The sequence below is a fragment of the Hydra viridissima genome, unplaced genomic scaffold, assembly GCF_058129835.1.
Source record: "Hydra viridissima isolate aposymbiotic clone 2 unplaced genomic scaffold, HvirCarnegie_v1 scaffold_9, whole genome shotgun sequence".
In the NCBI taxonomy this organism is placed as follows: Eukaryota; Metazoa; Cnidaria; class Hydrozoa; order Anthoathecata; family Hydridae; genus Hydra; species Hydra viridissima.
This window is the reverse complement of record NW_028324308.1, coordinates 920,010-1,050,000: the sequence shown is the minus strand read 5'-3', so window position 1 is coordinate 1,050,000 and position 129,991 is coordinate 920,010. Positions and strand designations below refer to the sequence as shown.

Here is a 129,991-nt window from a genome sequence, read left to right as displayed (position 1 = left end):
TGTTAAAATATCAATAGGATTTAAATGGTTTGTTAGGTTTTTTATTAGCTGAGCTTTTCTCTATCTTAGTGCTTTTGTCACACAGTATTGGTTTATAGGAAAAACTTTCTGTGTAAACTTGCTAATAACTTTAAACTTGTATGGTTTTGTTAAGCACACAGAATAGTGCATGTTGCTTGGTTCATGGATAGATTTTTTGGTTCTTATAAATATAATTTATAAAATGTTTTTGTTGGTTTGGATGTAAGATTAATTATTGAAATGTCATGACTGCAACTTTTAAGAAAAATGTAAGTATTTATTTACAGATAATAGGCATGTGTATTTTATTCTTAGAATTTTCATTTTTTTTATAATCTCGTCTTCATTATCATGTAGATCTTATAAATCTGTCAGTATTTTTTTAAAACACTTTGCTTATTTATTTTATTTGGTTGTTAGCAATCATAAGCATTTCTGCAAAATCTGGTTATTCTTTTTCTGGTATTTTTTAAATTATTTTGGTATTTATCATTCTTGTATGTTATACTATTGTATAGTCCTTGGTTTTACCTCCTTCTTTAGCCAATGTTGTTTTAACATCATGTTGGTTGCAATAATTCTTAAATGATATATTTCTTGAGGAGAATTAAAATTATCTTTTAAATATAATCCATTTTATGAGGAGAGGTGTAGTTAGTAAATATTTGTTTAGTTTTATCTGTATGCATTTTATGTGTACATAATAATATACTACACATATTATCCACATAAAGATTAGTATAATATTATGCATTTAAGTTAACTTCTTTTCCAATTGCACGATATTATGTATAATATTATGCAATTAAAAATGGTTGAGATATTTTGTTTAAGGGTTAGGTTTTACCTATTGCAGTTAACTTAATCTTTCAGCCAGAGGTATCAATTACTGGTATTATGATTTGTGATCTGTAATTAGTTTTTCTTTAGCAACAAAAAAAATCTTGAAAAAAATTGAAGAAAAAAACTACTAATGTTTACAACCAAAACCAATCAGGGGGTCCTACAAATGTTTTATGCCAAAATAAAATTTCTGTGTCTATGAAAATTTTGGTGTAAAATATCAATATTTTTAAAAAAAAAATTTTTTTATATACAGAAAACTTAAATGCATTAAAAATCTTTTCTATGGTTAATACCTAAGGTTGTTTTCCAGCTTTTCCATCACTTTTTGGTTTTAATAAATATAGTTATTGTTAATATATATTCATAATTTGGTTTTTCTAGTTTTGTTTTAAATCAAAAGTATGCATCTGGTATATTTTAGTACAAGAAACTTTAAGTTTTTTTTAATCAATAAAGTTTATTTGATAAATTTGTTTAAAAAATTTGCACTTTTTAAAAAGCAAGTTTTAAAATATTTTCTTTTATTATAATGAAAAATAATCAATTTTCACTTTTTTTTCCTCTCTACTAAAATAAAAAATAAAAAAATCACAAAAAAAAATGTTTAAAGTAAAAATCATGTTAAGAATTTTATTCAAGTTGAGTTTAATTCTTAAAAATTCAGTTTTTTTCTTAAAATTTTGATAAGAATTGTTTTTTGTTTTTGTTTCAATTGCTTCAAGAGCAGTTTATTTTTTCTGTGAAAAATTTAAAGTAAAAAAGTGTACCTGTTTAGTTATCTTCTAGAAAATTTATATTGTAAATATTAAGTTATAAATAGTAAAAAAAAACAGTAATTGTTAATTTTTACATGTAGTTGAACCATAACAAGTTCTTGCTCCCTGAAGATGAAAAAGACACAGAGATGGAGCGTCTGAAAACCCACATAGAAACATTGCTGGATGAACAAGAAAAACGTAAATCTACTGGCTCAACTGATAGTAAGTAATCATAGTAAGTTATAGAAAAAAGTTTTGGATCGCCAACTTGTTGGTTAAAAGAAATTTTATTTAATAGAGGAAAAAAGTGTTATTTTTTCTCCTGTCAAATAGTATTGATTTTCATATGTTCACAGCATTGTTTGTATTATTTATTTTCATATTTTTTTCATATTTATAAAAAATTTTGATCCTTGATATTTGTTTACTTAATAAAAATAAATCAACTAAAACAAGAAATGGTAAACATTTAAAACAACATCCTCTGCATTTCCCCAATAAAGCATGCTGGTGATATTTAATACAAATATTAGTAGCTGTGTAAATTATTTGTTTCCTATATATATATATATATATATATATATATATATATATATATATATATATATATATATATATATATATATATATATATATATATATATATATATATATATAATATATATATATATATATATATATAGGAAAAGAAGTTGCAAAAAAAAAAAAAAAGGCATAGGTCTTTCCTTGTTATTTTTCTGTTATTGTTTTGCTAATGAAACTTTGAACATATCAAGATTTACAATAACTTTTTTTTTTTTTTTTTTTTAGGCAGTGATGACAATTTATCAAGCTTAAAAAGTCGGTTAAGAGAAAAAGGTTTCTTGTTCATTTTGTCATATATAAACAGTTTTCATTTATAATTATACAATCCACAATCAAAATGTTAATGATCAAGTAACAGCGCCATGTTATTAGCCTTGCTTCTGAACTTTATAGTAATTTAAATTTCTATTTTAAGATATTCAAACTTAGATAGTAATTCATAAATGTATTCTATACATTTGATACATGTATCAAATGCATTGCTGAATACATGGTACATGTATCAAATGTATCACTGAATCAGTTAAGCAGTCCGAAATGTTAATTTTGTTACAAACTTAAGTTTAATTCAAAGCGATCCAGAATTTTTAAATGTTGTATTTAAAAAATGATTCTAAATACTTTTTTGTGAGATTATGAAGTCAAAATTACTATACCAATAGAGTTTCAAATTGAAACAGCTTATGTTGTTTCATTTGTTCATCCATTAAAATCTGTTAAAATTGTTTTGCTGCCTAAAAACATTTATGAGTGTTTTTTTTATAATACATGTTAAATTTGAGTCATCCACTAAAATCGATTCCTAAAGTTTAAATCCAAGAGCCAATCAAATAAAAGTAGAATGAAGGTTTTAATAAGTTTCTTGTCTTTAGAGAGATTTTTTTTTTTTTTTTTTTGCATAGCGTCTGAATGCAACCGCTTGAAAGTTCAACTTGATGAAACGAAACAAGCGAGTGAAACAAAAGACAATATAATAGCACAAAATCAAGAACTAATACAACGACTGTTTAAGGTTTGATTGTTGATTATGATGAATATTTTTTGTTTGTTTTTTAATAATTTTTTAATTTACTGGAGTTTTCTAAATTTTTTTGTATTTAATAGGAAAATGAAGTATTGCGCCAGCAGCTTGATAATGCAAGTACTCTTCAACAGTTAACTCCAAAAGGTGAATTGCTTCTTTCTTTCTTTTTGATTTTGTAACTTTTAAAAATATTTTGTCTTTATTGTTATCTTTTATTTATTTTTTAAGGAAATGGAACCATTCAGACTGCAGAATCAGCTTACTCAGAAACTAGAAGTTACACAAGTAAACGAAAAAATTCAAAAGAATTGTTCAACAGTATAAAAGGAAACAAAAGTACCAGTGAACCGAACTTAAGTAAATTTAGCATTTTTAATTATACACACTTTAATATTTTTTTAAATTTAATGTTATTTGCATGATTTTTTGTTGTTGAAAGTTTTTTTTTATAAATGTAAAAATTGAACTTTTCATGACATAATAATGAGGTTTCTTTAAGTATTTATTAAGAGAAAAGAAATTGTCAAAATTTTAAATTCAATTTTCAGTTCATAATGGCAACAGAGATGGTATTGGCCATGTCACAACACCTACTGTAAGTTTAAAATGCTTTTTTTTTTTTTTTAATTGTAACTTTGTGTTTAAATTTGTGCATTGATGCAACAAATTTATGTATAACTATAAATTTGTCACACCAAAAATCTTTTTTCTATTTTAAATATATAAAAAGTTATAAAAAACTTCAGAAAAATCAATTTTTCTTTAAACACCAATATAACTATAATATACTATATTAGATTTATTATCATTTGTTATCGTTTTGAATGTAAAACCCAAATGCTATGTCTAATTTTTTTTTTTATCAAGTTTTTTTTACTGGAAAACACTTAGCATATTGGAAGTATATTCAAAAATTCATTTTCTTTAGCGTTTTATATTTATGAGAAAATTTTATTTTGATATTTTTATTTAGGAAAAGTTTACTAAGCTTCAAAGTAAAAACAAGGCAAACAAAAATTTATTGAGAAATAAATCATAATCAGTAATAATATATCATAAATAAATCGTAAATAATAAGTTATGATACAAAACATTTGCATAACATAAAAAAAATAAAAGTCAGAATCATGATCAAATATTCTTTATCAACATCAAATACACAGTTTAAGCAAAAGAAAGCTTATTTTTTGAATAAGTTACTAAAAGTATTCAATTAAATGATAATACATTATATTAGATTTATTATTATTTATTATTTGTACATTTTCATTCTTAGGTGTCTCTTGCAAGTGATGAGACAAGATACCGACCTTTTAAAAGGTGTTAATTCTTTTTGACCTATAATTACTATGCCTATGTTAGAGTTATGTTCATGGACAAACGTTTTTATGCAGACACAACATTTTTCTTCCTTAGAATTTATAGTGATTCCCCTTTTGCATCATGGACAAGTGATCACATTCAAGAATGGCTCAGAGATGAAGGTTTAGAGGAATATGTAAGCGCTTGTGCCAAAAGTGTCAAAAAAGGGGAAGACTTGCTGAAGTTTACATTTTCAGACTATGAAAGAGAATTAGGAATAACTGATCCTATGCATAAACGTAAACTTAGTTTGGCCCTAAAGGTAAATAACTTTATAAACATCTTCTACAATCTGATCTTTGTTTTTTTTTGTTTGTTTTTTTTTGTTTTTTTTTTGTTTTTTTTTAGTAAAAACATTATTATTATTAATCATTATGTTAGTGTTGTTTGAGTTTTGTTGAGAAATCATGCCAAAAATTAAACTAGAAATTACAGAGATCACACTTGACCAACGGCATGTAGCTTGAACTGTTTGAATTTTGAGAAAAATTGAATTTTTGAAAACTACACATAAAATGGTTTATGAACTTTAACTGTCCACCTTAATAGTGGTTTAAAATATTATTTTATAGATTTTTTAAAATTATTTTCAGAGCATGAAAAGTGTAATATATACTCTGCAACATTTCAAGGCATTCTTGAAAATTTTTTCACTTAAAACAACATTTAGATCCAACAGTTCCTAAGCTGATTAACTAAGTTTCTTGTCACTAAACCTCTGTACATTAACTTTGACATATTGATCATGCTTACATTTAAAGTTCAATTAAGATTTTTGACTCAAATAAACCTTGGTCAGATATGCCACATCTCAATCACTGTGTGAATCATCTGTTGAGCCCAGTTTTTGACTCTAATAAACCTTGGTTAGATATGCCACATCTCAATTGATGTGTTGATTTTCTGTTGAGTCCAGTTTACTACTTAAGTACAGTAATTTAAGTGTGTGACCATGTGAAAAATTTAAATCATTTTGAAGTCACCAAATTTTATTAAAAAAAAATTTTTTTTTACAGGCAATAACTTCAAACGGACCAGACTATGCAGGTAGATTAGATCACCATTGGGTAGCAAAATGGTTAGAAGATCTTGGACTTCCACAATATAAGCAATTTTTCTTTTCACACAAAGTAGACGGGCGTGTACTTGTCAATTTCACAGTGGTATGTTGTTTTTTGAGGTACTTTTCTTTTTTTTGTTGCTAAAAACTTTTTGACTTTTATGGGTTTTATTACTTTTTCTTAGGATGATGTTTTACAATTGAAAGTTTATAGTTTGCTTCATCATGCAAGTCTTAAAAGAGCGATACAGTTTCTAAGGTGACTTTTCAACTCTTCTTACACTTCTACACTTCTGAGCAGTGTTTTATATTTTGCCAAATGTAGCCAAAAGCTCTAAAAAGTTTTCTATTTGATTTTTTGTGGGCTTTTTGTGCGATTTTATTTAGACATCAGAAGTTTCATCCTCAATATTTAAGAGAAATTGCCAATCAGGTATCAAAGTGATGCTTTTGTTAGTTTTTTTCAGCTTTATTATAAAATTATAATTTTATGATTTACTCAATAAATTTCAATTTGAATCTTAAATTTATTGAAGTCGTAAAATTTTATGATTTTTTAATAAAGTTATAATCATCAATGATTGTAATTTTTTAAATTTTTAGTCAGAAGAACGATGTGACCATGTTATGTTATGGACAAATCAGCGAATAATGCATTGGCTAAGATCTGTTGACTTGGCTGAGTATGCACCTAACCTTAGAGGTAGTGGTGTGCATGGTGCCTTTATGGTAATAAAATGTTATAACAGGTTTTGTTTTATTTAAAAAAAAAAAAAATTTTTGTAATTTATTGTAAATAGTTTTTATAGCAAATTATATTTTTTACTTTTGAACTTTTTTTAGGTTCTTGAACCACGGTTTAATGCTGACACTTTAGCTGATCTATTGTCCATACCTCATAACAAAACGCTACTCCGTCGCCATCTTGGTTCTCATTTTATGACATTGCTAGGCGATGCCTGTCAAAGACAAAAAGAAATGACTCAAAAAACATCAGATTTCGTGCCGCTGAACGGATCAGATAAACACAAGGTAAATAGTTTGATTGTTAGATCTTATTTGACTGTTTCGCTTAAAAACAATATGATATTATGATTTTATTTGTTGCTGTAGTTGCGTAAGAAAGGCTTAGGTTTCGGCTCGCTTCGGCGGAGAAAATCAGAGACTGATTTGGATACCTTGATCTGTCCTACTGAGCTTGATGTGTCAAACTTATATTCACCCCCTCCAGCGTTGGATCCTGAAACAATATTTGATTTATCTGAAACTAATTCCTTTTCTCCTTCATTTAATGACAATGGCAGTTCCTCTACCTACGATGTGAGTGAATATCTTCATATATATTATCAGTGTTTGCAAAGCTCTAAATTTACTAATATTTAATTGATCACTGAGCATATATTTTTTCAGACAAACGCTGCTCCGATAATTGCAGAATTATCACACGAAATCGACCAAATGACTGTGAGTTCAATGGGAATGAGTATTTGTTTAAAATCTATTTTTTTAATTTTGTAATTTTAAATCTATCTATACTTTTTTTAGTCAAAGTTAGGAAAAGAAAGTCGTTGATCATAGCATCATAGTAATGATCATAGCATCATAACAGTGTCATAACTTATCAAGTGATGACATAGCTTCATTTATCGCTAAACGCTTTTTTATGCGATGACTCGGAAAACACGATACGCTAGTTCGTGTAAAAAAGAAAACAGAGTAGAGATGCAATTTTATCACTTCAAATTTGTTTCGACAAAACTCTGATGAAAATAGAACTTGAAAATATTAAATATTTACTAATAACCAGTCTTTATGTTTCTTTCTTATATCAAAATTATTTGTACATGTTATTTTTTTACCTTATAATTTTTCCTTTATATTTTTCTACATATTTTTACAATTACTGCCTTCTTTAAATTTATTATTGATTGATTTTGATATTTTCGATAGTTTTCCATTTTTACACTACTTCTGACAAAGAAAATTAAAAATTTTTTTTCTCGGTTACTTCTTGTTTGATCAAACAAACAGATCCTTAAGATGCTGGTCTTGAAAATAGCTGGATGTTCTACGGCATTGTTTGCATTTATTGAGAAAAAAAAAAAATTCTCTAAATATAATTTTTATTTTTGTTTTAAAGTATATTTATTGGAATACGAGAATTTATATTTCTGTAAAATAAAGTCATAAAAGAGTACATATAAAGATTTTCAGGTGATCTTCAATGAGTTTGACCTCCTCCTCCGCTCTTTCAACAGCATTATAGATCGATTATCGATTATTTTTCGATATTTATCGATTATTTTTTTTGAAATATTTTAATTCACCCAGTTTTTAAGACCAATATCATTAAATAATAGAAATGGTGCCTAACAAAATGACGAGTTCTTAAGGTTCCATTTCCGGAGAAAAACACCACAAGTGAGCCAACTGAAACTAAAAACTTAAATATTCATTGTCGTAAGTAATTCGTCCAAGAACCAGAAGAGAAAATGGCTTAGAATCTACAGACCAGAACAGAAAATCGCCCAAGAATCTACAGACCAGAATTGGAATCATTAACTTTCTTTTATCACTCAGCAGAAACGTTTGTTATATTGAAGAAACAATTTAAACAGATTAGTTAAGTTATCAACTAGTTGCATTAATAGATTTATTTACGCATTACAGATTTTACAGTTATGTATAGGGATTCTGATTCTAGTAAATCCTATAGCAAACGTTTTAAGTAATTGCTTAGATTAATGCAATTAAAAAATTATTTTTAGAAATTTTGAGATTGGGTCAGTTTCAAAATGATTGCGATAGGTTTTTACATGTTGAGGTTGTTTCAAGACAAACGTCATAAAAAGAAAAAAAAACTCTGACGTAATTGAAATCCTTTTCAGAAGACTGTTAAATACTGGTGCTGGAAGTGCGTAGTTTTCAATATTCTTTTAAATATGATCTTATTGGAGTTTACGTCAATTTGTAGACAAATTTCTTTTGAACTTGTGTTTTATATGTACTGGCTTTAAGCATTATAAATACGCTAAGTATGCTCATCAAATGAATATTTTTGATTTTAAACTTGGGTTCGAGGTACATTACCATTTGTTCCTCGGGAGAATATTATAATTGTTCAAGAGAACTGTTATAATTTAAAGAAACGAAGAATGACCTTTTTTGTGTGTTTTTTGTAATTTTGATGATTAGAAAAACAAATATAAAAATATTACAATTTTTAAAATTCCGATGTTATAACGCTTTTCATGGCTTTTATCACGCGTCACACGTTGCTTTGCAAAATAAAACTGTATTGTGCATATATTTTAATGTCAAAAAAACTGTAATTTGGGGGTATTTCTTATAAGATTAAATTTTGAAATTTCAAAAAAATAAGCATGTTACCTTAGTTACCTTAGATTATTTATGACATGCAATTTATAAAATTAATTGGTCCCCGTTTTACACAATAAACAATTTTAACTAATGGTATTGGAAGATTTTATACGATTATATATTTACATTTATATTATACCTATATTATACTTATATTATATTTATATTGTGTTTATATTATTTTTATATTATATTTGTATTTTATTTCCTATATAGGAAAAAAATGAAAGCTATTAAACTAAGTATGGATGCAGAAAGTACTTTATGTAAAGATCGGAAGTTCCTAAAATGTTTTTAAATGCCAAACTATTTCCCGTTCGGCTAATATAAAACGGGAAATCATTACTAATTTTAGCTTCAAAATAATAAAAGGTTTCTGTGCAAAGGCTAATTTGACAGCAGCAGCGAAGTCATAGCTTGGTAGGGCTACGTTTACGTTTAGAGTGGATGACATTTTAATAAAAAGCATAAATCTACTATTAGTTTTCTTAAAGTATAAGTAAAAGTTTTTTTTTGAAAAGCCAACTTGCAATCAAATTATTTGCAATTTGAATCACAGAAAGTAATAGTGAAGTAAAAATAAAATAAAATAAAAAAGCTTTTGTTGCTACACACTCCTCTTAGAATTCCAAATAAAATTGACTTAGTCTTTTTTTACTTTTTCCTAGGTTGATTATTAGCTTACTATTGTCGAAAGAATTTAAAATGTTTTCAAGTTTTTCTGCTTTTAATACGCTTTTAATAACTGTAACTTTCTTTTTTCCGGACAGTTCATTCACATACTTGACTTTTCCGGAATATGACAGTTCGTTCACATACTTGACTTTTCCGGAATATGACAGTTCGTTCACATACTTGACTAATTTTGAATATACAGGATGATCTGGTAAATCCTCTGTAAATGATACAAACATTTATGGACTTGAGATGGCTCCTTGTGGTACAGTACACTTAGCGTTAGGAAATTTGGGTGGAATAAAATTTTAAAATGTATATTTCTAAGATTTTACCGCGCCTGTTTCCCATTCCTAGTAGTTTTTGCTTACTTCAAATGGTTAACATTTTTTACGCAGGACAAAATTGCAAGCAGCCTTAATCTATTTTAAGCTTAAGTTCACATGTTCCGTGTATCTTTAATAATAGTAAAAATCACCAGAGCATAGGTAATTTAAATAATATTTTTAAAAAATTCTTAAGATACCTCATTATTACATTATGGGTCCTCGTGTATTAACCCTTAAATGCATAATTTTTTTAAAAACATCAGAAAAATTCATACATGTACTCTGATATCTATTCGTTTAAAAAATAAATTTGAAAATGATATTTCAATTTTGATATCTTATTTTATTTAATTTTGATATTTTAAACTTATCTTAAAATCGTTTTATATGTGTTAAATAAATGTTGCATTTCTGCAACACTATGCATTTAAGGGTTAACTCTCATAATATCGAGAAGGGCTTTCTAGAGAAGGCCAGATCATGCTACCTCTCCTCCCTACGTAGAATCTGATTTTGTAATTAAATTTCAGGACAGACTCACTAGCTCGGATTGATTACAACCCTAAGAAAGTCTAAGTTTTAAAACCTAGTTTCAAAATATCTCAGGGGATCATTTTCAAAAAACAAATCTTTCAAGAACTACATTTGGTGAGATTCTTTAGCAAAGCTTCATAAGCACTTTTCAAACTTAAGGGTTTGTCTGTGCCAAGTTCGTCTGAAACTTGACATCGATTATTATCCTTAAAAATGTAAAGCAAATTAGGTTCTTGAACAGTTGATCAAAAAAATCAAGGTTTAATGTGAAGCTGTGTTAAGGCATATTTTATCAACCGTGCCTGCGAATTTTTACAAAATGTTGCTTTCTAGATCCAAGAGAACACACCATCGAATTACTGTTTTAAGTGTGTAAAAGGAACATACAGTCATTATACACACGCATAAGATATTTCATGTTCTGACAAAATTTGTTGGTTTTAAGACAATTTAGAAAGGGTTGAACAATTCTTGTGTCATAGTTGACGACTACAAATACCCAAGTACTTTTTAAAATTATAGAAATATAAATTATGGTGGATACCCATTACACTCAAAAATAATAAAAAATACTTTGTTACACTTTTATATCGACAGCTGCATAAATATATACATATAAAGTTCTCGTCATCGTCCTCTGTAAGAAATAATTACTGAGCAATCACTAAGCTCAGACAATCACTAAGAAACAATTTAATACCCGTAATTACCGCCATAGTTACTTCCATTATTGTAATTGCTACTACTGTAGCTATTATTTGAAGAGTTGTATCCACCACCCCATTGACCTGAAGATGAACCCCACTGATTTGTGGATTGCTGAGGATTATTATAACTTCCACCTGATTGACTCCATCCGCCCTGACCACCACCTGCTCTACTACTTGTCTGATTGTATGAACCTCCATAGCCACCATATCCACCTCCACCTCCACTTCCGTAACTACCTGAAGAGTAAGAGTTCCCGTAAGAGCCATAATTAGATCCATAACCACCTCCTCCAGCAGAAGAACCGTAATTACCAGAACCACCTCTATAGGAAGATCCATAACCACCATAACTTCCACCACCACCACCACCACCACCACTTTTGCCGTAACTGCTACCATATGATGAATTTTGCCGGTAGCCACCACCACCACCACCTCCACCCCCGCCACTGGTTATCCCACCATGGCGACGATCTTGATTATCACGACCACGCTTAAAACCACTGCCTCCCCCGCCACTTTGATTACTGACACCTTTGTTGAAACCGCTTACTTGGCTACTTTTTGCACCTACAGAGTTATTACTATAAATACCATAACCACTGCCACTTTTTTTCCAACCCTCGTCTCTACGATCCCGGCCTGTAACAAATAGGTTAGATGTAATGGTTGTATCAATAACAATCTTGATAATACTTAAAACATAGTATTTACTGTAGTTTACAAAACTAATTTTATGAAATAATCACATCAATATTATCTACGGGTGTCGAAAAAATAAGGATAACGATATCGGTTTTAAACTTACTTCGGTCATTGTATCTTTCTCTTCCGTAACTTCGGTCATCGTGCCGTGAGCGTTTTCGCTGATAATTTTCATCTCGACCGGTTCGTTTGGCTCTTTCTCCATCACTTTTGTAATCACTAACAGTTTTCATTGCATTTTTTTCGTCAAGCTCAGGGTAGACAACTTCATTAAATATTTCCCCAACTTCTGGGATATGAAAGTTACCTGATAAATACATTAAAAATGAAAATTCAAGAGGCCATGTTATTGAAAAATAGTAACATTTTGTTTCCTGATATTTACATAGGAAGCGAAAAGTTTATGAAAAAAAAAAACAAAACAACCGTAGCATACTCCAATAAAAGGTTTTATTATTAACTAAGAAATGAGCTAAACTTTTGGGTTTAATGTATTTATTGAATTTGAATAAGCACTTGCATTTCATGTCACAGAGATCACCAAACGGAACATCATGAAGATAACCGTCAGATTTTCTTTTTGAATCTGAAGTTCTTCTTCTTAGATTATCATGAGTGGGAACCACAACGACAGCTTTTCGTTTATATCCTACAAATGCTTCCATCTTCCTAGATTGAGCAATTTTGTATACATTGTTCTAAAAGAGAAAAGAAAAAAATGAAGCCTTACAAACGATATTGAAAAATGAAAATAAAAGATACGCACTCACTAACAAAATATCACTTATAACAAACCTGGTCATATATATAATTCCTTTTTGTTTTAGGACATATCTTGTATTGCGTTGCTAAAACTCGAATAACATTTTTCATGAGTGTTTCATGGTTTTCATCAGTTTTTTTCCTAGGTGTTCCCGAAAGCTAAATCCAATTTAAAAAAAAAAAGTTGATCGCTACTCACTTTAAAAGCACAAATGAGCAAGGTGAACTAAACGCAATAAAAACCTTTGAAACTAACCATGCATCTCTCAAGCACATGACTGACACCAACAACATTATAAAGTTTTTCAGGATGAGAGTCCATGTACTTTCTGACCCAATTTGATTTTCCAGCATTGGGTAATCCAACCATCATAATGACCTTAAGAAATTATATTGAAAAATCTAAACTATTTACCTAAAAATTTGAACTTTTGTATGCTAAGAAAAATATCTTACAAGCTTCATGAATCTCAGGAAATTTGTAATTCAATAAAATGTTATAACTATCAACTTTAAAGATAAAAAAAATAAATATTATATTACCTCACAAGCTTCACGAGTTTCAGGTAGTTTATAATTTAATGATACTAAATTTTCTTTTGGAATATTTTGAATAAACTTGTATCCTTCAAGTGGTTCAAACCAAGGTTCCTCACGAGCTCCAAAGTTTACTTCCACCTTCATATTTCTTAAAAATAACTGAGGAAACAATGGTTTCTCTTCTTTTTTAGTCAGTGACACTGCAACACCTAAATCTTTACCATTTTTTGTATATTTTAGAGTTTTAGGCTCACTTTCCAAATCCAAATAAGTACCAATAACATCGCCTTCACCAAAACTTTCCCCGTAATTAAAGAATTTAGAGGAAGCACACACTTTTCCAGTACTTTCAAAGCCATAGGAATGGCTAGACTCGCCTAACTGCAATGTTGATTGTTCTGAGGACCAACCAACTCTAACCGCATGAATAGGAGACTCACTTGCAGGTAAATCAACAGTTTGAGCAGCTAAAATCTAAAACAAAATATCGTTTATCAGTTGAATCATATTTATAAATTTCATAAGTTATATAAATTTCTTCAACATCTAACCTTCACTTCATAACCAAGTTTGCCAGATTTTGCTCCTTTGTTAGCTCGTGCTCCTGCCCACAAGTAACTAAAGCCATTTTTGAGTAATGTATGGCCAATTAATCCATTACCACTGATAATGAAATGCAGATCATTAGTATCTACAAAATAACAATAAAATTAATAAAATAAGAATCTTTTATTTTTGTTGATTCAAGCAAGTCTTGAAGGAAATTAAATCGTAAGCTTTTTACATGTATTTTCAGAAAGCAACAGGAGTCACACATGCAGATAAACTAACTCATGAGTTATTTTGTAGCTCCTTATGTATACTTTGCTTTGTCTGTGTTAGTATAAAAATCTAGAGCAGATTTGTAAAAAAAAAAAATGGGCCTTGACCATAAAATTTTTTCAAAATGTGTTAAAATTGGAATAAACTTTTAAATTACAAACACAAAGTAAGAAATTATGCTCAAATGTTCCTATCAAGCATTTTTCTCAGTCGCAACTCACAATACAAATTATCAAAAATATTTCAAAAATGTACACAAGGATAAGTAAAACATGTTCATAACAGTGGTACAATTTAACATGGCTCCAACCTTGATCTACTTCACACTTTACTGCCAATCATGAAATAAAACCTAATGACCATATGAGTTTATATAAAAATTGGAAATTTCAGGGTATTACTTCTGTTTAATCATGTAGAGCTTATTTTAGTTTCATTTACATATATTGAATTCAGATTCAATCTGTTTTGAAAACTTGGATCAAAATTAGAACCAAATTTTATGATTAAGCAAGTTAAAAAACTTTATTAAGCTTCCACATAATACAAAAACTTGACTCCTATCAATTAGAGAGAAAGAGAGAGAGAGAAAAAAGAAAAAAAAAAAGAAAAAAGAAATACGATTTCCAATAAATGTTAACCAAGAAAAGTTTATTAACACTGCCTCATCCGGTTATCTTGAAATATTTGGTGGTTATATACACAGATAATTAACCCAAAAATCCAGTTATATCTTGAACCATCCAAATGTGAAACTTATAGGATAATATGGTTCTAATTATGCATAAAAGTAATTTATTGTGAAACAAACTTTTTTCTAGAATTTTATTCACCAGAGTAAGCATCAGCAAGTTTTGAAATCATATCTTGTTTCATAAACTAGGTTTCTTTTTATTTTCTCAGATGTTTAATTTGAAAATTTCCCTTTATTTTGTTGGCCAATAGATTGCATGTTTAAAATTGGAATTTTTTTGGATAAACTTCATTTTAACAAATAGTTAAATTGTATCTATATGTGAAAATGTTCTGGTAAAACTCTCCTCCACAGAGAGGAAGACCTTCAAGAGCTGGTTTCTCTGAAACTTATCATTTTCGTTATCACTTTGTAAGAACTATGTAACTCTTAATAAATTGTTGCGCAAAATTACCCTAAATAATCAAAATTTCTCAATTTCTCTAATATTTGTAATTATATCATGAAACATGTTTACATGAAACTTTTTATATTTTATATGAAAATTGGATGACTCTCTTTTGCTATTGCTTTGCAATTAAAATTTACTTCTTATGCAATTATGCTTTTAGTACTGATTTCTTTATGCTGCAAATAAAATTGTAACTCAAAATTTCAACATAAACAGTAGTTGCACCAATCACTGTAGAGATCTTTAAATATTTGTACTTACACCCATCCAATGCAACTACATCTTCGGGTGGGTTAAATACTTCTTGAAAAGCATCACTTTCTTCCTCAACTTCAATTAGCTTGTCCTCTCTGAAAATAAATAAAATCTGTAAACCTAAACGTCTCATTCAAATTTAGAAAAAAAAGTGTTGTTTTTATTAACAGAGAGATGCAAGGTTTGAAAACAATTCATACACTTTTATGAGTTTTCCTTAATAACATTAAATGACAGAAATGTTTTCATTGAAATGTTGAAATGTTTTTTCTGCTTTATAAGCAACAATAATAATTTGAAAAAAAAAACTGAATAAAACTAAAAAATAAATATCCATTAGATCTTACAACTTCAACTCTTTTTTTGGTGAAGTATCTTCTTTGTCGGCATCCTGATGATTTTTATCACTATGAGTGAGGTTAGATTCACCTTTAGAATCAATTTTAATACTACTTTTTTCATTGTCAACTTTTAAATCAATTTCTGCTTCTTTATATTCTTCAGCTGAAGGTGGTTCAACCATGACCCAATCATCTAGAATGAAAATGTTTTAAATTAAGAAACTAAAAAATATAAATAACTTAAAAGGCCTGATTTTTAAGAACCATGCTGTTAAAGAATTATTCATAATAAAAATTATACATCAGTTACAAATATCATACAGAGTTGCAAAGTGATAATACTATTCCATTCATGAATTCTAGTACTTAAAAAGATTATGCAGATATTACTTTATTGAATTTGTAATTTTATATTGTTTGCTTTCTCTGGAAAGTCTTCCATCTTGAGGAGCATCAGACTGAAACAAGTGCTGCCTATTTAATATTTTCTTGGATATCTGGAGTGACTCTGAGTCAGTCTTCAAAGCATTTATTTAAATCAATATATAAAATTATTTTTAAGTAGATAAACCTTAGAGAAAAAGATAAATGCCTCGACCAACTGGGTCTATAAAACACATTCTTAATAAATCTGTTACTAAATAATCCGAATTACTACCCAATGAATCATGTCGCAGCAGGTTGGACATCATGATAATTTTTCATCTATGAAGGAAAGGCACAATTTGTCAAATAAACCCAAGAGTTTAAGTGCTGGGAAAATAATAAGTAGGAAATCGAGAAGAGAAAACGGAAATTGGTAAAGGAAATTGGTAAAGGAAACAAATTAAATACAAGTTGCCTGGACCAAGTAGGTCTGAAACGACTAAGCAAATATACATAAATGAATGAATTATAATTGCTTTTAGGGCAGTAAAAAACCATCTACTAACATACATGATAGCTAAGAGTTTGACTTCTGTCCTAAATAAGCAACACAAGCGTATCATATGCCTTTCGAACTCCCAAATAATATCAATAAAATCTCTTCTAAGCAACAAAAATAAGATTGAGTTTTTGTTTTATTTCATAGTATTTCAGGCAACTACATTTATAATCCACCATTTCCAAAAAAAAAGCTGGATCACTCACTAATGCTAATTTAAATATCTAGCCTTGAATATTCAAGTAAATCATTGAATTGGTCAAGACATCTAGCCAGCTCATTTTATACCGCATAATCTTAGTTATATTTTTTTCAAATCTTGCCAAAAATTAAATTTTTTTTTAGACATTTAATAGATATATTGTAAGCATATTGCTTTCTTGTAACTAAAATGTGAGTATAAAGCAAATGATTTCTATTTCAGCTTTCAGTTTCCTGTTCTAAGCTCCAACCTTTGAATAGATACAAAATGAAAAAATTGCTTTTTGCATCGCAGGAAACATCTAATCTATGTATACATATACCAGCTAACTCAAATATTATCTATATCATGTACTTTCCACTTTGATGCTCTGCTACTGTAATAAGAAAACCTAAAAAAAAGAAAACACATTGATTAAATAATAGATTCTGCACAAACAATCAAAATAGAAATGCAAAAAATTGATATGAACGAGAAAACTTATATTGCTTACTACAGTATATATGAGTGCATTTAGTTCTAGACCAAGTGAATTCTAAACCATGTGACTAAGGAAATAGTTATACAAAAAAAAGAAAAAAATTCACACTAATACAAGATCAAAGAATCTTGACACTCATCAACTTCGACAAATATACCTAAAACATTTTAAATTTGATTTTATAAAATTTATTGCATCATGAAATAATGTCTCACTTCAGTTAACTCTTGAGGTCAATATACAAGATTTCATTAAATATCCACATTAAGGGCTGAGATTTTGTAGAACCCATAGTGAGCAGCTACTAATTGATTCAAACTGCTGTTCCATAATCCACAGAAGCAATTTCCTTTGTTTTGCAAAACATTTGAGACAAGCCATGCCTCAATCATCTGTAGTTTTTGCAGAAATTTGTTGTTCCACATATTCAGGTAATTTTTCTTATACTATCATGCCTCTATAGGAAGCATTGTATATGAAAAAATCTACTTTTCAAGCCCAGAAATATTCTATCTTAAATTTAAAAATATATGGTTTTCCTCCTTTATAAAGAACTTTCATTTCGTAGGATAAAGGATTATCTCTTTTTTTTTTTAAAAAAAAAAAAAAAAAAAAAAAAAAAAATTCAGACTACTTTTTGACAAGATTTCGAGATTTTCTTGTAAACTACTTTAACAACACCAGTTGCTGCGTTAATGTTAACTGATTCAAAACCTCTACTGTTATATTTTATTTGTTTACCTCTTGATGGGTACTATGATGGTCTGCTGACAAAGATTTTCCCAAGATTGTTTTAAAAGAGGACTTCCACTCTGGTAAGCAGATTAATGACTAATCAATTTAACTCATCTTTGCACCTGCTGTAAATTGAGCAAATCTTAATTCTCATTCTTTAAAATCCATCTAATCTACTGACCTAGTTAATTTGTTTATAAAGATAGTGCAGTGCATAATTGACAAACTTATCAATATTTTTATAAGGAAATAATTCCACAGCTCTGCAATAGTTTTCCCACTCTAATTTGATGACTGATCTTTGATAGATTATAGGGCCCTAATTACAAGAAAGAAATTTTAAAAATTTTAGCATAACTAAATTATTGAATAGCGGGTTTGTGGGATAATAGCTATTATTGCATAAGCTTACTATAGCCAAAAACAGTTAATGCATGTAATGTTTTCCAACCAACTAAAGTCAATAGTTGTAATTAGCTTCTGTGAACAAATCTCCTAGATGGTTTTTAAGAATAAAATTGGGCATGAATTGGGCACTATGAAACAATTTACACTGGTACTGAATAAAGGAGGTTTTAAATATGTACAATAAGTTTTGTTTTACAGCTCTGTCAGAAGGTAAATTGAAAAAATATTTGTTGGTCCTGACATGAGAAAAATGAAATTAAATTGGAAGTGTGGAAATCTTTTAAACAAGTAGTAAGAATTAGAAAGAAACGGAATAGATATCAAGGAAGGTTGAGTGCCAGAATGCCAGACTATTGTTGGTTGCTGAAAAATAGTAAACAAGATACCACATCATTGGTATTTACTAATTTATGTAATTTAAATATATTTTTTATTATTTCTATGTCACTTAATACATTTTTGTAGTTAATGCAGGATACTTTAACTTTTTTTCCAATTTTTCTCACAGACCCTTTTCCAAAAAAAAAAAAGGAGAGAGTGTTGGCCAAAATCTAAGTACATATTTGTGATAAGCACATCACAACACTAAAATTATCCAAATAATCCAAAATTAAGATCAGTCATCACAACACAACTTAAAATTTGCAGTGTTCTTAGAAAGCCAGACTAAAAGATTGCAGATCACTTGGGTAAATTAATGCTGAAAATAAAAATATTTGTAAAGTTTAACACACATTTAATAGATATATTCTTTCTATAAAAGTCAAGTAGAACTTTAATCAAATTACATGAATTAACTTTTTAAAAATAATTTTATATGATTTATAGAGAAAAAAATTAGGATACTTTATATAGTCTTCATATATAAATTGTTTTTTTATAAAACAATATTTTTATCAAAGGTTGATAACACAGTCTTACAATCAAGTTAGTAATTTTATCAATAGGTTTATTACTAGTGACAACCATCTTAAACTCTTTTGCCTCCCCTGCATATAACAAATACAATTTCACTTGATTCATAAACTTTTCACAAAAAAAGCATCATTAAGTTATAAAGTAGATGATGATTTTAAAATATTTAACTGTTTAGCTGTCCAATTATTTATCATTTTAAGTAAATGCAATGGTACACTACAAATAAGTCATGGAATGGTACACTACAAATAAGCCATGGTTGTCTTGAGACTTTATTTCCTGGATAGGACATGATAAAATGGTAAAATGATATTATTTTGAATAGTAAAAGTAAAACTAGTGCAAATGAAATGGCTTGGGCTTGATTTTGTCAGGATTTTTTCCAACCCTGTAAATGAAAATGTTATTTGTAATAACAGTTAATTTTCAAACAATTCTTATGTGACTTTCTCCAGCAAGAGTTGATACAACCAAAATTTTTCTGTTAGTGATTACAATGAATCTTACGGATTTGAATTTATGTAAATGCAATAGATGAATTAAAAGGGTTTGGTACAATATACAAAATCATGCAAGCAGCTTAAGACATTTTAACAATTGTCTTAAGAAATTTATTTCCACATTAGTCTAAAAACAATTTTGCAACCTAATACTGTTTAAACTTGCATTTTTAACAACTCTTAGTATTCTGGGAGTATAAAAGAGTATAAATTAAACAACGAAATGCTACTTAAATCAAAACAGATAGATTGCCTTTAAAATAAAAAACCTTTTAATGAAAGTATGCCACCTTTCAGGAAACAAATACAACCATGAATTAACAAATCATTTAAGAGCATGACATATAGAGTGCATCATATTACTTAAAGTTCTCTTGTATATGTATGTATGTATGTATGTATGTATGTATGTATGTATGTATGTATGTATGTATGTATGTATGTATGTATGTATGTATGTATGTATGTATGTATGTATGTATGTATGTATGTATGTATGTATGTATGTATGTATGTATGTATGTATGTATGTATGTATGTATGTATGTATGTATGTATGTATGTATGTATGTATGTATGTATGTATGTATGTATGTATGTATGTATGTATGTATGTATGTATGTATGTATGTATGTATGTATGTATGTATGTATGTATGTATGTATGTATGTATGTATGTATGTATGTATGTATGTATATCTGTAGGTTTGCTTACCAAGCAATCAGCTAAATTTATGCAGCTTCTATGTTCAGAAATAATGGAATTATGCATAATTAGTTAACTTTTGGCTTAAAGTACCCTTGAAAACTCATCTAAACCCATACTTGTTTGCATAACTATCTGATAAGTTGCAGTTAAATTTAGGACTATATATTCCATCTAAGTTTACTTGTAAATCATTCAGTGAGCTTGAGGATTGGAATTTAACATTGACAATAGCTGTTATAAACATCAATGATATCATAAAGGGTATTCTTGCTGATCTGTGTAGCAATTTCATATTTTCAGTTGCCATGATACCATGTTCTTTTGAACAAATTTTTGTGCACTCAAAATGAAAAGTAGACACACACAGCACATTAGTACTTCTCGTCTAACATGTATTTGACGAGGAAGAAAAAAATTATGTTTGCATGACTTAACTCATCTGAAAAAAGATGCAATGTCAAGTCCAATAACGAGGAACTAATTATCATGTGCAAAACACTTTAAAACCACTAATGATCTTTTTTCTAATACATGCATTTCTAAAGGTCTTGAAAGCTTAAAAAGATCTAGTTTGTCCATTCTAGTTTATGCCCTATTGCTTTCTTCCTGAAATTAAAAGAAAACACTTTCCTTTACCATTTATGGATTGTTATGATGAACAGTTAACCTGGAAAGGTGTTGTTTTTATGGTCTTGAACATTTTTGATCACATGTCAGAGAATAGGATAGTTAAATATTGATGTTGAGATGTTGTTATGGTTCAGTGCTAAACTAACTTTGACTTTTCTATACTAAAGCAGTATAAAATCAATGTGCACTCAAGCCCTGGCACTCTTCCAGCTGCCATAGCCAGGTTAGGCATTTAAATTCCAATAGTGGTAAAAATAATACTTGCTAAGGATTACAGCTATTTCTGTAAAATATTTATTGCATTACTATGCAGTTTACAAAATTAGTGTCTTACTTTTCTGAGTTTCTGGTCTTACGTTATTCTAAGGGAGTGACAAAAGTATTTGAAACAAATTCCAAAAGATTTTATTGGTTTTTTTCAGAAGTTTTTCTTAAAAAAAAAAAGTGATCTTTGGAAGTTTAACAAAGACCCTTTTTCATTCTAGGTTGCCCAAAATAGCGTCAAATAGTATTATTTAAATAGATTAAGTCATTTAACATATTTAGAGTTTTATTTGTTGTCAAAAACAGATTTTAAATACAAAAAGATTATAAAAAAAAAAAAAAATCTATAATTAATGAAATAAAAGCATTTACAAAGTAAAACAGAATCCCAAGAAAGAGTTAAGAATTACTTGATTTTAATCACTTTCTACTATTTTTCATAACTTTTTAAAGATTCAATTAAAAATATTTGATAGTCTCGTTGAGATATTGTAACTCATAACACCATCAGTCTGATACATCCAATCTTTTAATCTACACTTAACTTATATTAAATTGATATTTTAAATACTTTAGAGCATAAATATATTTAAAAGTTTTCAATTTGAAAATGTATTATTTTAATTTAGAAAATCTTGATTTAAAAAATCTTTTTTAATGAGTATGAATTCTAAACATATTAGATTTAAAATGTGTAACAAACAATCTATCCTCATCCATCAAATTCAGGAGATTTAATACTCTGTTTTTGGTCAAAAAACAATAAAATTTTGTTTAGAAAAATAATCCGAAACTTTGTAAAATTTAAAATTATTATATTACAAGATAAATGTTTATACTAACTTTTTTTTTTATCTTTTTATTTCTAATTTTTTTTACAACAAAAAGTAACATTTAGATTTAAATTTGTACAAAATCATGTTAAAAAATTGTTTGTTTTTTTTATAACTGTTGGAAAACTGTTGCAAATAAACAACAATTTATCAAACAACAAAACTACTTTTAAATTTCCTTGCAATTTTGATTCTTTTTAATCTATGTTATTTTATACCACTGATAAATTTAAAACAATACACTACTTTATAGAAAGAAAAAAAACAGTATCTATAATTTTTTTTTTTTTTTAGTTATGAACTGATTATCTTTATTGTTAATAATTATCATCAATTTTTTAAAAGGATGGAAATAACAATAATTTTTTATTATTTACATTTAGCACCATACAAATACTGAAATGTTTTGTACTTTGATTAGTAGAAGATTAAAGGAGAAAAAGAATCCCATTAAATTCTTAAATAAATTTTAGAATTTACATAAATTTAAAGCATATATACCTTTTTCTTCACAGACATTTACAGTTGTTACTTTCTCTTCACTCTCAGTTTTGTTTATATGTTCATTTTTTATTTCATTTACTTCCATTGCTTCTGCTTCATTACTTGATTCTGTGGGTGCATTGGAAATAGGTGCAGAGTCTTCTGTTTGAAAATGACTTTTTGCTGGATCAGCAGATACAGGTATTGAGTCTTCCATTTTCTGAAATTGGTTTTCTTCTGCAATTTCATCATTTAAGAATTCTTGCTGTGAATCATTTAAAGTATTTTGATTTGCATCTTCTGACGAAAGAGTAGCATTTCTTGAATCTAAGTCCTCACTCTCATTTTCAACATCTTCACTATGCAGTTTGCTATCTGTACCATTGTTGATAAAGTCTATTAACCTTTGTGCTAATTCATCTTTTTTACCTTTTGAACTAAGTTTACGCTTAGATAACTCAGATTTCAATTCTGTTACTTTTAGTTTTTTAATAGTAGCAGCAGTAAGTTCACTCATTGTATAATTAAATATGTTCCAGATAAAGTTCTCACCAAGTGGTGTGCTCGGGAATAGAACAGTAAAGATTAACTTGGTGCCAGGCTTCCTCTTTGAAAGTGATAATCTAAAGGTGAATCCCCACTTGTCGAATATTTCGAATAATTCTGAAAAATCCGTTTGAGAAATCGTTTTTTTAAGTTCTCCGCTTCAATTTCGATTCCTTTTGTAAATTTAATTTCATTAACAAAGATAAAGCAAGAAGAACGAAGCTCTAATATTAAAAAGCACTCTCTATCAGGTATTTTGAATGAAAGCGCAGGTAAAAAAATATCGTCATGGTCGTATTACAATCGCCGTCAATTTTTCATGTTTTCAGAAAAATTAAAAAAATAAAGAGTAACTTTATTTTTACTTCAATAATATCAATTTTTTACTTTTCTTCACATTTTTGAACTTTAGTGCTGTTGAATTGTAACAAAAAAAAAAACAAACAAAAAAAAAATAACTTTCTACATACCATAGAGGTGAAGTATAAACTATTGATTGGTATACTAAACCTATGATAAATAGTTTGGGAAAAAAAAAAAAAAGTTCCAATTAACAAACTTGAATTAACTGATTTCTGATAAGTTTATAATTTAGGCGATTTTGCCGTAATATTATGAAATGCATAAACTACGTATTTCAACTACCAACTTAAGATATGCAACCACTTAAACTAAAACAATTGTAATACGATCGTGATGGTATGATAAATGATGAGTGCATGACAAAACTTCTTTTCTCCTCTGTTTCAAAATGTCGTTATCAACATCTTAGGAGCTTCGATCTTTGATTTGTTCACATGTTATGAAAAACTTAGACAGATCAGTTGCTTAATTACAAACGAGGGGCGGTAAAGTTGAAACATTTAAGGTAACTCACAGAAGTCGGAGCGTCGCATGAGAAGGCATACACATTAAGGTAAAGGGGTTTTTTAAAGGGGTTCTTTCTTTTCCTGGTATCCAAAAGGAATTTTTTGAGCAATTTTTTCAAATTGTGGGATAATTTCCTCTTTATAAATCTTGTTGAAGAATTTTTTCAGGAAAATAATGCGTACGAAGATGAGTTACAGCTTCTTTTATTGTTCTGAATGATTTCCATCGGCGGAAATTAATTTTACGTTAAGATCATTTTCCATCTAGGGAAAAACCTTAGTATGTCAAGCAATTTACAATTTAAAGGTTCACTGTTATCGGTGATAGAAGGAGTTAAAGCGACGTAAACAGTTTTCTCTGACCAATAACAGCAATTCTATGCGCACTTAATCATAAGGTATTCTATCTGAAACTATTGCTTTCGGTATTTCAGCTTTTGAATATTTCATAGACCTGCTACAAAATGTAAAAAAGGTATTAAAACTGTTACGTTACGAACTAGTTATGTACTAAGTATAAATTAGTTGCACGTTGTCAGGAGATGCACATCAATATAGGTTATCACAATAAGACCAGGAGAGATGTTTCGGACATCAAGTATCAAATGTTTTATTGTTATTTTATTGTATATATATAATAATTAAATAGTATAATAGTATAATAATTTTTTATATATTAGAAATGTTAACAACAGCAACAAAACTATCTTTTTTATTTACAGTATAAAAAATTACATATATATATATATATATATATATATATATATATATATATATATATATATATATATATATATATATATATATATATATATATATATAAATATATACATGGCCGCCGAGAGAAATTTCGGGCCCCGAGGAAGTTTTCTTAAGGGGCCTTCATTATGATCAATTACATACTCAGGACCAAAAGAAGCGTGCTCTGGTCATTGTAAATGAAAAATAAAAGTTAATTAAATCTTTTATTAGTCAAAACTATTTAAATATTTTAAAAATTACTTTAAAAAATTGTTTGTACACACGCGGGGCCCCGGGAATCTTCCCCGTCCACCCCCCCTCTCGGCGGCCATGTATATATATATATATATATATATATATATATATATATATATATATATATATATATATATGTATATATATATATATATATATATATATATATATATATATATATATATATATATATATATATATATACAATGGATTAATAACTAATAGCACGAAAATTTATGCTCATTTTATTCTTCAATAACAGGATGAGCATTTCGGAACATTTTACGATCCTTCTTTCAGAGAAAGTCTAAACCAACAACATCGTGTTTTATAGACATTACAAATTTTAAAAATGATTGGAGAGAGAATCGATATATTAGATATGATTGGAAGAATGGTTTGAGCAACAGAAAATTTGATTTGTCGAATAAAGTTTATATGGAGAAGAATAAGAAAGGGCTATATGTAAATATCCTAGTAAACTTGTTATGAAAGTTAAAGTAAATGAATACTATAAACTATTATAAAGTCTCAAGTTGAAAAGTGGTCAAAGTTTGGCGATTCTACGGTAAGTATATTTGCAACAGAAATTGATTTAAAGAATTAGATTTTTATTATAAAATTAAGAAATGCTCTTCTGTGTAGGCTATGCGGGGGTGGGGGGGAGGGGGAGGAGGGGAAGGAAAGGCAGAGGGGTACACTTTTTCTTTAAAAATACTGTTATTAGTATCCTTTTCTGTTAGTTTTACCCATCCCATCGGTGAGACCTTCCGACAGTTTGTGCATGAAACCACATTTTTTTAAAAAAAACGCTTTCTGCACCAAAATGCTAAATATTGCTTACCGTACATAGGTAATATTTTTTTCTCATTTTTCAGTGCACTATGAAAAAACCGTGTAAAATTTCTCTTTTTTCAATTTCATAAACTTTTTGAATTTTGAACAAAAAACTTCCGACATCTTCCTAACTTTTTTCGGCTTTTTTTAATATTTTACCCTTTTCGTTCCAATATTTTTTTCGGAATTCCAACAGTCTGCTCCAAACTGTTTTCTTGGAAAAAAAAAAAAAATTCAGATACTATTATTGCATATTTTATTGTTCATATTTGTATTTTTTTACTAAGGGTTACTTCTTTATTATAGCTAAGCACATCGAATGATGTAATTTATTCTTTAAAATCTTTCATAGTGTTTTTCATAAATGTCGTGCCCGACTCGACCTTGGACCGCAAAGGGTTATAGTTATGTCGAAATCATACGAAATAAATTAGTCGCTACAAGCCGGTCCATTTTTTGTAAGAAAATCTTGAAATCTTTTATTTTAAGGTTTTTTTTCTTTTTATAATCTCTTTCTGACTAATAAGAAATCAGCAGAATTTATTGAAATTTTTGCTGATGATGAGGTGACAATGCAGATTTTTAGCAAATTTTAAAATTCGATAAACAAATGAAAGACCATTTTAATTACAAAAATCTTATAAACAACATGGCAGCATAACGTGACAGCGCGACCTAGTAAATGAATGAAATATCGTTAAATATATCCGCATAATTGGGAGGTTGTGCACCTACTTTACATGTATGTTATGATATACCACTTTATGGTTGTGTTTTTTTAACAACAAGAATAGAATATGTATTTATTTAATTCTAGGATTATAAAATGCCGTAATTCTCGCAAGTAATCTATCAGTAGTGCCTTCTTACCTCACGCTAGCAAGCTACCTAGTTTCCTATCACTATAGCTATTAACAAAACTTTAAGTTATATCATCTTTTAGTTCTACTTAGACTTTTATGTTTACGTATGTGTCTTTAACATTATGCTGGAAAATTAATTTTACTCAATTATATTGAATATGTTAGGGCATTAGTTTTAAATGTAAAAACCACTTTTTTTTTTTTGCAATTTTTATAAATACCTCCTACTTATACCTCAATAAGAGATTGCTTTTATTTTACACACACACACACGCGCACACACACACACACACATGTACACACACACACACACACACACACACACACACACACACACTTATATTACTTCAAAAAATGTTCTGTGCAGATATTGGTTTTTTGAATGAAAGTTGAAGTTGGGAGTCACAAAAAATAAGGAATAATTTTTGTTGTACTTGAAAAACCTAATACCAAATCTATAAAATTTTGGTTTTGGGCATTTTCATTACACTCATAAATTGAAAACCATGTTTCACCCCATTCTTTAGAAATAAATTGACAAGCTCAAATCTCTTTTATCAGGGATTAAAGCAAAAGTCAGCAAATTAAGAAGGCTCATGAGTTTTCATCTTGGATTGTTGAGGGTAAAGAGAATTTGATACTCATTTTTGAAAATATATTGTGCTGTTCAAAATAAAAGTATACATTTATTTGCAATGTCTCGTAATTAAGATCAGCTTTGACAAGATGTTACACTCTATTTGAGTACTGGTTGACTTCCAATTCTAAGGTCAAGCATATGCTTTAAATCTTGATATTAGATGTAATGCTGACATCTAATCTAAGTTAGCTCTTCATGCCCTGATTCTTAAAAATGTTACCGCAGTTTATGACAGCTTTATTTTTTCCAATGTTGACAGCAGTAGTATCAGTTACAATACTTTTTTATACTGCCAAGTAATAATATTTTGGCAGAAATTTTGATAATTCTTAGTAAATTTTTTCTACTCAGAATTTTCTGATTTAAATTAAGTATAAACTCTTTCTTACTGTTCTTGATAATAGCAATCTGGTATTGTTTCTATTAATATGTTTTCTGTTAAAAAGGACCATTTTTCTTTCTTTAGGTTAGCTAATCTCTCTTGATACATTTAGCACATTTAAATGTAGCTTTATATATCCCTGATTATGAAGGTGTTGTCTAATTCCCTCAGGTTTATTCCCTCCAGTTAAGGTATTAGATCTTTTAGGCATAGCTATTCTATAAATCTAATTTTGTAGATTATAATGGAAATTGTAGAAAAGATTTTTTAAATAACAAAAAATGATAACAAAATTTATTGAAATGAAACAAAATAAATAAATAAAACAACTGTAATATTTTTTTTTCATAGTTGTGATTATAATATTTGAGTAATATTTTTGTAATGTTTGAACATAATTATTATGATAAAATAGATATCAATTTCTTAATTTGTGTCTTAATTTGTGTCCTGCCTTAATTCCATACAAGAAAACCAAACTGGATGTCATCTCAGAATCATATTTTTGTGCGTATTTCATTAAATTTGAGTTTATGCTCCCATTTTAGTCATATTCCTTTATAAATTGAGGATTTTTTAACATTTTTTTGTGTTTTTAAAGTTCACTTAAAAATAACACCTAATTTTGAAAATTAAAAAATGTTTAAAAAGTCATACTCCTAACCTTCATATGTGTATAATCCTGTTTATTACTTTATTAAAAAATTTTAAATTTTTTGTAAGGTTTTAAACTTTAGTATATTTTAAGACAAAGTTATAAAAATAGAGCTGATAAGATTAATTATGTTCTATATAAAAGATATTAAAGTTAAAATGTAAAAACTAAAAAAAGGTTAAATTACTTCTTCATTTTAGATGATATTCTCTCATAACCTTGAGAATAAGGAATACTGTTTACAAGGCAATGAAGTTTGAGTTTGTTTATAATCCCCTGAAGGAGGGGGAGGGGGAGAGTGAGAAATGATTTTTAAACATTTAAATAACTTTAACTTTAAGTTACTAATTAAGTTTTTAACATTGGTTTTTGTGAAAGTTTTTAAATTGATAAATTCTTTTTATAAATTTTTTTTAGTTTGGTATTGATCTATTGTCAGTCAAAATTGATTGATATCTATTAAAAGTATTTAAACATATTTGAATTGAGTTGAAAAACAGAAAAAAGTGGAAAAAAGTTTGCTCTTATTATAATATAAATTTGAAACATTCAGAGACTTTAAAGATTTGTTGAACCTATCAAAATATTTTCAATTAAAAATCTTTCAATCATATATTTAGACTAAGAAAACAATATATTTAACTTAAAAGTTAACATATATTTAGAGTAAGAAAACAATTTGGTTTTCTTTTTTAAAAAAACAAAAATTTAGTTTGGTGATCCAAGATAAAGTTTCTTATAAAATCAGTTTCCTAATATTTTTAATTTTTGTTTTTAGATTCTGTTTTAAAACTAAAATATTTAAGTATATATATATATATATATATATATATATATATATATATATATATATATATATATATATATATGAAGAAATATTATTTAACATTAGTATAAATATGTATATATATAAACATTAAAGTAGTAAATATACTGTAATATTTATTACTCTAATGTTTATATATATACATACTTATACTAATCTTAAATAATATTTCTGTTTTTAATGATAATATTTATTTTGTTAACGCATTAAAAAAAAAGACCATTTTTATATTCTAAATATTATATTTGGAAATAAAATTTCGTAGAAAATTGTTTCAGCATTATTTATTATATGTTTATATTTAGTTAAATATTATATATTGTATATAATTATATATATTATTTATTACATAGCTTCATACAGAGTAACTAATACTACCTGACTCTTTATTAAATGGTATATCTCTACTAATGTCATGGACAAACCGTTAAAGAGCCAACACAGAAATGTTTATAACAAGCTTTTACCATATTCAGAAGATTTAGAAACTGAAGCATTGCAAAGTTTCTCAGAAATAAAATATAATTTAGGAAGAGCTGTATTGTTTTTTGAACTTTCCCCTGGTGTAATGGTTTGGTGCAACAGGCTTGAATCGTAAGTAAACTTTTTAATATTAAGGTGTTATCAAGTTTATCAAGTCCATCAGGTTTAGTGTTCAGGCTATTAGCTATTCAATATATTGTTGTATTGTAATGGATAAGCAATAATTTCAATATTTATTCAGTCCTCTCAGTTCAGAAATGCTTTGATCCGATAAACAGTTTAAAATGCTATGGGCAATTGTTAAGTAAAATCTCCTTTATTCTACCCTCACTATCAGCTGAGACTATTTTTGGTGAAAAGTTTATTTAGAAACTTTAAGTCTGCCTACTAACTTTATTGAATTATATTTTCAATAAAACAGATTAATAGAATAAAACTTTGAAATTCATGAAAATTTAAAACAGCTTCAAGTTGTTGTATTCCCTCTTACAGACAACAGCTCTGCAATTAATAATGAAAGTTAAATTATTTGTCTGTCAAGTTTGATTTTCTTTTAAGGTATATTCGATTTTATGGATTCAAGTTTTCAAAAACAGATCACATACTGCTAATTAAACTGATTTTCCAACTTCTTGTTATTCCTGACTTAGAACCACAGTTTGTTAAAGGCTTTGCAAATATTCTTCGTAAATTACTAACGTGAGTGTTGTTTTTTTATATATACTTTTTAAGTTTTGATTGTTTAAATTAATCGTGGGCAATGCATACTTGCACTTCTGCTTACTTATTTTTTAGTTCAAATTAGGAATTCTTTTAAATTAATTTATTTTGATTAGTTTATCAATTTTGTTTCCAGAAAAGAGAAACTTCTAACACGTGAAGATTTAGTATTGGAATGGAGACCCCTCTACAAGTTAGTTTATGCAGCACGTTGTAACAAATTGATACAAGTTGGGCTAAGGAAATACCCTTTGTATGTTATTATATACTTTAGTTGACCAACCAGTTTTTTGTCTGTTGGAGTTTATATTACATTTAGTTGTGTGCATATGTTTGTATTACATTTTAACAGAAAATTAACTTTCATTGCATTTAATCCAGCGGCCAACAATCAAAAGCAATCAACGTCAGCAGAAACAAATTTAAATTTTGATTTGCTTTTATTCATTGTATATTGATGTTAATAATATTCTTTTAAATTCTATATTTTTTATAGTATGTTTAACAATCTTTCCTTTGGAAATTGTTTTAAAAAATTTTTAAGTAAAAATGATAAGTTTTTTTAAAACTTATTTTCTTTTTTAATTGAATTATAAATTATTTTTTTTGATTATAATTATGATAACTATAATATATTTTAGAAAATATCTAGAATCTCTCACTCAGCTGGTAAAAGTTGCTAGAAGGCAAGTGAATTATGATTTTTACAACTTTGTATGTTTCATATATTTATTGAAATATTTTTGTTAAGTGAAAAACTGAAATAATTTATTTGTTCAGTTACTTCTCAGTTGAGTCCACAGAAGAAATGTTACTTGAATGGCGACCTCTGATGTGTATATTTGATGTAACTAAGAGAGATGCTGCATTTTATTTTTCATGCTTTCTTCCAACATGGCTGCCTCCTGAACATCACTCAAAAGGATTCAAGTACTCTATGATATTCAGTCTTAAAAATGTTTAAATAGTTAATAGAAAAATTTAATACATAAAAAACTTCTGTCCCAGGTTTTAAATTTTAAAGCTCAATTGCAAAATAATGTTTAAGATATAACCGATGTACAATTATCTTCTTAAAAAATTGCACCTAGTTTAATATTTATATTTTATTATGTCTAATATTATGCCTAACTTCTGTTTACTATAAAAAAAATATATTGACCAAAACATAGTTATCAACTATGTTTTGATCAATATATATTTTTGTATCAGAACATTTATCAGGTGCTCATTTTGTAAAAATTGTCTGATTTTAATTTGTGTTTTTTTGAGTTTTTAATTTGATGCTTTAGGCTTTGGTTGATAGAGTTTCTTGAATATTGGTTCCATTGCACGCATAATCAACCAAATATTACTGAGGTAATAAATGAATGGTGCTGATTATATTTATTATATACATTTTATATAGTATATACAATACATATATTTAAATATTTGGTAGGTAACATGAATGAAATAAAAATTAAATGATGTAGATATAGATATAATCATTTTCAATATGAATATTTCTATATTGTGTGTAAAATAACTAGAAGTTCATGTTGATGTTTATATGATGGGAATTTTAAAATTATTAAATGTTAAAATGGTCATCTCATAAACATCAACAATTTTAATAATAAAAAATTTGTACAAAAAGAATAAAAAGTTAAAGTTTGGTTTTATAAACAAATATACAAATTAACACTTTACATATCTGTGAAGTTTTTTTTTTTAGAAATATATGAATTTGTTTGCACGATTGACACAGTCATGCGTTGGTTTTATTGATTGGAATCCATATTTACCAAAGGTAAATTTTTTAGGTAAAAGTTTATTTAACATTATCTTGAAGCAAGAAAATTAAGTTCAATAACAATTAAAGCTCAACAGATAAGTAAAAAGATAAGTAAAAGATAAGTAAAAGATAAGTAAAAAGATAAGTAAAAGATAAGTAAAAGATAAGTAAAAAGATAAGTAAAAAGATAAGTAAAAGATAAGTAAAAAGATAAGTAAAAAGATAAGTAAAAAGATAAGTAAAAGATAAGTAAAAGATAAGTAAAAAGATAAGTAAAAGATAAGTAAAAGATAAGTAAAAGATAAGTAAAAAGATAAGTAACAAGATAAGTAAAAATAAAAGAAAATTTTTAAAGCTCAGAGAGATATGACATCTCTAGATATCTCACTTCAGAGAGATACCTAAAGGTTAACACATTATTAACAGTAGTAGCAATAATAGTGGTAGGAATAATGGTAAGGAGAAGTGAAATGAAAAGAATATATAAGTGACACATACAATAAATACCAAAAAAGTAGCAAATCCACAAAAATATAAAATGCCTAAGCAAAATAAAATGAATAAAAATTCGAAAAAGGAAATTGTATATAAATATCAATATCATTTTCGTGTTAAGGATGTTACAAAAAACACAGGTCATTTCAAATAGTAATTCACTAATAAAACGCAATGACCTAAATAATATAAAGAAAAGACAAAAGAAAAACATAAGGAATAAACTAGTCCCATAGTAAAAGTAGAACTATACAAAAATTTATAAGTAATACTTATAAAACAGACTTTTAAAAGAGTTAAAATATAGGTCAAATAGTTATAATGTATTCACATATACATACATATATACACATATACAAAAATAAGAAATTATAAAATGTACATAAGCATAAAGAAAAAAGTTATAGAGCTAAAGAATAAAGTTAAGAAATGAATTTTAAGTTATTACCATTTTTCAATCGACTGATATATAGTTTTATATAGTTTTTTTACATATATATTTTTAAATATTTAATTATTTTAAATATTAATTTAAATATTATATATATATATATACATATATATATATATATATATATATATATATATATATATATATATATATATATATATATATATATATATATATATATATATATATTAAGTTAGTTTTCCTGTTTATTTTTTTCTAATCACAGAAAATTTTGTCTGGACTTCTGCTCTCTTATTTTTAATCGATTTAAAAATCAAATGTTTCAGTTAATCTTCTTTGACTTTTTTTCTTCAACTTTTAATTTACAAAAAATTCAAACAAATAGATATATAATATAATGATAATAAAGGGTTACAACTAAAAAATGGGACTTACAAATCAAAGCAATTTTTGTTCATGTTATTAAACATTTAGAAAAACTCTTTCAAATTTTAAGATAAAATTAAAAAAAGAGTTTTTTTAGGGCTTCAATTAAAGTTAATTTTAAAACATTTATCGTTTCAATGATTTCTCTTTGCCTTACAGTATCAAGTCTTGACGGACGAAAAAAAAACTGTTGCACTAGAGTTGTTTCACACTTTTTACTCGCCAATTATTCTTGTATACTTGCTGTTTTAAAATAGCCCAAAAGTTTTTTATTGGCCAACATTCTGGTACATTTAGAGGATTATCATTTTTACAGACAAAATTTACGTTATTTTCAAATACACTACTAGTATGAGCTCTTATTATCTCCATGATCTTACAAATAATATAATGTCTGACAAATGGTTACTGATTTATTGAAATTCTCTTATTCAAAAAATAAAGTTTTGAAAAACTCTTTTTGAGAAGCATAACAAAAACATTACATGATCTTCGAACTTTTTTTTTGTATTTTGCATCTTCTAATTCTTCTCTCATATTGCTTGTATAGAACTTCCTGTTTCCATTACTAATACCATTGCTTTATATAAAAATCATCAATATGAAAAAATTTGTACACACTCTAATAGAGCTTCTTGCTTAGACTTAGCATATCTAGTCATTTTTAATGAATTTTTTATAGTTGTTTTTTTTTTTTTTTTAAATTATCTAGATTAAATATGCTTTATAATGCACAACCCCATGAGTGGTCACGTGATCACAACCACATGAGTGGTCACGTGATCATAAAGAATAATTAGGGAGCCTCAAAATTTGTCTCATTTTTTAGTTGTATCCCTTTAGTCTCTAAAGTTCAAATCCCATTTTTTTTATTTTCAAAAATGAACTTTTAAATCTTTTAATTTGATAAAGTTTATTAAAAGTCTATTGAAGTGAATATACTTTGAATTTCTCCATCTTTATTCTTATATCTTTATTCTTTTAGTTCATGTATAGTGTTTAGAAACTATATGTACTTTTTTATGAGGACAATTTTTACCAAAAGATCATAGTTAAAATTATTACATCTTTAACTATTTTTTTAACTTTCATATTCTTAGAAAACTTAACTAATGGTCTTTTTCACTTACTAAGTGAATCAATCATCAATAGATATAGGTTTTAAATATATTTTTTTCACTTAGTAAGTGAAAAAAAACCATTTGGCTCTCTGAATTATTTTCCAAAACTTTTGTCTTTTAAATAATTTTTTTTTTATAAGCACTTTTTACTATGCACTTTTTCTTGATTTTCTTATAGATATTTAATCAGTTTTTAAGTGGTTTAAATCTTCCAGTCACTGGAGTCACTCCACAAAATGCTTCTCGTCATGATATCATGGTTGTTGTAACATATACAAAATGGTTTGTCTACATGATCGGTGGTGAAAGTAAAGTTTTAGACTATTTAGAAAAGCTGTTCATTACATTAGAGTCATTTTATCATCCATCAAATCATGGAGGTTTCTCTGTAAGTTTTTTTTGTTTGACTTTTAAAATGCATTTTTATTATTGAATATAAAGTTAGCAAACATTAAATTCATTTGTTTGCTGTTCCCTTTAAAAAAAATCTTCTACTTCACATCTTTTTTATATTTTGTTTTTAAAATTTAAATTCTAAGGATTTATTTTTGACTTTTTTTTTGTCTTAGTAAGATTGTTAAAGAAAGTGTTTAAAATTTTTTAACTTATAAATTAAAAAAATGTATCTCTGCCTACCCACACATAATATGTAACCATTAGAAGTTTTTTCAAAAAATATGATGTATGTCTAGTGTATATGGAGCAAAAAACTATAAAAATAAGTTGTTTTTTTTTTTATTATTTTTTTTTATTTATGAGTTTTTTACTCCATTCTTTTCCTTTCTTGTAAAAAAGAATTTTGAATTTGAAGCTGGCTTGATTTTTTTTGTTGTTTTTCCTACATTTTGTTTTTTGTTTTTGTGTCTATACTTCTTGAACTAGTTCATACTTTAGCTCAGAATTTTGTGTTTTGCTTTAGTCTGTACTTCTTGGGTTGGTTCATACTCTAGCTCAGAATTTTGTTCAGAGATTGCACATTGAAAGGTATGCCAAGCCTACTTGGCAAAATCAAATACCAGATGAAATGAAAATTACCGATAGAGATATTGAAAGATTTGTTTTGATGTTAAAAGATATTTGTTTGCTTTCGATGTACAGCAAGTCTGGAAGTGCAAGTGCAGCTTTAGCTATGCAAAATTTAGCGTTACTTCGTGCTGATATTGTTTTACCAAGTGTTATTGACCGGTAAGTAATGAGGCAAAGTATACTGAGAGTTGTTAATTATGTTGCATGGTGAGTTGGTGTTATTTTTTATTGTAATTACCTTGAACCCACACTCACTTAAAGGTAAAACGCAGCTAAAAAATAAAAACTTCAAAATCAAGCTTATTTTTTCCTATAAACTTTTGTTCTGTGAGTTAATGTTATCAAGTATGTAGTTTGAGATTTATTTTTGAAAATTGTTAGTGCTAAATGTGCAAGAGGATTCATTCTGTGTTGAGCATGATTATCTATGGTCTTTAATGTGTTTAAAACACCTTAATATACAGAAAATTTGTCAATCAACAATCACCATTGTTGTTATCATTATTTTTGTGTAGGACTGTTGAAGCATTAGAAACAATTGTTGAGCCTCATCAAGTGACAGCAGCTTTGCAGTGTATGACTTCAGTTTCAAGAACACTTGTCAGCGGGGGAGATCACTTCCCTTCTGCTCCTACTCACATTCTAACATTGTTGTATGCTGTTTTACCTGGAATCGATCCAAACGATTTTCATAAAAGCATGGCTTCTTTTTCACTTATTTCATCAATTTTAGGTCAGATACCATTAGTAAATTGTATGAGTGCTTTAAATGGTGGTCTTGAAATGACAGAGATTGAGCGTGAGCTATGTATAATGTCTGGGCAGTTAGAAGATTATTTACTTCAGCTCATAGATAGGTATGAGTTTTATGTTTTGTTAAATGTTTACAAAGCTTCAAAGTGTAACTAAGTTTTTAGGTTTTTATATGCATTGAAAATTATGTTTATAATCCTAGCTGAAAAAAATCGATGTATGTTGCCCTAGGTGTTTTTTCTTGGTTGAAAATTTATCAACAGAGCAAATATCCGAACAAGACAACAAGTTAATGGAAAGTATGAATATGCAAGAAGGAATGCTGGGAATAGGACTTTCATCTACAGTTCAAGTTGTCTTCACTCAGTCCTCTCCACACATTTTCAAAGTAATTAGAAGAATTTAAAAAGAAAATAAAAGAATTTGCAGTTTGCAAATCACAATGAAAAAAAGTCAATATAATATCCCTCATAAATATGTTTACAAATTTTTATTAAATTTTTAAATTACTTTTTATTGTAATAAATAGTAATTTCATTGTTATGATCATTATAATAATTTCTTTGTCAAAAGTTAGGATAATCATTATTATCAACTTACCTTTTTAGTCTTTATTGGATTGCCTATTTATATTTGTAACAACTCATGTCCTTGAAGTTAATGTGGCAGGGAAGATTGTTTCTGATATGTGTCGAGCAGCTGCTAAAGCTTACCCTGCCATTACATTAAAAAAGTTTTTAAATTATATATGTTCTGTTGTGATCAATTTATCATCAGGTAATTCACTGTTTTTATAAAGTAAGATTTTTAAATCTTTTTCTTTAAAAAGACTAAAAAAATTTTGCAAGTATTGTTAGTTTTTCTAATTAAAACTTTTTTTTTCTTTTTAACTTTTATAGTGGAAGGGGTAAAGTCAGAGGAGCATGTTGATCCAAAACTTTTGTGGTATCTAGAATTGCTTTCAGAATTTCATTGTGATGGAAAAGAGTTACTGCCCTACAGGGAAATTCTAAATGAAGTTCTTAGTCTAACATTACAAATGAAATGTAAAAAAGTTTATTGCAGAGCAGGAAAGGTGAGTTTTGAGTATACAGAGTAGCAGAAAGTAATTATGGTTTTAGAAAACAAAATTTGACTTTATACTAGGCAATATATCCTAGTTGGCTAAGAACTGGATTTATAATCTAGTGATCTAGGATTAAAAGTCTATTTTGAATTGAAATAAAATTTTTAGACTTCTATATCTTACTTGAAGGGAACTTTAAATTCTTAAACTTGACCTGTATTAGTAGCAGTGTAAGATAATAGAACAAGAAGACTTCTACTTTTTTTGTTTTATTATTTGTGGTTTGATTTATTTTAAGCTGCTGAAGCATGTCCTTAGTTCTTGCAGCAATACGTATGCTCTAGAGTTCCGAAGTCTAAATATACCATTTGATCTTGACCCTTTGGAGTATTTTTACATTCGGGATTGGGGCAAATGCACTAATGTAGACAAACTTAAGATAAGTTGGCATGTTCCAAGTATTGATGAACAAATTTTTGTGAAGGATTTGTTGAAACAACATCTATTACCAGAATTAGAAATGATTGAGAGCTACATTGCTGGGAAACATATGACAAGGTATGTTTTTAAATCTAAAAAAAATGTTTTTTTGTATAATTTTTTTTAATTGAGATTTTTTGGTGAAAAAATTCATATTTTGGTCCAAAACTGGTTACTATTTTTATAATTGTAAAAATCTTTTTTTATGCTTTTGTTAACAAGAGATGAGCTGCATAGAAGAATGCAAATTATAGCTGTATGCATTTCTGGCTGTGCTATTTTACTTCCTATGTGGAACGATGTACTTGTTGAGGGTATTGGTCCATCATCTTTGGTTGCAAGGCAGCGCTTACAATTATTGCTGCATCAGTCTAACTTGGAAATAATAGAAACATGTGTATCACGTAAATTTATAGCTGACCTTATGCATCGCTTGTATGGTGAGATTTTAATTTTTTTGCTTTGCTTTTTTAAAACATATATATTCATAAACATATATATATATATATATATATATATATATATATATATATATATATATATATATATATATATATATATATATATATATATATATATATATATATATATATATATTCAAAGGATATTGCAAACTAAAGATTTTAGACAAATTGTAGCTGTTGTATATAAAATTAAAACACATTACAAACAGTTTTTTTTCTTTTTTTTTTTTCCTCGTGTTTCCTTTGTTTTGATTTTTAAAAAACACCTCTTCTCAGCGTTAATCTATAAATTGACTTCCCCTTGTGCACTTTTTTGTGATTCTATTTTCACTGGATTAGTTATTTTTGAACAGATTTTATTGTTGCAAGAAATGAGGATGATACAAAATCATTTCGGATAGTTGCCAGGATTTATGAGTATCTCAATAGTCATTTTGGTGTTAATTTGCAAGAGTTTAACCAAAGAATGAGAAATGCTGTTCATGTGAAGGCAGCTTTAGCTGATAAGGTAGGTCTATAAAATTTATTAATGAGTTATTTTTATTAGTGTTTCATGACTAAAATAAAGTTCTCATAATTTCTTTAAGTTTTAATGTGTTATTTATCTCTAATTTATTAAGAACTTTATTGCAATTAGCATAATGGAAAAATTTCATGATTTTTTATTACATAAAACTATTGGTAAAGAAAGTATTTTAAATATTACCAGTTTTTTTCGGTATATCAACTGTTTAGATTTCTTTTTAAATAAAAATTCTTTTAGCATAAAAAACATTTAAAAAAAGTAATCACTATTTTTTTTGTATCTGCATTACAAAAATTCTAATTCTTATTTTCTTATTTTCTTAAAGTTTAGAGATAAGCTAGCTATTATGGAAATATATTGCATACCTTATAATTTTTTACATAATGTTCATTATATTTCATACTTAAGCTGCATGGATGTAAAAATCATCTACGTGCCATCCTTGTTGAACGTGTTCAGCTCCAGCATGAAATGAGAGTTTTGTATCGTGCCTCATCGTCATACACCTTGACAGATCAAGTTATAATTCATGATCTTGTAAAAATGAGCACAAGTGTCTACACTGAGGTACAGCTTTTATTTTTGTCACAATCTTTTAAAATGCTTACTGATAGCTACTTGCTTACAACCAACTACTATTTTAAAAATTGAATAGTTCTATAATAGAAATAGTTTATGCATTTATTAATATTTGTGTTGGTCTATAGTACATATAAGTTGACGTAGAGTAATAATATCAATTATTTCAAAAATACATTGTATCTTTGCTGTAAATAAATAATCATTTGAACTTACTCTTTTCTCACACTTTCTTTAAATCAGGATTTTTTTGAAAAATTTTCACTTCTTTTAAGGGTAGTTTTAGATACATTATATACTGTGATAAGACTTTATCATACCGGTGAAGTACAAGTTTTTGTACCAGTTAATTAATAGTTTATAATTTCTAATAGTTTTAAAAAAAAGCATTTATGATGTTAGATCATTATCTAACATCATAAATGCTTTTTTTAAAACTTCTAGAAAAATATAATGTTGAAATATCAGTGAGATGTTTGTTAGAACAAAACTTATATCAAATACGTATGATTTTTTTCTTCTCCATAAATTATGGTTATATATAGTAAATACTTAAAAGTTTTTTAAAAATTGTTTTTAGGTTCGTATTGATGCACAGAAAATTCTTTCGCAGCAGTTAAATATATTTGATTACAGTGCCAGGTCAATTTTACCACAGCTGCTTGACAATCTGAAAGAAGATCCAAACATATCTCATGAAAAATTAAAAGGAACACTATATATATTTTTAAACAGTAATGTACTTAGTTTAATGACTCACTACTGGGAAGTTTTGGCTTTTGCTTGGCCTGTTCTTGTTCAAGCCAACCACTCAGAAAAGCTGTCTATTGTATCATTGATTCATACCTTGTGTTATAAAATAACACAAAAGTATGATACACTTGGTATCAATCGACAAGTAAGATTTTTATTTCATTTTATTTTAAAATTTAAAAATTTTTATTTATTATTTTAATTTACTTTAAATTTTAATAATCTTTCATTTTTATGAGTATTTCATGCTTTGTAATTTGATTTAAGAATTAAAGACTATTTATTACAATGGCACTTAAATTTTTTGGTTTAAATGAAAAATTACTCAAATTTAAATGAACTTCTGTTTATTTATTTGTGTTGAAAAACTCAATTTAGCTTTTCATTTTTCTAGCGTAAAATTTATGCGTTGCTTTTCTCCTGTTCCATACTTATTCTATTTTTTTGTTACTTTGCAGATGACAAAATCATGTGAGGAGGCTGCATATGATATCTTAAATTCTGATAAACCAACCCCATCAACTATATTGAGTGATGGAATGAAGGAGGATGGGCATAATCAAATAATTCCAACAAAGTCACTTCTTATGGATGCAAAACGTATACTTGATGAGTCAAATCAACAACGTCTGCTGTAAGAATATTTTTTTGGTTTGGAAAAATAATTTTTTCTTTGGTTTGACCTGTTGGTCTGTTAAGTTTATATTTGTTTCTTAAGTTTATATTTGTTTTTTAAGTTTATAGTTGTTTGTTAAGTTCATATTAAAATTTTTGATTTTTTTAAAGTTTTTGTTTAATATCTACAAAAGTTTTCACCAGAGAAGATTTTTTCTTAAAAAAATTTTTTTTTTTTTAAATTTAGATCTTACTTCAACCTTCATGAACAGTTGGCCACTTTATATAACTCAAAAAATTTGTGAGTAAATGTTTTGTTAATTTTTATTTCTTTTAATGTATTTCAACGTTTAAATGTATTTCAACTGAAATGCAGTTTTAAACAATTTTTTTGCTTGATTTTTTATTTTTATTGATTTTCTTCTCTCCTTAATTTTATTATGAAAATTTTTTTTGTTCTCTCAAATATTTTTATATATTCTAAATTTTATAAAATTTGAAATATAGTAAAATAATACATCCTATATACATACAAAATATATTTTGCATGTATTCACATTGTTGTTGTTTATTCGAAGCCTGATAGTTCAACTTATGGTATTTTTCATGATGGCAGAAAAAATAAATTGCCTTACATATTTCAATGCATTTTTCTGCATAACTGACTTCATTAATCATCTATTGCATCTTCTCACTAAGAAACTATCAAAATGTGTTTCCATGTAATATGCGCCACAATTGTAAAAATAACAAGACACAATAAAAAGTCCTTTAAACTGATTTATCTTGTTTCAAACAAACAATGAGAATATTATATATTTCAAAATATGTAAAATACTTTTATCCTTAGGCATTGGCGATGTGTTGAATACTGCATGAAGTTTTTACTCCTCCTCAGATGTGAATTTATTAAAATTCCTATTAAGACTGCAAGTTTGTTTGTTAGTTCACTTGTTAATGACTCTCTTGTAATCAGACAAGTAAGTTTTGCCATTCTTACTTTGTATTATAGAAGTCAATAAAAGGTTCTTTAAGAACCCTACTTTTTAAAGGACCAGGAAGAAAAATAGGGTTGATAGTTTTCTAAATAAAGATTAAAAAAAAAACAGCTATGATTGTCTTTCAAACAGGATCTCTTATGTATCTAGTAAGGGTTCACCTTTTAACCAGATATCTCTAAAAATTGTGATAAAGGTTTTTTTAAAAACGATTTAAAAGTTTTAATTAAAGGGTTTCATTTTTATTTTTGCTCTATAAAATGTTTTCAACACATAATTTAACTTTGGGTTTTGTAGAACTTGCATCCAAACTCAATAACCTAGATTGATTAATATTTAATTTAAATACTAGGTCAAAAACTAATAATTTCTCCATTTTTCAATTCTTTAACAGGTTATACACTTTATGTTATATACTTATTGATAAAGTATCTGTTAATGAAGTTTATTTATTGTCCTTCATTAGACAACATCTTGTATTAGTTGTCATAAAATTGGATACCCAAGTCAAAATGCAACTTTTATTTTTTCATCCTACATCTTTTTTGATTAAATTGTGTTTATAAATAAAACTGAATGAAATATTATCTATTAATAAAATTTAAAAAAGGTTGCGTATATTTGTAATACAGTAAACTCCCAGTTATTCTAAGGGAAAAAGAATTTACTTCACATAACTAAAATTTCGAATAACTGAGTTTGTTAGTTTGTGAAAAAAAATTCACAGGGAAGAAAAATTGCTTTGAATTAGCAAGAAATTCGAATAAGTACCAATTCAAATAACCGAGAGTTTACTGTATAGCTTTTGATACACTAAAGCTGTATCCTGTCAAATATACAGTTCACTTAAAAAATGAATCATTCGTTTATTTAATATTGATGTACTTTTTTTTTTTTTTTTTGTATTTGCTCAGGATGCTTTGCGTGGTGTCAATTCTGTCTTATATCAACACAAACCTAAATTTGAAAAAGTTCTAATAGACTATGAAAAATATGGTTTTTCTTCAAACTCAAAAGATTTGTTAAATTTCCAACCTGGTGATAATCGAACAGATAATGAATGGCTCCAATTTAAATGGACATCTGAACCAAAAAACCAAGAAGATCTTGAAAGATGTTTGTATGTTGACAAAACACACTGGAGTTTTCAAACATGGCCTGTAATGCTAAAGACATACTCCCCTAAATGTTTAGTTGAAAGGAGTTATGATGAAGCAAACCCTTATCATATGCTATTTAAAACGTTTTTTTTAAATAGAGAACTAACAAATAGTTTTTTTAAGTTTATGTCTTTAGAAGTTAAAAAAGGGGAAGATTCATTTTATGCTAATCATTTTGAACATTTTAAGTTGTTGAGTCAGAACTTTGGAGCAAGTTTGCTAATAGAGTTTAAAGCACGTATTAAGGAATTTTTAAATGAAAATATTGAAAGCAAACACAGGTGCGCAGCTGAGATGATTTCAGGTATTATTCGGGGTTGTCGGAATTGGAAATTTGATGATCTTGAATCATTTTGGAGTTTTATATGTCCACAATTAAAAAGTGTTTTTTCAACAAATATTATGCCAGAACTACTTTCAGATTGGTCAACAGCACTTGCTCATTCAACGGTAGTTCTTTTTTTAATAAAGAATTTTTTGAATCTATTTGGAAGTTTGTAAATAACACATCAATATTAAAATGTTTTCAATTTGATGTAACTTTTAGGAGTCTCGTGACCCAAATCGTTTTCATTGTTTGTTTCGGATGTTGCTTGAAAATCCTCTAAGTTCTCTGGGTGGCTCATTTGGAGATTCTAGCCGTCTATACATTCTTTTACATACAATTGCACAACAGGAGTGGAGAGTGGCAGATATCTACCACTACCTGCTTGATTATTTAAAGCCTCATTTTAGCCACCCTTTCAAAAATGTTCGAGATAGAATTGGAAGGTAACTTTAGTTCTTTTATGTCCTGTTTGAATTGATTTCATATTTTCTTTTTTAGAAGTTTATTTAGAACATTAATTTTTATTGAAAAGATATTGTAACTGATAAAAATTTATTTAGTGTTCTGTCTTACATGTTTATGTATGACTTGAAGTATGGAGGTCACACTAAAACCAAATCACCTCATATTGAGCAGTTTATTGATATTGTATTGCCTGATTTACTTCAACTCAAATTAGAGATTTTAAATGAGGCAAGTGGTCCTCTTCATAAAGAAGATACAGACATAGGTAATTGTAAAACTGCTTCCAACCATCATACCCATGTAGGAGAAATTCTCACTAGAAGTGAAGAAAGCAAAAACAGAGATAGACTTGCTAAAACTGGTGGGTGCATAAAACATATATATCGGTTGATCACAATGAAATTCAGTGCCCTTTAATTACTTATCAATTAATTACTTGAAAACTAATTAAAAGATTTTTGTAATTTTTTTACACAATGAAGCTAAATTATTTTTTATTTCGATCATTTTTTATATTTGTAATCCTAGATCAGTATTTGGCATCATCTCCTTGCTTTAAGTTTTTTTGAAGCTGGTATCCACTTTTTCTTAAAATCATCTTCATCTGAAGCTGGTTCTTGCTTTTCAATAGGATTCCTCTTATTATTGACCAATAACTTTCATTAACTCACTGCTCAGTACATTTGGAGGATTTGCTACCTTAGGTACCAATTTGACGCCATTTTGTTCATACTACTCTAAAGACTTGTAGTAGTGGACTGTTACCAAATCAGACTAAATAAGCATGTCATGCTTTTTAATGAATTGCAAGAGACATTTCTTTAAGCATTTTTTTATACTCGAGCTCAAAATCTTATGAGTAATGTATTGTGCACTTTTCAAAACACAGGAACAGATTGCTTGCAGTACAAGGAACTTGGGAGCGAATTTTTTACTTTGAGTCTACTTGAAATTGTTGGCAACATATCTACCTTTCAACTGACAAAAAAATTGCTGGCCTGGCAATTGTGAAGTCTTTTTTGCAATAGGTTTTATCATCTGTAATTATGCACAAGTTTTCTCTGCCTAAAAGTTTATATAGCTTTTTTGAATAACAACTGATATGGATTTTCTTTTATGGAGTAAATGATTGATTTTGCTTTTTATTTATCTTTAAATCCTTTCTTTTTTCCACTTCCTGCTTTTCTTTTAGTAGATTGAGCCTTTTTATGTAATTGCAAGAAAAATCCAGCTGAAGATCACGCAACATTGATCTTCAACTGAAGGATTTTGATGAAAAATTTCCAAATGTTTCTCTTGATATAATATTTTTTTACTCATTTTAACACAATAGCAATCATAAGCAATAATTTAAACCAATACAATCAAAGAACAATGCAATCCTCTTTCTGCAAAAAAAGTATTTAAAAAAATCTTTTAAGTAGTTTTTGAGTAATTAACAATTAAAGGTTGCTGAATTTCATCATGTTCAACCAATAATTATACTGTCAGTAAAAAGAATCTAACCAAATATATATATATTTTTCTTTCTGAATAAAAAATCACAGAAATTCTTTTTTTCTTTCTCAATATTTTTTTAAAAAAAATAGATCTAACAGTTAGCAAATATAATTTATATTCACTGTTTTTAATCATTGTGGCATGGTATGGTACAACAATTTGTAACAAAGGTATTTAGCCAAATGTGATTTGAGATTAAACTGGCTATTCAAAAACTTCTTTGATATCTTCTGTTGACTATAGCTTGACACATTTACAGTGTTCTTAGGGTTATTGTCATGCAAGAGCAGTCATACTATACCAAATACCCACCATGTTTAATTGTTTCTTTTAGTTTTTCTCAAGCACTGTGTCTAGCTTAAGCTGCCATACTTAGATTTGATGTTTTAAAGAAGATATTTCAAATTTGCTTCTGACCATATTAGTTTATTCCAAATGACTGTAACTTATTTGCATGACTGCTAGCATAATTCGATCATTTTCTTCAAGCATTATTTCTTTTGATAGTGCTATTAGTTAAGAATATTTACCTAAAATTGACGATTTTTAAGTGCTAATACAATCTATCAGTTATTAATATGTGATATCTATCATCAAACCTGTATAATGAACTAAAGGCATGACAATACAAATTGACTTATAGCTAAAATCATTTTTTTTGCATTATGGATATCATGGTGATAAAAACAATATTTGTATATTATATTTGCAACCAGTTAGAAATATTTTAAAGAAAAATTAAATGAAAAAAAAGTTTTGTTAAGAACAAAAAAAATTAAAAAGTTATTTCTTTTTTTTTCTATTTTCATTAATTTTCAGTTCTTGGATTTTTGTTAAACACTGCCTATATGGTTCAGCCAATCAATAAGGATATTTTCAAGCTGATCACAGTGGTATTGTTGTTTTTAAACATTTTTCCATTTTCCCATGTTAGATTTTTTCAATCAAAAATACTGTTTGTAACGTAAGCTTACACTTGCTTTTTATCATGCAAAACCAAAAATGTTGTTCATAATTCAACCTTACATTTGTCATTTAGTTTTTACCTTTCTTTACAGCAAAAATTTTTTTGTTTTTGGTATGGAATTCTTTAAATTTTGTAGTTAATGATTCTTGAAGCTCGTGAAGATGATAAGGAATTAGTTCAGCTTTGTAAGAGAGTAAGTTTTACCTCTTTTGATGTTTAAATGTGTTTTTGTTATTGTTGTTTTATTGAAAGATGTTCAATATTTAAATTCAACAAGTTTTCATTTTAGACGTTCTCAGTGCTTGCTACAAAACAGCTGGAAAATGATGTTATTGAGATAGCTATTCCAATGCTTAAAGAAGTAAAGTTTAAATTCTGTTTAATAGAAAAAATTTTAAATCAAACTTTATCTGTAATTTTAATTCTTTTTTTTTTTTTTACATTATAATTCCATGTTTAATTCAATATTTAAAGTCACTTACTGCAGCTTCAATTTAAAGAAGTAGACACTTTATTTCTTGTTACATTTAAATTTTTTTTTTTGGATCTTTAACAATTTCAAACAAGTAATGATACAAAATACAACAAAAAAGTATTTGTCAGGTCAAAAGAAAAAACTTTTGTTTGTAAAAGGTTTTTAAGTTTTATAACAAAATAAAGTTTATTGTAAATAAGCATAAAAAGTTGATTAGAATATTAACTTATTAGTTTTGTGCTTATAATGTATTTTAATTGGGTGATAAATTTTTATTTTATTTTCATTTGAATAGGTATGTGCTTTAAAGTCTTGGAATGCAAGAAAAGCTGGACTTAATTATTTCAAGGTATTTCATTTGGTTTTTTTTTTTAATTAGTGCTCAATAAGGTTATTTCACATCAAATGATTCAAAACTATTTGGATTTTATATTCTTTATTTGTTGTTTATATTCATAAAGTAAATAAAACCCTAAATTAATCATAAAGTGAAGATCTTGCAATCATTAAAAAAAACTCAAGGTTTTTTAATCATTGTAAGATTTTCATTTTTTTATGATTAAAAGATCATTTTCAGTTCAGTTTTTCCATCTAAATAGAAAAAAATGCTCTTTATGACTTAATCAGTTTTTTTTTTTCTTCATGAAAATCAGTTGAAGAAGTTTTCCTACAACTGTGATAAGCCCACAGGATATTGTCCACAGGATCCAATAGGATGCTATCACTTTGTATGAGCGCAATGGAAAATTTTATGAACTTTCAATGTGAAATAGAAAGGAAAATAAGCAAAAAGAAATGAATCCATGAATTTTTTTTTTTTCTTTGATATGAAGTGATGTCGATCCCACAGACAATAATAGGTTAGCCTAAAGATAAACTAAGACAAGTTAAAGATAAACTAAGACAAGTTAAAGCATTCAAAATGATGAAATTTGTTTGTATTTGTAACATTCAATATCATGTTTTGAATTTTTCAGATCATGATTTTCCACAACTTCTTTACTTTTGACAATGATAAAATCAAGCAAGATATCAGAGAACTGGTTTTTGAACGCCTCAAAGATGAGCAACTAGAAGTATTTGAATTTTCGATGGATATTTAGTGTATTTGATCAAGAACTTTATTTAGCACAACAAACGTTTTTAAAATTACATGCTGTAGTTTTGTTGATAAAGATGATTATGTGATTTTATTGAAGGTCAGAGATGAAGCAGCAACTCTACTTAGTGGTTTGATTCACTATGGTTACTTTGTTGTTACAAGAGACCTCTATGTATGAAATTCTTATGTGCTGTCTTGATGACAATAGTAACATATCATAAAACCTCCAACAGTTTAAAACAAGATTTGTAATTTGTTTTCTTAGATGGTCTTCTCAAAGATGGCAAGAACAAAAATAAAGAAATTAAGACACGGTGTTGTGTTCTCACCTGAAGATCAGCATTTCAGTGAGTAAAAATTTTTAACAGTTTAAAAAAATTAAATCAAACAATTCAAACTCTTTACTTGGTTCTTTTTTCTTTTCTTTTTTTTTTTTTTACAACTTTCTACATCTTTAGATACAACACTTTTACACATAAAACACGGAGGAGTTCTAGGGCTATCAGCTTGTGTATTAGCTCATCCATATGATGTTCCTAATTGGATGCCAGAGGTGTTGCTTGATTTAGGCAATTACATTCATAGCTACCCACAGATTCAGGTATATTTTGATATTATTTCAAGTTTTATTATTTTTTAAATTACTATTCTCTTTGAATATATTTAATTTACATATTTATCACTGAAAATATTTTAATTGCTTCATTGTATTTTTTAGGCTACCGTTAAAAAAGCATTGTCAGAATTTCGTCGAACCCACCATGATAGTTGGCATGTTCACCGTCAAAAATTCACAGAGGATCAGTTGACTCAAATGACTGACTTGCTTGCATCTCCAAGCTATTATGCATAGGTTTGGAGCTATTCTGAGCTATTACATATAGTTCCAAGATTTTATTTTTTTCATATATTTTAGTTATTTCACAGTTTTTAGCCTTTTTTAGAATAAATGAATGCTTCCGTTGGAGTTCTAATTGAAAATTTATTTGAATTGAGAATCCTTTTCAATAAAACTGTAATAATCTGGAAGCATGGTTTTTATGTTATTGATTAACGCGTTTTCTATTTGTACTCTTGTTTAAAAAATTTGAAGAAAAATTCCTCATAATTTCAGCCATATAAAACCTCGATTTATACTTTCGAATTATTAAATTGTTTTTGTTTATTTATATTATATTATACTTTGTATTTATTTAATCTATAGTTTATAAGATTTGGGCCATGGCAGAGCTTCACCCACAATAGTTTTTCTTTTTTTTTTTTTTTTTTTTTTTTTCTAATTTTGTTTACAAAACGCTCTCTTGAAAAAACTATATATTTTGTATAATATAGTAAATAACTATAATATATATACTATAATTATTACTTTTGCGTTTTTTTAGTGGTTATGTACAGTTTCATGGGAATTTTTGATAACTTTTCATTTTTTAAATTATTATTATTATTTAAAGTTTTGATGAGGAGAATGTGGCGTTTCACTCTCTTATTCAGATTTTTTTTGTTAGAACGTTAGATGCGTCTGTTCTCAGCTCGTATCTAAGCTTTCATATAGGGAGTAACTATCTAATACATGCAGTTTCTTGCTTTCAGCTAAGAAATAATGGCATCCTGGGAAGAAATTGAAGCTGCAATTGCTGAAGGCAAGCATGAGCTGCATTTGAATGGCGATTCAGTTTCGCAAAGATTAAAAACTGAATCACAACTTCCTGAAAGTTTATTTAAAATACGTACCTTAAATTATTTGGAAATAACTAATACTTGTCTTGCATTGCTGCCAGATAAAATCTCCCTTCTAGATAATTTATTAAATTTAGCTCTTCATAAAAATGAGATTATTGAGGTTCCAGAAACTCTGAATCATTTGAAGAAATTAAAGTTCCTCGATTTGTCATTCAATAAAATCACGTCACTGCCAACATCCTTAGAGCTACCCAATCTGCACACGTTGAATCTAGGTAATAATCTCTTAAAAAATTTACCAGATTTTAGTAATGTTCAAGCTTTGGGTATACTGTACATCGATCATAATAATTTGAGCGAGCTACCGTCAGGTCTTGAAAAGCTTTCAAATCTTTCTGAATTGTACGCTGCAAAAAATGAAATCACTGTTGCTTCTGAATCCTTAACATTGATGACAGCTTTGAAAGTATTAGATCTCTCAGAAAATCTGCTGAAAGAGATAACTGTTGATCTATCCTTATGTCGTAAGATGAAAGATTTAAATATTAAAGAAAATCCGTTAAAAGATAATCGGCTTCGTAAGATGACCACCCAGTGCAATACTAAGTCAGTTTTGGAGTACATATCACAACATACTGGGGTAGACGTTAAAAAGGGGAAAAAGGGAAAATCGAAGAAGAAGACTGATGACGATCCTCAAGATGATGATAAATTAAGAAAAATTTATATAATACAACCGAAAGACAGTTGTTCAAAACAAGTGGTCGCAAAGGGAAACGTCAAAGATGTCAGATCATACATATGTTGTGTTATAGTGAAGAACTTGGATTTAAGGGATGTAAACGTGTTTAAAAAATTTATTACTCTGCAGGTTTGTTCAAATCCTTCAAAATTTTTATAATTTCATTATGAAGTGAAGAAATATTTGAATATTTATTTTTTGAACCAAACGTCTTGGTTGTTACAATTTGATAAAAAATATCCACATTTGTTGCCTTTTAGACAAAGCTTCATGAAAACGAATGCGATATGCGAACTAAAGCTACGATTGCGACTCATAACGCTGCTTCGTTAAAGTTTCCGTTGTCATACGAAGGTGTGGCCTCTAATTGTTTAGAAATAATTCCGTTGGGTCAAGTTAAAAAGGTTTCATCTGTTGCGCTTATCGATCGTCTCAAGAGCGAAAGAGACGACCTTAAGATCAAAAAGAAACGACAGCCAAAAACTGGACTATACCGGTTTGAGGACTTTTCGATCGGTTTTATTTTCTAACCTTTCGTTTATCGATTGAGTTTGCATTTAAGTTTAAAACAATTTTCTCATGTTTTAGATTTATTGACCTTGTCGATGGCAAAAATCAATTCGCTTGCTTGAAGAATGCAGATGGCGAAGTAATATCGTTTCCTCCAGTAACCAATAGCGAACAAACTAAGGTAGGATTATTTTCAACTTTCTCCGCTACTTTGCGATTTGCAGCGCAGTTTGAAAATGCTATTTTGTTTTTCAGACGGAAGCGATCGTGAGTGACGTATTTATTGAGGTTACTTCACCATTGAGTTTGCCACAGTGTAAACACGTGCTAGAAGAGCTCATTAAGAACCTGTTTTTGTTAGACTTTGAATCAAAATACGATGCACAAAAAAAAGGCTTGATTCTAGAAAGAGTATCTGTGGTTGACGAGCAAGGTGATCTTAAAGTTGTCTTTCCATCCAAAGTTGATTTGGATTTCTCAACTGCCATTCCAGTTGTAAGAATAGAGGAGTTGTAGAATTTAAGACTATTTTCATGGAATAGTTTTAAAAGAATAAATCCGAAAAGATTTTTTGCCATAGAAACCATCATTAAGATATTGATATTCTCTAGTATATGGACCATATTGAAAAAAAAAGGTCCTCGTGTTCCATTTTTATCTCATTTTTTACTTTTACTATCCTTTAGTGGATTGGTGGATTCTGGACACAGAATAGATGCCGACATGATAAAACCAAACAACCCTTACGTAAAAACGCCTTTTGGCCGCTATAGTACAGAAACAACCATTTAATTTTTCTTTTACAATCTTTTAGATGCAAAAACCATATTGTATAGTGAAATCCGTTTTACACACCTTATCAATTAGGATAAAAAAGAGTTGGAAATTCTATTAAAAGTTGTATCAATCCTTAATCTTGTTAAGAGGCTTAGAGTAATCGATATTGCGTCATTTAATATTGCTAAGAAGCAACAATTAGAAATGATTGTTCACCTATTTGCAAATGAAATCAGAGAAAAAGTTTAAAAATCAATGAAACTACGATAATGCTTGTTTAACGGACGAAATAACACTAATTGTATAAAATGCGTTGTAAAGTTCTCTTAACGTAATTATTTTTGTCGTAAAATTCTGCCAATGAATCACGCAACTTTTCTTTTGCTGACATTTTTTTACCTAAATATTGATGTCAATTCTTGCATAGATGGTTTATGATTCTTTTTGATTGGTTTTAAGTGTTTTGAATTTACAAAACTTTTCCGAAAAATACCGAACTGCCTTACGGCATTAAAAGTTAAAACTCTCTTTAGCTTGCAGCAAGTAATGCAGAGCTAATTTAATTAAAACACGAGTATCAATGCATCCATTAAAACTTAAAGTTTTAAGCATTGATATTGTGCGGTACTACGGTTTCTTCAGGGATAATCTATGAGTCCAAGCCAATATATCCGTTAAGATTCACTAGCAGCCCTACAGAGTTCTACAGGTCATGCTTTTATCTTGCTTAATACTGTTAAAAGTGACCTTTGTGTGTTGTAAAGTGACATATCTGCTTCCTCCAACCCACTCCCTTTCTCCTCACAACTAAATAATAGTTACCATAATAGCTAAATAAAAAAGCCTCGGTAATTTAATAACCATAAAATTGTTAAACAATTTTATTGCAGTTGTTATATGAACTGCACCGGTAAAACTTCATAGAATAGAAATAGCTATCGGAAAAGTGTCATTAAAAAACTTAAATTGGAACTTATATTTTTTTTTAGTAAACGAGATTTAGGCGAGACCTGTGCAACAGTCGCAGGACCATAAGGGTTGGAAAATTTAGAAAGTATGGTTCTGTATAATTTTTACTAAAATTCGTAGAACAACATACTGAAACTTTTTTATTCATTTCTATTTTTTATTATTTTATGTCTTATATTTTTATTCATTTCTATTTTTTATTATTTTATGTCTTATATTTTTATTCATTTCTATTTTTTATTATTTTATGTCTTATATTTTTATTCATTTCTATTTTTTATTATTTTATGTCTTATATTTTTATTCATTTCTATTTTTTATTATTTTATGTCTTATATTTTTATTCATTTCTATTTTTTATTATTTTATGTCTTATATTTTTATTCATTTCTATTTTTTATTATTTTATGTCTTATATTTTTATTCATTTCTATTTTTTATTGTTTTATGTCTTATATTTTTATTCATTTCTATTTTTTATTATTTTATGTCTTATATTTTTATTCATTTCTATTTTTTATTATTTTATGTCTTATATTTCTAGAGTCTTGTTATCAAAAGATAAAACTGTTCATAACTTACTAGAAATGAGAAAAGGCGTTATTGTAGAATTAAAGTGATCTAGATATAGTAGAATTAAAGTGATCTAGATATCTAGATCAACATATGAGGCGTGGCAGGGCTAAGTGATCTAAATGCCAAAAACTAAAAAATATATCTTTTTACACCAAAATGGTCTGAGTGTCTACGCCAATACAATGCAAATAGATCTAACTCCAGAAACTACCTCTTTATCGTAAAAAAAAAAAGCATCAACAGATGTAGCTGTCTGTATGTCCAAGCATACCATTTTCTCTAATTGATCCAAGTCCATTCGCGCTATTATAATTATTAGCCAGAGATTTGTACGAGACTAGTAAAACAAACAAATAGATGTCAAAAAAATAAAATAAACCACCAACAGATGGTGTATGTACCAGCACTTTTTGAAAATTTGTAATTAATATTCTTAACCTATTTGTTTGGTGCACTCGTTTGATTATTATGTTTTCATTTTTTTTCTTTCTTTTTTTAATTTTAGGTCACTTGTAAGCGTAACTTTAGTTGCCCCGATATTTTGCACATGAAAAAAGAAAAACTCTTCAATTTCTTTTACAAGTTTTGAATCAATGAACAGAGAAGCTTTTAAATGGGACTCATGCAAATCCTACCCGTCCAAAGACGTCGACATGGGAATTATAATCACCAAAACGATAGCAGAAGACAATCAACTATTAGTTTCACTATTCCTGTTGCTGAAGGAGACTTCTAAAGGATATGAAAAAAAAAAAAAAAAAAAACATTTCTAGACATTTTCGCTATTAGTTCCCAAAAGGTTATTTCTTGTTAACAAAAAAAAAAAAAATTTAGTTTGATCACTTTTTAAGACGTGGATTACACGTATAAAAGTTCAAGGATACTTTTCACGACAAACAAATGGTTCAAATCACTACCTCGACGACATTTTTTTAATGCATCTAAGTTGGGAATAAGCCAGGTTACCTGATTTAAAGTGACAAAAGACAGTCCAGGAATTGCTACTTTATGAAAAACTTTAGTACCCTGTTTACCTTTTCAAGCATGTCGAGTTTCTAAACGAGAAGTATATATTTAAAAAATTATCAATGCAGAAATTGAACGTCTTTCAGATGTGGTACTAATTAAAGAGACAAAAAAAAGAGCCTCCAAGCAATGATGCAACACTTGGATGAAGAAAATAGGTTGTATTTTGAAAAAGTTTTAGATGCCTAAACTGTTGTACTAAAATCATTTCGTGTTAACTAAATATGAACATAGATCATTTCTGCCATTTTTTATTTTTAAAACATTTTTTATATTATCTTAAATACTCTTTTAGAAAATGTTTAATCTTATGCTTCTTGTCTAATAAAAATTTATTAAATAAGAATGTACCACAACGCCACATGACCATTATGACTTCATCTTTACATCGTCATTTTATATCAAATAGCCGTTGTCTGTAGAAACGAAAGAATTTTATTTACAAGCGTTGCTAGAACGTTTTCGGCTACGGTATTTTTATAATTATCCACACGCAGAGATCAAGATTTATTTATAAACAGATTTTTTTTGTCAAAGATAAACTAGATTTCTAAGATAGTTAAAGATTCCTATCAAAATTACATCAGGTGATTTTTTATCGATTAATCAGATCCTTTCTTTGGTGAACCTTACAGGTTTGTGAACTCTTTTTTTGAAAAATCTCCGTTTAATTTATTTCTTTAGAGATTTTGGCACCCAATAGAGAAATTACCAAGGTATGGTGTCTATTTAGATAATAAAATGTTGCTTTTAAAATTGAAAAATTTAACAAATTGTCTCTATAATAACATATAATAAACTTTTTTTATTCATCTTTTTATTTACATAAGATATTGTCACTAAAAAGTAGGTGATCTTTAATATCAATGATAAGTTTTTCACTAATCAAGAATACCAATATATTGACACAATAAATCACCCATCCAATTATTCAGCTGTAAACGAGGAATCAATAAATGCCTAAATTTTTTGAATGAAAACTTTGAGTATCAACAAAAAAATATACATTACTTTTGTAAAAAGATTATAAATGTATTATAAATATATTGTCAATGTACATTAATTCTTTTTTTTTTTTTTTTTTTTTTCTTTCCTTTTTTATGTTATAGATATTTGTAAGAATATTTTCTTTAAGATTTATTTGTTTTTCTTCTCTATAAAATATTTTGCAATTTACACAAAATATACAACATTTTATATCATTAAAAATTAAAAAGAAATAAAACTGAAATTATAATATAAGTTGAAACTGTAAATTGAGAGTTTATTAATCTCACAAGCTTAACAGGTCTTTAAGATAAGTGCTTCCTATAAAGCAGTAGCAGTATGTTGTAATAAAACATCAACTTTAGCTCATTCAGATCAACTGCACAGATTTCTTTATGTATATTTATTAAATATAATTATTAGGTTATCATATATTTTATCGACAGATAATTTCTTGATAGGATTTCTTGCAAATGGTTTTTTTTAGTTTTTTAATTAACAGTTTATAACAAATATTTTATATACTTTCAGGTAAATTAACTTATAAGTAAAAAAGATTTTATCAAAAGTTGTTTATGGAATTATAAATTGTTTATTTTATTTTATTTAGATTAATCTCATTAATGGGCAAAAAGAAAGATATTTTTGAATGGCCATGATGAAGCAAGAGAAGGATCTGAATTATGCTACTGCTGGAGTACCTATAGTCTTTATAACTGAACAAGACTTTTCTGACAGTGATGAATTTCAAAACATTTTGCCTGTATGTTAACATACATAATATATTTTAAATATCATACATGTATAAAGTAATAGCTAATGTTTATTAATTACAATTAATTAAATTATCAAGTGGTTATTTAGTGGTAAACATAGTTACATACACTCTCTATGTGTAATATCAGGTGCTGTATTTAGATATGAACTCTAGATGTTAAAAGAATTAACTTAAAGTTATTTTGAGCATCTTTAAAAATTAAAAAAAAGTTCTAAAATAAATTTTATTAACATGTGATTGGTGGATTGATATTCATGTGAAAGTTTAACATTTAAAAAGTGAAGGATCATAATTTTTTAAAAGAAAAAAAAAATTCAATTTGTTAATTTCAATTTAAAAAAAAAATTGTAAAATGATTTACAGTCTACTAAAAGTATCAACAGTTGTAAAAAAAAAACTAATAACATGATTTTATATCTAAAAGGTAGCCTAAAACATGATAGAATTTGATTCAACAAATCACTGCACTTTTATTAACCCAGTCTAAATCATAATGCCTCTGTTGTTTTATAATAAACTTTATTTTACTGTTCCAATAGTGTTTATGACAACAGTATATTAATGGTAAATTGTTTTAGCTCCCTGCTTCAAAGTATAGGTACTCAAAATGGCATGAACTTGCTGATTGCTACATCACATCAAGTTTGTTAAAAAATCCAAGAATTAGAAAAGGTGATTTTTGAAGTGTTGTAAATTTGAAATATATTTTCTAATATGGTACATAATTAATTTAGAAGTCTGAATGGCATAATTTGGAATCATGCTGTGAAGATATTCCCAAAATAGGCTATTGCTAAGAGGCTTTTCTCATTTTAAGGCCCTCAAGGTTTTAAAGTGGACACAATTTTGATGTTGGAGGATGAGGAGAGAGGGAAAATAGATAATTCTCGAAAACAAAAAAGAAAATGGTGGGGTGCAAAGAAAAGGGATTACAGAAGTAAATTAGAAAATTGGGAGCAATGTGAGGTAAAGTAGAATATTTTAAAAGTGACTCTAGAATAAGCAAAAATTACTTTCTTTTGTGACTTTTGTTTTAATTTTGATTAGCAAAACTTTAAAAAGAAATTTTATTTTTTACAAATTATTGGCTGATATTTTTACAAATTATTGGCTAATATTTTTATGTTTTCAAATATAGTGTGTTAACCTATCTTACCAAGACTTAGCACACCCATATCAAGTAAAAGACTTCATTAAGATTCTGAATAAGTTGGCTCGTGCAGAATCAATAGAACTTATAGATAATTCTTTATCTGATTTGTCCTCTGTCTTCTTTCCAAAGTAAGTTGTGAAAATAACTTGCCATTAAATATTTTTATAAATTCTTTTTCAAATCCCAAGTTTTTATTTTGCAATATACAAGCATTTTTTATTTTAGCTGCCGTCATTTATTTCTCCAACGCAATCTTCTCCACAACCTAAAAGTGAGCTCTTCAATTTTGCTTGAAAAAAAATTTGACCTTTTTCTTATCTTTAAAAAATTTCACTGAATTCAATCTTTTACAAAAATTCTTTTAATAATAGTTCTCTTTTGGTTATATTTTTTTGAATTAAACTTTTTTTTAAGAAACTTCCAAAATTGGTTCTAATAGAACACATTTCACTGCAGCAGAATAACATAACCAACCTTGATGGATTACAGCTATTAAAAGATACTAATATTAAGTCACTGATATTGCGAGATAACCCAGTATCTCTCCAACCAGACTACAGGAAAAGGCAAGCCTATTTATTTAGTTTTATTTTTTTAGTGTGATATATAATTCTAGTGTAGACCTCTCAAGCATTAAAAAGATTTTATATTTTCTAATGAGCACAATTTTTAATCAAAAAATTTGTGTGCACTAAAAACTTTTAATGAATTATCCAGAAATAAAAGGTTTTCTTAGCAACAGCTATCAAGAAGCCATACTTGGTGATTGTTGTTGATATAGATTTTGAAACCATGCAACCTTTGAAATTATGCATTGTAAACATCACCATTTGATTTTTCCATTTTAAACGAATAATAATAAAGTACAAGCTTCTATATTAATCTTTTGAAATACCAAAGTTTCAATAAAGTATTTAGACATACAAATAAAATTTCATAAAATTGGTAAAATTCCAATAAAAGATCTTCTATAACTTTGTTTTTACCCAAAATATTGGGCAATAGTACATTTTATTGCTATTCAATTAAATCCGATAAACTTTTGGCATCCACAAATTTGTTACAACTTTAAACATTAGGCATCCATGCATTTTAAACGCATAAAAAAGGGGATATTATAGTAATCTTTAGAAAACTGGAGCTATGCAAAAATTTATATGAACTTTTCAATTTGTTTAGTTTGTTTTTTTATGTAAAATAAGGTTATACTTTGTTCGTAACGAACAGAAATAACTAGGATGTTGACAACGTCATTGGTATAGATTTTATTTTGTGTAAATATTTTAATTTCAATTGTTTTGAACTAAATAAAAGCGTTTAATTTCATATTTCTCCGCAGAGTGTTTGGGCTGCTACCTAGTCTTGTTTTGCTCGACGATTTACCTCGATCATCGACAGATTACGACGCGCCAAAAAGTTCATGTCGAATATTTTGACGATTTTTTAAATTTTATTTTTTTACATAATCAAATTGAACTGTTGATTACTTTTAAGCTTACTAAATTTTTTCATAGTGTTTTTGTATATATTGTAAATAATATTAATAGATATATATACATATATATTATCAATGTTTTTTTTATGCGTACCAATTATTAGTTTCCTCGCTCATGTTTAATCTAAAAGCATCCTCAATCAGATACACGATTCACTAAGCGTATAAAACACCTTAAACTGCTAATAGCTTAGCATAAGTTTAAATGATTCGCAAGAAAATACTTTTGAAAAAGAAAAATTTAACAAAATCACAAAAAGAAAATAAGTTCTTCTCTTATATATTTTGTACATATTTCATGGTACATACCGAAAGTTATGCATTCTAAAAGGCTTATAAACAAAAAGCCATCACTCATCCTACTCATCACCATCACTCGCCAGACGATGAAAGTGAAACAGAATAATGTAGATCCCGTTCTTGTTTTTGTTTGAACAAAATTTTTTGCAAATCGTTAAAAAGAAAACATGGCGCAAAACCTGAAAAAATTGATTTTTAAGAACTTGATTTGTAAATAACTTTGTTAGGACTTTCATCTTGTACATGCCAACAAATACTTTGAAATGTGGCTGTAAAAATTGATAACTTCGCTTAACAAAGTGATCTTTAAAAAAAATACGAGATCCAATTATGAGGCCTTAATTGGATCTCGTTTTTTTTTTTGAAGATCATGAACTCTAGTAACGTACTTTTCAGAAAAGAAAATGTTTGAACACATGCATATATTTAAGTTTTTCGAACACATGCATATATTTAAGAAATCATCTCACAAAATAAGAGCACATTCTTTAAACTTTAGCAGACAAACTTTATCTAATTTTTGAAATGCAAGCCATCACAAAAGATTCTTTGTTAAAACAGAAACTGTTTACTATCAATCATCTGGGTTGCTTGTTTATTTAGAGAGATAAAGTTCTGAAATTCTTAATTCAAAAATGGCGTTAGTTATGTTTACAAACATCCATGTTCACACAAACTAACGTTCTTGTAATAAAAGTTCACCAGTGTATTGTCTGGGAAGAAGAAATGAAAAAGATTGTTCACGATACAAGGTTCACATTGAGATGAACGATAATTTTTTTCTTTCTGTAAGTTTCCAATAATCTCGCTTCTTTTAAGTTTTCTTCACTAAAACCCAGTGAGTTAAAACATGATTGATAATTTTATAGTTTTCTTCACTAAAGCCCAGTGAGTTAAAACATGGTTGTTAATTTTATAGTTTTCTTCACTAAAGCCCAGTGAGTTAAAATATGGTTGATAATTTTATAAGAGAAGCATAAAACTTGTTAAGAGCTTGAGTAAAAAACTTGGTGCTATTAAAAAATATCTTGTAGGGGAGAGGGGGGGGGCAGCTTTGAACGGGGGCAGCTTTGAAAAAATGTATTTTTGAAGCGTTTTTGTATTTAAACTTAATAAAACTAAATATTTTGTGAAGATAATATTTACCCTCGCAGTTGTCACCTGACTTTCCTGGCATTTGGCATAAACTGGATAAAATATATGATTGGTTTGTTTTTGAGGACATATCGTAAACATTTCGATATAAAGTTGTAAAAATTTTTTGACCACGTTTCTAACTAGTGAGATGTTTAATGTTATTTATAAGATAGGATAAATCATAAGATTTACAATTAAACAGAAAATGTCAATCGATGAGATAATTTTGTTTGAAAAAATCATCGTTTATTATTTAAATCGCTATTGGGACAGTTTTGAATAAAATGAATGGGGCACCTTTGAATCGCTGTTTAAACTTCTCGCACTTTATTGCTTCGTTATTTCAGCCTGAGTTTTGATTATTTAAAAATAAAAATGGCTCGAAATTATAAAAAAAAGAGAGTTACAGAAGTCATAGAGGATGATGTTAACAATGCTGTTCTCCAAGTTGCACATGGATTAATGAGGCCAAACGAAGCTGCTGTAACTTATACTATAAAACGAAATACTTTACATTACAGAATAAAGAAGTATAAAAACTTATTATCTAAGACCAAGCTTGGTTTGACAACTAAATATACTGTCGCACAAGTATTTAACAAAGATAAGGAAATAATGTTAAGAGACTACCAAATAAAAAAGCTCTAAAATGAATTATGGCTTGACATACTCAACTTAAACTTAATCCATTTACGTTATAATCGTGTTTTTTTGAAGTTTAAGATTAAGTTGGTTTTGAAAACTTTTGCTTTTTTTTAAAAAAAATTGCTTCTATTTACAGCTTAAATAGCTTTATATAACTTTTGTTAGATCAACTCTTTAGAATGATTGTAAGATAATTTAGAAAAAATAACTGATTTTTACTTGTAGAAACTTAAACTTAATGAAATTTAAAGATAAATCAATGCTTTATTTAAAAAAAAAAAATTTACTTAATCACTTGTTATTTCCATTCGTCAGAGATAATTCAAAGCTGCCCCAGGTGTGTTCAAAGCTGCCTCAGGTTGGGGCAGTTTTGAACATTTTCGCGCATGCTGAAGAAATAAAGATTCTAACTTATTTTTTAGCTCAAAATTTATTTAAACACTGCATTTTTATTCCTTAATCATTGTTTTAACTATTCAGAAGAAAAAAAGTGGTTTAAATAACTAAAATGTTGATTTATATAAAAAAGTTTTAAAATTTATTCAAAGCTGCTTCCCTCTCCCCTAAAACTAAAACTAAAAACTTTCAGAAATTCCAGCTAATAAAATTGAAAAGTATAATATAACCTCGAACTATATCTTTTAAAACAACTTATTTTTTAAAACTCTTTGAATTCTTCTCTTATAGTAGCAGGATAGCAGGAGTCATCTTATGTTAGCAGAATAGCAGGAGCATCTTTAACTTCACTTTGAGCAAACCTTTCTTTGAATTAAAGAGGATGAAGGATCCTCCCATGTCTTCTCTGGTATGAAAATTTGATAGCTTCTTATCCATTCTCTGTTCTCATGCATTAACGAGTTATTACATAACGAGGCATAAACGAAGTAAGATCAGTTCAGCAACAACGAATCAGAACACCTCCTAATATAAAACATTTTAGCAACAAGTACAAGAATAAACGCTTGATTTAGTGCCATTGTATACCACCAACAATAAATTTCTCATTTGAGGTTCATAAATTATTGATAAGTTAACAACACAAAGCATTTTCCTCTTGAGTAAAAAAAAAAAATCATTAAAAAAGGTTATTTTTCTATTAACTTGAACACTTCGCTTTGAGTTTAAAATATTTTATAAGTTTATATTATTGAATAACGTGTTTAATAAAACTTTTCACAAAGTTAGCTTTTGACACACAACTGATGCTTTTCTCGTCAAAGTATGAAACCGCTGTTTTGGCGTAATGGGCACTTAGCAGATCGGACCAGAATAGTAATTGGCCATCAGAATGATTCTCACGATCTAACTTGAAGTTTTCGATACAAACTATCGCAGTAGGTATGAATTTGATCTCGTTGATCCTCTGTTCGCTTTTGAATAAAATGAATATCAAGCGGCTCAAGGGTCAGTTTCCACTCATCCGTTTAGCTACGGAAAAGGGAAAGGGATGGAAAAATTATTATCGTGAGGATGCGCAGTTTGTAAGTTAATAAAGCTAGATCGTAAGAATCATTTTGATGGCCTGGTCCGATCTGCTAAGTGCCCATTACGCCAAAACAGCGGCTTCATACTTTGATGAGAAAAGCATCAGTTATGTGACCAGAGCGGATGATCCGCCAAACGTTCCAGAACTTCTCCCAATCGAAGATTTTTGGAGTATTCTGAAAGGAATGGTCTACGCAAACAACTGGAAGGTAAGAAATACTAACGAACTATGTAATATAATAAATTACTGTTTTAAGAAAATTGACATTCAACTCGTAAAAGACACTTCTAGCCAACTCGTCTTCGATTAGGATGAGCCAGGACTTGTGGACTTGTAAAAGACAATTATTATTAAAATAAATAAAAGACTTAATACTCTATTTAAATGTATTTTGTTTTAACTTTTAGATTACTGAGGGAGTTATGCCAAAGGTTAAATCAAGTTCCTTTGGGTAAAAGAACTTCACATAATTTATTTTAATTGTGCTGTTGTGTGGTCCACAAAAAGTGTTCTGAAAGAATAATTCCATTATCTTAGACAAAAGAACGGTCAACCGTAAAAGTATACCAGTTTTGCCAGTAGCTCGCAAACACGGCAACCGAAAAGCTATCAATCCAAAAATTGTTTACAGACAATTTTCCAGCTGTAATCAAAAAAAAAGCTTGTAAAATTGAGTGAGGTAAGAAAAAATTGAAACTCGTCATTCTTTTTGTAAAACTCTTAATTTAGCATCTTGGGAATTTTCAAAAAACTTTTAAGAAAATTTATCGAAATGCATACAACAACAAGTATCCAGATAGTCAAAACTATTGTGCTACATGTATGAACATAATATAAACTAGTTTATGCTTGTCCTTCTAACCACTCTTCGCTATGTTTATTTTAATGAAGTTTTGAAGGAAAAAAAATCACAAAAAATCACAAAACTTAGTGAATATCTTTGGTCTTTGGTCAATAATTAGAAAGAAAAAAAAGGAAGTTTTTAAAAGATAAAAACAAAATCCCTGAGTATAAGTAAAATAAAATTAGCATTCAATTTTTTGAACGATCACCGATATACAAATATTTACAAATATTTACAAATCGCGATTTACACTATTTGCACGAGCATCTTTTTTATATCTTTCAGTATTAAGGCTAAAATTGAGCAAAAGTAAACAAGATACCGAGTTATTTTATATTGAAAAACTTGCCTCAAAGAAACTTTCAAACAAGAACATTAGGCTTTTAGAAACAAATTTTAACATCGTAGTTAAAAATTACGAATCTCATCTTTATGTCATGCGAACAATATGGTAAGAACGTATATTTTGTTTTAAATTAATCGTCTAAATAATGATAACAGTTTTGTTCGAAAACTCGGCCGGTGACGAAAAACGAAAAATTAAAAAAATTAATACTTGCAATATCATTTTAATTATTACTTTTTAATTATTACTTTTATAAATAGTTTAAATTTATAAAAAAACTTCTTAGAAAAATAAAACAAATGCTTATATATATATATATATAGATTATATATACATACATATGTATATACATACATACATACATATTTACATATATATATATATATATATATATATATATATATATATATATATATATATATATATATATATATATATATATATATATACATATATATACATATATATACTTATGTAAATATACCAGTGCTCAATTTTTTTCTTTGAGATTTAACCAAACTTTAATTTCAAATAAAAACTTTAAAGCAAAGTTATATGAAATACCTTATAAGATATACGAAGAATCAGAACAATCACGCTTGAACGAGTGTATTTTGCCGTTTGTAACATAATTTTAGTGCGTTTGTAGTGAGAAACTATACTCTTCTTTTAATTGAAACATGAATGGAGGAAGTCATTTCTTTTCGCAAAATACTGTTTTAAAAAATAGAAAAAGCAAATGTTGTTCAAGTTTACTCCAATAACTAAAGAAGCCATTCAGGTTGGTACACCTACTTTTCAGGGAAGTATACGTCTTTATGGATAGTAAACTTTTCTACAAGGAAAACCAAACATCAAACTCTGACTATTTTTATCAACGCATTTAACGAAAAGCGTAAATCTTTTTTCTAAGTTTCAAAGTATCTTGTTTGAGAGAAAATACAAGAGGTTCAGCTTGGTCTACTTTGTACTAACTGGGCAGTTAATGCTTATGTTTGAAAGATAATAAAAATAAATAAATAAATATTCAAAGTCAAAACTTCATTTTTCTAAAATTTATTGCTGAAATGTAAGTTGAATAGTGTTAAGAGAAATCTAGTGTCATGACAACAGATTGTAAACAAAATAATAGGACTTTAGTTTTTAGATTTTTTCCGATTGATCACTTTCAAAAGGTAATCATACTTTGTGTAAATAGAGATGATCGGATTTTGTGTAAAAAGAGATTTGCATTAAGTACTATGAAAATCTATTTTAGATTTATGATATTTGTTTGTGAAAAAATTTACACCGTTTGCGATGATTTACAGAATGACACGGATAATTTACATAATGACGCTGTGACGGTTAACATTAACCGTCGGCATTTGGTTTTGTAGTTGATAACGAATAATGCATAATGTGCAAATTTCTGTCCGTTTTTTGAAATAAAACGAACTTGTATGTTTATACAATAACATACAAAGTTTTATTATTCTACTAAAAAATTTGCGGTAGGGGAGACCGGGGGGCCATTTGAAACAATTTTAAAACATATTTCCAAGAACTTTAACTAAAAAGTTTCTTTTTTTTGTTGGGCAGTAAAACAGATTTTTATTGGGAAAGTGTTGGGGTAGTATTTTGCATTATTTTTATCCATGCTATTGGTCACAGGAACCTGGGATCGCAGTATCCCTTGAGAAAAGATGAGATTAAGAAGGCTAAGAGGCGGATTCAGCCAACACCAATAAAGATTGCTAGTATTTTAGCATTACTTTTGCTTAGTTTTTATTGTTGACCTATGTTAAGTGTTTTTTGACTTAGCAGCTTTACTCATAATTTGTTTGCGCTGATAGGTCGAAATAAAAGTAACCGCATAACTAAAAAATTTTTCAACATAATACACAGCATTACAGCTTGTTATAGATAATTCTTTGCAAGTTTATTTTCAATAGGCATTTGAATGCATGGGCAAATTTTAACTAGTAACTATCTACTGTGTTTGAAGTTTTGGCAAATTACATTATCTTACAATTTTAAAGCCGTTTTTGCAAAAAATGTATGTTCGAATAGTACTAATTATAAATTTAATATCTCTGAAATTTGTTGGAATATCATTGTGAATTTTTTTACATTAATGTCAATGGCTACAGTGATTATATTGACACTCTTAACTCCATCCCGCACTTTTGGTACCTTTTCTCCCAGTCGGTCACATACGTACGGTACCAGTATATATTCGGTACCGGTAAAACAGCATCAGGTACCGGTAAAACAGATTTAAGGGTGGAATTCAAATTCAAAAATTAGTTGTAGGGTAAAATATTTGTTTTTTTGCGGTATTTCCGTTCATAGAAACTTTCAGCACTTATAAACTTTGAGTCAAATTCTCTTTTCAAACGAAATGTGCACCAAAAAATGTGTCGTAAAGAAAGTATTATACACGTTACTATTCCAATTGAAATGGACCTTAACAGTCTTATTAAAAAAGTGAACTAACAAATCCATTTTTGCGATTTGAAATCTGTTTTTCTGGTAAAAAGATTTGTTTTTACCGGAATTTTAAAAATTGACCATAATTAAACTCTTATAAAAAAAAAAAAAAAAAGTTTACGAAACGTTACGGTTAAGTTGCTTTAATCGCATTTTAGAAATTCTAGAGAAATTCTAATTTAGTCTCTTAAAATGTTCAAAATTTCACAAAAGACATAAAATACATGTTATTGAATGTTAGCTGATCCTACGCGCTTCTTTTTAGCAACAAGTTCAGATGACTTTGTTTTTGTTTTCGCTTTTACCATCTTTATTAGTTTAACAAAATGAACAGTAATGTAATTTGGATGATTGTCTAAGAATACAGGACGTGCAACATCTTTCAATTCCTCATCAATTCACTGAATATAATCTTTGAAAGAGTGTTGGTTTTGCCACCTAGATTCAGTTTGAGTGAATAGAAAATCACCACTGACAGTTCCAGAAGTATAAACAAGATATCCCATTCGAGTATGGCCGCCGAGAGGAGGGGGTGGGTGGGTGGGGGTAGACGAGTAATCTTAACTTCCAAGATAACTTAGGTTTTTAACAAAGAACCATTAACTCCAAAGCAATGGTAGGCAATGATGTTATTTATTAAGTCTAGATGAATTAACTTTGTTGATTGTTTTTCGCACTTTTCCTTGAAAGAAATCTCTTTATGCTCGGGTTTAATTCAAAACTTGTCTCATCAATATATTATATTAATATAATATATTAGTATCAATATATTATATTAATAAGTAAGCATCTTAACGATCTTAACGATCTTAACGATTGAAACTTCTCGACGATCAAGGGGACATGAAGCAAACCAATCTCTTTTAAAAAGTTGTGAAAATATTTAAAAAATCTCTTGATTCTGCTGGCTGGAACCATTGCTACTGCTCCGCTAATAGATTCAGTAGTACGAAGAACTATTCAAGGATTTCTTTTAAGGAAAGATTTTACCCAATATTTAGTTGTAAGTCCATTTTTGAACGGTGTAGTATCGGAAGATTTACAAAGTTTTCGTATGTCTAAAGCAACCTTAATTAAATCGTACTTTGTTTTTGGTTCGCCCTAAAAATCAGATGACATACTAACCCAAGCAACCAAATGTTCTTTAAATTCAGTGAACACATTTTTAGGACCAATTTCCTTCAGACCTCCGTTTTGTTGCTTCTTTAAATGCTACCTAGTTGTTTGCTTTAGTGTGACATCCGTTTTTAGAGGCAGCATAAACTATTAAAGTTCCTTCGGAAACTTTAACAAGTTTGCTTTTAGAGAAAGAATTTCATATTTCTTACATTTTCGAGATACAGCGCACAGTGACTCAGAACGAACAAAAAACGGTAAAAATGAAATAAAATTTGACATAAATCGTAAATCAATAATGTTATATATCAAAATAATAATTTTTGGGTCAAAGATTTCAAATTTATTAATAAATTTTTTTTTTATGCGTGGCTTCGACGCGTATAACGCGCGCTTATGCGCGTATACGCGCGTTTAAGGTGTACGCGTACAAAAAAATTTTTTTTTTCAAGTTTTAGAATCTTCAAGACAAACACATTATCTTGATATATTACTCTACTTGATATTTTTATAAAAATGGTTTTTAAAGGAGGTTGATATATAGGGAAAAAAAAAAACTGTATTTTATTACATTCATTTTATTATTTACATTACAATTAATTTAATAACTTCATCTGGTAACGGTTTTCTTCGATAGCTCTTATGTTTTCTAAAAGATATGCTTGATACTTTTGGATCTGATCTTACTAGAAGGTAGTGCATCTGATTCATCATTGTGTTTAACCTTGATATTTTTGCCGTGTGCTTAAGTCTAGAATTTCTTATCTGTTTATTTAAACTCTCCAGTGCATCTTCCGAATATACCCCGATTGGCAAAGGTAATTTATGTGATATGGAAGAACTATGAAGCAGCATTTTATGTACAGTGGGAGGCATAATATACCAGTCGTACAAACTCACTATACGTTTAGCTGTTTCAGTGCAGTATAAATCTAATTCATTGATATTAATAGGTTATCCACAAGATATGGTTATGAGAATATTATGCAATCTTTCAATTATATCACAATCAACTTTAGTAATTTCAGAAAAAACTTTACTATTTTTAAATGCTCTTCTGGCAGTATTGCCGTCATTGGTATTTCCAGACCCAGTTTTAGGCATGTCAACATATAAGCTTAGCCGTTCTCTAAAAAATACCTGAATCTGTTTTTTTTTAAGTCTACAGATAATTTTTCCTCAATTGTTTTTGGCTTATACTTTTTAACTTCAATTTTATAACTCAAATAAAGAATAAATTCCAAGCATTAATAACTTCCAATACCGCAGGAGACCGCAGTAATCCCTTTATAATTTAAAAGTAGAAATGTTAATTAACTAGAAAAAATGTATATATTTTTGGGACTTTTTAGAAAAGTCTTTAAATTTAAACATAAAAATCAGACTTTTTTTCTCTATTGAGTAAATTTGAAATATATAGAGCCAAAAGATTATCTTTCAAAAAAAATATACACTTTTATTTAAATTAAAAATCCTCTTTTTTAGTTAAATAAAAATCTCACATTTTTCAGATTTCTTTGAAAATATTATCAAATTTTTTTACTTCTTTTAACTATAAAATACAAAATAAAAGTTTTATCAAACAATTATTTATACTTTTGAAATAAAAAATTATTGCAATTTAATATTATTTAAAAAAGGGCACTTAATTTATAGAAAAGTTGTAAGGGGTTTATTACCATTTTTTTGCTGTTTTGAGTCACTGTGCAGCGGCGGTTGTTGTTTCCTATTCATCAAAACTGTCCCGATTTCCCATCATTTGTAGTGTAAATCATTTAAATCACTTTTATCAAAAAAGGTCTTCAGAAAGTTAGAGTGCCGCAAACAACAGATTTTTCTTTATCTCAAAAAACAGATTCAATGTTTACGCAACTTTAAAATCGTTTATTACTTGAATTAAAAATAAATTCCCATCGAGGAATCAAAGATATAGAAAGTTTATTTTAATCGTCAATTCATAAAGTGTGGAAAAAAAACGATAATCTTGAATAATAGCAAATTTTGTTTTATCGAAGGAAAATTTCAATCATTCCAATTTAGTAATCGTTAAAAGACAAATGCTAAGTCAGTTACATTTTTTTTTGTTCAGAATGGTCATATAACACATTCCACACATTTTGCGAGCTATTCTGAACTTCTCAAGTACTCTAAAGCATTTTTTCCACAAAAAATGAATTCCGCAAAAAAAAAAACATCACCGCAAAAAACAAAGCTCTTAACCTACTTTCTACTCATTTCAAACTGTATACTTGAAACTGTAATAAACTTAAAACAAATTTTTGTTCGTTATATCAACTTGAGATTGACCAATGTTGGTCCGCTGATACAAGAAATATGGATTTCCTTTTTTCTTTTTACAAACATTTCTGAATTACACCTTACAAAAAATGTAAACTACACTTTTTTTTTTTTTTTTTCCAAGAAACTTGATTAGCAGAAACTAGTACTAGAAGCCCCGAAATCTTAAGAAACTATTAGTACTAAGTTACTTTTCGATAAGAAACTTATTTTATTAAGAGTTCGAGGAATGTTTCTGAATTTGTGTTCTGTTCAGGGACAAACCTGAGGATTATATTATGTTTTCAAATTTCATTTTACTTTTTCTCTCTTTTGATGATCCGAAACTTAAGAAACACTTAAGAAACTTTTAATACTAAAGTTGGAAAAAAGTACCCTTAAATTAAGAAACTTTGCTTGGTTTCTTAAAACAAAAAAAAAGAAAAAAAAAAAAAAGGAATATTTCCGATTGTGTAAAGTTATGGTTTGTCCAGACTCATAAAATATAATTTAAAGATAATACTGATGGTATAAATAATACTGATAACATAAGTAATAGAATACTGCCACAAATCTAGGCCTTATACAGTACTCTGTAGTTATAGCAAAATGAATGAGTTTTTTACTTTAATTTTAAAAATGTTTTGAAGTCAAATATGCATCTAAATTTGAATCTTTTCATATCCTGAGTGATTTACTTCTGGGTTCTGAAAAAAGCCAGAAAGAAATTTAATAATTAAATATCCTAATAAGAACATTTTTTTAAAATTATCATTTATTTAAAATGAAAGCAAACTAATCAGAAAAATCTTTCTTAAAATTTTTTTTTGAGAAAGTATTGCATGTAAAGTTAGTGTTTGCTATTTTTCTATTAATCCTGAAGGTTTCTTTAGCTTCTCATAATTAGCAAAATAGTTTTAAAGTGAAGACAAGTGCTCCGCTTGCATTATTCTTCAAAAGCCTTTGCTAACATGTCACATTCTGACATCCATGATATGCTACCTATTTATGTGTAAAATTTTACTATCATGTAATTTTTTCTGAGGGTTTGTTTAATTTTCAAATCGTTCTCTTCAAGTTGAAATTCAACAATATATGCATATGCAGGTATAAAAGAAAGTAAAAAGGTTGATGCTGTTTTTCATCTAAATCAAACTTATTTAGGAGATAAAGGAATAAAAAATTAACTAAATTCATTTTAAAAAGCTTTTTGTTTTTTTTAGCTCAATAAATCATCTTCTCTTTGACACAATTCTAACTTTTACATTGATTTCTATACCATGCTCAGCTAAAAGATCTAGTTTACCAGGAACTAATTTTAAAAGTTGGACTGTTAATGATGCTTGCAGTAATGCATTGTATGAATCAAATAACATGATGATGGCTAATAAAGATGTAAAAGAAAATTGCAGTGTTGAAACTCAATATTGGTCAAATGATAAAAAAATAAATAGACTTATTGTAAAAATTGGTTTAAGAATTATAACTGAAAATATAACATTAGAGTTTTATCGAGGAAATAAAACGGAATCAGAAAAATACTATCAAAAGATTGCAAATTTACCCCTTATTCCAGCACAGGAATACAATTCTACCATCACAAACATCTATGAAGTCACAGTGGATGGTCTGGGTAGTTACACCGGTTTTCAGTTTCGATTTTCTAAAGGAAGTTTTTCAGGAGCAATTGATAAATTTGAAGTTGAATATGAAAGTTGTCCAGAAGTCAGCGAAGAGCTTGTAATTTTTTCAGCTGAACCAGCACCTGATACAAATCAAAAACTCATCATTGATGGTAAATGTGCAAATAATGCAAATTTGTTTGATGACACTCCCCTTCAAATGGTATGTGAGTTCAATGGAAATCATACTATTTCAGGAAAATGTGTTTGCAACCCAGGGTATTCTAAAGAAGGAACAGAATGCAAAGGTACTAAAAAATGTTTAACTAGTGAGCAGTTGTTTATTGTTTTTATTATCATTATTATTGAAAAAGATGTCACTTAAAGTGGGGATGTATTTAAAAAATGATAACAATAAATAATAAAAAAAAATACTATTAACAACTATACATTTGGAAGAATGAAATTATTTTTCAGCTGAATATTCTGAATATTTGTGTCAGGCTACCTAAAGTGTTGTGTTCTAAAATGTTTTTCAAAAACTGTTTTCTAGCTTGTTACAAGCAGAGCAGTAGACTGGGGTAGGATGGGACAAGGTATGAGGTGGATTTATCTCAACAAAATAATGAGAAACACAAATGTTGTTTACATCTATGATAAGTTTTCAATAACTATGCCATGTTATTAAGCTTTTCAGTTGAGAAACAAACAAAATGTTTGAAAATATTTGACAGCCTGATGTATTTATACTGATGTAAATATTATATTAACATGGGCTTATGACCGGCCTGATTTTTGAAGGTATAATTAACAGTAAGTATTCTTTTGTTGCTTACATATATTTTTATGTATTTAATCTCAAACATTTAACTTTTTTGATCAATTATGGTAAGGATCAGGTGAAGCCAATTGTAAAAAATAGAGTATTTGTCATGGCTACTAGTGATGGGGTGATATGGTCCAGTAGAATTAGGTTGAAATGGAACACTGTTCTATTTCACTTCATTTTTAATTTCCTCCCTATATTAGTTTTGTTATGATCATTATTTTGTTTAAAAAAAAATAGTAATCTATTGCCTTTTTACAATGTTAATAAAATTAAATCTTTATTTTTCAATAATTGAGTTAAGTAATAACTTAATAATTAACAAGACATTTTGAATTTTTCTTCTGATGCCAAGGAACTACAAAAAAATAGACAAACCAGGCAAGCATGATGCTACCACAATAAAATGTAGAGGTGGCTGTTGTCAATTTTGAAAAACTGCCTCTTTGGATGGAAGCACAAAGATAAAGGTCATCAAATACTAGCACAATGCTGCTGCAGATACTTGCAGAATTTTTGATGAACAATATGAGTAGATCTTTAGTAGGGAATAAGAAGATGAACTTGCTTCTTATCCTCTTTAAGCATCTTCTGTACAATATAGACTTAATATAAATGAAACTAAGCAACTGGTTTATCAATATGGAGTTAAAAATGGTATCAAACCATCAGAAAACTGGACAAAGAATGCAACAGTTGGGACTGACTGGTTTTACTTTTTTTTAAAGCATACAAAGCTATCTATTTGTACAACTAAAGGAACCAGTCTAAGTTGAATAACTATATTTAATCATAGAAATATAGATGCCTGCTTCAAAAATCTTGGTAGTGTGCAAAAACACTATAATTCAGTGCTGATTGCACTGAACTGCAGTGTTTTTGCACACTACCATACAATACTGATTAAACTGGGGTTATGATTACTGGTAAAGGTACAGATCACTTCTGCAGAATAGGGAATCTTAGTCATGATGGTGCAGTATATAAATGCTCTTGGAAGCACTATATCACCTTCTATAATATTTCCTTGTGTTTGCTTTTGCAGCGATATTTAAGAGGTGCACCAACTGGTATACAAACTGATGTTAGGCCTAGTGGGTTGGATAAATAAAGAAATGTTATTGAATTGGTATGACTTTTTTTGTCAAGTATGCCCATGCCAGTATTGACTTCTCAGTACTTTTGATAATAGACATTCATGAAAGCTATATATTAATCTAGTTAATGGACAAAGCTAAGGAAAATAACATGGTGCTCCTAACCTTACCACTCGATTGCAGCTGCAAATTCCAATCACTTGGTAGATTAGTATTTGGGCCATTGAAAAAGTTATATAATTCAGCTTGTGACTCTGTAAAAATACATCCAAATTCTCTAAAGGCAATATAACTTACGTGAGAGTCTTTTCTTCACAGAATATTCAAAATGTTTTGAAAACATCCACATGTTTTCTGTGACAAGGAGTTTATGTGTTCATATGTTTCTGATAGAACAGCTTCAGGAAACATCTTTATATCCTCAGTCACTTTGTTTAGCAATACAGATGATATTTCTGCTCAACATACTCCAATAACTAGCAATTTAAGTAATTTTTCTGACCAGTAAGCATCAGCAATTGAGGCATTCAATCCAGGTGATATCTCTCATCTACCAGCTCCAAAAACGATTCCCATATCAGTATTCTTTGTGGATAGAATTACCAAAGACATAAGTCAGCAGATCAATAATGGTATTTACCATTGGTCAGCAAAAGAAATATGACCATTTCTAAAAGCTGGTCACCTTGTAACCAAAAGAGAAATCACAAAACACTGAAAGAAACACTAAAGAAAGATCACAAACTGTAACAAAACTCTGGTATTGACTGGCATATCAAAAAGAAATGAACTATTTGAAAGTTTGTCAAACTGTAAATAGAAAAGAAGAAGGTAGCAGAAAAGTATTACAAAGTATTACAAAGGATAACAGAAAAATCTGTCTCAAAGACACCAACCTAAAATTCCAGCTAAGAAAAGACATTAAAAATGTATTTACTTTCCCAAAATTTTATGATATTGATAATATTAAAATCAATGAAGTAGTTGCTATTCTAGACCTTGCACTTACAAGTACTGGAACCACACAAGTTGCAAAGGCATTCATCTTTAATGACTTATTCTAGACATTTCTTAACTATTTATTTGTCTTAGACATGATCACCAAAGATAAATCTATAAAGATAATATACTTTTGTGTTATATTAGAGTTATATTCATCAATTTAGTTTTGTTATAGAATGCACTTTTGTTTGCACATGATACACTGTCCAAAATACATAGATGTATAGACCACATAATATTTCATTTATTTCAGAAGATAAAATACTATAATATTCTTGTGAATCCTGAAGTATATGAACAAATAACATAAGACAATAATTTTTCTGAAAAGCTGATTTTTAAAACATGAGTAATAAATTTTTTTTCTAATTCCATCCTCATATTGTCACTCAGTTTGTTTTTTTCTAAAAATATGAACCAAAAGAGTTGAGAGATTCAAAATTATGGCCTTTTGAATTTTATGTTTTTCTAACGAGTTAGTAACTGATTATTTTTAGGTAGGGAATCCATTAAGTCACATATTTACACTCACAGTCATAAATATGAGCAGTCTTAATATTATTTTTTAATTCACTTTAGGTGTTTGAAGCTTTATACATAAAATAATTCTTTTGTTTAACGTTTGGTTAATCATTTATTTTCATAAGTAAATAACAAATTCAAAAAATTACTTTTATGGTGAAATATCAGTAACTTGTTTTCTTACGATATAATTTTGAATATGATGTGTGACAATATTTAGTAGATTATTAGGAAAGTGTAGCTGTTAATTATTGAAAGTTTCTTTTTTTTTCTTTTTTTTTTAATCAAGAGCTTTCTAGAGTCATGATTAAGTGCAAATGCAATTTTTTGGTGGTAATTTTCAGGCTAGAAAAAGCCTGGAATAACATGAAAATTACCATTTTTCTAGACTGCAACTACAAATGTAAAAATGTTTATACATATAACCAGTGGTGGGATTCAAAAAATTTTTGGTTCGGTATAATGACTAAAAAAATTAAAGACCAAAAACAGAATCTGGGACAGTTTTATTAAAAAAAAAAAAGACATTTTTCATCAAGAGAAATTTAATAATTTTATATTGAACATTGCACATTAACAAAAATAAGCGAATTATATAAATATTTATAATATAGGAGTAAATAACACATAAATAAATAAATTATTACAAAAATGAATAAATTATATAAATATTTATTACATGAACAAAAATAACATACAAAGAGAAATTATTTTAAATAATGCCATGTCGCCTGTAGATTTTCATCATCTTTAGTAGTTTTAATTGTCTTCGCACAAGGATCATCAGCAGAGTGATTCATTTTCAACCATTTGCTATGTTTTGCACATACATCATACATTGCATTTCCACAATGTTGTGCGTACAAATTGCATCTTGTTATAAAAAGGCAATGTAATATAATGTAGAATAGACTGTATTTAAATAAAGCAGATCATCATAAAGTAACCCATAGATGATGTAAACACTTCACAACTATATCATTTAATTGGTGCAATAAAAATCTAAATTACCCACATTTACATAACAAATAACAATTATATCAGATCAGTAGACCTTTTCGTTACATTACTAATAATAGTTCAGTACATTAATTAATGTTAAAAAAATGCATAATTTTTGTTTACAATAAGTAAAGTTTGTTGGTTATTTTTTTTTGTTTGATTTATTGTCGGTTATCTTTTTTTAAATTTTAACTTGTTAGTAACCGGTTCGTCGAACTCAAGAAATTTTAAGAACCGGTTCTACCGAACTGGTGCGAACTGGCTGAATACCACCACTGCATATAACCAAATGAAACAGGATTTAAAAGTTGTTGTTTTACCTTTAATTTTTTCTCTTCTATTGAAGATTAATATCACAATTCATGATTAGTATTACAATACATGATTAATATTACAATACATAATTAATATTACAATACATGATTAATATTACAATGCATAATTTAATATCAAGTATTTAAATAATTTGTTTTACTTATAGACCCAAGTGTTTTTTGTAAATAGAAGTATATAAAAAAGTGTTATTCGACTCAAAATATTTTTAAGTTATCTTCTTTAATACAGAGCTGTTGGCAAGTATCCACAAATTAAATTTGCTGGTATCCAACACTTTTCTTCTCTTTATGGCCACTGAAAGTTTTTTTTTTAGGTTAATAAGAATGCATAAAACCTGCTTCAATTTTGTTCTTTGTTAATTTTCTCAACTACACCAACCCACCTGAAATTGCATTTCTTAGATTTTTGGAGAATTTGATGGTATTGTGTTACAGTACATGCAAATATGCCTGAAATGTTCTCATCTTCATTAATTTTTACTAATATCAGAGTAACTGGCTGAAAGTGAAAAGAATGAGTATCTGAAATTGTTTTATTTTCACTAAACTGGATTTTAAATTCCACTTTCACCTTCAACATCTCTATAACTTCTGTTGCATATTTCTTGAATAGTTAAACTTTTTGAGGAGCACATAGAGAATTTCCATGACTAGTTGCAAAAAAGTAATAGCTAACAATAGTTTGGAAATTTTCACAGTTTTTGTTCTGAATGAACCATCTGAATAATATTCTTTGATATTAGTTCAATTCCAAGTTAAAAACTATTCAGATTAATGCTTGAAAAATCTGCCCCTTGCATCATTTAACTGTACTCAATCTTCAGAGAAGAAAATTAGAAATGCAATAGTTTTGTTGGATGTTAATTTGAAAATCAGAAAAGCCAAGGATTCTACCATTGCATTGCTTGGATTTAACTCAACATCATTTTTTTAGTAAAAAATTAAAGTTTTAATAAATCATCAAAAAGCTCATCATAGAACATGTATGTGACAGTTTCCAACATAGTTTGTTGTGTAATCATTATCTTTATCTGCCTGATTACCTGCATCATATTCCAAATTTACTTGATTGTCTTCCAGATCAACTTCATTATCTACAAAAAAACCATTAACTGATTGTCCAAAGCATTTCTGATGCTGCATTTCAGGAACAAATGTTTAATCATAGATTCAGGGGTTACTTCTAAGTCTCAACAATCCAAAAATATACATTAAAATCAATTCAATGGAATATTAATTTTAAGTTTTAATGATCTTCATATAAATTAAAGTGGCAATTTTGACAATAATTTCTTGACTTACACATGAGCAAAGATGTTACTTTGTTGTTTTAAATTGTTAGCTTAACAGATCTTTTGAAATGTTAAAGTTATTTAATGCTTTTTTCATAGTTTATGAATGAAGTTTTGTTGATAGCATTTACATTTGAGAAGATTAAGTTACAGTTGGTAGTTTAGTTTTATTCTGTTCAGTTAGTATGTCTCTATCTAGAAGCTTTTCATTTGCATATTTTTGTAATACTGTATTGATCTTATAATTGTTTCCTTACCCCAAGAAATGCCCAATTACCAATTTTCAACCCATTAAGGCATGAATATCTTAGAGATGGTAATGCTGTATAAGATTTGTGGAGAGAAAATATTTGTGAAAATCACTAAAAAAATCATAATTAAAAAAAATTGTTTGATCATTAACATCTTCAAAAGAATGTGATCATGAGTTTAAGGTGCATCTCAAACTCGTAACAATATTTTACCCATGTTTTAAAAAAAGAACTTTAGACGTACCCTAATATATATGTATATTTTTTAAATTGTAGTTTGTGTGGAGGGTGAATACAAACCAGATAAAGGGAATGATGCATGTCTAAAATGCGGTAGAAACGTAAAAAAAGGAACTGCTCCTCGCTTAGCTTGTGAATGCATAGACAACTTCTTCCGAGAGAGAGGAAAAAATAATTTAACTGAAGCTGATTGTTATGGTTAGTTAAAACACATTTGTTTTTACATATGTTGTTTTACTTATGCTAATGTAATAAAATGAATTAAGAAGAAAGTATATTAAAAAATAAAGAAAATACTTAATTCACTTAACCTTTATCACTTGTCAATTAGTTGTGAATGTTTCAATTAAATGTTATACTAAATTACATTTCTTGTTGATTCATAGAGTCACCTGCAAAACCCAGTGGTTTAAAAGTAACAGATGTTAAAGCTGATCAAGCAACAATATCTTGGGAAAAACCCCATTCTGGATCTTTAGAGCTTGGTGCATATTTGATCAATTGCACTAACTGTCCTCCAGATAGAGTGGAGTTTCCAGTAAAGACAAAAAACTTAAGTGTTACAGTTTACAAACTTGGAGCATTTGCTAAATATAATCTGATTATCTATAATGAAAACAATGTTACAAGCTTAACTGGAGTTATAAATGAAGAGAGCTTTACAATTACAACTGCATATGGAGGTAAAGATTTTTTTCATTTGTAAAATATAAATTATGTCATGGAGAAGCATATTTTTTTATATATTCCCCTTTTTTTTTCTACCAACAAATCTCTTGTATTTAGTTCCTGGAAAAGTTACTGATGTTACAAACACTTCAGACTCAGATGGAAATGTTATGTTTAAATGGAGACCTCCGTTTGCACTTGGTTCAGACAATCTTATGTATGTTATTGAATATGGTGACAAGACTGAGAGAATAAAAGAAACTTATTTTTTAATAAAGAAAGATCCATTTGATAAAACCTATTCCATCAGGGTAAAAACATTTAAATGGATATTTTATGTTAAATGTTCAATAAGAAAAGGCTTTTTTAGTACCAATAAAAATAAAAAATAAAATCTTATGGGAAGAATTGTTATTATACCATTTGGACTAAATACCTGTATGTATATGTAAATATTGTATGCACATATATAATAAAAGTGAACAGATTAATCATGATGGTGCAAAATTGAATTTTTGACATATGATGGCATTAAGGTTATTTAAAACAATTTATAGATTGGTACTGAGGCGATTATCAGTGGAAAGGTATTCTCAGGACCTGACTTTACTGGAGAGATTAAAGTCCCTGGAGGTATCTCTCCAGCGATAGCATTTGGAATTGCTGGGGGCATTATTGTTTTTGTTGTGGCTGTTTTAGTGACTTCATTTTGTGTTTGGAGAAGGAGAAATCCAGCATACCTACAAGTTATCAGGATGGAAGATGGAACAGGTATGTTGAACAGGCACTTTTAAAATGTTGAATAGGTATTTCAAAAAAAAAAGTTTGATATAAAAAAAAAAACAAAGTCTTTTAACTTCAACATATAAGAAATATTTACTAAGCATTTAATATTATATCAATATATTCTATTAGAATTAAACTGTAGCTAAAAAGATATATTCACTTGAAAATGCTTTTAGGAGTTCCAAATAAAAGTTTAGTTTGATTTAGCATTAAAAATGACTGATTATTGGTACTTTGAACACTGATTTATTTGATTGGCAAGTCTGTGAGTTCAAAAACTAAAGCATGTAATAATTCAAATGCTAGAATAGTTATGAGCTGCTTTTCTTTTTCCACACTTTTTATTGAGATGCAATAATTTTCCATTTTATCATCAAGAACCAAAACCCTAAAAAGAGGAGAAGAAAAAGAATTATGTTTTTTCCCTTTATTTGTTTAGAAGAATCTTATCATTCAGTTACTTATAAACTTTTATGAACAGCAAAAAATGTTTCAATATTTGTTATGAATTTTTATAGTGAAATTACCTGCAAGGTTTTACTCTGGCGGAAGCTTGTATGTTGACCCAAAAACATACTTACTTGTCGATGATGCTGTTTCTGAGTTTGCATTTGAGATAGACAGGTCAAAACTAACTTTTGGTGAAAAAATAGGCAGCGGAGAGTTTGCAGATGTTCATAAAGGGATCTTGCTGAAGGGTGGCAATGAAAAAGAGACAGTTGCTATCAAAGCATTAAAAGTAATATTTATACTATTTTAAAGGTATTAACAAATTTGTATTACAAATTTGGTCAAAATGATTTTAATGAGTCTTTAAACTCATTAACATCAATTTGGCTCAAAACTAAAAAGTTCCAGTTGTTAAACAGAAGTACAACAAACAATTTACAGAAATCTTTGAAATTTAAAATTTATATGCAAACAGCATGCTTTACTACACCAAAACAGAATTTAACATGGCTTAGTAAAGCATAACATTGTATGCATGTTACATAAAATGCAAAACACTTTTTTACCTAAAGAGTTTTCCTCTGTTACATTTTCAGCCTGGTGCTTCAAAATCAGACCGTGATGACTTTCTAAGTGAAGCAGCTATTTTAGGGCAGTTTTCAAACCCAAATGTCATATTTTTGGAAGGAGTAGTGTTAAAAGGTAATAAAAAAGTTACAAAGTGGTTGTATATAAAACTTTGGATTAATCTAAGATAAACTCAACATTTTAATGCAAATGTAAAAATATTCTATAAGAATGTTTCACATGATTTACATTACTTGCAGCTGCTCAAAAGCATTTGTTTCTACTGTTTTCCTTCTTAGATGAGCCTAATTTAATAGTGTTAGAATATATGGAGCATGGTGCACTTGATTCATTCTTAAAGGTAAAGATTGTACTCAAGAAAATGGTTAATATGATAATTATACAATTTAAATGACAATATATTTACTGATGATTATATACTTTAGGAACATGATATGCAGTTCACAATTGAGCAGTTATTAGAAATGGCTCGTGGTATTGCATCTGGGATGAAATACCTCTCAGAAATGGGGTTTATTCATAGAGTAGGTTCTTTTTCTTCTATTATCGTCACTGCGATAAAAACATGAATTGAATTGCATTATGTTTAAAAATTTTTTATCTTGCAAATTTGCACTTTGCATTAGGACTTGGCAGCCCGAAATATTCTTGTGAATGAAAAAAAAACTTGTAAAATAGCTGATTTTGGAATGAGTCTAGAAATAAAAATTGAAGATAGAATAGATGCTAAGGTATTTCTTTAAAATATTCTAAAATCTACTGACAATTTCTTGTCATGTGGTTATTTAAATAGCTTTTGAGTTCTGTTTTTCAAATGCCATATTAGGGAAGCAAGATACCAGTTCGATGGACGTCACCTGAAGCCATCCAATTTAAACAATTTACTACAGCTTCTGATATTTGGTCGTACGGCATTGTTTTATGGGAGATAATGTCTTATGGTGAAAGACCCTATTGGGAGTGGAGTAATTATGAGGCAGGATTAAGTTATTAAAACTTTTTATTTTCATTACTTTTTATTAAACCTTATCTATTTTAATCAGTGAACCTGATTAAACGCATCTCCTTTTTTTTTTTAGGTTCTTGAGAAGTTGAATTCAGGATACAGATTGCCTCCTCCTATGGTACAGTTTTTTTTTCTTATTGTTAACTCTTGTTTTTATTGTTCATGAGTTGCAATTTTTTTTATATTGATATTTTTTATATTGTTTTTATTATTTTTATTATTGATTACTTTATAAATTTTAGGGTTGTCCACGTGTGGTGCACGATCTTATGTTGAGTTGTTGGGAAAAAGAGAGAACCAAACGACCGTTGTTTAGTGCGATTCGAGATCGGATTGATGATTGGCTGCAAATTCCCGAGTTATTGGATGAATTAGGACCAGTGGTAAAACTGTAAGTTCTTTTATTCAGTATACATTAAAACTTTTTTTTCTGAGTCTTAATTTTCAGTCCCTATCCAGTTAATAACCAATTTCGTTCAAATGACTGACGATTTTATATTCAGGCATTTAATTTGTAAACTTTTTCTGTTTTCGGCAACAAAATGGAAGAATTAAATTATTATGGAGAATAAAATGGAAGAAAATTAAATTATTATGGAGAGTAGAATGGAAGAATTAAATAATTTTGGAGAATATAATGGAAGAATTATTATGGAGGGTTATTATTAGAGTTTAGATTATTCAGATATTTACAAGAAATTTTTTCCAGTTGTTTCTTATTTTGCAATAAGGAGAGAAAGTTTTTTTTCCTGCCAATAAATCAACTCAGTTACAAAACAGATTATTCAACATAATAGCTAAACTGCTTTGAATTTTGGTAAACACAACGAAAAGTTACCATGGTTACCATCCTTTCATCAAATTAACAAAAATTCCAGTCATTTTGCCAAATACTGTTTGCTAAATTATCTTTTTGTTCGAATGAAATCTGCTTTTTTTCATTATTTATTATTTTTTAAATTATTTTATATATTATTTTTTCATAATTCATTAACAAATGAATAATCAAGTAAAATATACCAATTAATTTACTTAACTGGACATTTTATTATTAGAGACGATGCCCTCGATTATACAATAATGCAGACAATTAACAAATGGTTAGAAGCAATAGACATGGGCAGATATGCCAATAACTTTTTAGAGCAAGGGTTTGCTATACCGAGACAAATATTACTGTTGACAATGGACGATCTCGAAGCTTTAGGAATCGGATCTTTAGAGCACAGAAGAAGAATATTCAAAGCGATCGCTAATACGAAATCACAGGTTTTTAATAACTCTTTTATTAAATTAAATTAAATTAAAATTGAATTTAAATCTTTATGAAAAAATATTTTTTTGTTCTGTATACTTTTTGTCAGGATAGTAGAAAATGTCAATTGCAAAGTTTTTTTTAGGTTGAATCCAACTTGGTACGCATGAATAGCAAAACGGGTACATTTAGGTCACAGAAATCTTCAAAGTGAAAAGGGATTTTTTTGACTATCCCCTGAAATATTTGTAAATTTTGAAAATAAAAATTATCTTTCGTTTGTTTTTCATAATAAAAGAAATAAATTAACATTTAGGTTTTTGAGTTTTTTCTCATTAAAAAAAAAAAGTGTGCGTGTGATGCAAAATGTTTTTGTAGTATGTTTGAGCTATTTTCCTACGCGTAAAATTGAAATAATTGAATAAAAACCGTAAACCTTGATCGATTTCACTGCAAAAAAGCAAATTATTTTACTATACTTTTCAAAAAGACCAAAAAGCCAATTTAAATAACGTCTTAGTTTTTAAAAATATTTATGAACGGGTGATCGAGAAATTGGGTGATCGAGTCGAGAGTTCCTCTAATCTCTAATCCTTTAATCTCTTAAATCGTTCACCTATTTAAATCAAGTGATTTTTTTTTTCGACCTTAATAAAATTGAAGTAAAGTTACGAAATATATTTAAAATTTAAAAAACCAGAATATAAAAATCTTACTTCGATTTCCACCCATTGATATTGAACAAACTCTGACAACAATTATTAAATCAGTTGTCTATTTTTTATTTTTTTTTTATCACTAACCGTTCCTTTGCAGCCTTTGCAGCCTTTGCGAGTCTAAACTCTTAAATTTCCATGTTCAAAATCAAAATTTACCAGATCACCAAGGTTTCCTAAAACGGAAATTTTTTTACTAACAACTTTTCTGCTCCCGATATATAGACCCTTATTGACCGCTTATAGACCCTTATAGATAGGGCTGATATACCCTTAACTCTTTCACTACCGCAGTTTTTTTAAAAAAACTTTTCGCTTTAATTAAAAAAAAAAGTTTAAGATCACATATTATTCAAAACTAATAGAAATTCAAGTAATAAATCTGTTTGAAACCATAACAAACTATACATATATAAAGAAAGCCAAAGAAAAGATCTTTTTAAATATATAAAAGTTGAATACACATTAAAAAAACAAAAGCCGCTGTCAGCGGCTTGTGGTAGGGAAAGAGTTAAAGACCCTTAAAGAGACATTCTTTATAATCAAACTAACGTTTGGCTTCTAAACTAACAGAAGAACAATCAGCTGTTTCCTTGGAAACCGTGCAAAATAACTTAACAATTAAAAGATTTGAAGCATTTTTAAAACTTATGCAAGAGAAATAACATTTTTTTAAAATGTAAACTAAACAAGTTCCCACAGTTACACTAGAAGTGTCATTTTTAGGCCGTTTATAATGTGAGGGCGGGGATTCTTCTCGTTTATATTAAAAGAATATTTACACAAGTTAAATACTGTCAAGTATTTTACTTGTGTATATATTCTTTTAAAATTTACAAATACAAATAACAATATGCAATCAAAAGCCATTCAAAAATTCTCTTTTTCCCAAAAATCTCTTATTAAAAATTTCCCAAAAATTCTTATATAAATTCTTTCATAGAGTCTTCCTCAAAAAATCTTTTTAATTTTCTCATAGAATCTTCTCCTTAAAAACATTTTTTAGATTTTCTCATAAAATCTTCCAAAAACATTTTCTCTAAAAAATCTTCTCATAAAACTCTCCCAAAAATCTTCAATTAATTTTCCATAAAATCTTTGAAAAAAATCCCCTTAGATATTCTTTTTTATTCTTTAGACCGTTCTTTTTCAATGAGTTCTTCAAATTCGTTTAGTGCTTTTGTTTCAATACAGTTGCATAATTTTCACGAACCTTACAAATTGAACTATCATCATTTTATTAGTGCAGTTACAATTGACTTTCTAGCAGGGCTGTGGAGTCGGTAAGCTGCTGTTCCGACTCCGACTCCGACTCCGACTCCTTGATTTTATCATAGATCGACTCCGACTCCAACTCCGACTCCCGACTCCGACTCCTTCATAAGTAACCAATTTGTAACAACAAATAGTTGTTTGTTTTACTACAGTTATTTGTTTGTAACAACAAATAACTGTAGTAAAATGTTAACATTGGCTATTTTATCACTGATACAAATAATCCAACCACTTAGTGCTTTAAACAATATTTATAAGAAAACAATTTCTGAACAAACAACTTTTCTGAACTCTTGTTATGCAATAAACTCTTATGCAGTCGCTAATAACATTATGAATTTGTCAAAATCATGTTTGAAATATTGTCAGTTGGACAATATTTCAAACATAAAAGAACTTGTTCTTCTTTAAGTTCATATTCTTTAAGAATCTTTTCTACTAAGACCTGCAGAAATTCGCTGGTGTGATTAGCTTTGGTGTCTTTTACTGCCAATGTCTTGGTAACTGCTTCATTTTTTTCAAAAAAGAACTAGGCATTGATTTCAAAATAGTTCACTCTGTTAAGAAACACAAAGCGTCCCTTGAGACATTCATTAAGTTCTTCTTTTTGTTTAACAGCTTCTTCAATCACTAATTTTCTAATATTCTCTCTCTCCAGAGAAACAAAGTTAATTGAATACTTACAGTCTTTCTGTTTGTAGAGCAACTCTTTGGTGCTTGGTGGTGGCACGCCTAGCTTTCTACTAAGAATATGTTGCACAGCGCCAGACAATTTAAGTCGGGAGTTAGGGGATCATGAAGTTACATAGTTTAAGGGAAGGTAGAGGAGAGCGCAAGGGAGGTGATATATGATTCTCAGTGATAAGCAGCAAAATACCCTATTGCTTATCACTGTTTTAAAGGCCTAAAAATAACATGTCAAACTCTTTGTCCTCCAGTTGTTGGAAACTACAATTCCCATTGTGTCTGGATATCCTACAGCTTTCAGACCATCCTGGGACTTGTAGTTTTGTAACATCTATAAAATCCTTATAAAAATTATGAAACTGAAAGATTTTTTTTAAACCGGAGTCGGAGTCGGTACAATTTTTCCGACTCCACAGCCCTGCTTTCTAGTCATTTTTGTATGTGTGTCCACCAGATGTTTCGGCATTTCTCGCACTTTCCTTCGGTTGAATATCTTACATATTTGAATCAAATAAAACTTAAAGATGATTTTTAGAATTTCTTTTGTTTTCCCTTCTGACACACATTAGGTCGAAATTAAAAAAAATATCAACTTAAATTTCCGAAGAAACCCTCTAGAGGGGTTATTAAATACACCTTCCTAATTCAAAAAATGTAAAAGTTAAAATCAAACTATTTCGTCCGAGAAAAAAAAATTAGTTTGAAAATTTTCTTCACTTAACACAAAATGTTGAAATGATAGCATGTAAAATTTTGCATTTTTACAGCACTAGTAATGTTTTTTCTATATTTAATCATCGTCTTAAAAGATATCTAAGGTAATTTATTCAATTTAGGTGTATTTTCATGAGTTTGCATTTTTCATTTTTTTTCTGGGAAAGGGCAAAATTATGTATAAAGATAGCACAAAAAATAAACAAATGATACTTTCTGGGAAAAGACTTTTTTTTTTTGCAAGTTTTTTGTGAAAACTGCAAGTAAACATTTATTCTCCTGTATTTAAAAAAAATGCCTGATTTTGCCATAACTTATTATGACTGCAAAAAAACTAATTTCTCTGCTTTCAAAAGCGCTCTAGACAGCTCATATCTTTTCTGATTGATCGTGTCAAAGAACTCTTTTCTTCTCAAACCAACTTTACTGATCCAAGAATCGTGATTGGAATGTGTGATCATTGCCGAGTTCGCCTTCTAAAAAAGCACAATAGAGAGAATGTCTGCCTTCACTGTTCAACTTTAACTCCATCAAAATTCGCCCTCTAACTAGAGTTCAAGGGTGTGATTTTCTTCTCTGCAAAATTGGCCATCTGAAACTAAATTAAACACACCCCTTATCAGCACCTCAACAATCTGTTGTTAATCAGCAAGCCAAAGTTTAAAAAAGGAGCTTGTTCTAAATCTTTTAGGATTTCAAAGTTTGAAACCCTAAAAGATTTGAAACCCTAAAAGATTTGATAAAAAATTGATAAAAGATTTGATAAAAAGTTGCTAGGGCATAACACCAACTTATACTGGAATGAAATAAAACACAACCCCAGATTTCAGTTTCAATGGATGTCTTCAGGAGATTTTTTCCAAGCTTGAGGTATTTTATGTAAAGTGAGACAATCTGATTTTTTGTTAGTTATTTTCATAGATGATGCAGCAAAAAACGCATTTGACACATATTTAGAGGTGATTAAGTAGGGAGCTTAGGCAATTTTTATAGCCAATGTAAATCTTTTTTATTTAAAATGCATTGGATTCCTTAATATACTTTATTTTCAAAATGGTTTCAACCACTTCTTTAGCTTATTTAGTTCCAAAGATATTCGTGTTTTAATATTTTCAATTCATATGCATTTTATGAAATATCTCTTTAAAGTTTCTCGTTAATCTTTTGGCACCGAAAAAAAAAACTTTATCTTTTTTTCTTGCGTAAAAAGTTGCGTTAACAATAAAATATCTTAAAGACGGGGGAAATTTATAAAATTTCCACTTAGTAAACAAAAAACCCACCCTATTAGACTACCAAAAACAAACAAAAAAACTGATTGACATAATAAATAAATAGTTGCAGAATCTATTTTTATGTGGGGACGAAAGAATTAGCTTAATTTACTTGTATATAAACAAAACTGAAACATTTAAAGTTAAATAACTTTATCAATTCTAAAGCAAAACGATGTCTCCAAAAAAATTATTGTAGTGCGACCTTTTCTAAAAAAAATAACATTATATACACATATATACTATTTATTTTCATGGGTGGGTTTTCATTCTTCAACACCTACATAAATCATTTGTTGCGTTTTTTGGACGAAGTTTTTCAAAAACGTTCGATATATTTTTTTCCTCGATAAAATGTCACGTGACAAAACTCCCTAGATTGAGAGAGTTTAGTTTTTAGTTTTGTTAGATATTAACAACAATGAAGGGCTAAAAATTTTAATTATAACAACCCCAGATTTCAGTTTCAATAGATGTCTCAGGAGATTTTTGCCAAGCTACGATCAAATAGTTTTCTTTGAGTTCGAAAATATAAAAATTAATTAGAAAAGCCAAAATAACTCTAAATATTAAAAAAGGATGCCTTCAAACCCTCTCACGTAACTTTAACAAAACGACATTTATTTTAACTCAAGGGACTGCAATAGATGAATAAGAAAAGGAAAACAGATGAGAAATGAATTTGATGATTATAAAAAAACATGGAAAAATTAAAAAGTATCTATGTCATTATCAGGTGCCTCATTAAAACTGATCGCCTATTTGGAAACAACAGTCCTTTCATAACAAAAATTTTTCAAAAGGAACCTTTAAATTTGAAAATAATATTACAGAATATTTTAATGTAGAAGGATTTTCTACGTATTGATACAAATGGTCTTCTCATTGTGTAAGTAAATTGCTATTGTTCTTACAAATATTTAAATATTATTTCGAGCTTAAGATTTTAAATAAGCAAGTAATTGGGCAGGAAAAAAATGGAATAAGTAGAATTTCTCTACTATTAATTTTATGACTTTTATTTATTGATAGATAATTAACAAGTAGAAAAAAAAAAATTATCATGATTAATTTCAGATTGATACATCAGATAAACTTAAATATCAAATGTATATTTATATTCAGATATAGATGTACAGTAGCGTGCAAAAGTTCAGAAACACCTACTCAGTTTCTAACGCAGAACTTTTTACAAACATTCTCAAATAACCTGAAATTTTTACCGAATGTGCTCTATATTATAACAATTCAAAATCCATTTCACAAAATTTTAAAAACTCACCGGTCAATTATTTTTATTGTTTTTTTGAAAAGGCTTCCGTGCAATAGTTTAGAAACAGTATAATAACCCGCATTTGTATCAGGTTTTTGTAAACAAAAGCATTATAAAAGGTCAACTTTTTTCTGAAATTCATTATTTGAATTAGCTTGAGATATTTCAAAAGCAATGAAGTATTGAGAAACTATTTGTAAAGTTTTATAATTCTATTACGTAGTGATATTTTAAAAGCATGGGAAAGGCTAAGGAAGTTTCAGATGAAATAAAGAAATTAATTATAAAAGCTTTGGGGAAAAAAATGACTTACAAAAGGATTTTTGAACTATACAATGTTTCTAAACCAGGAATATGTCACATTATGAAAAGGTTTCGTCAGCGCTAAACTATTGAAAGCAAGCCTCGTTCTGGAAGACCTAGAGTTACATTTGAAAAGGCTGATAGATTATTATTAAGGATTTGCAAGAATAATCCTCGCATGACTGCTGTCGAACTTAATTCAATTATGCATCAGTTTCATGGCACAAACTGTAGCATGATATAACTAAACGTCGATTACGACAAAATAATCTGTATGGTCGCCGTCCAGTTAAGAAACCTCTTATATCTGCGAGATATTTAAGAACCAGAATAAAATTTGCGAGAGATCATCTCAGTTAGACAGTTAATGATTGGTTAAAAGTCCTTTTCTACGATGAATCAAAGTTTATGCTATTCAGTAGTGACGGAATTAAATATTAGACGTCCAATAGGAGACAGATTCAATCCAAAATATCAGTTACCTACTGTTAAACATGGAGGAGGAAATGTTATGGTTTGGGGGTGTTTTAGTCGTGACAACCTGGATCCCATTCATCGCATAGAAGGTATTATGGACCAGAGAGTTTATTTAGACATAATGATGAACATTATGGTGCCCCATGCAAAGGAAAAAATGAATCGCAATTGGATCTTTCAACAAGATAATGACCCAAAGCATTATGCCAGATCTTTTAAGGAATATTTTCAATAAAAAAAAAATCAACATTCTTGAATTCCATTTAGCATCTTTGGGAGTACATTGACAGGCAATTATTTGGTAGAAAATCAACCAACAAAGACTATTTGGTTTGATTAAAAAATGTTGGTATAATATTCCTCAGGATGTTCTCATTTAGTTGATTTGATGCCTCATCACTGTGATGCTGTTTTAAAGGGAAATGGATATGCCACCAAATACTAACTTTTTTATTTAAACTATTTTATTAAAAAATTGTAAATTTTGAAAGTTTTATTAAATACTTCAGCTTTATAGAAATAAATAATAATCCAAATTCAGCTGTTTCTAAACTTTTGCACGGAAGCCTTTTCAAAAAAACAAAAATTAATTGACCGGTGAGTTTTCAAAATTTTGTGAAATGGATTTTGAATTGTTATAATATAAAGCACATTCGGTAAAAAATTTCAGATTATTTGAGAAAGTTTGTGAAAAGTTATGCGTTAAAAACTGAAAAAGTAGGTGTTTCTAAACTTTTGCACGCTACTGTATTAGGGAATCAATTATAATAAATAGACTTGTTTTAAATAAATTATTCTTTCAATTCTTTTTCATATCAAAAATAATTTCCATATAGTAAATTCACAATTGTACGAATTCATATCCCCACTTTTAATTATAACAATCTGTCATCTTAAAAAGCTCTTGAACTTCATAACAACCACCACAGAGATCATCCCATACTACTTCATTTTCAATTTGAAACATATTGCACAAAGGCGCCTTTAGTCTTATAATAAGGAAGTACATTAGGAAAAAAAGACTTAGCTACATCAAAAGCTAAACTAGTTCTCCCTACTCCAGGTCCAGTTTTAAAATTACATTTAGGCTGTTTTTCATTCTAATATAAAGTGGTAATGACCTGTTGTGCACCATTATTAATAATCTTATTTGAAGAAAATAATTCATCAATTTTCCTATTTGTACAAGTCTTAACCTTTGAAAAAGCATTTCACCAGGGATGTTAGTCCAATATTGATTACTAAAACGGAAATTTTCCTTACAACAATATAAAATTGCTTGTTTATATTTTTTACATATAACATTGTTTATTTTCACTAAAATTTTCTTCTTCGGATATTTGAAATTTCCTTTTTAATCTTTTAAAATTGTTAACATATCTTGATATCGATTTATTCTTTGTCGTCTTGGAATATATTCTATATATAACTCTTACGTATCTTTCAATCTTATTCCCTTCTTCATCTTCTTGCTCTTCTGTATTTTATCATGCGAGGTCATACATTTTTGTCGCATGTTTCTAATTTATGGTTTCATGTAATTTATGTTTTTGAATGGCATCAAGGCAACCAATCAGCTTTATGTTTTTATTCAATCACGCTAAATATGATAGCGTATGTTTATTTTCTTCCAAGCGAGGTTTTAACTTCAGCACGAGGTTTTTTTAAACTAATATTTCAAGAAAAAATGCAAAAGAAGAAAAAATTATATTTCTCAAATTAATCGTTGCTCCGAAGTTTTATTATAGCAAATAATAACTTTTTCGCTCCTAAGAACAACAAATATAATAAATAATATTTTTAAAGTGAAAATTTATCTCCATTAAAATTTATCTCCATTAAAGCTTTTTGCAAGAGACTTGGTAACAAAGTTACTCATGATAATAAAAATGTGACTGCGAACAAATTTTTATTTTAGTGTTTTTGATTTTTCTCTAGGAAAAAGGTGAGTAACCAATGTGATAGAAAAAAAAAAAGGTTAACATTTAGTCGACGCATAATCTTCATAAGATTAAATACCATTGGAACAAGTCAAATATCACATAATCCATTTATTCCAATCTGTACGCTTGACCATATGGAGACGATGGATTTTTTACCTCATAACATGATATTCCTGCTGCAACGATCGCCATAAAAACACCTAACCAACCAACAAAATATGACCAATGAAACCGAATACTGTTGCTGAACTGATCATCGTTGAAATAGGTAAAGATAGAGAGTCCAATTATCAAACTGAGACCTAAAAAAGAGGACAGCGAAGTCATATATTTTCCAGGAAATCACAATAACCTTAACATAATTTCCAAGAAATCAAATAAAATACAGTATTGTTAAACAATAACCTGAATATAATCTAGTAAAAAACATTCCTAGACGATTCTTATCAACTGAAAAATCTGAAAAATTCCCCCCCAGTAAAACAAACTGAATAAAGATCAAACTTATTTCTTACCGCCAATAATCACAAAGACCACCAAACATCCTAATCCAAATGTTCGAGGTCGTATCACGACAAGTACAAAGTATAAAAGTCCAGCAACGAAAAATCCCAACCCGATCACGTAGAACGTTCTTACATAATTAAAGAAACCTGGACAAAAGTTTAAAACAAACTATAAAAGTTATTCAAACAAAATAACAGGTTTTTTTTTCACTCATCAAACAATTAGAAATATCACCAGGCAACGATGCATCGTTTGGAAGATCTTTACAAGTAGTTTGTCCTTTGCGTGAAATGCACTTGCGCCATAAACCGGAATAAAACCCAAGGTTTTCAATCCAATTATCGGTACTAAAACTTACGACAAGGCAAAGAATTGCAGCCATTAAAAAGAACAATACGGTCAAACGAATCTTAAGTTCCATTGTAAATCTAAAAATTAAAAAACGATTGTTTTTCTGAACTTTTGTTGTAATATATCCCCTTTTTTTAATGCATTTAAAAGCTTAAGGTTGCTACAAACCTTTCGTCTTCAAAATTATTTCGTATGAGAATCCAAATTTTCTTCCGGAATGTTTCCTCTTTAACTTCATTGAAACAACATGAAAAAAGAGTGTTGGCATAGAGACACTGACGTAATTGAATGATACTTTTTAAAATTTTCTTCATTTTCTTGAATATGTACAATAAAAAAAAAATCTACATAGATCACAATGCTCTAAATCGATGAATTTATATTTTATGAGGTTGCTTATAAATATCTAAAAAAAAAAAAAACCCGCCATTTCAAATCGAGATCACTAAGATTTTTTAGCGGTTTCTTAAATTATTTCGATGATTTTTAAAAAAATTATATAAAAAAAAAAGAAGAGATTTTTTTTATATTTATATTTCGAACACATTGCATAACCAAAAAAAAAAAAAAATTAAAAAAAAGTAAAAAAAAGTATCAGTTTTGGTACCAAATCAAAAAAGATAATCAGGTCAAAAAACTAATTAAAAAAATATTTAAAAAATATTAGGTCACGTTTAATTCAGTATTTTGCATGACCATCACGTGCTTTTACGTTGACTCGATATATTTTTGCAAAGATTCAATCAGATGCATACACAATTCCTTTGGAATTTCGTTCCAATTTTTTCCAGTGCAAGTTTCAATTGCGCAGAGGTTTCTTATTTTCTCTTGATAATTTCTTGTCTATCCATGACCAAATATTTTAGATGATGTTCAGGTCTGGTGATCGTGCTAGCCAGGATAGTAGAGTAATATGTTGCCTTTGAAACCACTCTTTCGTCAAGTTACTATTGTGCGCCATTTCACCGTCCTGTTGGAGAATCCAATTTCTACGCCTTCCAAATATGATCTAGTTGTAGATTGAAGCTTATTTTTCAAAGTCTTTTAGTAAGTATACTGGCTAATTCTCCCTTTAAAAATATTTTGAAACCCTATCCCCTTATGAGAAATGCATCCCTATATACCTATCGAGCCGCCACCGCCTTTTACTTTGGTACACAAAATCTTTCCCTATATTTCTCTGAAGCTAAATCTTTTAACGATAAATCTTGATTACTATTAACCACCTCAAAATTTAATTCATCACTAAAAATGACCTTAGACCAATCTTCTTTTGACCAGAGAAGTCTTTCCTTACACCATCTTTTAATCCCATCTGTCGCCCTTAAAAGCGAGTCTCTGGCAGCAACATAACAGTCAATAACTTTTTATTAAGACACCTTCAAATTGTACTGTAACTAATACTAGCGTAACCAGCCTTATTACTAAACTTTGCTGACGATTCTCGGTGGCTAATTTTAGGATCTTTCCATATCCTTCGATACAAAATAAGCTTTGATCCCTAGAATTAACTTTTTACAGCCTGCCGACTCTTAGTGAATCTTTTACACCATTTGAAAATTTGCAGTTTTTCAGCGTTGTTTGGACACAGTATATTGAAACACCACATATTCTTGTTATCTCTCGTTGACTTTTTGTGTTATCTTTAGATGGATATACTTCTGGTGTGTCAAGAACTTACAAACAAAAATATTTCTTGAAATATTGGTTAGAAATTGATTTTTTTTTCGAATTTATTTGTTCCTTATATTGGTCGAAGCGACTACAAATTTTTAGGATTCTCATATAATTAATTTAAGAGTTATTAAGTTTAAATTAATTGACCTCACATTTTTGACACATTTTTTTTTTTCACCAAATTCTCTTTTTAAGTTGAATTTGGTGCCAAAATAACATTTATTTTTTTTATTTATTTTGGCTATACAATATATTCCAAATAGAAATGAATAAAAAAAAATCTCCATTCTTTTTTTTTAAAAAGCATGTAGATTTTTTTTTTTTATTTATTTAAAAATAAAATTTATGACCTTATATTTTTGAAAGCCACGATATAAAACTGACACTATCAGATAAAACCACGGTGGTAAAAAATATTTTTTTTCAGAATGTAAAATTAAAATGGGTTGTATCAATCACAATTTCAAAACTTTTTTCGAAAAAAGTTTAAAATTTTTTTGAAAGGATTTGCAAAACTCTGCTTAATCTAACTTTTTTAATTTTTTAACTTAATTTAACTTTTTGTTAAAAGTCTGTAAAATATTTTTGCTTCTCTCCTTCTTCTGGATGGTCACCAGTCTCTTATATCTCTGGATGGTCACCAGTCTCTTGTATCTTTGGCAATAGGCATTGAACAGATGTTATAGCGTTTTATATTACCTCTTCAACACTATAGCACCTCCTAATTTTTTCAGAATAAATTTCAACAAAAAGTTTTTGGCAATAGATAATTGACTATGGTAAAAAATGCAAAGATCTACACTATCCTTTAAAATCAAGGAACCTAAAAAAGAAAATGCTTATCAAGGAAACAGAAACGTTTCAAAATATTATCTTAAAACAATTTTTATCTTAAAATTTTTTTATCAGGTATACTATTTGCAGGTGAATGTGGAATGTCTTCTTGTTTTGTACAAATGCAAAACATAAAAATAGTAACATCTCAAAACAAAGCAAACTTTTATCTAAATAACGTTAAATTGTAGGATAGCCTTACAATCTAATCATAAATTGTTCATTTTGAATCTGGATTTTATCTAGGAAGACGTCATAGCCTTATAATTAGTCTTTTATGTTTCATTAAACACAACAAATGTTGTCTAGTAGAAGCTTAAAATAAAACTATCGCTGAAAGATGACAAAATGGCATGTGCATAAAACTCAAAATTTCAGAAATACTGTACGGAGACGTTTGGATGATGGAAGGTTTTACAGTTCCCATACAGCAAAAAAAAAAAACCATTCATATCAGCAAATAAGCTAAAAGCAAGTTTGAAAATCACAGAGGCTCAAAGGCAAACGAGTCGAAGTTTAGCATGAAAGATTAAGGAAACTAAAAACGAAAATGATTGTAGACGAAATACGAGACCACCAATTGCCAAATCATTAAAACCAATACAATTATAGAAGCCTTGAAACACGGGGGGAGGGGGGTGGGGTGGCAAAGGTTAATGGTTTGGAAGCGCTTTTCAGTATTTTCTTGATTGGGATCACTCGATTGCATAGAAAGCTCCAATTTTAAGTGATGTAATCTTAGCCATTCCGCAGTTATGAGACCAAAGTTTATAGAGAAATTGCTTAAGATGATTAATGACGTAAGAAAAGAATACCAATGACCAAAGTTTCCTCAAAAATCTTTGGAGATGAGCAAAAGGATCTAATTTTTAAAATTACTTGTCAGGGTTCATCGCGGCAACTTCAAATCCTTTAAAATTGAGTTGAATCCAAAGGTTTTAAGTTTTCCGCATTCAGTGATTTTTTTTTTCCCTCTGGTAAGTCCAGAACGATTTTGAATTAAAGCCTAACGGCGTGACTACTTAAACAGCTTAGAGGCCATAAAGATACATCGACTGCCATTTAAGTTCAGTTCACGTAATCACAACGTAAAAAAGAAAAACATGTTTGCGACACATTTTAAATAAATTCATTGAAATACATTTTATAGTAGAAAACAGAAATATTCCAAACTAAATTATGCTAAATCAAGCATTCTTAGATTACAAATGAAAAATTCTCATTCAAACGAACTATAGAAAAACTAAGCCTCATTTATTTTAAACGTATTGTTAAGAAAATTTAAATCTCTTCTGTCAACAGCAGATAATAAGTCCATTCGTCCTAAAAGCGATGAAGTCATTCGAAGCGTAGACCAAATATTCTCTGACATTGTACTTGCCGTGCGGGTTGGCTCTTCTTCCTAATGAAAAAGAAGTATTTTCGTTATTCATGCGCAACTTTGATCATTTAAGAAATATCCAGGTAACAACAATATAAATAGTATAACGAAATTTTCTTAAAAAAAAGAGAAGAAAAAAAGAAATTTGCAAGAATAGTCATATATAGAATAATAAAATTTGTATCTATTTTATATATACATTATTTATAACTCAACAAAGAAAGTAATAAAATATTTATTGTTGTTTGACCTTCCTTTGCATATTTAACGCTCCAAGAAAATGTTCAATCGCTTGTGGGTAAGCCTTTAAGTTCACGCAGCTTATACCGAGATTGTAACGACAACGAATGAATCCAGGTCTTAATTCTAAAGCGTTGCGGTAAGCTTCAATCGCTTCGACGCTTCTTCCGCTGTTTGCTAGAGTTGCGCCAAGTTTGTTCCAGAGGTTCGCCGAATCAGGCCGAGCTTGAATGCCCGTGTTAAAACAATCAACCGCTTTTTCGTAATCACCAACGATATTGAACAAAACACCGAGACCGATCTAATCCAATAAATGAAAACATGTTTTATGAAATTAAAATTTTAAAGCAACTAAAACTCTCATGTATTTTTTTTCAGCAAATACTTTTGATCTTACCTGAATGTCAGCATCTATATTCCCTTGCGGTGACAGTCGTGCTGCCGCTAGAAACAAATTTTCGATGTCCTTTACTACGGAGGATGAAGCAATAGATGACGTGACTTTCAAATTATAGCGCGTATCATGTCCCGAAACAAGATGGTTATATCTACAAAATACGCAACGGTAAATTTTCTTTCAAACAAAAAAATTTTAAAAATTTACGAAAAATTACAGACTAGTAAATATTAGTCGACAAAAACGTCATAAAAATTTTCCTTCAACCAACAAGTTAAACAAAAACAAAAACACTCACTTGGGATTGTGCTGTATCCAAGCTTTCAACGTGTCACAAGCCTTATAAACAAAAGAGTCAAATTTACACATACATTCTGTCGAGCGCGCGCGTATTTATATGCATTTTAAAGATATTGTGTATAATCAGTTAATCTTAAGAGTTGCGTTTAGTCAATTGAAATTTTAGTACAAATAAAAATAGAAAACTCAAAAAATAGAAGTACAAATAAAATAGAAAATTCAAAAAATATAAAATAAAATTAAAACTTGAGTTATTCAGATTTAGGCAATAACAACGTTTTGTAAAAAGTTTAGAACCCTCCCCCTACGCTAAAGGATGCTCATTTCAAAAAAAAAAAAACGTTTTATGAAACTTATCGGCATCAGTGTTTGGAAATTAAAAAAATTTCAAAACTAATTTAAAGACCTTTTGTCATTTTTGTCTTTGTTATTCTTTTTTTTTAGTCTTGATTTCTCCTAGAAAACTCTACATCTTCAATGTTTTTTTGGAAATATCTTGAATATTTCAAGATGGATTAAGACAAAAACTGTTTGGTCTTTGAAAAATTAACAAGACAGTTCTGTTATTTCTTGTTAGCATATGGATTTCAAGACTTTTTATCTCAAGACACTGATGCTTAGTATGAATACAAACGTATCAGACCATAAATTTGTGCAGTTTTAAAGGCAGAGTTCTTTTTTCATAAACTTCAGTTAATTCAATTCATTTTAAAAAACTTACATAGAAATATGTACTTCACTCATTGTTTATTGTTAATGGAAAAACCAAACGCTTATGCTTAATAAAAATCAAAATTTTAAAAACTTTTTTTTTTGGTCTCAATGATATAGTATTATTTGTATATTTAATATCTCCAGAATTTGTAGGAATATAATTGTGAGTTTTTTTTTTACATTAATGTCAATCACTACAGTGAACATATTGGCACTCTTAACTCCATCACGCACTTTTGGTACCCTTTCTCCCAGTCGGTTACATATGTCTGTTAGTAAAAAAGACAAAATAATTTTTTATTGGTTCAAATGTTTCAGTCGCATTTCCGAAAACATACTCAAGGATCTTTTTACGATTCAATCTTCTTGAGAAATCAAATTTAGATGGTATAACACGAAACCTTTAAGCGTGTTTTATCTACACATCCATAAATGCATTCTTTTTAAGGAAATAAACACCGCATATTTAAACATAATTTGTCAATGAGACACATTTTGTCGCCATAAATTAGGACAGTGATTTTGATTTTTGAAAGACAATTTATAAAAAGAAAACGTTTTTAAACCTTTGATTGGTTCATCTTACAAACATGAATTGATGACATGAATTATTTCTAGTGTCAGAAGAAAAATTTCAAAAAGGTCCATGACAGCATATAAAAAAAAGTTCCAACTGTGTCAAAGTTTTAAGAATTAGTTTAAAAGTATTCAGAAATGGAGGGTACCACTTTGTTTCTGCAAAATTTTTAAAATGATCTTCGATAGTTTAGAAAAATAATTTAATCTTCTGGATTTAGTAAAAGATTTTGCTCTTCTAGATACAACATTCTCACACTCATAAAAATCTACTGATTGATCAAGTAAACAGTAGTCATTAAAGTTTTCTCAAATATAATTAATAGTAAAAGGATTTTGTACTCAGTATAGGGTAAAAGAAGAAACCTTTGGATTCAACGCCACAAGATATTGCACTATTTTTTCAATGTCCAATTTGGTATGTTCTTTGGTAAATACTGATCTCTTTTCAACATGTCTTTTTTTTCAAAAGTGGCACTACAGGCTTTTCGAGTTTGTTTGTATCAAACGTCTTCTTATTATCAGCCATCAGATTCAAGTCTTCTTTGATGTTGGTAGGGGTAAATTTTTATGGTTCCTTTTTTGGATAAAATAAAAAAAAATTTTCTGATCTTGTTTCATACTTCCATTTAAACTTTAATTAATTGGTAATAGTTGCAAAATAAACATTTAATCGTTGTAAGATAAACATTTAATCATTGCAAGATAAACATTAAATTGTTACTAATAAACATTCAATCATTGCAGATGAGCATTTGACATATGATCAATAAAAGTTTTTCTTTGGCTCAAACCTTCCCACAGCCCATTTTAAAATGTAAATTATGTGTTTCTCAGCAAAAGAAATTATTTACAGAATTATCTGAAAACAGCTTTATCAATAAAAACCAAACCAAATATCAACTGTTTTTAGCTAGCAAGATAAAGGATAAAGGATATTATACTATTTTTTTTTTTTTTTTTGAACACTCAAAATCATACTAAATTAAAGAGATACTTTGGTTTATTGAAGTTTGTGGAATCGCTCATAGAAACATGTTATTACTACAAATATTCTTCTTTGAAAAATATTTTATCAGCTCTTCATAAATTCAACTAAAAACTGAGATGTACATATTTTTTCAGCAACTATTTTTTTGAACACAGTTGCATCTAAAAAAAATCTGTCCTGTAGTTCTTGAAAAATAATTACCTGCATCTGCATAGATTCATTGGTATAACTAACAGCAAGTGCCATTCGAGCTTCAAGATTGTCAGGATGTATATCTAAACACCTTGAGATTAAAGAATCAATATCAATCCATGTAAATAATATCCTTATAAAATTCTCTAAAACAAATTTGATCATTTTTCTTAAGAAGCGTACTCAAAGACATTGATTTATTAAAACAACTTAATCTTAGTAATAATAAAAGCAAGCAGTTTTCAATGAGAAATTTGTAGTTAAAGCAGTTTAATTAAAAGATTCTTCAGTAATTTAAAAAAACAACTTCTCAAATTGTTTAAACCACCTCACATTATAAAAGGTGAAACACGTTGTTTTACTAAAATATAATAAGATTTTAACAAAACGTTTATTTGATAAAATATATATTGATTTAATTGCAGCTAATAAAAAAAAATTACTTTTTTAAAGCACATATAGCCAACATTTCTTGTTCATTTTCTGCTTGACTTGTCCCTAGATACTGCCATGCCTTAGAAAAAAAAAAAAAAGTTTTATAAATATTAAGCCCAATATCAAAAGTTGAACCCATAAATTGCCAGTTATAGTCTTATATTAAAAATCAGAGGCATATGAAAAGTGTTGCAAATTCACATTTTTAAAAACTTCCATTACAACCTCCACAATTTACTCAAACAATTTTGCAAATTCAATTTCCCCTAATAACTCATGAACAACACACGAACAACCTACGAACAACACGTGAACAACACGTGAACAACACATGGTACTTGAACATTAAACTTATTTTCCCGATAAAAAACGTCTCAAGAAAATTCTTTTTCAAAAAGTTTTTTTTTTTTTTCAAAAGCATTATAAAGAAAAGGATTGAATGAAAAAAAATACCTCTGCATGGTTTGGGTTCACTTGAACCTAAATGCAAAATTATTTTAATGATAAGGTAAAATTAGTAAAAAGAAAATGCAAAACCATGTTATATCAACATTAATCTTTTAATGGATAATCATAAATGAAAGATTACATCGCTTGATCAACATCAATAACAACAGTTGCAATATCATTATGTACAACTGTAATCAACTTTGATTAGAAGCATAATTTTACTATTTGATGTTCAGAAACATTTTTTGACCATAAAGCATAATAAATTTATAAAACTATGGACCTTCTTTTGCAATTTCACACTTTAGGATGATGTAGAATAATATAATTTATTCAAAGAAAAAATTACTTACTGCTTCTTCAAACAAAAGTATAGCACTAATTAAATCTCCCTCATTTAATTTCTTTAAACCTTCTTCAAATGAGTTATTGACACCTGCAAATGGGTTCTTTGTTTCAAATGGATATTCCTTTAATGAAAGATTTAAACTCAAACTCAAAGATCTGAACTGTAAGAAACTCAAACAAATCTTAGAAAAGAAATAAGATTAAAAAAAAAAAAGAAAGTAATTTACAAACTTTGTCCTCTGCACCGTATGTATTTAAAAATAGTTCTTCCTCATTTTGAAACTGCTCTTGACTGAAATCCATAAAAGTGAAAGATTACACAATAGTAAATTTATAGTGAAAGAAAAACTAAAAGTAATGGTGTCTTTTTTGGTATCTTCAGTAAAAAAAACTTTACCTAAATAACTCCTTCCAATCTTCTTGTAATTTATTCCAGTATTCCTCATTTCCCTAATCATATATAATCTCATTACATGTAATCATATTCAATCTCATTATATGTAATCATATGTAATCTCATTACATGTAATCATATTTAATCTCATTATATGTAATCATGATTAATATTATATACAAAGTTTGTTGATACAAGCACTGACCATTTTCCTAATTGAATTTAATTTCCAAAAACCACATTTAATTCGATATAAAAAGATATTTGTCAATATTTGATTGATTTAATGTTTGATTTTGTTACACAAAACACAAATACATTTAACATATAAACAATTATTTTTCAACTAACTGTATCTGCTGACTCTTGAGTGAATTCTTCTATAAGAGTAGCAGGATCATTGTCATTTGTTGCGTATTCATGAACCCATTTGTTTGCTTGATCTGCCTTTTTGTGTAAAGTAAACATAATTATCAAACAATTTTAATAAACACAAAAATAATTATAAAATAAAAAAACATAATATTTTTTTTAGGAGACAAAATGAAATTATAACTCTTACAAATGTTAAAGTAAAGAAAAGGTCACATGTACCACAAGTAGATACATGGTGAAAAGTACCATGGTCTGCTACTTTTTAGGAGTATTTTGGTTTTACTTAAAAAAAAAGTACCTCAGAACTTATTTCATCTTCAAATGTATTTAGGATTTGATGAGCAGTCCTGTCATCTTCTAAAAACTTCTTTTCTAAGACATTGCTAAAAAGGGTCAACTTATAGAGAAATGCATTAAGCACAATAATCTTTTTGTGAAACATTCTTTCATCTTTTACACTTTTTTCAGTACATTACATCAACAACAAACTTTTACATTCACATTTTGTATGTTTACATTGGTGGTTTATATTTACATTACACCAACAACAAATATGATCTTTTTCACTTACATTTTGTAAGAAACATTTTTTCCTTCCAAGAAAAAAAAAAAAAAGAAAAAAAAAAGTAGCATACCCAAATTCATCCAGATACTCTGTTGCCCATTTGACATGGTGTACATTCATTGTTGGATCATGATATGATAATCCATAACGATGCATAGGAAGATGAAATGCAGATTTGAAAGAGTGATGAGTTGTCTGAGGTTCAAAAGCTTTGTGCAAACTTTCTGCTTAAAAAAGTTTCAAAAAAACTTTTTATAAAATAAAATTTTTTATACAAAAAATTTCATATCAAAACTACAAAAAAAAAAAAAAAATCAGAAAAACAAAAAATGAACTTTACCAGAAGAATCTATAAAATTCAATTCTCTTTGAAAATATTCAGTTTTCCACTCTTCTGACAGCTTCTCACTGATTCTTTCATGGTTCTCTATAGAATGCATAAAATTTTTTATGTTTAAAAATTCTTACAAACAACTTTTTTAGGTAAACTTAATGCTAATTGATGAAAATAACATAACAATAAAAACCTTATTTTGATAAAAAAAAAAAAAAAGAAGGACTAAATTTTTTTTTACGTTTTATTGAATCGATTACAGCCATATTTGAGGGTCTTTCAATTCTGTGCATTTCATTCAGTAAAAGTTGCATGTCAAACGTTTGAGGGACAAAGGAATAAGATTCCTAAGAAAGAAAACTGATCAACAAATTCAGTAATTATCCATATTACATAAAAAATATATTTCTTAATCAAAATTGATAATACGAAGTATAGCTTCAAGTATAAAACAAAGCAAAATGAAAAAAAATCAAACAAAAATTATATACAATTATAAACCTATTTTAAATTTATTTATTACTTTTAAATTCAAAATTTACATTTTATGAAGTGTTTAATAAAAAAAACAAACAAAAAAATAACAAATAAAAAATTTAAACCTGATGATTCGATGAAAGCTCAGCCTAAAAAAAACAAACAAACAATAAATCCAGTGAAACAGAAATTAGAATATTACTTATTTTCTTTGGTGCTTCTTAAGAAAATTCAAAAATGTATGAGCGAAATTTGAGAGTTGTATTTAAGTTTCGAAAGTACAAAAATAATACAACAGTTCTCTACTATCAGCTCTTTAAATGTATGCAACTTAATATTAAAAATGGTGTCTCTTGCTCTCACTGTATCACGAATTTAACAAGAACAAAAAGCTTTTGGATAAACATACTTTGTATACTTTGACGATATTATGATGTATGGCAAAACACAAATAGCACATGACATCAATTTTAATCAATTTATTTAAGCAGCAAAAAAAGAACATATTTTTAAAAAACAACTTTTCTGTAAGTAAATCTTGGAACTAACACAATTAGAGAAAATGGAACAACTAAACCTGACCCCGATTATCTTCAATTGTCTTAAATATAATAGTAAATTAATGTCTTAATTGTCTTAAATACAATCAAACCAAATGCTTCACATGATTTTTCTTTTACTACTTAAAATGAATATCAAATTTGAAATGGCATCAAATGTTGCAGATGTATACTGAGGTAACTGAAACAGGAACAGGAAAAAGAGGAACAATCTGGTACAATCACTGAGGTACCATAAACTGGAAAAATCACACAATCATACCCACAAAAATTATAAGTGTATAAAACTTGATTTTGAAGGTCCAATAGAATCAAATCATGTAATAAGAATAGTTTGACTACTATGTGAGCAAAATATTCTTATTATGGTTCAAGATGTTTCAACTTGAAGATTCAGTATTTTGGGTTAAATTTTGTCAAATTTTCTTAAACCATATTTAATATTTAAATTACAATCACAACAAACAGATTAAAGCATAACTAAGATTCAAATCAAAATCAATGCTTTAGCTAATAATAACACCACAAAGGAATAGTAGTTAGATAAATATTTCCTTTACAGTAAAACAAAGTTAACACAGCTTCTTAAGAATTACAGTAACAAATACATCAATTTTCTGAAGAAACTGAAATATTTCATCCCATTAATTCAAAAAGCGCAACTTTTGTTAAAAACAAGTGAAAGAAAAATGCCACAAAAAAAGAGGAAACAAGAGTTTAAAGAAACTCTTTTGTTAAATGTGGGTCCTTACATATCTTTGATATATGAAATTTGACAAATAAAAATTACTTGGCGTGAATTTCCTTCATGAAAGCGACTTGCTAATTCCATAAGTGGGTTCATTCTTCCACACTCCCCAGCAACTAGTTTTGCCATGGCCATTTTGAAAAAATTGTATTAACAGTAGCAAAAAACAAAAGAAGGCTGCAATTTTGAAACTAATAGAGTGCTTTAGAAAAGATCTACATCTATTTTTTTAAGTATCAGAACTCTAAATAATGAAAAGTAAATGAGCTTTATAAAGAAGTAAAAACAATTTTTTAAATAAATAATATTTCAGTTTTAATTCATAAATGAACATAGAGCACAGATATTTTTTAAAAAATCTACAAATACACAAAAAAATATTATTTCAAGCACTTCATTATAAATGCTTCATTTTCATGAGTCACATAATCACGGTAAGTACTTTTCATTAAGTAATATATTGGAACAACATGTAACAAATCAAAATCTAAAGTCAAATTTGAAAGCTCCCTAATGACATTTTCTATGTGTAAGTACAGCGCATTGGATGTTTCAATAGAGGCTTTAAAATGATGAAAAACTAAGAAACTTGTACAGCTTGTTGGATGGACATAAGCAATCTCTTCAAAGCATTGTGCAATTATAAAAAATATTCCATTCCAAAAATTGCTGAGCAAAAGTTCTTTAAGTATAAAAATACAACTGTGAGTAGATTTCAACATTCGCAACAGTTTTAAAATAGCCTCAATGCTTCCTTTTTTGTTGTCAAACAAAACAGAGCAAATGAAGAGGGAAAAAGAAGAATTATCTTTGTATGAGATACAATGACAATTTGGTAAAACATCACTGAAACAGTCAATATCGATTTCATCAGAAAATATTCCAATATGAGAATCTGTAGGAAGCTTCATTTTGCAAAAGAGCTTTTTTAACCCGAGTTTTAAGAAATTGTTGTGAGTAATTTTTTGGAGCTTGTAATATTGTAAGAGAAGGGCAGGGTTACAAAAGCAAGAATAACTAATAGATAAACAAGTTTTTCCAGTTATAAAAGTGCGAGTTTCAGCAAGGTAATTTAAACACTGATGTTGTGGCTTATACCAACTCCATTTTAAAAAAAATATATCATTTTCTGCATTGAATGAAGGAGTTTCTTTAATCTTGTCTCCTTTTGATTTCATGGAAGGCATTCTATCTACAAAAGAACCTTTTTTGAGATTTGGTTTGAAAATTTTTTTATCTGCACAATTTGTAGCCATCACTAATAGAGGAGAAATACAATTTTCAATTTGATGTATTTTAAACTCATTCAAAAATCTTTGAGCTATATAATGTTTAATCTGCATGATTTCATTATCGTGTTCAATGTTTGGATTTTTAAACAGTTCAAGATTAAGCAAAATACTATCAATCTGGATTCTACAAGATTCTAAAATGTAAGCTTTGATGGTCGATAAAAAAGATTTTGGTATCAGATGAAAGTCTTTGGTTATTAAAGCAAAATTATTATCCAAAGCAGCTTGATAAAAAGTGAGAAACAATTTCTCAAACAGTTTTTCCCTTTTGTATCCCTCACAAACCACATAAACTTCTGAATTCCCAGCTTTACTGGGGCCCGGTTTACTTAGAGTAACATTTTCAAATGAACTATATAATAAAAAAAGCAAACAGATTGTAAATTTTTCAAATATTGTAAAAATTTTTAAGATGAATTTTCCTTTATCAGCAAGTATATTCATGGCAGTAATGATTTCCCAAAGAAGGAGTGGAGCAACTATATTTTCTTGCTCAGCAGGGTCATCAGAACAATCTATACTACCATCAGCTGTAACAAAATCAATAGAGCTATCTACACTTTCTTTTAAAAACTCCATATTTGTGCTGCTCATGATATTTCCAGAGAAATCTTTTCCGAAATTCCAGTTTGATAAAGTTTCAATTATGAAACGATCATCAACAATCATTTCCCCATGAATGTTGCCTTCATAATATGGATTCAATGTTACACCAACCCAATTAAACGCAATCGTAGAAAACTTGCTCTGTAAATAGTGATTGAGAGATGAAACAAACGCACCAGGAGCTTCACACAAATGTACAGAATTCACACCTGATATTGTTTCAGAAAAGAAGTCAAAAGTGTTGAGTATTGCATATAACTTAGCCCAAGCTTGTGTAACAAATTCAGCTTTTATATACTTTTTAAGGTATGATACAATTAAACCACATTTATGTGTGTGAGTAGTATGTGCACGCCAAATTTGAATATCAATGTTATTCAATAAGGACTTTGTGGTATTAAGCTTTTTCTTCTCTGTTAACAATATTGAATCAAAGTTTTTCAGATCATCTTCTGTCATCAAAATATCATTCATTACGAATGTCAATGGATAGACTCTACTGAAACATTCATCCCAGTGATGCTCAAAAGCTTTATCAGTTCGCCTTTTCTTTGCTCTCTTTTGCTTGTTCACCATACTAAAGAAAATTTAAACTGTAAATATTTTTTTTTAAAAAAAACAAATATCAAACAGTTTTTAATACCAACAAAAATGACTAAAAAAAAGTTGAGTAAAAACATTTGCAGAGTGAAAAGAAAACATAAATTAAAAAAAAAGCTTATCACAAATGTGAACATTATTTTGTTTGTTTTGTACTACATGGGTGATGTGGTAGTGCACATGCAACAATTAAGTGAAAACATCAGCAGGTACTTTGGTATCATAAAAAGATAAAAACAAAACTAAAAAACAAAAATAAAGAAAAAATTCACAAAAAAAAAACAAACAAAAAAAAAACAAAAAAACAAACAACAACAACAACTTGTTAACATAAAAAAAAGAGAAGATTCATTGGCAAGATATATTTATTTAATAGAACAACTTGCTGTAAAAATAACAAATCATGTTTTACTTTTTTTTTTTTTAACATTAAAAAACTAAAAATACAAGTTAAATATTACAAAAAATTGTAAACAACTTCCTTAGTTGTCTTTTTGCCGAAAATATAAAAACTATTTTTCACTTGAGTTTATTTATTTTACTCAAACTTTGCTCAATATAAGTAGGTACTGGAAATTCTTTTGGACTTTGAATCCATGTTTCTATAAGAGATATCAGTTGAGGTTGACTCGGAACCATATCCATCAAAGTTAATGTGGTAGCTATTTGGACACTTTCACTGACAGAAGCTGAAAATACAAAAATAATGTTAACTAAAATCTGAATCTTTAACTTGAAATTAAAACTGAAAAAAAAAAAATTGATTTCAGCTGCCTTGTTTGTTTTTTAAATCTTTCACTTATAAAATAAAAAACAACAGCAACTAAAAATTATTTTAAATTTGTTTTAATATAAATTTTAAGAATAATTAATATAAAACTGTCTTTGGATTAAGGTACACAATCTAAAAACCAAGTAAAACTTTCTATGAAACTTCAAAACTTTAATTTTGCCAGCAAGTAGTCTACATTACAGCCACAAGACCTATTCTTATGTCTAAGTTGATAAAACATTTTGCAGCAATCATAAAAGAGTTTCACAATATTGTTTACTTTTAAAAATTTCCTTTTGAATAGTTTTTACCTTTTTAATACCCAGACTTCTTTTTAAGAATACAGATGTCTTTTTAAAAATTCTTTTATTAAACTTATAAAAAAGATAAAATAAAAAGTTCTTATTTTACCATTAGTAATACTAATATAGTAATGTAAAAAAAAAAGAATTTACTAACAAAATTATGTGTTAAAATAGTAACTATGATGCTCTAATTTAAGCCTGCTTTAAAATAAGACATGTACCAGAAAAAATCTGCGGGTGTTCTAATGTGGTGTTTACGGAAACCGTGCATCATTTAAAATAACTTATTGTTTTAAAATGTATTTGTATTAATGTTATTCAAAATTCAAACAACTGTTATTAAAACAATTAGTTTTTATTGAAATGTCATCAAATCAAGTAAGAAGCGAGAAAAATTTTCCTTTTTCTTGTTGAAATTCCTGGCGTATCAAACAAAACAATTTCTAAAGAGCTGCAGATTGCTTTGAGAACAGTGCAGAGCGTTGTGAAATGATTTAAGGACACTGGTACAATCAAAAGAAAATCAGGAAGTGGAATAAAAAAAAGGTTTTATTAGACGAGATCTTGGTAAAAAAGTTAAAGATGCCTTAGACAGAAAACCGGAGATTTCTGTTCAAACTTTAGTGAATAAATTTAAGACAAGTGCTTCCACTATACAAAGAGTAAAGAGAAATTGTGGCTATGAATCTTAATAAAAAGAAAAAAGTTTCTTGTTGTGAAGAAAAGCAAGAAAATGTCGCAATTCAATGTTCAAAGCTGCTTTATAAAAGATTATGTGCTAAAAAATCTTGTTTGATTATTGATGATGAAACTTATTGTGCTGCATATTTCTGATCTCTTCCAGGACACCAATATTATTCAGCAACTAATTACAAGAAACTGAATTCCAATTATAAATGTATTGGAACACAAAAATTCACTAAAAAATTCTTAGTTTGGCAAGCAATTTGTGAATGTGGTGAAAGAAGCTCTTGTTTTTTGACTACGGGAACAATTAACACCAAAATGTATATAAAAGAATGCCTCAAGAAATGTCTTTTGCTGCTTTTAAGAGCACACAGGTAACCCGTTATTTTGGCCTGATTTAGCATCATGCCACTACTCTGGGACAATTTTAAAGTGGCTTAGAGAACATTAAATAGATTTCGTTGAAAACCACTGCAATCCACCAAATTGTTCTGAACTACGTCTTATTGAAAGATATTGGGCTCTTGTCAAAAGAAAACTAAGGTTCAATGTAAAAGAAGCCAAAAACATTAAAGATTTCAAAAATAAATGGATTAGAGCTACCAAGAAAGTCCAACCAAAAACTGTGCAAAAGCTGATGTCGAGTGTAAAACGCAAAGTGCGTGCGTTCTCACATACAAAACTTTACAAACTTTCTTAAGTGAAATTTAATAATATTAATATATGTACTTTCAAAATATATATAACATTCAATATCGAAATACAATAGTTAAATATCCTTTCTAATGTCTGTGCAGATTTTTTCTGGTACATGTCTTAGTCTATCAATTGTCTTCTTTGGGTTGGTCTAACTATGTGACTAAAACAAAATTTATTGCAATTTATCAGATATTTGGTGAGAATAACATAATTAATGAACACTGAACATGATAACTATGTAAATATATTGTGTTAGAAAGAAAGTTCTTTCGCACTTGCGTCATTACAAATGAATTTCATTAGAACATGGAAAGTTCTATAATTTTCTAGAATGCTCTAGCATTTTGTTTTAATGCATCAATGGTACATTATTTTCTAGAAATTTCCACGCAACTATATAAGCAAGTACAGGTGATTCCCTTGGCATAAAACGTCAAATCAGAAATTCCATACTCATCACTTCATCTTCTATGAGATCCAGCTTGGTCAATCCACAGGTGATGCTGAACATAACATAAACCGAGCCCTAGACCAAGGCAGTGAAACCAAACACACTTGTAAAATTAGTTTTCAACATTCTCATTCCAATTACTTCCAACTTATGGGTTGTCCAAAGGTCTGGTTGTCCAAATGAAGTTTATTATGAAACAGTGTGTGAACTGGTGGAAGAGGATCCAAGACTCAAAAGCTACTGTATAGCCTCCACACTCCAATCCTCTCACACATCAGTGCTGCACTATCTTGATTGTAAATTTTGTACTTCTTTCTCCCAACAACACCATAACAACTGACTCTTACTGTCAACAACTGGAAAGATTTAGGCAGAAAGTCATTCAAGCGCAACCACAGCACCAAAAGATTTATTTTCTGCACAACAATTTGCAGCCACATACAGCATAATTGACATGTCTTAAGCTTATAGATAGGATGGAAAATCTTGCCCCACCTGCAATATTCTTCAGACATTACTCCAAGTGATTATCATCTTTTCTGTATCCTGCAATTTCACACGGCAAAGAAGAACTTTGCTGAGGATTGTCAGATTGAAGCCCAGATCTTTAAATTATTCAAAATGCAGACAGGCAGCTTCTACAAGGATGGGACCCATTCTTTGTCTAATACATAGAGAATTTTTGTTGATGATAATAGTGATTATATTGTAGATTGATTATGTTTATTCAAAGGATTGTAATAAACTAAACTTTTTCATGAAAATGCAAAAGAACATTGTTTCCAACCTAAAAACATGATATAACCACTGTAATAACATGATATGACCACTGTAATAACATGATATGACCACTGTAATATTCCTGCAAAAACTTATCTTAACTACATTATATGAACACTGTTATATTTACAAAATAAATTTAAACTTTCTAAATATTTGCATCATTTAATACCAAAAGCCCTTTTTTTTCATCTTTAAACTAATTTAAGAAAAGTATATCAAACCATCATCACTTAAGCAATAATCTTTTAAACAATTATCTTAAAAGAAACAAAAAAACCTTACCCTGCTTAGTTACACATCTTTGAAGGATTGCAGCCAAAAATCCAGATAATTCATTAAAATTTCTATACTGGCAACTCAATCCAAATTGACAGAGAAAACCTTAAATAATACAACAAATTTTTACAAAACTCAACCTTTTAAAGGCAGAAATAATATATTTTTGAGAAGCCAGTTGCTCCAAACAAATGCTAACAACTATCCAGAGAAACTGGGAGGTTGTTAGAATTTGTTTGTAGTAAGACATTTTTTTTTTTTTTAAAAAAAAAAAAAAAAATCATTAAACTTTTCTTTCATGAACTGCTTTTACTTACTTGATCAACATTTTTCAAAAAATACTATTAAAAGACTATTCTCATGAAATCATTCAAAACCCTTACCAATTAACCTTATTGTAATAGCAACATTGTCTGGGTGAATCTCATCTCCAGTGAATGCTTGCTTTAAATATTCAATGATTGTTGACAATATTAAAACATTATAAGTCCATTCCCAACCAAGGTGAGTACAAACAAGAGCCACAGACTTGGCAGTTGAGAAAGCATAAGGACACATAATGAGCTCTTTTGTTCCTTCAAAACACAGCAAGCAAATAAATGCATTAAATGTTCATTTGTTGCAAAAACAAAAAATTTTAGAAAGGAAGACTTTTTGTAAAAAAGAATAAAATTAAACTGAGAAACAACAAAGAACTTGTACCTGCATTCCTCACCATAAAAGAGAGTTCGTGATTACATAGAAGAAGAAAGAGTTCATTTACAAGTTCTTTTAAAAGTGCATTGTTAACTGGTAAATTTATAAGAAATAAATGCTCCAGAATCTAAAATTTATAAGAATTAAATGGTGTTTTTAAAATAATATTTGAAGTTGTTATCTCTGTAAACTTTTTTCAAATTCTTATTATTTTTGATCATTTATATCATTTTAAACAGATATAGTATCATAGTATAATTTTTTCATTTATAAGTTGGATTTTTGCTTTTTAAAAACTTTTTTTTCAACATTTTAATAAAATTTTTAACCAAAACATACGGAATATGCAAATCAAAGGATACAGAGACTTAAAGAAATATACAGTTAATGTCAACATAACCAAAACTATAAAACTTAAAACTCAAATACAAACCTTCAGAGAATTAGCATCCCCTTTCAAAGCAGCTTCTGAGAATGCTAGTAATAGAAATGTCGCAGACATAGGTGAAAGTTTAACTTTATGAAATACAAGCTTATCTTCATTTTGGGAAACCAAGTCAGATCGAAGAATGATAGACGGCCATATTGAATAGCAAGTGATAAAAAGCATTGCAAAATTGATGTGAGATACTCGATCATGTGCAATAATGTATATGAAATAGATAAGGTCTTCAAGTTTGTTATTTAGCCGGCATATTGCAGCAAGCCAACGACTAAAAAAAAAAAAAAATTTTTTTAAAAGAAAAAGAAAAAAAACTTTTCACACAGGATTTTTAATGATATTCATTTCATAAATTTTAATATTAAATTTTAAATATGATTAATGATAATTATATAAATAGTTACAAATAATTATTCTTAATTACTAAAACAAATATTTACCAATGGAAGGCCTACAAACAAAATAAAACAGAATAAAACATACCACACTGCTAAAATCTCACAAGACAGCATTTCACCCTTTCCTTCTAGTACTGTACTTCTGCTATGTTGAGTAAGCAATTTAAACAACTTTTTGAGATGTGGTAATTTTATCAATTCATTGAGAACACACAAAAGATTATTTTCAGTTTCAGTAAGTACTTGGGTGGTTAAGAGACTTATTGGATGACAAGTCTCATAAAAGGACATATTGCTCAACACTGGCTTGGCACATAATTTACAACAAGATTGTGTTATGTTAAGAAAACGACTCTTTACACATTCTGTACAAAGTGTCTTTTGAAGTAATTTCAACATGGTTGGTAACAAAAATACTTCACATGAAGCAACATGTTTCACAATAGCATGAGATAGAGACGCTGCACTAGTGTTCACTTTATCACTCAATGCACTTATGAGACGCTGTTTGTTTATGGACTTTTTTGAAAACTTTTTAAGTAGTTGTAAAACATAACCAGCTTCAGTTTGTTTACTGCCACGCTTTCGATACTTAAGCTCTTCAGAACAAGGAGCAGGGTTTATCATATTATCTTTATTTATTCCTACTGGTGTACATTCACATGTGGTAATATCTTCTGCATCAAAAACCTCACCTTCTTTATGTGGTTTACTTTCAACAAAATCATTTGATACTGAGATTCTAACCATATTTATATTGTTATGTTTTATTGAATTTGCTTTTTCTTTTTTCATTTCAAGAGTTTTAACAGAACTTGAAATTTGTGTGCACAAATTAGTAGAAAGATTACTAGATACACTGCAGTTTATGCTTGATAAGTCTTCTTGAATTCCTTTATAGGAATTGTTTGAAACATCAACAAGTTTAGGGGAAATGGTTATCATATCTGTGGTGTTACTGTCCTGATCACATTTCTGGTTGTAGGATGCAATACTTGTACAACTTGTATCAAAAGTAGAAAGCTTTTCATTTACTTTTGGCTTTTTAAATAAGCTTGCATCATTAGGAGAAATTAGTGATGGCTTTCGTTTTAAACTCCCCTTTTTTTCAAAAGTAGTTAAGGTAGCAGATGTTTTCAATTCATCTTTATCCATGACAGGAACTTTTGTGTCAACAAAATTTAAATCCATCTTATTTGAGTTTTTATTTGAGATGTTTTGATCAACACTAACAATAATGGAACTCTCCACATTTCTAGAGGTCGCTTGAAAAGCTTTTGTAACTAATCTAATTGAAGAAGTGCAATTTTTTTGGTTAAAACTTTTTGTGTCAGTTGTTTTTGTAACAGGATCATAGGATTCATTGAGCAATAGTGAACGCTTTGCTGCAAACGGACCTTGCTTTAACAAACTGTGTTTTGAGTATACTGAACCAATATGATCAGTTTTTTGAGAGCTAATGATGAGTTTTGTTTCAATTTTATTTAGCAAATCAGAAGTCCTTTTTTTAATTCCGAAGTCATTGCATTCCAAACCTCTTATCCTCATACTACAAGGCAATTCAGGCTGTTCAATATTACTATTAATGTTTTTCATGGCCATTTCATCTGCTACTAGTCGTTGTGTGACAGGTTTTGGGGCAAAAGTAGATATATTTTCAGCTTGTAATAAAGCTGAGCCTCTAATGAGAGGTGGAGATAATATAGTTGGAGAAAGAGGAAGCGGTGAAACAGATTCAGGTAATGGAGTCTGTGGCAGAGGAGATATAATTGGAGTTAGATGTGTATGTCTGGATGAAGATACTTGATTTGAAATAAGAGTTGGGTATTGACCATAGTCATTCTGTGGCAATGGTGATATTATGGGCGTAAGGAGTGACCTACCTGGTGATGGTGGAATAGGAGAAAGTGGGGGTGATAATGGTCGGAACATATTAGGATATGTTAAACTGGATTGCTCAACATTACAAGTTGTTACAGTTGTTGTTGTAGACTGGATTGAAGGAACACATGTAAATGCTGAATGCTGGCTGGTAATTGGTATTGACTCAATTTGTGAGGTGTAATTTGTTGATAATGGTTGTTCAAAAACTTGTTCATTCACACAGCAAGAGCTTACTGATAAAATTCTACCAACATCCTCTTTTTGATCATTTTTATCTTGAAGCAGAGAGTAAGTGTTATGCTCAGATAACTGGTTTGTACTTTTAGAAACACTTACACACTTTTGATTTAACACTGGCGAAGAACTGAAAGAAACAGATTCCAAATTTGATTCAACATTAGCATTTATTTCATTTTTAATTTCAGATTTTATTTCAGCACACCCTTCAACAAATTGTGGTGACTTTTCGTTGCATTTCAACAGTTTGCTTGAACCTTCACTTTCGCTTTCTGATGAGGAAATAAACTCAGAATTATTTATGTCCTTTTTAAGTTTCATCTTTTTTTTCTTTCTTTTTAACTCAGAGTTGCTTTCTTTATCAGTGTTAGTCTTTACACTAATAACAGAAAAGTCAATACTTTCATCATCATTTGCATCAGTGATAGTTTCAATAATATTCACAGAAACAATTTCATCTACTTTTTTAACAGAGTCATCACTTTTAACCAGGAAGGGATTTTCTTTTTGAGAATTGATATCAGAAAAACTTTCAAATGTTTCACTGTCAGAATCAGAAAGTGACAAATCTCTGTCTAAAATAGCAGAAACGTTTCTAGAAGTTAAAGAATCTGATTGATCTTTTTGTGTTTGACTGAAAGAACAAGATTTTGGAGAGGCTGGGATAGGAGATAATGGTGGAGAAAAATTCGTACGAATCTCGGGAGTTAGTTCATTTGACAGCTGAAACAAATTTTGAAGTTCAACATCTAAAAACATACGATGTGTTTAATAAATAAATTGGTAATAAAATGGACAAAGTTATTCTTGTTAAAGTATTTAATTATAAAAAAAATATATCTATATCTATATCTATATATATATGTAAATTATCTAAAGGAGAAAAAATATAAAAATAAAATAATATAATTTTAACATGTTGATAAAGAAGGATATCAAACAAGTTTATGAAAATTCTTTTTACATAAAAATTTTTTCACTTTTGTAAATAGAAATTTTGTTTTTTTGAATTATCTTTGTTTGTTCATTTAAGTAAACCCAGAAAACTTAGAATGTAGGAAGGTTCCAGTTCAAGTATGTTATAAGAATATTTGTATCGAAGTAAAGCTCAACAAATGTTAATTTTCAATGATGATCTCATCCCTCAAAATGTTAGGAGCAAATTAGCAAAAATACCACATAATCATATCATGCAGTCACACTAAATATAAAAGATATTTACAATAAAATTTTTACCGTTATCAGATGCGTCTGAATCACTATCTGTTGAATTATCCCCATCAGAGGATGTTATATCTGGCGATGTTGGAGTACTATACATTAACAAAAAAATAATAAATTAAAAAGTTGTTAGTGAAATATTATAAATAATGTAGAGAAAACATGATAGCCGGGCTTTTATGCTTTTAATAAAACTTGATAACATCCAAAGAATCATAAATTATTTCTAAGTAAATTTCAAAATAACATATAAATCTTTTTGAAAAGTCATATCTGAAAATGTAAACAAAAAATTCAAAATAAAATGTTTGCTTAAACATTTATAAACTTAATTTGTTAAAAAAATAGCTTTGGAATAAATTCTTATGTTGAGCATACTTAGCCTTTTCAATTACAGGTTCATTAATTTTTGCTCTGTGTTGCACATGTTTTGGTGAATGGGGAGGAGAAGGGGAAGGGGAAGGAGAAGGAGATAAAACACCACGTGGAGAAGTACGACTGGCTCTGCCTGAAGTAAAAAAACAAAGAGCTTGAAAGTTTTAAAAAAAAGAAATATTTGAGTTATTAAAAACAAGATTTAAATACAAAACAAACAACACACTATTGGATTCATATTCATATTTACCATAAGTTAAACTAATTCCAAATATGGTCTAACATCTGCTTCTCAGGTCAAAAGCAATTTTTTCTTACTAGGGCAATTTTTAATTTCAAAAACACTTTTACAAATCCTGGCATCTTTTCAAAACATATTTTAAGCAAAGTAGTGGACCATTTTTAGTTATTAACAACCCATTAGGAGCTTTTTAGACACTACTGTTTGTGATTTCAACCAATAACATTATGACCAATTTTTTTCATCCATAAACCAAGTGTATTTTAAAATTATAAAGCAATAAAGTACATTACAATGCACATTTATTTCATCATTTTAATCAACAAAATGAACATAGTTTATTTTAGTTTTTTTTCAATCACATGATGTATATCAGGGGGTAATTCAAATTGATCACAATTTTATCACACAATTGATATAAATCTAAGGTTGTTTTCAAGTAAATAAAGATTTCAAAATGATCAAAGTTACTTTAGAGTTTAGAACAGTTATTTATGGCTAACTTTGGGATTCATCTAAAAGACTCATCACAACCATTTCCTCGCAAGTTGTTGCTGAATTTTCAAATAGAATGAAAAAAAATTTTTTTGGTGTATTTTAAAATAAGCTAATAAAACCTTTCCTAAGACTATTAAACTTACAGCCCCCTGAAGTAATTACAAACATTTGTAAAAAACCTTTGTGTTTGTGTTCATAAAATTTGAGAAGCCGATGCAGATTGCCATTTAGAAAAACATGGTTATAGTCAACACTGATACTCAACTAAGATTAATAACTACATTAGATCAAGTATATCAAAATAATATCTTCTTTTTCAAGTTTTCACACAATATTATTTTGATATAACAGGGTTGGCAACCTTATAAGTCTTTCTTTTGTTAAAAAAAAAATAACGATATGCTATTGGTTAAAATTTCTTGATAATTACAGTGATAATTACTCTGCATATAGTAAAAATGGATGAATCTGGCCTGCAGTTAGCTGACACCTGAGATGCAGAGAAATTTTATTTGAAAATAAAAAAACGTTGATGAGAATTGGTTTTCTTTGCTGTTTTTAACATTACTTATAATTTTCTTAAAAATAGTACTGTGACTTTTCTTCTAGTTTCAATTTCTACAATAAAAAGTGTTTAAGATTAAAGGAACTTTTTACCTAAATTTGATTTCTCTGCATTTTTTTTTTTTGTATCCTTCACATCTTTCTTTCCATCTTTTTTTCCATCTTTCTTCACATCTTTCTTTCGAACTTTTTTTCCATCTTTCTTCACATCTTTCTTTCCATCCAACTTTTGATCCTTCTTTTTGAAGTATAAAAAAGTTATCTATATTACGCTTTACTGAAAATAACAACAAAAAAACAACTTTATTAGATTGATATTTAGGTAAATCGTATATCAAATTCTTGACATTTTCTCACTAAAGCTTTAGTCAAACAAACTCAATTAGAGAAAAAAAAAAAAATTGAACCTAGCATTAGACTCATATTATTAACAAAAATTAAGAAACTTTTCAAAAGAGAAAAAAAAAAAAAAGAAAAAGGAAAAACTTTTTATTCAATTAGCAATCACTCAATTTATAACGATTTTCTTAAAACATTTTCATCATCATCTTTTTAGTGCACATTTCTTTAAAAATGCAGTCACACTCTTATGCTAAGATTTTATCAATTTCAGATTTTAGCTCAATACTTATATTTTTTTCTGCGATTTCAAGTTTCTCATAAAACAAAACAAATGGTTTTGTAATGAAAACACTGAAATATCAAAAAACATTGAAATATTAAAAGACTGCAATCTATGACTGAAGTGTGGCAGAAATTTTAGTAAAATCAAATGTTTCTTTTGGGTTTATCTTATTGATTCATAAGAAATGTGGCTTTAATGATTGTCTATTAACAAGAGCACAGGATTTATAGGTGGTTTAGCGTGAGAAACAAAGTGCTTTATTGCAACTAAAAAATTTTCACCAATCACTTTTTGCGATATTGTTGTGATTTTGTAAAAAATCTATGCACTTCTTCTAATCGCAAATAGGAGAAAACTAGTAATCTTTTTTTTTAAATAAAGTTTTATTGTTAAAATCACCTTTTCTTCTTTCATTTTTTTATTTTCTTTTTCTAATTGTTTCAACAAGTGTATATCTTCTTTTCTTTTGGCTATAAGAAAATAAAAAAAAAAAATTACTGAAGAAGTGATTTATGTAAGATATTTGGTTACAGAAGCAATTAAAATATTATTAACAGACATAAACAAAACTGATAAATACTTATCAACGAAACATTTTTATATAAAAATTAAACAAAACAGCTGCTGCATTATAAAATACTTGTTGCGGTTTTATCACATCCACTGCTGCATAGTGAATTGAAGCATTCTGCTCCTTCTAGAAAGTTTGATAAAAACATAATTATTACCTGTAAGTTCTTGTAACTTTTTGTTAAGCTTGTCAAGAAGTTTTGCTTGGTTTATTACTCTGAAACAATATACTGAATAGTATAAGTTTAAAAAAACTCTTTAAAGAAAAATAGTAATCACTAAAATCAAAAAATACTTTTTTTTATCACGTTCATGTTCCTTTTCTGTATCACTTTTGGTTCTTTTTAATGTGTCTTGTGTCAGCTGAGATGCAAATGTCACTTTTTTTAATTCAATAATTTCTCCCTGAAATAAAATTAATCTGTCACATACACCAATGTAAAAGTCAATACATTAAGCAAGTTTAGAATGGTTAAAAAACATTCATTTAGAACATTTTTGAACCATTTTAAACTTGAACAAGAAAGAAATAAGACAAAAATGTTAATCTGAGGAAAATACACGACTAATACACAGGTTATAAAACATTAAGCTCCTACTTTTAGTTAAAATTCTGAGGCTTACAGGCTGACTTATAAAACAGGGTGACACAAGGTATTTTTAGTATTTTGTAACAACTTTGACGTTTATAATTATTTTTTACGAAAAACAAAAAAGAACGTTTTCTTTATAGAAAACATTTTATAGTTTACCAGCAAGTTACACATACCTCCTTATCATTAAGTGAATTTTTTAGCTGCTGAACTTCTGACTCTAATTGCATTTTCTCTTTTTCAAAACGTCTTAGTGTCTAAAGACATCAAGATGATTAAAAAGGTAAATAGTTTTTTTTAAAAAAAAAAAAAAAAAAAAAAAAAAAAAAAAAAAAAAAAAAAAATTATTCCATGAATATAAATATAAAAAGGAGAGAAACCATCATTAGTTTCAGATAGTAAACAATCATAGACATTCATAGTATATAATGGCAGTGGTTTGTTTTTCTGTTGAGAAAGAGTTATAACAAATAAACTGAAAACCTCTATATCAATTATTTGAAATAAATCAAGCAATAATTTATGTATTATTTACATGTAATATACAGTAGTGCAAGAAAGTTTAATTGAATTGTTAACTTTTAACATTCAGTAAAGATAAAGTTGCATAAAATAAAAACCAAAAGATTAAAAAAATCTTTTTTTTATATTGTTTATTTAGAAGATATATTTACAGTTAAGGCAAAAAAAATTAATATTATTACAGCAATAATGGTTGTAATAATGATAAACTGATACAATAAAAGAAATTACAAATAAATTTAAGCACACTATGTTTACAAAGATAAAAAAAAAGTAAATTAGTAACAAAAATATCCTCCATTTGCTTTTAAACATGATCTTACTCTATTTGGAATTGACTCAACCAACTTCATGCAAAGTTCTATTGATACTTAGTTCCAGACTTCCACTAAAACCTTGTTTAAATTATCCAGAGGAATTAGTTTACTTTTGATCATTTGAGCTTCCATCCCAAATGTTGAGCCCAAATGTTTTCTATTGGATTAAGATCCAGTGATCTGGTACAATAGGGCATCATAATTAAAATTTTGCAGCTAATGACAGGCAGTCAAGGTAGAAATATAAGTAAACTGATTAACTTGATCTGTATAAATGTTGCATTGACCTGATCCTTTAACAGAGAAACAACACCAGATGCCTACAGATCCTCTGCCACCTTGTACCCTTGGTACCACAAACCTAGGATTGTAGTTTTCTGACCTCAATCTCTTAACAAACCATTTTCCTTGCCTGTTGAAGACAAGCATTCCTTGCATTATTTTCTTTTCTTAAGTTGGTCTTTAATGAATAGGAGAGGTTTTCCAACAGCTACATAAGTTCCTACTTTAAATTTGAGCAAAGTTTTTCTGATTGTCACTCTGCTTACCTTAACTTTTAAATGTATTTTGTTAAATTCATCAGCTAGAGTTCTACAACTTAAGATAGGATCTTGTCTAGCCATTCTATAGAGATGGTGTTCATCTCTATTTGTCAACTTTTGAGGCCTACCTTGGTGAATCTTTGACCTCATTTGTCATGTCATAATTTTTATTTGTATTCCTTACACAACACTCACTACTAAAATTTTTCCAATTTCTTGTTCACTCTCACTGTCTTCTTTGCTTAAACCAGTAATTTACTATTTGATGGCTTCACTGACGCTTTTTCTTCCCATTTTACAACAATATTGAGAAATAAGCTCAACATTTGACCAATATTATTGCTATGTAATTTTTTCAGACTTTATCAAGAATTTATAACGAGTCAAGTGATAATAACAAATACAGGTATAAAGATTATTAAAAAAAAAGAGCAGCCAGAAGTTTATTTCGAAAAAATTCTGTCAAAAATAAGTTGAAATGTACATCTGCTTAAACTTTTTTGTCACTTTCTTTAGTGTTGCTTTTTGTAACACTAAAGAAAGTGACAAAAAAGTTTAAGCATACTTCCGGTTATCATTCTTTGATAAATTTATTAAAAAATTATAACTTAACATGATTAGAACGCACTTCAAAAAAAGTTTTTTAAAATTTTTTATAGCTTTTATCTCATGTGACTTTATCTCTTAAGCTTTCATATACTATTGTATTTTGACAACTTAATTTGAGACACTTCACATACCTTCTGTTATTCTGTTTTTCAAAATGTCACGACTGATATCTAAGTTTGTACTTCATTTGTTATTATTTGTTACCAACACAAAAAACCAAAGATCGATAATTAATTCATAGTAAAATACATTTTTTTAAAATCTAGTATTTTAAAATAGATATCTAAAAAAATATATTTAATTTTCTTTATTATGAAAACATTAATTGATTTACTGTAAAATAATTCCTTTTAAACTCATATTGTATTTTAAAGCAAGCAAATGTGGTTTTATTACTACAGAATTTTCCATTTGTTAAGAGAGACAGGAATTCAAAATCTATGAAAAAGTGATAGCAGAATCTGTAGAAAAAAGCACAGATATTTTTCAAAAAATTGACTAATGATTCTGTTAAAAATAATTGTAATACTCTTCATTTTAATATGGCCTATTATTCAATTTTATTTGACAATACCATTCTTTTTTGTATTGATTACACAGGAACATTAAATGTATCATTTTTGATAGTGTCCCTAAATAATGCTGTGATAGTTAAGTGAGAATTTTTAACAAATGGTTCCAGAGTTTTTGAAAGTATTAAGTGCTTATATTAGATTTTAGGCAGAACTAACATGGTAAAAAAAAAACAGCATGATTTTTCTGAAGTAAAATGAGTAATCACAATAAAGACAAAGTATGAAAAGAACAATCAGAATTTTTTTTACTCTCAGAACAATTAGAGCATTCAAGAAATGATTTCCTAATCTAAATCAACAATTCAGAATAAAATGGAACTTTGACTAAAGAACCTTGTAAAGCTATTAGCATTTTATAAAGGAAAGTACTAGTCGCCAATTGTTTCAGTTTTATTAACAAAGATCAATTGGAATTTCTTGCATACAGATTGAATTAGATTGTAGAAAGACATGCATCAAAAGACTAATAATTAGAACAACCCTAAGTAATCTCTTTATACACTAGGAAAGGTTACTATTGAAGTGTTTAGTCATTTGATAGAAAAGCCAACTTAACTCTAGTTACGATGCATAGTTTTAAATTTTACATGAAGCCCTAATAAAAACTAATTACCTTTTTTAATGGTTCATTTGCTTGGAGAGCTTTATCCAGCTGGATTCGAAGAGAACCAGTTTCACTTAAAAATAATTTAAATGTTACACAAAACAACATTACTACCCATAAAACAACATTACTACCCATAAAACAACATTACTACCCATAAGAAATGACTTAGACAACCAAAGGGTTACCAGGTTTACAAATTTCTTTCAAATGATATTTTTTTAAAACATCCCAGTGTCAACAAAATTTGTTCACAAAAATACCATAGTAACTTAATAAACTCAAACTTGGTGGTGCTTTGATATTCTACTAATACCTACTTTCAGAAATCTTTCAGAAGTCAAAGAGGAAGAAGAATTCTTCTTATTACAAAGCAATCACTCATCAAACTGAAAATTATACTTAAAACTATAGCCGAAAAATTAACTTTATAATAAAGAAACATTAATAAAAATGCCTGATATTTACTAATTAATAGTTAAATTACAATCAATTACTAAAATAGCTGAAAAGAATATTGAAATAAAATATGTAAAATAATATAGTGATAAAATCATAATGCAGAGAAATAAAATAGAATTAAATAATAAACAGCTAGTGATTTATGACCGTTATTTCATGATTACACAAGATTGACAAGGAAACTAACAAACTTCATTTAAAGGAAATTCTCTCATGGCCTATTAATTAAATTGGTGAATGAAAAAAAAATCTCCTTATCATGGTTAAAATTAATTTCTTTAAGATCAATTTCTCTTGCTACTGCTAAGCCATTTTAAGACTACAGGAGGGAGGACACACAGTTGACCACTTTTCCTACTTTTGAAAAAAATCTGGAATTTTGTGTTTAAAAACTTTATTAGTTTTTAATAAAAAAAACATTTTAAACACCTAGATAGTGCCTGATAACAATGGTCTTTCAATTAGATGCCAGAAGTAATTGGTAAGTACCAGTACATGATGAAAAGGATGCAAAGGTGAAAATTTTTGAATTTAGACATTTGTGGTTTTTCCTGTGCAGCCTTCAATTACAAATCTATAACTAGTATAACTGTGGCATTCAGATTTCTAAAAGATTACCTGATGAAGTATTGCTGATTTTTCTACATTCACTGCCAAAGAGGAGGATTACAAATCATCACAATCAAATCCCTGCTGTAGATTTTTTCATCAACTTCATGTCTTGGTGAATTATTTTACTCAGTTCCTTGCAATTATACCCAGTTTTTTTGGAGGAAAAAAGTTTGAAATGCTCTCTTCTATCTCCATATCATCTTGTACAGACTCTATTCAATATGATGAACATGGAATGGAAATTTATTGCCATGTGCTACTGGCCTAAAAGCTGATTACAAATTAGGATAATCTTGTATTTGTTCTACCCAGTAAATCTCCAGCTATTAACTAAGCAGAAATAGCAAGTGCTAGAATGGTTCACTCTTTATCTCTATAGTATTGGAGAGAAAATAAAAGACATTATTTCTTTCCTTTTATTCAACCAGTCACATGATAATACATTGAGTTTGATTGGCCATTTGAGCACAAAGTATAGATAAAGAAGTACCCAACCCCTATCATGATCACTAAGTCAATAGAAAAAAAATTTAAAACTGTCATTTAAAACACTCTCTAGCCCACCTTATAATGCTATTGATAAAAAAAAAGGCTTTTTGACCAGTGTTATATCAGCTGATTTGTGTTTCTCTGAGAACTTTAAAAAGTAGATTCATGACGCAATAACTATCCTTAATCAATTTGTACATCAAAACTCTGATCCATTTTTATTTAGTTAAAGAAGACTTCACAACTCTAAGTTATAAGACTAAAGAGTGATAAAAAAAAAAAGCAACTACATCATTAAAAAACTTGTCCACATAAAATATTTTAGGAATTCTGTCAGCAAATTAGTGCACAAGTTATTTGAGATAGTTCTGACAATATTTAAAAAATATATAAAATAAAATTAGTTACCCATAACACATTTCAAGTTTGGATTTTAATTCATTAAAACTTCTTTTTTGATTATCCAACTCTACAAAAAGAAATCAGCTGTCATACAATGTTATACAATGTGTCATATAATGTGTCATACAATGTTTAGAGCCTGAATAAAATCAAATGCCACTATTCTTTTTTTGTATAGTTGCTAATATAAATGATTATTTAGTCAAAATCTTTTAACAAAAACAAAGCTTTGATTTTGACATTGAAACTTAATCTTAACTATAGAAAAACAAAACAAAATTAATCAACTTTTGCAAAAACCTTTACATATTCGGCAGAAGACGGAATACAAAAGAATATAAGCTTAAAGCATTAGCAGATAATTTTTCTTTCAAATTGCAAATAAATTAACTGGGACTGTTGTATAAATGAACAAAAGAAAGATCTGATAGTGCAGCAAAAAAAAAAAAAAGTATTCTTGCAAAAATTGATAGTTAAATGGATAACCTTGACTTTTTCGATGGAACTCAGATATTAATTCTCTAAGAAAACAAAATAAGGTAAATTAAGTAATTTTTCAAAGAATACTCTTTTGAACTGATATTAATAAAGAAAACAAATCCAGACTTTAATTTAATCTCTTGTTATTAACATTAGTTGGTCATCTATTTTCAAAAAACTTATGATTTAATCTTACCCAGTAGAAATCACTTTCTGCTTGAAGATTAAAAAGTTTGATTTTGATTGGTCACGCTGTAAATCAAGCTCCTAGATTAAAAAAAACAAAAGGATAATTTTTATATAATTAAAAGGTAAATGTTAATACTTCATCAGTATAATATTTATGATTTAAAGTCAAAATTTATAACTTAACTAACCCTTTGAAGTTCTGCACACTTGCAACAACCTTCAAAATTTTTATTGATTGAGCTAACTTCATTATCACAATCTTCATCATCTTTCTTATCTATTCTTATTTCCTAAAAAAAATTTTTTTTTTGTTTTGAAATTTTATAATTGTTAAGCATAGGACCAAGTTCTCATCTTTCTATATTTTTATCACATCAAAAATTTTGTTTTGTTAATGTTGCATAAATAAAAAAAGTCATGTTTACAAATTATAAAAGCATAAATCAGATGACTAACTTTTCATACCAGGGATTTTTGTACAATCAGCATGATGGTTTATAAAGTGATACAAGGTTGGCATTAAAATCCATGACTCAAGGTTGGCATTTAAATACCTACCGGATCATAAATATCAAAACAATCCAGGGTATGAAGAGGGGGAGATGAGAAACATGGGATGAGAGGGGAAGGTTCTTCTTTCAAACTAATTTTAATTTCTTATCAGGTAAGCGCAAGGTTACTAATTTTAACTTTTCTTCAATAAAACTTACTAACAGTTCTTCAATAAAACTTACTACTCTTCTGGATTTAAAAAGACTTTTTTATGCAAAATTTATTTTTAGTGAAATCTACAGTTTTCATGTAATTAGCAAAATAAAGCAAGTTTGCACACCCATTTGCAAATAAGCAAAAGTGTTTATAGTTTATTCAAAATGACTTTTCCTGTTAACAAACCTTTCCACTATCAAAACAAAGTCTTCTACTATTAATGTATACTACTATACTTAGAGGTGTAATGGCAACTAAAACATGATTCATAGGTATGATTTATGATTAAACTGTGACTAATGAAAAGCTGGTGCAAGCCCATGAGGTTGCATGATTGAAATATTAACATCTTGCTTTTCTTAACTCACATTCTTGAATATACTAACCCACCAGTCACTCTCAAACATATAAGCAAACCAATAATTTTGCAAAATCTCATACACATCTATATCAGCAATAATTTGGTGCTATCAAGCACATCTGTTTCAGCCTTACTTGTCTTTAATTAAAAGTTTGCATGTGGTTATTGGTGCAAAATAATGAAAAGATCAGATATCTGAGATTGTTAGCAAATCACCAATCTTTTTTGTTTAAGTGGCCCTAACATCAATCATCCTTTCCTTTATTTGCAAAGGTTCTATAATCTCACTACTTAATGGTCTCTAAGGACTTGCTTTTGTAATGATTTTTTTAAAAATGGCTTCTATACAGAGTATATCAATAACATCATTCATTTGAACCAATATTTAAATGTAACAAAACATGGTGATGTTTAGATTTTGATTACAAATGATCTTAGTGAAAAGTACAACTTGTAAAGTTGATTATTTCCAAAAGTATACATAACATTACCATCTACTAAAGTGTGTGTTAAATTTATGTATGTATGTATGTATGTATGTATGTATGTATGTATGTATGTATGTATGTATGTATGTATGTATGTATGTATGTATGTATGTATGTATATATATATATATATATATATATATATATATATATATATATATATATATATATATATATATATATGGGCATTATATCTAATAACGTAGCTGGGATGCCCTTCTTGATCAATATTATATTTGCCATCTTAGACTTATAAAAAGAGTGGCCAATTAGATTTTGAAAATGCTATGCAATGTGCTATACAACATTTACACTTTTATTAAATTTTAACTGATCAGACAGGCATTGAGAACTTGACTTGATGCATTTCAATACTTTATATACATATATGTGTTTAAGCTTTATCTTCCTTCATGCAATCAATTAATAATGCTTATTTCGTTTTCAATTTTTCCATGGTTTTACTGCATTTTTTGATTTAAAAATCATCTCACTGGAACTCATATTGGCTTCTCTATTGCTTTTCCACACCGTATCATTTCAAGTCACAATAATTGTTTTTTTTTGTTTTTTTTTTAATTTTCAGTTATAGACTTTGGGAGGCATGTAACATAATATTTTTACTTGCTTTTACATAGTGTTTATAAATTTAACTCATCACCAAAGTGGTACATTACATCATATTTACTAAAAACTCTTAAACTCAACAATCATGATTAACTAAATGATGATTAAAATAGTTTATAAATATTATTTAACAGAAATAAATGGGTATTTTTTAATTAAGAAAAAAGAAATCTTTCGTTCTTTACTTCTACTACATAGTATTGCTTCTACTACATATGTTTTCTATTTCTTGCATGTAGTAGGAAACATATGCAGTTGAAACAATAATATCTATTAGAATTGTATTTAGAAACAGAATGTACTGACATGAGAGATCTTCAGTTTGATTTAAACTTAATGCATGTTCAGTTTTTCCATACTAATTGTTAACAAATTTTTGAAACTTTATATAAAACTCTAAATATAACAGTGCAGCTAATTTATTAGCTAGTGATGCTACAGTTGATGCTTTACTATGCTATTACTTTAAATGTCTTTTATGATCTAATGCAAAGCACAAAATAGTTAGAGTTAAAATCAATTAACATTGGCTTCATCAAGATTTTCAGCTCTTTATCTTAACTTAGTGCATAAGACAACAATAAAGTTACTTACTGAGGTGGACCGCATTCTGTATCAGCATTATTCTTCTAAACGCACAGATATTCTGCCAAGTTCTTTTGCTCAATGTCCTTAAGTAGTTTACCGTTTGTATTCCGTGTAACGTGTAAAAATATAATCAAAACTTTCTACTGAAGTTAACTCTCGATATCATGGACTCTGAAGGGACCGGGGAAAAAAATTTGAGTTATCGAGAGTTTTGTTATAGCAATAAAAGGGGTCGAAAATATGCAAAATTACCTTATTTTCACACAAAACACTTTATTATTATATATGACAAAAACCAATAAGAACATGGCTATATTTTTCTGAAAAAATCTGTAACCTGGCGTTTCTTCAAACTATCTCTATTCCATCTTCAATACTTCTTCAAGTTTCAGTGCTGAGGGATATTTTCAGTGATAGGGTATGTTAAGCGAAGCATACTATTATAAAGCATTTTTCAGCAATCCTAAAGTATTTTATAATAGAACATCAAATGGGGGTGGCGGTGTTTCAACGTCTTCACCTTTTTAACGTTATCCTAATCTTCACCATCATCATTTTCAAAATTTGTATCTTAAATCTGAGCAACGGCTTTAATATCACCTGGTGAACAGGTGGTTATTTGGAATCTAAACCGATGAAAGATTCTGCTGAGACCCCTTTTACGGTATGGGGATCTAATTCTCTCAAGCGCTAAGTTTAGATGAAGAATGATGAAGATAAAGAAAAAGATTAAAAGAGAATATGTGGAATACCTTAGAAGATAGTTATGACAATCTATCTCTTGAAACCATAAACAATTAGATTGCTCGATTGCCCAGATTCGTAAAAAGAATGAAATCGAAGGGAATTTCTTCAAAAATATAGGACCGACATTTAAATCTTCAAAAATTTACTTACTTTTTTACATTTTACTTACTTTTCTCTCTTAAACTTTCGGTCTCAAACTTTTGGTCAGTAGAGAGTATTTTTAGCCACCTGATATTTAATACAACATAGCGGCCATGATTGGGTTCTTTAAGTAAACATAATTTTTTAAAAAAGAGCACCTCTTCCACAAAATTCCGTTTTGTCATTATTTACCTTATTTACCAATAAAGGAATTGATGAATTAATTAGCATAACTATAACTTTGATATTTGATAAATTAGTCTTATTTGACAAATTAACTGTTTGTCATTGATAAATTAGTCTTAATTGATGAATTTCTAACGCTCTTGTGCAAAAAAAACATGAGATAAAAAAGTGCATTTTTAAAAGTAACTCGAAAGTGGAGGTTGAAATACAACGCTGCTCAAAAGTTAAGCACACAGCGAAACTAAAATTACTTTTTTTCGTTTAGAACTTAAAAATAGAAGAAAATGTAAAATTTTTTAGTTATTTCAAATAGAAAATTTATTTTTTAGAATGTTAAGAATATGTTAAGGAAAAAAAAAAAAAAAAAAGAATGAAAAAAAAGAGAAACAATTAAAAAAAAAGCTATGAAATTTTTTGGAAGAAATTTATCATATATAAAAAGAAAAAAAAAAGCTGCTCATAAGTTTAGAACGCTTGGTTTTGAAGTGGTCTTTAGGCTGAACCTTAATAAGGAATGTGACCACCTCTATTTTTTATGCATAATGTACTTCTTCTTACAGAATCGAAAAGTTTACGACAATATTTGACTGTTAAACCGTTAAATGATTCTTTTGAATTTTCTCTTAGATCTTCAGCTGAAGTGACTGGTTGTTTGATAAGTTTTCGGTCCAGCACGGTCCAAACATTTTAAACCGGATTCAAATCAGGTGATATTGTTTTGATCAAACCATTCTGTGTCAGATTTTGATTATGCAATTGGGCGTTGTCTTATTGAAACATCCACTTAGGCTCAATATCAAAAACAAAATGTCCTTGGTAGGCATTAAATATTTCAAGGATGTCAATGTATCTATGTTGGCTCATTCGACCATCATATAACATGTGTAGACTTGGGTCATAACATGTGATGCTGCTCCAAATACCAACTGAACCACCTCCACTTTGTGACCTTGTTCTGAAGCTATGACATACTTTAGATGGTCAAAAAAACTATTTACTTTTATTCTATTAGTCCACTGGAAAACTGGGTTGTTCTCTTCACCATGTATATGGTGCATATCAGTCAGAACGTGTTAATGCAGTGATTTCACCAGATCTCACCTTGCTTCCTCAGGCCCGCATTGACTAACAACTAATGAACAAATGATTTGCCCCTATTTGAATGGGTATTCATAAATGGGGTTAAGATGAAGGTACTTGTTGCAAATGAGCTGCGCGTCAACCTGCTTCAAGCTGTGTATTACAAGTTGAAAATATAGATGATCTACCAATAAAGTATAACTTCACGTGAATGTTTTTTTACCGGTTAATTTCCCGTGTCATTTTATGGTTATAGTTCGTTTTTCATCTTTTCGATTCTCATCTGTTTTCTTTATAAAAATCAAACATTGACAGATGATGAAAAAAATAATAGCGCTAAATTTTTTCAAAGAGAGCATGAGATGGATCTTACGTGTAACCTATGAGAGAAAGTTTTATAACTAAAAAAAGGAGCCTCAGTCATTTTTGGG

General features: G+C 28.3%; 10 protein-coding genes and 2 long non-coding RNA genes across 24 annotated transcripts in view; 6 read left to right on the top strand and 6 right to left on the bottom strand.

Moving 5' to 3' along the window:
- LOC145185740 (liprin-beta-1-like) overlaps window positions 1–7,865 on the top strand; it is a 12,209-nt gene extending 4,344 nt beyond the window's left edge. The window contains exons 1-17 of one of the 2 annotated variants that reach the window (XM_090098287.1): window positions 51–290; window positions 1,724–1,847; window positions 2,436–2,483; window positions 3,113–3,222; window positions 3,315–3,378; window positions 3,463–3,591; window positions 3,783–3,829; window positions 4,511–4,554; window positions 4,651–4,858; window positions 5,613–5,759; window positions 5,842–5,915; window positions 6,044–6,089; window positions 6,260–6,385; window positions 6,500–6,688; window positions 6,770–6,976; window positions 7,067–7,120; window positions 7,202–7,865. In XM_090098287.1, coding sequence (XP_089954413.1) covers window positions 267–290; window positions 1,724–1,847; window positions 2,436–2,483; window positions 3,113–3,222; window positions 3,315–3,378; window positions 3,463–3,591; window positions 3,783–3,829; window positions 4,511–4,554; window positions 4,651–4,858; window positions 5,613–5,759; window positions 5,842–5,915; window positions 6,044–6,089; window positions 6,260–6,385; window positions 6,500–6,688; window positions 6,770–6,976; window positions 7,067–7,120; window positions 7,202–7,228 — 1,668 coding nt within the window. In that variant the 5' untranslated portion in view covers window positions 51–266 and the 3' untranslated portion in view covers window positions 7,229–7,865. Of the gene's footprint in view, window positions 1–50; window positions 291–1,723; window positions 1,848–2,435; window positions 2,484–3,112; window positions 3,223–3,314; window positions 3,379–3,462; window positions 3,592–3,782; window positions 3,830–4,510; window positions 4,555–4,650; window positions 4,859–5,612; window positions 5,760–5,841; window positions 5,916–6,043; window positions 6,090–6,259; window positions 6,386–6,499; window positions 6,689–6,769; window positions 6,977–7,066; window positions 7,121–7,201 lie in introns of those variants that run through there. The other variant, XM_090098286.1, reaches the window with a different exon arrangement.
- A 3,283-nt stretch (window positions 7,866–11,148) lies between these two features.
- On the bottom strand, window positions 11,149–23,556 carry LOC145186171 (heterogeneous nuclear ribonucleoprotein U-like protein 1). 2 transcript variants are annotated; one of them, XM_080062269.2, is made up of 11 exons: window positions 16,792–17,373; window positions 16,514–16,560; window positions 15,862–16,048; window positions 15,521–15,609; window positions 13,844–13,983; window positions 13,296–13,766; window positions 13,009–13,131; window positions 12,786–12,911; window positions 12,511–12,688; window positions 12,094–12,297; window positions 11,149–11,927 (listed from the first exon to the last, which is right to left on the bottom strand). In XM_080062269.2, the coding sequence occupies exons 2-11, from the start codon at window positions 16,545–16,547 to the stop codon at window positions 11,269–11,271; spliced, it is 2,211 nt and encodes a 736-aa protein (XP_079918395.2). In that variant the 5' UTR covers window positions 16,548–16,560; window positions 16,792–17,373; the 3' UTR covers window positions 11,149–11,268. The 2 variants fall into 2 exon arrangements, with proteins under 2 accessions (XP_079918395.2, XP_079918393.2); XM_080062267.2 differs by lacking the exons at window positions 16,514–16,560; window positions 16,792–17,373 and adding an exon at window positions 22,963–23,556.
- A 3,110-nt stretch (window positions 23,557–26,666) lies between these two features.
- LOC145185995 (proteasome activator complex subunit 4B-like) lies at window positions 26,667–49,373 on the top strand. Of its 2 annotated transcripts, none has more exons than XM_090096778.1 (34): window positions 26,667–26,934; window positions 29,912–30,152; window positions 30,600–30,740; window positions 30,898–31,014; window positions 31,403–31,447; window positions 31,542–31,691; window positions 32,054–32,120; window positions 32,479–32,553; window positions 35,171–35,380; window positions 35,912–36,177; window positions 36,534–36,875; window positions 37,003–37,159; window positions 37,380–37,548; window positions 37,671–37,846; window positions 38,136–38,395; window positions 38,540–38,757; window positions 39,135–39,289; window positions 39,716–39,874; window positions 40,467–40,784; window positions 41,098–41,273; window positions 41,502–41,555; window positions 42,105–42,234; window positions 43,167–43,862; window positions 43,960–44,183; window positions 44,301–44,566; window positions 46,525–46,598; window positions 46,809–46,865; window positions 46,962–47,033; window positions 47,443–47,496; window positions 48,125–48,223; window positions 48,347–48,421; window positions 48,515–48,596; window positions 48,708–48,850; window positions 48,968–49,373. In XM_090096778.1, exons 2-34 carry the CDS (start codon window positions 29,974–29,976, stop codon window positions 49,100–49,102), a joined length of 5,541 nt encoding a protein of 1,846 aa, XP_089952904.1. In that variant the 5' UTR covers window positions 26,667–26,934; window positions 29,912–29,973; the 3' UTR covers window positions 49,103–49,373. The 2 variants fall into 2 exon arrangements, with proteins under 2 accessions (XP_089952904.1, XP_089952906.1); XM_090096780.1 differs by lacking the exon at window positions 26,667–26,934 and adding an exon at window positions 28,248–28,268.
- Window positions 49,374–49,702: 329 nt separating this feature from the next.
- LOC145185863 (leucine-rich repeat-containing protein 47-like) lies at window positions 49,703–51,764 on the top strand. Its single transcript, XM_080061899.2, has 4 exons — window positions 49,703–50,800; window positions 50,932–51,167; window positions 51,260–51,362; window positions 51,437–51,764. Exons 1-4 carry the CDS (start codon window positions 49,850–49,852, stop codon window positions 51,695–51,697), a joined length of 1,551 nt encoding a protein of 516 aa, XP_079918025.2. The 5' UTR covers window positions 49,703–49,849; the 3' UTR covers window positions 51,698–51,764.
- A 1,864-nt stretch (window positions 51,765–53,628) lies between these two features.
- On the bottom strand, window positions 53,629–54,941 carry LOC149883519 (uncharacterized). Of its 3 annotated transcripts, none has more exons than XR_016455286.1 (4): window positions 54,881–54,941; window positions 54,470–54,558; window positions 53,942–54,235; window positions 53,629–53,840 (listed from the first exon to the last, which is right to left on the bottom strand). It is a non-coding gene; the product is annotated as an uncharacterized LOC149883519 (long non-coding RNA). The 3 variants fall into 3 exon arrangements; XR_016455287.1 differs by having other exon boundaries at window positions 54,139–54,235; XR_016455285.1 differs by having other exon boundaries at window positions 53,629–54,235.
- Window positions 54,942–54,961: 20 nt separating this feature from the next.
- On the top strand, window positions 54,962–58,978 carry LOC145185516 (uncharacterized). Of its 2 annotated transcripts, XM_090096781.1 has the most exons (9): window positions 54,962–55,116; window positions 55,214–55,245; window positions 56,127–56,279; window positions 56,873–56,966; window positions 57,112–57,260; window positions 57,433–57,575; window positions 57,673–57,718; window positions 57,862–58,013; window positions 58,787–58,978. In XM_090096781.1, exons 3-9 carry the CDS (start codon window positions 56,166–56,168, stop codon window positions 58,881–58,883), a joined length of 795 nt encoding a protein of 264 aa, XP_089952907.1. In that variant the 5' UTR covers window positions 54,962–55,116; window positions 55,214–55,245; window positions 56,127–56,165; the 3' UTR covers window positions 58,884–58,978. The 2 variants fall into 2 exon arrangements, with proteins under 2 accessions (XP_089952907.1, XP_089952908.1); XM_090096782.1 differs by lacking the exon at window positions 55,214–55,245 and having other exon boundaries at window positions 54,998–55,164.
- A 3,419-nt stretch (window positions 58,979–62,397) lies between these two features.
- Window positions 62,398–63,184, top strand: LOC149883518 (uncharacterized). Its single transcript, XR_016455581.1, has 3 exons — window positions 62,398–62,718; window positions 62,918–62,961; window positions 63,048–63,184. It is a non-coding gene; the product is annotated as an uncharacterized LOC149883518 (long non-coding RNA).
- Window positions 63,185–63,634: 450 nt separating this feature from the next.
- Window positions 63,635–82,823, top strand: LOC149883517 (ephrin type-B receptor 1-B-like). Its single transcript, XM_090097598.1, has 16 exons — window positions 63,635–63,805; window positions 70,789–71,495; window positions 77,791–77,952; window positions 78,141–78,437; window positions 78,541–78,734; window positions 78,981–79,194; window positions 79,728–79,948; window positions 80,256–80,361; window positions 80,526–80,587; window positions 80,673–80,771; window positions 80,874–80,978; window positions 81,074–81,223; window positions 81,327–81,371; window positions 81,496–81,644; window positions 82,309–82,522; window positions 82,654–82,823. The coding sequence occupies exons 1-16, from the start codon at window positions 63,792–63,794 to the stop codon at window positions 82,720–82,722; spliced, it is 2,808 nt and encodes a 935-aa protein (XP_089953724.1). The 5' UTR covers window positions 63,635–63,791; the 3' UTR covers window positions 82,723–82,823.
- Window positions 82,824–90,007: 7,184 nt separating this feature from the next.
- On the bottom strand, window positions 90,008–92,339 carry LOC145185481 (uncharacterized). Its single transcript, XM_080061399.2, has 4 exons — window positions 92,197–92,339; window positions 91,912–92,105; window positions 91,686–91,823; window positions 90,008–91,472 (listed from the first exon to the last, which is right to left on the bottom strand). The coding sequence occupies exons 2-4, from the start codon at window positions 92,096–92,098 to the stop codon at window positions 91,279–91,281; spliced, it is 519 nt and encodes a 172-aa protein (XP_079917525.2). The 5' UTR covers window positions 92,099–92,105; window positions 92,197–92,339; the 3' UTR covers window positions 90,008–91,278.
- A 3,306-nt stretch (window positions 92,340–95,645) lies between these two features.
- On the bottom strand, window positions 95,646–104,267 carry LOC145185150 (peroxisomal targeting signal 1 receptor-like). 6 transcript variants are annotated; one of them, XR_016455539.1, is made up of 17 exons: window positions 104,059–104,267; window positions 102,834–102,857; window positions 102,473–102,578; window positions 102,238–102,324; window positions 101,968–102,124; window positions 101,631–101,715; window positions 101,309–101,404; window positions 100,961–101,013; window positions 100,795–100,855; window positions 100,569–100,685; window positions 100,219–100,245; window positions 99,774–99,844; window positions 99,340–99,413; window positions 96,856–96,896; window positions 96,558–96,708; window positions 96,171–96,461; window positions 95,646–95,941 (listed from the first exon to the last, which is right to left on the bottom strand). XR_016455539.1 is itself a non-coding variant. In XM_090097513.1 (17 exons), the coding sequence occupies exons 1-17, from the start codon at window positions 104,149–104,151 to the stop codon at window positions 95,783–95,785; spliced, it is 1,701 nt and encodes a 566-aa protein (XP_089953639.1). In that variant the 5' UTR covers window positions 104,152–104,267; the 3' UTR covers window positions 95,646–95,782. The 6 variants fall into 6 exon arrangements, 4 of the variants coding, with proteins under 4 accessions (XP_089953639.1, XP_089953640.1, XP_089953641.1 ...); XM_090097513.1 differs by having other exon boundaries at window positions 99,340–99,421; XM_090097514.1 differs by having other exon boundaries at window positions 99,340–99,421; window positions 101,968–102,121.
- Window positions 104,268–104,305: 38 nt separating this feature from the next.
- Window positions 104,306–106,716, bottom strand: LOC145185149 (cap-specific mRNA (nucleoside-2'-O-)-methyltransferase 2-like). The gene has a single exon (XM_080060948.2). It carries the CDS (start codon window positions 106,488–106,490, stop codon window positions 104,397–104,399), a length of 2,094 nt encoding a protein of 697 aa, XP_079917074.2. The 5' UTR covers window positions 106,491–106,716; the 3' UTR covers window positions 104,306–104,396.
- A 145-nt stretch (window positions 106,717–106,861) lies between these two features.
- LOC145185177 (uncharacterized) lies at window positions 106,862–127,538 on the bottom strand. Of its 2 annotated transcripts, none has more exons than XM_090097511.1 (19): window positions 127,413–127,538; window positions 124,823–124,924; window positions 124,642–124,712; window positions 124,452–124,486; window positions 123,972–124,032; window positions 122,010–122,073; window positions 119,008–119,088; window positions 118,534–118,643; window positions 118,397–118,455; window positions 118,068–118,138; window positions 117,137–117,281; window positions 115,744–115,873; window positions 115,381–115,457; window positions 112,109–114,893; window positions 111,617–111,896; window positions 111,190–111,310; window positions 110,871–111,062; window positions 110,494–110,592; window positions 106,862–107,203 (listed from the first exon to the last, which is right to left on the bottom strand). In XM_090097511.1, the coding sequence occupies exons 1-19, from the start codon at window positions 127,425–127,427 to the stop codon at window positions 107,034–107,036; spliced, it is 4,668 nt and encodes a 1,555-aa protein (XP_089953637.1). In that variant the 5' UTR covers window positions 127,428–127,538; the 3' UTR covers window positions 106,862–107,033. The 2 variants fall into 2 exon arrangements, with proteins under 2 accessions (XP_089953637.1, XP_089953638.1); XM_090097512.1 differs by having other exon boundaries at window positions 117,137–117,278.
- Window positions 127,539–129,991: the final 2,453 nt, after the last annotated feature.

Bases quoted from the DNA above. Each gene is read 5' to 3' on its own strand.
- LOC145186171 (XM_080062267.2), bottom strand. From the start codon at position 23,461: ATGAGTGAACTTACTGCTGCTACTATTAAAAAACTAAAAGTAACAGAA. The intron at 13,132-13,295 runs GTAATATAATAT...TAATTTCTTAAG, and splicing joins AAACTCGTGAAGCTTGTGAG to GTCATTATGATGGTTGGATT. The intron at 12,912-13,008 runs GTTAGTTTCAAA...AATTGGATTTAG, and splicing joins ATGTGCTTGAGAGATGCATG to CTTTCGGGAACACCTAGGAA.
- LOC145185995 (XM_090096778.1), top strand. From the start codon at position 29,974: ATGGACAAACCGTTAAAGAGCCAACACAGAAATGTTTATAACAAGCTT. The intron at 31,448-31,541 runs GCAAGTGAATTA...TTATTTGTTCAG, and splicing joins CTGGTAAAAGTTGCTAGAAG to TTACTTCTCAGTTGAGTCCA. The intron at 37,549-37,670 runs GTAATTCACTGT...TAACTTTTATAG, and splicing joins TGTGATCAATTTATCATCAG to TGGAAGGGGTAAAGTCAGAG.
- LOC145185863 (XM_080061899.2), top strand. From the start codon at position 49,850: ATGGCATCCTGGGAAGAAATTGAAGCTGCAATTGCTGAAGGCAAGCAT. The intron at 50,801-50,931 runs GTTTGTTCAAAT...GTTGCCTTTTAG, and splicing joins AAAAATTTATTACTCTGCAG to ACAAAGCTTCATGAAAACGA. The intron at 51,168-51,259 runs GTTTGAGGACTT...CTCATGTTTTAG, and splicing joins CCAAAAACTGGACTATACCG to ATTTATTGACCTTGTCGATG.
- LOC145185516 (XM_090096781.1), top strand. From the start codon at position 56,166: ATGGCCATGATGAAGCAAGAGAAGGATCTGAATTATGCTACTGCTGGA. The intron at 57,261-57,432 runs GTAAAGTAGAAT...TTTCAAATATAG, and splicing joins AAAATTGGGAGCAATGTGAG to TGTGTTAACCTATCTTACCA. The intron at 57,576-57,672 runs GTAAGTTGTGAA...TTTTTATTTTAG, and splicing joins TCCTCTGTCTTCTTTCCAAA to CTGCCGTCATTTATTTCTCC.
- LOC149883517 (XM_090097598.1), top strand. The intron at 78,438-78,540 runs GTAAAGATTTTT...TCTTGTATTTAG, and splicing joins AATTACAACTGCATATGGAG to TTCCTGGAAAAGTTACTGAT. The intron at 82,523-82,653 runs GTTTTTAATAAC...AGTTTTTTTTAG, and splicing joins TCGCTAATACGAAATCACAG to GTTGAATCCAACTTGGTACG.
- LOC145185481 (XM_080061399.2), bottom strand. From the start codon at position 92,098: ATGGAACTTAAGATTCGTTTGACCGTATTGTTCTTTTTAATGGCTGCA. The intron at 91,824-91,911 runs GTGATATTTCTA...ACTTTTGTCCAG, and splicing joins AAACGATGCATCGTTGCCTG to GTTTCTTTAATTATGTAAGA. The intron at 91,473-91,685 runs GTAAGAAATAAG...CCTCTTTTTTAG, and splicing joins GGTCTTTGTGATTATTGGCG to GTCTCAGTTTGATAATTGGA.
- LOC145185150 (XM_090097513.1), bottom strand. From the start codon at position 104,151: ATGGCCATGGCAAAACTAGTTGCTGGGGAGTGTGGAAGAATGAACCCA. The intron at 102,579-102,833 runs GTTTAAATTTTT...TTTCTTTCTTAG, and splicing joins AGCTTTCATCGAATCATCAG to GAATCTTATTCCTTTGTCCC. The intron at 101,014-101,308 runs GTTAGTTGAAAA...ATATATGATTAG, and splicing joins CTCAAGAGTCAGCAGATACA to GGAAATGAGGAATACTGGAA.
- LOC145185149 (XM_080060948.2), bottom strand. From the start codon at position 106,490: ATGGTGAACAAGCAAAAGAGAGCAAAGAAAAGGCGAACTGATAAAGCT.
- LOC145185177 (XM_090097511.1), bottom strand. The intron at 111,897-112,108 runs GTATGTTTTATT...TTTTTTTTTTAG, and splicing joins TGTGAGATTTTAGCAGTGTG to TCGTTGGCTTGCTGCAATAT. The intron at 110,593-110,870 runs GTAAGGGTTTTG...GTATTATTTAAG, and splicing joins TATTACAATAAGGTTAATTG to GTTTTCTCTGTCAATTTGGA.